At 35.1% G+C, this 144,179-nt stretch overlaps 6 protein-coding genes and 3 long non-coding RNA genes across 14 annotated transcripts; 5 read left to right on the top strand and 4 right to left on the bottom strand.

Annotated features, from left to right (window-relative positions):
- Nucleotides 1–5,013: 5,013 nt before the first annotated feature.
- Nucleotides 5,014–10,036, top strand: LOC128235838 (uncharacterized). The gene is made up of 6 exons (XM_052950632.1): nt 5,014–5,191; nt 5,715–6,026; nt 6,159–6,491; nt 6,592–6,885; nt 9,232–9,527; nt 9,980–10,036. Exons 1-6 carry the CDS (start codon nt 5,110–5,112, stop codon nt 10,034–10,036), a joined length of 1,374 nt encoding a protein of 457 aa, XP_052806592.1. The 5' UTR covers nt 5,014–5,109.
- On the top strand, nt 9,986–19,193 carry LOC128234580 (uncharacterized). 2 transcript variants are annotated; one of them, XM_052948878.1, is made up of 11 exons: nt 9,986–10,267; nt 10,693–10,983; nt 11,248–11,361; nt 11,510–11,567; nt 11,834–11,853; nt 12,010–12,089; nt 12,427–12,560; nt 13,072–13,106; nt 18,037–18,104; nt 18,425–18,603; nt 19,000–19,193. In XM_052948878.1, exons 1-11 carry the CDS (start codon nt 10,054–10,056, stop codon nt 19,001–19,003), a joined length of 1,197 nt encoding a protein of 398 aa, XP_052804838.1. In that variant the 5' UTR covers nt 9,986–10,053; the 3' UTR covers nt 19,004–19,193. The 2 variants fall into 2 exon arrangements, with proteins under 2 accessions (XP_052804838.1, XP_052804839.1); XM_052948879.1 differs by lacking the exons at nt 13,072–13,106; nt 19,000–19,193 and having other exon boundaries at nt 18,425–18,551.
- A 31,764-nt stretch (nt 19,194–50,957) lies between these two features.
- On the bottom strand, nt 50,958–52,405 carry LOC128234579 (uncharacterized). The gene is made up of 3 exons (XR_008260975.1): nt 52,306–52,405; nt 51,681–51,744; nt 50,958–51,229 (listed from the first exon to the last, which is right to left on the bottom strand). It is a non-coding gene; the product is annotated as an uncharacterized LOC128234579 (long non-coding RNA).
- A 13,700-nt stretch (nt 52,406–66,105) lies between these two features.
- Nucleotides 66,106–72,776, top strand: LOC128235837 (uncharacterized). Its single transcript, XM_052950631.1, has 6 exons — nt 66,106–66,428; nt 66,529–66,822; nt 70,523–70,837; nt 71,406–71,693; nt 72,034–72,324; nt 72,733–72,776. Exons 1-6 carry the CDS (start codon nt 66,263–66,265, stop codon nt 72,774–72,776), a joined length of 1,398 nt encoding a protein of 465 aa, XP_052806591.1. The 5' UTR covers nt 66,106–66,262.
- A 55-nt stretch (nt 72,777–72,831) lies between these two features.
- LOC128234576 (uncharacterized) lies at nt 72,832–74,049 on the top strand. The gene is made up of 4 exons (XR_008260973.1): nt 72,832–72,891; nt 73,178–73,197; nt 73,415–73,494; nt 73,916–74,049. It is a non-coding gene; the product is annotated as an uncharacterized LOC128234576 (long non-coding RNA).
- A 525-nt stretch (nt 74,050–74,574) lies between these two features.
- Nucleotides 74,575–76,467, top strand: LOC128234578 (uncharacterized). The gene is made up of 3 exons (XR_008260974.1): nt 74,575–74,615; nt 75,300–75,367; nt 75,700–76,467. It is a non-coding gene; the product is annotated as an uncharacterized LOC128234578 (long non-coding RNA).
- A 171-nt stretch (nt 76,468–76,638) lies between these two features.
- On the bottom strand, nt 76,639–87,751 carry LOC128235836 (solute carrier organic anion transporter family member 4C1-like). The gene is made up of 12 exons (XM_052950630.1): nt 87,348–87,751; nt 86,169–86,301; nt 85,083–85,228; nt 84,258–84,428; nt 83,905–84,007; nt 82,908–83,029; nt 79,411–79,671; nt 78,402–78,603; nt 77,882–78,017; nt 77,492–77,664; nt 77,117–77,181; nt 76,639–76,806 (listed from the first exon to the last, which is right to left on the bottom strand). The coding sequence occupies exons 1-12, from the start codon at nt 87,556–87,558 to the stop codon at nt 76,781–76,783; spliced, it is 1,749 nt and encodes a 582-aa protein (XP_052806590.1). The 5' UTR covers nt 87,559–87,751; the 3' UTR covers nt 76,639–76,780.
- Nucleotides 87,752–89,586: 1,835 nt separating this feature from the next.
- Nucleotides 89,587–101,798, bottom strand: LOC128236019 (uncharacterized). 3 transcript variants are annotated; one of them, XR_008261220.1, is made up of 9 exons: nt 101,607–101,798; nt 100,040–100,321; nt 99,199–99,330; nt 98,532–98,659; nt 97,011–98,090; nt 96,564–96,875; nt 95,968–96,252; nt 91,094–91,210; nt 89,587–90,347 (listed from the first exon to the last, which is right to left on the bottom strand). XR_008261220.1 is itself a non-coding variant. In XM_052950814.1 (5 exons), exons 1-5 carry the CDS (start codon nt 97,066–97,068, stop codon nt 90,226–90,228), a joined length of 894 nt encoding a protein of 297 aa, XP_052806774.1. In that variant the 5' UTR covers nt 97,069–97,209; the 3' UTR covers nt 89,587–90,225. The 3 variants fall into 3 exon arrangements, 1 of the variants encoding a protein (XP_052806774.1); XR_008261221.1 differs by lacking the exon at nt 91,094–91,210; XM_052950814.1 differs by lacking the exons at nt 98,532–98,659; nt 99,199–99,330; nt 100,040–100,321; nt 101,607–101,798 and having other exon boundaries at nt 97,011–97,209.
- Nucleotides 101,799–107,369: 5,571 nt separating this feature from the next.
- LOC128233838 (uncharacterized) lies at nt 107,370–129,234 on the bottom strand. 3 transcript variants are annotated; one of them, XM_052947692.1, is made up of 15 exons: nt 128,808–129,232; nt 128,155–128,463; nt 118,624–119,082; nt 117,844–118,260; nt 116,363–116,410; nt 115,960–116,076; nt 115,424–115,448; nt 114,441–114,529; nt 114,141–114,165; nt 113,447–113,523; nt 112,226–112,253; nt 111,451–111,512; nt 111,149–111,173; nt 110,371–110,465; nt 107,370–108,844 (listed from the first exon to the last, which is right to left on the bottom strand). In XM_052947692.1, exons 1-15 carry the CDS (start codon nt 129,136–129,138, stop codon nt 108,831–108,833), a joined length of 2,121 nt encoding a protein of 706 aa, XP_052803652.1. In that variant the 5' UTR covers nt 129,139–129,232; the 3' UTR covers nt 107,370–108,830. The 3 variants fall into 3 exon arrangements, 2 of the variants coding, with proteins under 2 accessions (XP_052803652.1, XP_052803653.1); XR_008260793.1 differs by having other exon boundaries at nt 108,828–108,844; nt 111,393–111,512; nt 128,808–129,234; XM_052947693.1 differs by lacking the exons at nt 128,155–128,463; nt 128,808–129,232 and adding an exon at nt 127,373–127,445.
- Between the last annotated feature and the right edge of the window lie 14,945 nt (nt 129,235–144,179).

Below are 144,179 nucleotides of genomic sequence, written 5' to 3'. Positions count from 1 at the left end.
GGTCGTTAATTCGAGCTCCATCACGGCACATCCTCATAGCCCCTTAATATAACACCATATTTATAGCAGCTGGTTTAGATTAGCCTTAATAGATTAACTGTTAATGTCTCAATGTTATTTTCAGGCCTAATCCAGATAGAGATGGTAAATATTTAGTATAAAGGGAAAATCCTGTTCGTATTAACGATTTATTTGAATTTTGTGATGGTAGTTTAGTGGTATTCAGCACATTCAAATACATCAAGTAAATGTAAGCTGAAACTCACAGTTCATGCTTGATGACGATTCATTTCGAGTTGAGTGCATGGTCATGCTGTTCGTCATTAATGACACGTATATCAAACTTGCTCATTTAACCTTTTATGAGATATTGTATAGAGGAAACACATGCACAAACTGACCGTGCTGACTATGCTGTCATTCAAGAGACTTGCAGAGATCGGGAAAACGTTGCTCTGGTAAAACATTATTCTTAAGTGAACTAAACACAAAAGCTGTATAATAATTTCATTGCCAAAACAACTTAGTCTGTCTTTTAAAAACATTCTTTTGCAATCTAGGACGGGTTTCACTGACAATCTAGTCACTAATCATGAAATCCGTCCAGATAGTTGAAAGGTCATTGCCTAGTCATCTATGGGACTCTTTGTGGCTAAGGGTAAATGGATACTAATATCGACTGAATCAAGCGGAGCATAAGTTTGTAACGAACCATGGCAGAAACCAATCTCAGTTTTGGTTTAAATAAATTTTAAAATTTCATGGTATCTAAACGCCCTTTTTATTTCATATTTACAGCCGCCTAAGTACATGCATTCATGTGATGCTACAATAGAATGCTTAGAAGAGACAGTAACTGAACGTCCAGTGCACGCAGAACAACCATCGAACGAGGATGGTATTATATGGTACCGTGCCTTTGTAACATGACAAAACGGTTATTGCTAAAACATACGTCTTTAAAATGACACAGTACGATTTGATGTAATAAATAAATATGTTTTTACTTAAAGCTTTGTTTTATAATATAATTACAATTATGTTTAATGTGTGACAAGTAAACATAAATCGGCTCAACGAATATACTTCAGTGGATGTCAAAGCAACGAAGAAAGTAAAACAACAGGTAATATGAACATCTATTCTCTTAAATGTACATTATATAATCGATTTAGTCATAATGCGACAAAGCTGATCAGCAGTAATGATACATTTATAAATGTTTTTATAAGAAATTTAAAAGGAAACGATCGTTAGCAGCCATTGTTGTAGTAGAGATAATGGCGTTGTACATGATGGTGAAGTAAGTGTAATAAATTTGTTAATGGATATGTATAGTATTATAAAGAGGGAATGATAAATGTATTCTAAATCATTATTTTTCATATAACTTTGACATGCAAAAATAAATATAACCGTGAAATCAAACTTTTAACAAGACTCAGAAGTTTTCATAATACATACTAAAAACACATGGACACATCCCTTTACCCCGATGTCTTTTGTAATCTTAAAGTAGTTATTTCATGATTATCAGGCAATTCTCAGATAGGGACTCATTTAAAACATTTCAGACGAGGAAGAAGACAATGGTGTTTTTAAGCAGAAACATATCATCAACCAAGACACAACACATGTTAAAGTAAGTCCTGTTTTTCGAAGCACTTGTACGGTTGATCTTTAGGTACCATGAAATAAAAAATATGAAACAACACAGTCTAGGATGGATTTCATAGGATGTGCAATTTCATCATGACTTATTAAGCTAAAACAAATACCAATGCCATTAAAACACAAGTGCCTTTTAGTATAAACTAAACCATTGTCAAGAATAAGCTAAGTTTTAACTACTTTTATTTGGTTTTGCTAGAGGAGTGTTGTTATTTTGAAAGTAAATAAAACAAATAATGATTTATTGACTTTAATTGTAAAGGTTCGTCATTATGCGATCTCATGACTATCTTATTAGATCCCAAAGCTCCATCAATGAGCTTGTGTGCGCGGAAGTGGATGTCGAGCATTTGGATAAATTTCGAGTAGGAAATCGTGCGTGCAATGACGACAAGCCTACAGAGTACTCTGACATTGTATTTGATACATCTTGTAGTGTCTGACCCATCCCATGAAAATATGTATGAATTATAACAATCAGTTTTAGGGATTTTAAACATCTAGCTTTTGCAAGAGACGGATTAAGTCTCTGTCCCTTTTTATCATAGCTTTGTTTTGTGTACTTACTTGTGTTAATACGCGAATCCGTTTGTTATTTATTGTTGTCTTATAAATGATATGGTATGAGAGTTAGCGTGCTAGATTGTTTTCTGACATGTTTGTGTGTCATCTGTCTCACGAAAGTGCCTGTGATCTATTTATTAAATTATGTCTAAACAATATTACTATGATGACATTGTTTTGAATTCATGGTGTGAACTCTTTGAGTGATAACCAGTACATTGCTACTGATCAAAGTTTGTCAGTATGTATGCATAACTGTATTTGAACAAATGCCTTTTGAGTATGTTACAATGTTAAATAGTCGGAAAAAGTTCTATCTCAAATTTAAAGGGAATAACAAATGATGCTCTACATTCGATGGCCATTTTTTAATTGAAGTGTACATGTTGTTTCTCGAATTATCTTTATGAAATACTGATGTATAAAATGTTTGAAACCATATTTGAATTTGTAATGAACGATTTGGCAAATCCTCTGGGGTAGGTCCAGTAACCGTCAACCTTTGGAAAATTTATTTACATAAATATCGAGGGTCAATATAATAATCAAACGATTATCAGGAATTAATCACAATGATAATTGTGATTTGATAAGTTACTTGAGTTTTCGGTCAGTTCTTAAAACATTATTGAAATTTGGGGTCTTCATACAGTGTACTTTGTATTCTGCTACTAGCATAGCAAGAACAACTATTGGACGTTGATTTATTCACATAAGCACACTCTTGACAGTTGGGCAGAATAAATCAGCTTTTAACGATCTATGTTATGCATGAAACAGCCTCAAAATAAAGCAAATGCATGACACACTTTTTTGCTGTCCGTTCAAAGGTCGTGACCCCAAAATAGACTAATAAATATATTTGCATTTGATTGTTTTTTATGCGTCTCTCTAGTTTAGTGTTTGACAGGTGTGTTGGTACGGCATTTTTGGGGAGTTATCAAATGCATAATCAAAGCAAGCATGATTAATATAATGGTTTATACAAAAAAACTTATCGCTGAAATTTTATCATAAATCAAGCTCATTAACACCAAACGATGATGCATTGTGGTACTGTATAAACTGCAACTGATTTACTCACTATGATTATGATGTCAAAGAATGTGGTTTTTTTTAGCTTAAAGCTATCGATCAAGTTTTTAAATATGCGTACTGAAATTAAATTGTCATTTAATCCTTTTCATGAAATAGCATATGTTTAAATCTAACCAACCCATTTTTTTACTTAGGAACTAATTTAAAAACATATATGCCTACAATTTGCTTCTAACCAACTACTGGAATATTCTGATTTAAGCATTACTTTAATGAAATGGTTATTGAACGAATTCGGGAGATCGAGTGAGATTTTCTGAAATTTTAGCATTTATTTGATGTTAAATCACATCTGAGCTCTTCACAATTATAATTCTTGACCTAAACAACACGCACATAATGTACAAATCAACTACTTTACATTAATGCAATACAATCCTCTAATAATGCTCTTAACCGACATTCAAGCTAATGAAATCAATAATAGTCCATTTTATGGAAACTTAAAAGAGCAAGAATAAGTGGTCTATCTTCTGACCAGAAATATATCAGGGTAATATTCGTGTTATTGCCATTTTCAGGTAAAATAAAACAGCCTGTGAGCAATGTTTTTTTTGTAGATAACAAACAACGTTGAATTACATAAAGATGACTTGGCCTTTGACCCTAGAATCAACAGAAGTAATTCAATTCTCATACTAGCTTGCATTATGAGGAACAAGATTTTACATGTTTTTTTAGATTTTTGGTATGAAACATTGTTACTATGGCTTTAATATTTATATCTAAAAATAATACGGGTAATCTACGTGTTAAGGTTGTTGAATAAGTTGATTTTGAGTCAGATCGGAAAAGCTCTTCCTGTGATACTTATTGACCATTTGCTCTTTCGAATTAAGTCATTCGGTCAGTCGATCGGCTTATGTGATTGACAAACCGAGTTGTGAATATTAAGTTTTCATATAAACAATTGCCAAAATAACCACTGTCGGATTATTGAAATAATTTCAGTTTTAAATTCAAAAGAGATGAAAGTGTACCTTTGAAATTATATTCAATTCAAATGCAGACGTACTAAAAATAAGCTTTGATACGAATTGTTTTACTTGCCCAAATGCTTGCTACTATTTCAGTAACAGTCTTTTATGTCCTTAGATATAATGTTTTATAACTTTAAATGATCATTCTTATTGATTATCTACCATTTAAACGTCTATAGTTGACCTAACTAAATATTTGCACGACATTATCACAGTTCATACTACAGTCAGATTTGGTTTCGCGTCTAATATTCTTTTGATATTACATTAAAGTTATACAATTTAAAACAAAACAACGAGCACATCTATGAACATATAGCTTCTAACACAACGCATTTGAAGCTGTGTAATCAACTATATAAAGTAAGATCTTTCGCGCGACGCATGTGCCTTTTACAGGCCTGCGTTATCATATATTATCAGTTTAGGTTAATGGTTTTGGAAATTTCATTCCTTGGATGTTCGTATTTTGCTAATATATACATATTTGTTTTACTGCGATCCGATTCAATTCAACTTTAATCTATCACAAAGACACAAGCCCTAGCTTGATATATTTTCCCCTTAAAACCACAAGTATCTATTCGGATATCCGTTTCATTGTGAATGCAAGATTGACTCATTGTGTATTCATTGCAGACTATTTTCCTTGCACGTGACTGATTTTTAACAAACGCAAGTCATGTAAACCTCGCGATGATCCTAGGATTGATATATGTGGAAGTCTAACCTTCTTTCCGATGGCTTCGTTTGCAATGATTCAAATTAATGACGAGGGAATTATATCATCACCAATATGAATTTCTTACTAGCATGCGCGTGTAAAACTGTGGCGTTATGGATACTTGTATATATAACCCATTATTGTGAAGGATTGGGTAAGTGTCTGTTCATTGAAATGTACAGTTTGCTTTAAAAATGTGCATTATACTTCTTTGCGTTCATGTTTTTACTAGCTTACAAAATGTTTATATTTCAACAAAATGTAATGATAAAAAGTTTTATTTGTATTTCATGTGTAAATCTTCGTTGTTCAGTGACGTTTTCTGGCAGTCTTGTAGCGCCAATAAGGCCTTAACGTTAATGCTCATTGACTTGATCATCCTTTAACACAATCTGACTTTCACCTGTAGCTACCAGTCTAAAACTAACTGTAAATGATGAATGTGATAAGTGTTTAATACGTTTGCTTTCTCAGCCCTTCTTGGTCTTCCTCCGAACACGGTTGAAACTATGCCCAATTAAAATCTAGTCTATTCTTACTTTCTATTCTTACTGCCGGTCCTATTTAATGTCATCCTCCAATCACTGTTAGAACTATGTCAATGTGCTTGGATTATACTAGCGAACGTAGTGGACCAAATGCAACATTGTTTTTACTAAGCTTTTGTCTTATTAAAGGTACTCCTGCAATCACAGATATAAACGATGTCGGTGTGCTTAGTTTGTTACAACCAACATTTGTTGGGAGAAACGTGACGTTCGAATTCACACCGTATACACCGACTACAATAGGCGATATCAGGTGGAACTATATAAAAAAGAATGGGTCAGGTGTAAAGGCACTTAAAGAAAATGATTTACATGTACAGCATAAGGAAAAATCTACATTGTTAACAATACCTGATGTAGATAGCAGTTTCAATGGGACCATTGTATACACATCAATTGGAAACACGAGCATGTCTGCCTTATTCGAATTGAACTTACAAGGTTAGCTTGAGATAAGTTGTTTTGAATTTCTAATTTTGTTGTGTTTGTCCTTAACTTTGGCAAATATTTAAAGATAACTTTAAGAAATAAACATTTAATGGCTGATCGCATTGTAGTTTGTTTATGTTCCAGTTTACACATATGCAAACGGCTGTGGAGAACTGTACTTTCTTTCTGAGGGACCCTATTTTGCCGGAGATAATGTGTGGCTTGGATATTTCCCGTCACCAAGGGTTGCAAAAGAGACAAATGCAAGCAAGTATTCTGTAAAACTCATCAATGGCAGTAATGAGAACCATACTTCCATTGAACAAGCCAAAGGTGTTTTAGAGCTTGCGCAGGTTGGCCACGAGTTTATCTTTACTTTGTTCAACGTTAAGAAAAATGACAGAGGACTATATTGGATTCAATGTCTGAATCGAATTTCCGGAGAAAACTCTAATGCTGTATATGTGTCGATTAAAGGTTAGTTAGTCTTATTAAAAACTATTAATTGGATTTGTACATTTTGATTATGATTGTTGTTTTTAAGATGTGATGCCTAATGTATTGATGATTTTTTTAGGTAAGCCGGTAATTGGTCCTTTGGCCAGAATCTCTACATGCAGAGATTGCATCGTTCTCAAGGCAAACGAAACACTTGCAAAAGTGTACTGCGAAACGGGTGAAGAGTATAACGCCACCGATGTTAAGTTTGAAATAGGAGTTAATCAGTATGATTCAATCAAATTGTCAAGGAATCGATTTAGATTGGATACCTTTGAAAAACCAGCAGATGCATTACATCAACTAAATGTTATTTGCACTGTTCTTGTAAAGGACAGGAACGCGTCAGTGAAAGCTTCAATATTTGTAGTTGGTAAATCATTATATATATATATATATGACTTGGGCCCATAAAACAGTTTAAACCTACATTCGCTTTAATATGGTTGAAAAACATGAGCAATAGGTACTTAACTTAATTCATTTCTCTAATTGGAATGATATATATTTGCCTGTATTCAATCTAGATTTCAGACCCTGTATATCTGTGAAATTCACAAAGTTAAAACTGGAAATTAGATGCAATGAGATCTCTTTCTTCTTTAGTGTAAATGGTATCTGACTAGATATTTAAAACGAAAGGTACATAATGTTGCTGAATTAAAATTACACAATGTTCGTAATATGCTTTTATATGTATCAAGGAGAAACGTACATAATTTATTACACTTTTACTAAGCTGTTTGTCTATAAAATGGCTTGAAATGCATAACAGCCATCCTTTTAAAATGATCTCCAGACTTCAAGAATACATGACATAAATGTACACAATCAAACAAGGACACTTTATATATTGATTTGTAAAATCATAAGTGATCTCTCACTCTGGACTTCATATGTTTCAAAACACTTTTAAAATTTAGAATAATCTGAAAAGATTTACTTCTAAAGCATATGTAGTACTATTTGTTTTACGATATTTTTAAACTGCACATTATTTTCCTTTTTGCACAAACTCAATTGTATAACATTCATGTTGAAACAAGTTTACAGTTTTATCATAGCTAACAAGACAAATTTGCTTTTTTACTGTTCACTTTTTTACTGGCCTTACCATGAATAGCAATTCGATAAATTTATGAAAAGCAATTTAAAGAGAATAAAAAAATAAAGGGTGTATTATTTCACCCCTTTGCTAAAAATGGCAATTGTAATGTATTAGATCTCTTTGTTTGGTTATTTTTGCTCTTATATAATGTATATGTATAATATCCCAACCATCCTGTTAGTGAATGCTCTTTGAACTTATATTATTAAAGATGAAACATTTTCGCCTACACGTCTATGTTTTTTTTTTAAAGTATTTGTCAGTGATTATTAAGTAAAATAAATGTAGTTATCATTTGCCCAGAATGAAGAACTTCGGTATTTAAGGAATGAATTGCGGGATTGGCGTCATTATCGGTATGTGAACGCTATAGGGTTGGTCTAAATGTGTGGAAATATCCCAGATAATAACATCAATCCCGCAATTTAGTACTTTTATTAACACCAAAAGTTCATCATTTCATTTAAGCTTTACAGTAATCATTTTTCACCCTTTCCGTAGAAAGAATGACTGAAAAAGTTTATCAAATGACGTCACAATTACGCAGGAAAAGATATACCACTTTAAATCTTTTTCAAACGTAAAATTGAAAAAATAATGGCAACAGTACATTAAACATATCATAAATTAAAAAAATTCTAAAATATTGATTTTATTTTTACAGGACCTGCTTACGCAATACAAACACAAATGAGATAAACAATTTTCATGTATATTGTTATGCAGTGATTCGCGGTCCGAACATATCCGATCATGTTGCGTTCATCGGATGATAAACGCCATTGCCGAAAGGCAGTTCATTTCAGGAATGGAAGTTGAGGTGTAAATATTGCGAGATATTTTTCATAAAACATAAAGACTGTTTCCTTTAATCAAAATGACAACTTATCAATTGCTTCCATAAGATAATTTACGACTCTTAAGTAGTGCTTTGTATAATTTATAGATATCCAAGAATTTAAATAATCTATAGATAATTCCACTGTTTTAAATTGAGATAAACAAGTCCATGCAATTACAAGAACACTTCTTAAGATATCAATCAATCAATACACGATCTTTGTGACGTGCGTCATTGATACATTACTTAAATTTATATACTATGATACATTTTAAACATGAATCTATAAATAATAAAAAAAAATAACATTACTTACAATTGCAAAAACCCTTTCCTCCTATGCATTTATATGCACGATTTATTTCTCCGGATTTTATGTATTAACATGAATGGTGCTTGACCTGTAATTGATGTTTACGTCGGAGTCTAAAGCCTTGATCGACTTTCAAGTTTCACTTTCTGCCAACGAGAACAGCTACCAGAACAAAAATACAGAGAGCAATCAATATCTTACGAACGTTATCATTTAGAATCTGAGTCAAATGACTCGGTGACAATGCCACCTTTAGCTGTACACATACATTGCATCTTAAATGAAATGGAAGGCAGTGCATGGCATGGCAAGGGACGTGTCCTTGTTTATTCACTGAAAGCATGTTAAATTGTCCTCATAAGCCCAATGTTTCGCTTTATATTTTGTTACAACACTTGTACTAGTTCATCTGATTGTTAGGTGTTTTGGTAATTCTATTTTTGTTATTTCTATGAAGGAAATCCAAATGGCCCACCACATCTATCGGCTGAGGAAGTGCTGTGGGAGGGAGATACTGTAAATATAACTTGCACATCATCGAGCGCAAGGCCGCCACCATTACTGAAATTTCTTGTCGGAGCTACTGAAATTGATACCAATTCCATTGTATCAACAACGCTTAACGACTCAACCGGACTATTCACATCTGTATCCAGACTGCATTCGTTTAAGAGGGAGTGGGGAAACAAGAAGATGTCATGTCGACAGCTTCCGGAGGTGAATGGATTATATAACGAGACAGTGTCAAGCAATGTATATATAGTTTACAAATGTAAGTGTGAAAATGATTTAATTTTTCCATTTTTCTTGAAATTTAAGCTTGGTTTTGCATACGTCTCTGCAAATATGTTCAACATTTTTTTTATGCGTATTAATATAACCGTGGTGGGATTTACAATTAATTAAACTAAATAATGTTTGTTCAAAGTGTAAAAAAGGCGTATGAAAATGTGAAAGATGTTTTATATTATTTATTTTTTGTTAGCGTTATACAATAACAAAAATAAGAAGTTCCAATCAAACCGGAACCGGTGATGTTATTCGTTGGATGGCATTGAGCATTTGTTAATGTATGCCTTTCACATTTTACATTTTAACTTATATGTTAAGTCATTTTGTGGACACACATTCTGAATGTAGAAGTGGTTGTGTTATTTTGATAGATACTTATGTAATGATTATCGTTTTTGTTTTGTTTATTTCAGGCCCCCCATCTCTTATCATTCTTGTTAATGAACAACGCAAACTTCCAAAAGTTATAACTGCAAGTTGTACGTTGATGTACGCTGATCCAGCATGCAATATTAAGTGGGAATCAACAATTGAACACTTTAAGTACAATTTAATTGAAAATCGTACATTTGAGCAATCCGCAACGTCAATAATTAGTTTCAACGCTACCCATGAAGATTATGGAAAACAAATAAGATGTAGAACTGAATGTCAATACTTCAAGAATGCTCTTATTAACTCAACAGCTCTCATATTTGAAAGTAAGTGCGGAAACAAATAAAAATGAATGGATAACATATGTAATTAATAACTATTTTGGTCATATTTCATCACATTTTAATATCCTGTGGTAAGCTTTTATGCCAGATTCTACACATATAGCCGGAATATTTATTTGTTTGAAATGAATCCAAACAAATTGTCATTTAAAATGTTAGATGGTGAGAAATACCTATACTCTTTATCTAAATATGTACAGAAAAGCCGAAAGTGGTTGTTTATTCAACCCCCGTTTTACCAATTAATCCAGAATCATTTTCATTTGAATTGTTAGTTAATAATATTATATTTTTACACGGCATTTGAAGAGTTGTCTAATCAAATAGTTGTTTAGCCATGTTAATGAATTGCCAATAATGCACATTTCAATAAAACATGTACCTATAATATTTAACTATTTGGACAGAAAAGCCGACAGTGGTTGTCTACACAACCCCCGTTTTACCCGTTCCACCAAATACCAACATAACGCTCACATGTGTTGCACATGGCCATCCTGTTGGAAATATCACTTGGACGCTGGTGAAAACGTCTAATTCAATATCACCACAAACAAGATCGTGTTCGAATGCATCAACGTGCACTTATGAAATAACTACATCTGACTATGAACAGGTTTATTCGTGTTATGCACAGAACGAACATGGCAGTGACAGAGGGTCAATTAAAATTGGTCATGAGCGTGGATATAAAGAAGGTAAATTATATGTTAAATACGTTGAGTGTTTGCTTTGTGTGCATTTTTTAAACAATGATCTCCTAAACTAGGTATGTTTCAAAAAGTTGGTAACTGTGCTTGAATATGTACTTTCCTTTATATTAATAAAACAAATATTAAACTCCTAACCAATCTTACTAAACATATTGCAATTGTTTACTTGTTTTGATTCATCGTAAATAACCAGGCTGTAATGTCGTATCTGTTAAACTATTTCCAATGTCAACACATCCTTTATTTAAGATCAAACTGATGTTGATTCTGGCATGTCGAGCGTTGCGATGATGACAGCGGGCGGAATTGCATTTCTGTTAATTGTAATTGTTGTCATGTGTTTATGTCGACATCGAAACCAAGGTAGACTTACGTTACATAATTAATATTTCGAATATTTATATATGATTGTTGTAGTATTCTAACAAACTGTATTCGAATTGTTCGAAGTTATTTAACATTGTAAAAGTATTAATATGTTTTCCATTTCTTCCTTATACTCCGTTTTTAGCAAAGCTACAAATAATGAACGATGATAATACGATACAGTTGGCCCACATACCGCCACCGTAAGTGTTCCAATATCAACATCAAAGGTGGATTAACAATTATGCCATAATTAGTAAACAGAAACTAATATTAATCAAATAACATTTTAAATGTGAACATGAATGTTACAAATGTCTTAACAAAGAATGATAATAGTCTAGTGGTGTCCGTTTTGGCTTTGCACACCGCCTCCATCACGTCACATTATTTAGGCTTATTGATAAGACACCATATGCTGTTTTAGAATATATCCAAACTCGTAATGTCTTCATATCGTTTATTTCAGGCCAGTTGCAGAAAGGGATGGTAAATATAAACTACGGGATAATCCGTTTCGTCATACAAATTTCTTTTTGTTGGTATATTAGTGGTATACTGCGCATTCAAAGTCAAGGTCACTAGTTGTACATTTATGTAACACGTTACATGTATCAATTAACCAACTCTTCTACTATTATATAGACGTTACACATGCGCATACTGGCGTTGCTGAATATGCTGTCATCCACGGGACACGCAGTGATCGGGAAAACGTTGCTCTGGTAAAACAGTATTCGAAATAGCTGTGTATCGAATAAGTAGTCAAGACAACTTAGTGTGCTTTTAGAAAAAAAATATTTTACTGCAATCTTAGGCTTTACGAACGATTGAAGGCATGAAAATAAATTCACGCTTCCTGTAATCCGTTTAGTGGCTTATAATGACAATTCTATCAGATAGCTAAAAATTAATTGCTTATTCTGTCATTCGACTGCTATTCGACTCTTTGTTGCCAAGGTGTGTAAATCTTTAAGCATACTGTAACAAGCCCCAGTATCAGGGGTTTTTGTCAAAATATCTTGACGGTCGGTATGCGAACATCTTTTCATTTTTTTACAGCCTTCTAGCCAATATATGCCTTCATGTGATGCTATAAATGAGTGCTTCGAAAATGCTGCTACTGAAAGTACAGTACACTTAGAACAACCATCAAACGAGAATAGTATTTCAGTGGAAACAGGTCCTGATATACGGTAGGTTTATGACGGGTGATATGAACTGTCGTGGATTTTTCAGAGATGTTTTTGAATACCAATAAAACTTTTTATGAACAGGTTTTCTTTGTTTTACGGGATGTCCGTGTTACCGAAGCACGACATCGAATTCATCAGTACGTACAGTCTGTGTCAAATATAAAGCAAATATGGGATACTATTATTTTCTTTAAAGTATTTGTCAGAAGAACGCATGGGTATCTTGTTTACGACTTCTTAAGTACTTGTATCAAACATGTTTCTGTTTTAACTATCGCATGTGTTGTGCTTATTCTAATTAACCGCACGTTTGTATATCGACAAAACAGCTTTCGTTATTACTGTCATTCAAATGACTCTGTACGATTTTAAGTAATACATAGCTATTTTAATGACTTTCTTCTTATATTTATGGATAAAACAGTGTGTGATCGGTCGTTTAAATTTTGTATTATGATAGATTTATATGGTTTGTTTTATGGGTAGCAAATGAAAAACGAATATATTTCAGTCGATGTCAAAGCAAAGAACATCCTTATACAACAGGTATTGTGTACACATGTTTTGTAAATACAAATAAAAGTTTGATTTAATCAAAATGCGACACGGCTTTACGGCTTTAATCCGGGCATATATTTAATTTATGATTATTTCAATAAGAATTCATAGTTTCAATTTTCTATCTCTAACGGTCAGTAAATGGTTCACAGATTGTATTAATGAACATGCAGTGTTTCAACGCTCTATCCTAGTGGACCGTTAAAGGTTAACTGATTGTATCAATGAACATGCATTGTTTCAATGCTCTATCCTAGTGGATCGTAAAAGGCTAACAGATTGTATCAATTCACAAACAGTGTTCAATGCTCTATCCTGGTGGATCGTAAAAGGCTTACAGATTGTATTAATTCACAAACAGTGTTCAATGCTCTATCCTGGTGGATCGTAAAAGGCTAACTGATTGTATCATTGAGCATGCAGTGTTCAATGCTCTATCCTGGTGGATCGTAAAAGGCTTACAGATTGTATCAATTCACAAACAGTGTTCAATGGTCTATCCTGGTGGATCGTAAAAGGCTCACTGATTGTATTAATGAGCATGTAGTGTTTCAATGTTCTATCCTGGTGGACCGTAAAAGGCTAACTGATTGTATCAATGAGCAAGCAGTGTTTTAATGGTCTATCCTGGTGGAGCGTAAAAGGCTAACTGATTGTATCAATTAAAATCCAGTGTTTCAATGGTCTATTCTGCTGGACCGTAAAAGGCTAACTGATTGTATCATTTAACAAACAGTGTTCCAATGCACTATCCTGGTAGACCGTTAAAGGCTAACTGATTGTATCAATTAACAAACAGTGTTCCAACGCTCTATCCTGGTGGACCGTAAAAGGCAAACTGATTGTATCAATTAACAAACAGTGTTCCAATGGTCTATCCTGGTGGACCGTAAAAGGCAAACTGATTGTATCAATGAGCATGCAGTGTTTCAATGGTATATCCTGGTGGATCGTAAAAGACTAACTGATTGTATCAATTAACAGTGTTCCAATGTTCTATCCTGGTGGATCGTAAAAGGCTAACTGATTGTATCAATGAGCATGCAGTGTTCAATGCTCTATCCTGGTGGACCGTTAAAGGCTAACTGATTGTATCAATTAACATGCATTGTTTCAATGCACTATCCTGGGGGACCGTAAAAGGCTAACTGATTGTATCAATTAACATGCATTGTTTCAATGTTGTATCCTGGTGGATCGTAAAAGGCTAACTGATTTATCAATTAACATGCATTGTTTCAATGCACTATCCTGGTGGAGCGTTAAAGGTTCACTGATTTAATCAATTAACATGCAGTGTTTCAATGCACTATCCTGGTGGAGCGTTAAAGGTTAACTGATTGTATCAATTAACATGCAGTGTTTCAATGCTCTATCCTGGTGGAGCGTTAAAGGCTAACTGCTTGAACCATTTAACATGCATTGTTTCAATGCTCCATCCTGGTGGAGCGTTAAAGGCTATCTGCTTGAACCATTTAACATGCATTGTTTCAATGCTCCATCCTGGTGGACCGTTAAAGGCTAACTGCTTGAACCATTTAACAAGTAGTGTTTCAATGTTTTATCCTGGTGGAACGTTAAAGGCTAACTGATTGTATCAATTAACATGCATTGTTTCAATGCTCCATCCTGGTGGAACGTTAAAGGCTAACTGCTTGAACCATTTAACATGCATTGTTTCAATGCTCCATCCTGGTGGAAAAGGCTAACTGCTTGAACCATTTAACATGCATTGTTTCAATGCTCCAATCTGGTGGAGCGTTATAGGCTAACTACTTGAACCATTTAACATGCATTGTTTCAATGCTCTATCCTGGTGGACCGTTAAAGGCTAACTGCTTGAACCATTTAACATGCATTGTTTCAATGCTCCATCCTGGTGGACCGTTAAAGGCTAACTGCTTGAACCATTTAACATGCATTGTTTCAATGCACTATCCTGGGGGACCGTAAAAGGCTAACTGATTGTATCAATTAACATGCATTGTTTCAATGTTGTATCCTGGTGGATCGTAAAAGGCTAACTGATTTATCAATTAACATGCATTGTTTCAATGCACTATCCTGGTGGAGCGTTAAAGATTCACTGATTTAATCAATTAACATGCAGTGTTTCAATGCACTATCCTGGTGGAGCGTTAAAGGTTAACTGATTGTATCAATTAACATGCAGTGTTTCAATGCTCTATCCTGGTGGAGCGTTAAAGGCTAACTGCTTGAACCATTTAACATGCATTGTTTCAATGCTCCATCCTGGTGGAGCGTTAAAGGCTATCTGCTTGAACCATTTAACATGCATTGTTTCAATGCTCCATCCTGGTGGACCGTTAAAGGCTAACTGCTTGAACCATTTAACAAGTAGTGTTTCAATGTTTTATCCTGGTGGAACGTTAAAGGCTAACTGATTGTATCAATTAACATGCATTGTTTCAATGCTCCATCCTGGTGGAACGTTAAAGGCTAACTGCTTGAACCATTTAACATGCATTGTTTCAATGCTCCATCCTGGTGGAAAAGGCTAACTGCTTGAACCATTTAACATGCATTGTTTCAATGCTCCAATCTGGTGGAGCGTTATAGGCTAACTACTTGAACCATTTAACATGCATTGTTTCAATGCTCTATCCTGGTGGACCGTTAAAGGCTAACTGCTTGAACCATTTAACATGCATTGTTTCAATGCTCCATCCTGGTGGACCGTTAAAGGCTAACTGCTTGAACCATTTAACATGCATTGTTTCAATGCTCCATCCTGGTGGACCGTTAAAGGCTATCTGCTTGAACCATTTAACATGCATTTTTTCAATGCTCCATCCTGGTGGAACGTTAAAGGCTAACTGCTTGAACCATTTAACATGCATTGTTTCAATGCTCCATCCTGGTGGACCGTTAAAGGCTAACTGCTTGAACCATTTAACATGCATTGTTTCAATGCTCCATCCTGGTGGAAAGTTAAATGCTAACTGATTGTATCATTTAACATGCATTGTTCCAATGCTCCATCCTTGTGGAGCGTTAAAGGCTATCTGCTTGAACCATTTAACATGCATTGTTTCAATGCTCCATCCTGGTGGAGCGTTAAAGGCTATCTGCTTGAACCATTTAGCATGTAATGTTTCAATGCTCCATCCTGGTGGACCGTTATAGGCTAACTGCTTGAACCATTTAACATGTATTGTTTCAATGCTCCATCCTGGTGGAGCGTTAAAGGCTAACTGCTTGAACCATTTAACATGCATTGTTTCAATGCTCCATCCTGGTGGAGCGTTAAAGGCTAACTGCTTGAACCATTTAACATGCATTGTTTCAATGCTCCATCCTGGTGGAGCGTTAAAGGCTATCTGCTTGAACCATTTAACATGTAATGTTTCAATGCTCCATCCTGGTGGACCGTTATAGACTAACTGCTTGAACCATTTAACATGCATTGTTTCAATGCTCCATCCTGGTGGAACGTTAAAGGCTAACTGCTTGAACCATTTAACATGCATTGTTTCAATGCTCTATCCTGGTGGACCGTTAAAGGCTATCTGCTTGAACCATTTAACATGTATTGTTTCAATGCTCCATCCTGGTGGAACGTTAAAGGCTAACTGCTTGAACCATTTAACATGCATTGTTTCAATGCTCCATCCTGGTGGAGCGTAAAAGGCTATCTGCTTGAACCATTTAACATGTATTGTTTCAATGCTCCATCCTGGTGGAACGTTAATGGCTAACTCCTTGAACCATTTAACATGCATTATTTCAATGCTCCATCCTGGTGGAGCGTTAAAGGCTATCTGCTTGAACCATTTAACATGTATTGTTTCAATGCTCCATCCTGGTGGAGCGTTAAAGGATATCTGCTTGAACCATTTAACATGCATTGTTTCAATGCTCCATCCTGGTGGACCGTTAAAGGCTAACTGCTTGAACCATTTAACATGTATTGTTTCAATGCTCCATCCTGGTGGAACGTTAAAGGCTATCTGCTTGAACCATTTAACATGTATTGTTTCAATGCTCCAATCTGGTGGAGCGTTAAAGGCTAACTGCTTGAACCAATTATCATGCATTGTTTCAATGCTCACACCTGTTGGAACGTTAAAGGCTAACTGCTTGAACCATTTAACATGCATTGTTTCAATGCTCCATCCTGGTGGAACGTTAAAGGCTAACTGCTTGAACCATTTAACATGCATTGTTTCAATGCTCCATCCTGGTGGAACGTTAAAGGCTAACTGCTTGAACCATTTAACATAAATTGTTTCAATGCTCTGTCCTGGTGGAACGTTAAAGGCTAACTGCTTGAACCATTTAACATGCATTGTTTCAAGGCTCTACCCATGTGGACCGTTAAAAGCTTATTGCATCAATATTCATACACGGTTCTTTCTCTGGCGGAGCGTAATCAGCTTACTGATTATATCAATAAAGATCATTGTTTCAAGATTTTACTTCTGACGGACCGTTAAATACGTAATAATTGTATGAATGAAAATGCGTTGTTTCAATATTATATCTTTGACAGACTGTAAAAGGCTTAATGAAAGTATCAATGAAAACGCATTGTTACAATGTTCTTCCTCTGACGGACCGTAAAAGTCTTAAAAATTCAATCAATAAAAATCAATTGTTCAAGGTCCTATCCCTGCGTTAATAATATATGAACAAATTAATAAGTTATTGATTTACAATAAAACAATCGTAAACAGCCATTGTTATAGTGTTTTTGGTATTTATATGACGTTGTAGTTGATCGTGACGTCTTTCCGTTTTCTTAAGTTTCCTTATCATTTTTACATTAAATTCCAAAATACATGGACATCCCCCCCACGAACACATACACACACGTCTGATATTTTTGTTATATCAAAATATTAACAACACGACACCTATGCAATTGTAGAAAGATAATTTTTGTTTTTAATTTCAGACCACGAAAAAGACAATGGTATTTCTATGCAGAATCATGTAATGATTCCAGACGCCCAAAATGCTGAGGTAAATTATGATTGCCGAAACACTTGTAAAATTGATCCTTCGCGTGCATGGAAAACAGTAGTTAAAAACACCCACTCGAAACAGCTTAATTAAATCCCTTATGTAATTTGGTAACTATTACTGGTCATGAAACAAACGAAGCATTTAATATGACACTAAAGTAAAAACACTGTCATGAGTAATCTTAATTCAAGTTGCTTAAGCCTTGATTCGATAAGTGGTTTCTGTTGTTTAGAAAGTAAAAAATGTTAATTATATTTTTATTGATTTGAATTATAACTGATCTTTATTATGTTTTATCTTTATTGTCTTTATTTCAGAGCCCAAAGCGTTCCTCCAATGAGCTAGTGTACGCTGATGTCGATGTCGAGCACTTGGAGAAATTTCGAGTAAAAATTCGTGCGTGCAATGACAACGAATCGACGGAGTATTCTGACATTGTATTTGGTGCATCTTGTAGTGTTAAACCTGACTCATCCAAAGAAAATGTGTATACCACGTGAGTTAAAGTGTATTAAACAATAATCGTTTTAACGAGACGGATTCAGTCTTTGTCCCGTTTGATTTGATGTTTGTTTTGTGTATATTGCAATTACGCTTAATTGTTGCAATTATTTGTTTTCTTATCATTTATATAATATTTAGCGTGCTGGATTTCTTTATGATGTGATTGTATGTGTTTCTACTTCTCTTTACCTATTTTACAAAAATGTATCTACTATCTGTTTGTATAAGTATGCTTCAATAAGTTATAATTCGCATGCATTTCAAAAGTGTATACAAAATCTGATTCATACAGTTCTGTTTGATAATTTTTTTCATATTGACAATACTTGAAGAGATAACTGGTTATTAGGGAGTTTGTTTGTATGTATGCATTACTTTGTTTTAACAGCTGACTTTCGATGGGCGTTACTACATGAAAACCAGTCAGAAGTTCATCTTACTGCGAATAGAAATTGAATACCAGCTGGTGCCCAATATATCGAATAGTGGTCATTTTACAAGTGAAGTGTACATGTATATTCTCTGATTATGTAAATGATCTGTTTTGTATAAAACGCATTAAACATATTACACTTTTTTGAAGTAGTACTTGGCTTTTTTGTCATCCTCGCATCTTTGTTTTAAATTGTCTTTTGTAAAATGTCTGATGACATCTGCATGTCTTTCTGGGAGGAAGCGATTTCAAAAGTTTGAACATTAACTGTGGTGTGTTCTTTTTGAGATTCTGCAGCTTTCGGAGGCTTATAAAACCACAATGCACAAAAGAAAAACACCAGTGAAAAAAATTGCCTATAAAATATAGTAGGAAGTAATTGCGCCGTATAATGTCATCTTCGTAAACCCAACATGAGGTGTTTTCTCCATATTCTGTCTGCCAAATGAGACAGCTTGCATCCGTTGCCCTGCCATACACCACCACACTGGGTATGGTTCCTGTAATCAGAAAAAGCAAATGTACATTAACATAATGAAGATTTTAATTGTGTTATTCATGCTTTCATAGAGCGTAATGTGGTTCTTGTTTGGCGTTTGTTTTGCTTTCTTTCTTGAGCCATTCAACAGGGAAAAAAAGTGAACCTAATGGGCTTGTCTCTGTGGTTGCCATTGTTACTTAACACTGACAATATGGTATGAAACGTATACTGTAAAATAGAAATCTTCTTACATTAAAGCGCCGCAATTAAAGGGACGTTATCATGTTTATAATTAGGGGAAAACAAATGCACTAATAGAATACCTAGAAGTCGAATGAAGAATCGATTGGTTCCGCACATGACGGATTTATGATTTTCATGAATTGATTTGCAATAGAAAAATGACTACAAACCATGATGACAATTGTTTTTAAACTGTAACTGCCTTAACCTTTATATATTATAAGGCAAATATTAAAGAATGAGTACATCTCAGGACAGTCCTCTACCTAGATCAAATTAGTATTTTGCAACTCGTTGAAATTCATCTACACGAAGTATTTATTAGTCACAATTATAACAGAGGACGAGCCAATTATATCCCTTGAAAAAAAATGTAAATGTAGAATTTTTAATACTTTAAATACTGCTATTCTTGGACAGGCACCACACAGACTATTTTATTTGTTTACCTAAGAACTGCCTGTTCCGCCGGTACATCCGCGGCCGCAGTGAAGAAAATACTTAACAACATTAGTGCTAGGAAGGGATAGAAGAGTGGACAGCTGGAGTCACATGACTCCTGTGCCACACTTGACACTTGGGACCCATTGTCTTTGGTTGGTACACACAAGCAATTCGAGTATTCCTGAAAAAAGAAAATACAAAAGTTTGAGATTCAATAGAAACACGAGTTTAAGCAAAAATATGAGGTCACTTTCTCGCTCATTGGCACAAACATCAAAGGAAAATAAACACACATAGCGATAATCATGAATTAAGCACAAATAATAGCAAATGAAAAGTCTTAAAATTTTACTACGGTTGTTAAAATATTACTTAAAATCAGTATTTCATGAATTCCATACCGTGTCCTGTTCTATCCTGCAGCCAGCAAAGCAAGGAGAAATATATTGGACATTAAAATCATAACATAAAACTTCAAACTTGGCCGTTGTGCAGGAACAGTCGGCATTATATGAACTTTGTAAGGCGCCAAACGGCCTGAGAAGAAAACAAATACATTTTATATTCTTAATTTGGCGATGCCCTTTTGATTCGTGTTTAGACAAGAGGGGGTTTCAATACTCTTTAAAATATGTAAACCCACATCAAACTTCTTTTCGCTGACCGTTCAAAGGGCATGACCGCACAATGTATTAATCAATTTGTTGGTATTTCTTTACAATGAATACAATGGACGATGAACGAGAACAGGATACAGGAAAATGTTTCAAAAGTGTCAAGCTCGAGAATGTACCATAGTTTCAGTTTTAACAATAGCAGTCATATAATCGATCATACCAAGCGCTTAAGAAAAACTTCCTTAAACAGAAGCAATTCCCTAACTTGATCAACTATGATATGAAACAAACCATAGACAAACTGTCCTAGGAATTACTCAGCATTGTCCAGATAACTCGAATGTTGGCCGGCGAGCCTTGTTTGTCCACAAGACATCCAGAAAACACCAGAGCATAGAATTCCTAAGAAGGAAACAATGAGTGAAGTACGTAAAATTCCTGAAAAACGTAGGCGGAGAAAAACCGCAAAATGATATACCACCGGCGAGGCCAACAACAGCTATTGCTACTGTAAGTAGGTTAAATGCTGCACTTAATTGACTCTTTTAAAGACTGGTATATATAACTGAACTGAAAACTCGTGTTCATTTTTCTTGGTTTAAATATTAATTTCCCTTCGTAACGAATAAACCGTAAACTGTTATACTTATATATGAATACATATATACAATATTTTTATTATAGTAGTACAAATTTTAATGAAGAGAAGAAGAATTGTCAAAATGTGGATTCTATTCGACTGGCATTTTGCACCAAAAGACCCAACTCCACCCAAAACAAATCCTTCCGTAATTCCTGCTAATGTCATAAACAAAAATGGCGGTTTCTTGAACAATCCGAGGTTAATCTTTGTTAATGCTTTGAGCGGTGGCCTTTGAGGCTCAGCGATTTCAATTGCGTCAAGAGTTCCTTTATGCAGTTGACTTTCACGGTTTTCGCGTACCGATTTAGCAGCTAAGACAAAACATGTTTTAAGTAAATTCAACTTCAAAAAGGTCTCATGATTTTGCGATGTCTTCAGCAAAAATGAGTCATGTGAAGGATGTGTCGTTTCCGTTTGTGAAACGGATCTCATACGCAGACAATCATAGCACTGTTTTACTTATTATCGAAAAGGTTCTTTTAATTTAATTGTAAATAATGTCATTAGTTTGTCCTGTAGTCCATTGTATTTCTTATCTAAAATTTGCTTTTGTTGTTAACGCTAATTCCTCAACATGACTCAGTTTCGCAGATAAGATCACACTTGTATAAAATTTGCTTAAATCGAACTTTAATCTCGGGATGCAGCAATAACTTAAATGCTATCACACCTTATTCGAACATGTGACTTCGTATTGTCCGAACCAATATTTGAAGTCGGAATTCCATGAAAGAATCGTTAATCGCGGGTCAGAACATTAATTACTCTGATGCCAGTATATACGACAGCAAAACAATACCAGGAGAATGATTCGTAAAGTGACAACAGCATGTACAGATCCTATTATCCATACATAATTTCCTTTTCCACTATGTTTTAGTTTTGTAAAGCAAATGAATGAAAAGCATTTACCTCATTTGTGAAAAGTAAATACTTAAATACTCTGTGATCCATTCCATTTGCGAACGCAATACTTGCATATTACGTGATTTTCTGAATACCTTATGATTTGCATTTTATTATTATTTAAACTTTTCATATATATGCCTGTTAACTGAGTGGGGTGCTTGTGTGAACCCCATCTAGATCCGCCACTGACGAAACAAATTGGTTGCTAGTGACATGAACAATGAAATGCATTATCGTCTGACATTCAATGTACACGCTTCCGCTGACTGCATCGGATGAAATAGAGTGTTGACTAGCGTTTCCGTTTTCTGCATCCTGGAATACGCAACTGATTGGCATGCGCACGGGAACACACAGTGAACAATTTTCGACCAAAGCAAGGCGGTGCTTTGATTATTTAATTAGTTATTGCACTGACATGCTGTCACAGCTGACAGCTGAGGAAGCTTACGTTAATAACACCTTGTAATCTTCTAAAACGGCTTTGTCTACTAAACAGGAACATGCAACAAAATAAAGCCAAACCGATTTTGCACTTATTTATAGTAAAAGATATGTTTTTGATATGAGACTTTGAAATGTCAGCAAGATCGCGTTCTTTTCTTATGTGTACACTCGCATCAAGGTGTGACTTAACTTATCTGTATACATTAAAATATTATTGATTTTATGATTATGATTTTATTAGAAAATAATACAGATACATAATCATTCTTTTACAAAAACATCCATATAATAATGATTTCCTGAGTATAAAACATTGAAATAACAATTTATAAAAGCAAATTCTGAGCGTATCTTTATTTCTTGTGTGTGGTCATGCGAGATCATAACAACAGTGATTTGTGTAATTAAATAATTGCAGGTGGATAATTGTAACGATACTTTTTCAAAAATAAATTATATTCGTTACTCAACGATATCCAAACAACACACAGGTAGCAGAACAGTCAACGTTGGTTTTAAGGTGAATATATGGTCATAGTTTACAACTGGTATCTGGTGGAAGAATAAAAGTCGCAAGACCTATGTATCCGAAGACGAGCAAGACGCGCTCGAAACAGTATCAAGTTTTAAAAAACAACAAGAACGAACAAATGTTTTTTTAGATATTTTTTTTTAAAGTTGTTAAACATTTTATTTATTTCAATACACAGTTCGGCAAATTAAGTAGTTGCTGTGCAGAGTAGGTCCTTGTAAACATTGTTCCACTATGTTGCCTCATTAACAACCAAAGGACACCAAAGGATTGAGATATTGACCATCATTACATGACATGTGTGGTGACAGGGACTACTTTACGACAATGAAAGTAACTGCTGTGTAGAGTATTTCCTTGCATATCATGTTGCACTATGTTACCTCATTAACAGCATAAGGACACCAAAGGATTGAGATATTGACCATCATTACACACATGTCATGTAATGATGGTCAATATATATTTTATTTGCTCATCATGAGGTATAATATATATAAAAGTTTCACTTCAATTTTCATTGAATACAATTGATTTCATTTATACTTTCAAATACATAGTCAAAGTAAAAGGCTACATTTGAAAACATTCCAAAGAATTTTAATGCCTTTGCATAATACGTGTACCCTACATCATATGTTTAGTACTTGCTCAGCTCAATAGTGTGATCATTTACACATTGATGCTAAGTTTGTTGTTGTATTTAGATGAAACGACGTCCCCAAGAATTTATGATGAGATCGACGAAAACAACTTGTCAGTGGTACAGGCTGAAACTAATTTGACAACAGATGAGACCGGAAATAATCAATGCCAGAGAGAAATAGTAAAACGTATGATACTATAAGCGAGACAATCTCGACAGATACTCTTACGACTGAGATGATACATGACCACTCAGAGTCAAACAATCTAGGAATATCAAGACGGGAAACAGACTCAGAAAGAAGGGAAGGCTACTTACATGTGATTGATTTATGAGTTACATTGAAACCAAATAAAATTTATTTTTCTTTAAAACATAACAATGGACTAATACAGGTTGAAATATTGGTACAGTTTATATTTCAAGCAAACATATTCGGCAATGCATACAGTTTTGGTATGATCGGACAACTGCAGTAAGATAACAATCCGAATGGCCTTGTATATGAACAGTAAGGCATATTAGCTATCGACGTGTGTGTATACTATGTTGATTGTTATATCAGAGTTACTTGTTTTGTTGAAATTTTCTTTAACCTTTGTAGTGGTAGTTGTCATAAAACTTATTGCATGTTTAGTTCAACTGCAGCTCATTGTATATAGCTTGAATGTTGGAAACTCAACCTCGTGGCCAAATACCTTGGCAAGTATTTTGATATGGATTTAAACGATGTGAAATTGCAAGTTTCTGTTTCAATACTCGTTTAATTATCTGTATCTATACAAAATGAGTACGTTACAACTAACAACTGAAAACTGTCTATTTCCAAAATCTGACAACATCACGCTTAGGAATAGGCAATTTTATGAGTATTGTTCATGTGTATGCGGGTTGAATAGTATTATCCGAGTCTAGGGGACGCGCAGAAGCTGGTCTATTAGTAAACTACAACGCAGCGTGCCCAAGGATCGTATCTGTTGATCCGGTTCGCATACACAAGACTCGTACCTTTTTCGTTAATACCTGAACTGCTGTTTTATAAACTTCAATAGCGCATGCTTAGTTTTTACTGACCTCACTGTTATGACTGAATTAAGAAGTACATGTTAAAAAGTTCCCGAGAAACGTTGCACTTTTAAGGCCTTGAAATAACGATGTTGTTCGTTTTGTATCGTATTATCCTATGTTTACTGTGACTATCTAAAACACATTTCTTTTTTATCGAGATTCGTTATCTATTGAAACTATATTCTGGATTGCGTGTTGTGACACGCGAGTTGGCTTTACCAGGGTCGGGAAAACAAAGATTGTTCATATTACTCACAATATTGTATTGTTCGATGTCTGATTCTATGAAAAAAGTAAATGAAACTCCTATGAGCTCCTGTTTAGAAGCAAAAGGATAAATGCCTAACACTTACTCAACGACATACTCATTCTTACATGACAACTGACGCTGTGGACACACAACATACACATACGCCTAAGTGTTGTTTTTATTATTGTTCAAGACAAATCATACGAACTACATAACTATCAATAGTTTTGATACTTCATTTAAATATTGGTGTACGCGTAGAATATTGAAAATATGTTGAAAATATGTTACCTGCCGAACTTGAAGATGAGTCAATGCTTGTGGTCGATCTTTGATACTTGTTTCTATATATTATTTAATGCTAGTGACTCAGCTTAACATTCAAACGCACTTTTTCCTTTGATATTCAATTGTTTGTATTGTGTGGTATTTTTTATTCAATACTAATAAATGAAACTTGCACCGAACCAAGTGATACTTGATGCATTATTGATGTACCCGGACATAATTTACCAATATAATGTATTGACAGTCCTTTTTATGTTAAGTGTTTATGGAGGAAATGGCTGAATATTGTAATGCTCATTGTGTAAGAAGGAAATTATTGTACACAAGTGTATTTTCTTAAATCTAAAATATTGTAAAATAGAACAAAGTACTTAACTGTACATACCACTTTCCATTCTTATTTGCTTAAACGATCTCCAGAGGGATAAAGCATATAAACTGACCACATTTTATTACTCAAAGTGCAATTTACTTATAATTTTACCCAAACCGGCACTGGCGCACTTTAAGTTAAGTTTGGTGCTGTCTTTACATAATTTATAACGATGAAATCGTGCAATGCTCACTTTCGTGCCTCTAAATATGCTTGGCAGTGCAATCTTTCTTTTCTGGGCGATGCCATTCTTTTGAGTAGCACTAGCGTTCTGCCAAGCCATGTGGTGGAAGTGTTTCTGTGTGAGTATATAATTGCAACAATTGCAAGTGGCAGGCAATTGGCATGCGTTCGTAAAAAAGCTGCTAAGCATAAGTACAATCCAAACCAAAGGGCGATTACAAACTAATGCGAATTGCGCGATAATATCTTTGTTATCCAGCTTACTGACCCTTTTAATGCGTTTAATCATTTGATGTATTTATGTTGAAATCCTCGATCGCCTGTTCCGTAATATAGATTTAATGCAGGCATTATGAAATTATTACCATAAAATGTAACATAAGGTGCGCACCAGCGGTGATCATTGTTTTGTGTTGAATATCGTTTTAATTATTAAAACAATGACATAAATACGTGGTTCTTTCGTTACGAAATTGTGTTAATGCGACACTTCGTTCTAGGAATTGAGATAACTTTACAAATGCTTGCAATAAGCCTCTCCACATGAAATCCACTGGTTTGGAGCACTGCATCGGAAAGGGGCTCCATAGGTCATGTTCCTATCTTTGGAATGTCAGTAATTTTATTGGGTCTAAAAGTGAAATAGTGCTGCTTGAAACATAGAGCGTCTTGTGAACAAGTAGTCTTTCGCTTATGTAGATTGATGAGTTTTTGTGCGATATTTTTAAGCCGTCGTAAATGTAGAGTAGCTACTTTTGAACAGTGATGAAGGGGGTCATAATAGGACAAATACTCATAGATGAAGCGGAGGCTCCTCCCTTCGATTTCTTTTGAAGTATTATAAGTAATCATTTCACAACAGTTGTGCTTAGTGAGATGGCAGAAGTTTAAGTTGGACATGATAAACGAGTTATATATATATTCAGTGTACCCTGTTGGCACATATGTTTGGCCTTCTTACAAATCTAAGATAAGTGAATGCGGATTTTAAGATAAAATTCAAATGTTCACCTTAACAGTTCAATCTAATCTGCTAATTGAATGTAGCTACAATTCAAATTGAATTATTTGTTTTGACGTTAAGTGTCTTTGCCCCTATCTTTGGCCTTACACTTATCGTGATTGGCTTTCCTTGGATTGTCAGAAAACAATTGAATCAAAGACTTGTTGTCTGCTTCACGCATAACATTAAATACATCGATGCCATTATGGCAGCTGGACAGGATATTGTTGTCAGCACATTATATAGGTTAGCTTAATAGGACTTTGTAGAAAAATGAGTTGATAAAACACATGAGACATGTGTTAACACAACTCTTCTCAGAGTTAAGAAACACCTATACATATAATAATATGAATTAAGGCGCTGCCTCTACGGGCTTGAAGTGTTATTGCCGGAATCGTAATTCTTTTTATGAAACACCTGTTCTACAATACATGGCGGCCGGCATATTTGGCCTCTCGGGCCATCAAGAACAACTAGCTGTTTTATATAGATAAGTCGAAAAACTTTTCAGTACATGTTCTTTAAAGTTAAGCACAGAGCCTTAATTTATAAATATATTCATATGGCAAGGACGAAGAGGCTTTTTTGAATGTGCTTTTCAGCTGTATAATTATTTTAATATCGGGTCTACACTCCAGTTACCAGAAAACCATTTTTTGAAAAAGTAAAAGATACAGACCATTATTTGTCCCTGATTTAATGAATACTAGTATGATAATACAGGCATACCTCTATTGTTCGCCATCTTCCTTGCCACATACTTTGCATGATCTCTCAGTATTTTGATTAGTAATTAAGACCATAGTGAAAGAAATCGGCTAAGTAGAGTGAAGGAAATCGTTCCTATTACCAGGTGTAAATCCCTATAAGTGTTGGTCTTTCACACCTTCCATAAAGCAAGCAGTAAGTATTTCACAGTTTATTTATGAGTCATTAATTTACATAGATACACAAACATTTATAAACTAAAGATATAAAATATGAGATAAATATGCACATGGCCATTGTAAATGAGTAATGTGATATTCATACAGTTATGTTGCCGTAGACAAATTATTAATTATTATAAACAAGAACTAGGTAGCATATAAGTATTATGAGGATAAAACATGAGCATTCAGCTGACACTGAATATTTTTTTAAACAAGTAAAAGATGAGTATATGGTCACCTTAGTGCAAGAACTCAATACCTGCTTCTATATCTATATGCAGTTATTGAGTTATTGCACTAAGGTGATTTATAATATTCTTGTAACAATAACATTCAATACTCATATTTGAAGATTTAACTTCAACACTATCCATTTCATAAAATATGTCGATTTAACTGCAACATCAGTAAAACATTCCTTTGACCAAATGCATGAGTATAATCCCTGATTAACAGTAAATAAAACAATTATTTTTAATATCAGATGTCAAAAGCATTATCACATTTGAAAAACACTATATTGTTTACACAGAAGAAAATAAAAATAAAAGAATAGTTAAGGAAAAATATGAATGCAATAAATTGCCCATTGAGGTCAAACTTAAGAACATTACTCAACTTTTATTAAAACTTCATTTTTTCAAACCAAAAGATTTAAGGGGTTTACTTCCTTTTTCAAAAACTAGTAACTAGTATATTTTTAAAGCACATTTCAATATCTGCAATATATTTCCATCACATAAGTGTTTTGTTTATAGTAAGTATAATTGAAGAATAAGTCTGTAATTAAAAAATAAATATATCAAAAAAGTAACAGAAAAAATGCATGGATTTTTTTTAATTGAAAATGAAAACAAAAGTGAGCCTTACAATTTTCAACAAAATAAGTTAATGCTAAAATATATTTAAGGCTTATACTAAGAATAACTGATAATCTATTGAAAAAGAATGGATTGAAAGTAACTACATGGTCTTAATTAAGCAGTGTAATGTACATGTTTGTCAAGTTTAGAAGTTGTTAATAACTTTCCTGTTTGTACATGAACTAAAGCAAGTACTCTTTGCTTTTGATTGTTTTCCTTTAAAGCATTGATATATAATAAAGAAAAATCCACTTATTTGAGGTTGTCATTTCTGCACACACTTGATTATGGAGAAAAATATCAAAATGCCATAAAAGTTTTGCTGTTACTTAAAGCTGCACTCTCACAGATTTACTGTTTTGACAACTTTTTTTTTTTATTCTTTGTCTTGGAATTAGATTTTTTTTGTAAATATCTGCTTACCAGTGATGAAAGACTGCTGACAAAAGATCAGATCGCTGATTTTCATATTTCCATTCCAAATTTAATGTTTCATGACTTAAACCGTTACTAACGGTTTAATAAAAATCCATAAAACATCGTTTTTGGGACGGAAATATGAAAAGCTGCGATCTGATCTTTTGTCAGAAGTCTTTTATCATTGGTTTACAGATATTTATGCAAAAACTTGTTCGTTCAAAGACAAAAAATATAAAAAGTTGTCAAAAACGTTAATCTGTGAGAGTGCAGCTTTAACATCAGATATCACAATATATGGAAAACAACAGGTATCACACATGTCAGAAAATAAATTACATAAAAAGCTGTTTAATTTCTGATAAAAATAGGATAGAAACTCTATCGCTAAACTATGACAAAAACAGTGCTATTACTTTGATATAAAGTCTTCTTGATGTTTTTGTTCCAAGTAATATTCCAAAATATGACATTATATAAATATTGCATGGCTTCCAGTGTGACAGTACAGTATATACCCGAATGTTGACAATATGTACATTTATATACATAAATAAGATTTTTACCATAACACAACTTTCAAGTTTAATCAATTCATTCTGTAATTACTGTCTGTTTACATTAGCTGTCATTTTTTTGGAAATGTCGTTTAGAAATAAGGCAAACACCGGTTGTAACCAGATTCACAATACATTTTAATACATGTAAGCAATTTTCATAGTTCCACAGGCAATGATTTTTCCAATTTTTTCACTGAAAACTATCAGTTTTTGCAATAAGTGTCAAATTATGTTAAGCTCTATGCCACCTGTTTCTTCTCTTTCATTCAACTTTAATAAAATATTGATACTTTACCACAAGCACTCTTTTTTCTGTATTCACATCCGGATCTTGGTCATCGGGGGGCAGATAACTGTGGTCTTGAGCCTATTGAAGCAACATTTTTTCAGAAACATACTTCAAAACTCCTATAGTTCAACTTCAGGCTATATGTAACACATACTGAAAGTTTAACAATGATATATTAAACACTAAATGAATGAGACAAGTATTAGCACCTGTGGTATTTTCATAAAAAAGCAGAAACAGCCATTTCCCTCAAATGGTAAGCCACAAACCTTTGAAGAGCCGTTATTTCCTTATGCATTGGAATAATTTGACCAAGTAAATTTTTCCTTGTAGCTTTCAATAGTGTTTATAGAACAGACCACAAAAATGGCCTGCCTACTATTTTAAGGGTTTTTTTCTAAGGAAAATAAGGTTTTTCCACTTCATCGGCTTAGTGTTTTATATAAAAAAAGACAAAGAGCCAAACTGAAATGCTTCAACTTGTCAAAATTTTGCTTTTCTGGTCCACTTATATACAAAGGTAACAGAACTGTTCAGTTTAACAAAAGAAATTTAGTGATTATGTGTTTATAGACAGTCTAAACACCAGTATATGCCAAATTGTATGCTTCTGGGACAAATGGCGCAACCAAGGAAATGGCAAAAAAACACCAAAACTGAAAGATTCATGACAACTGATAGTGTTTTCATGTATGAGGTGGCTACATGATGTAAAAAATGCAGAGATAGCATTATTATGCCCATTTAAAAAAAAAATACTTTAAGTATCTGTTTTGAAGGCTAGATTTGGCATTATTAATTCAGAGTACAGCACTTCACTATTGTCTATAAGTTGTTTATTTACACCTGATTTGCTATAAATCTCACTCTTTGGAATCATTTACACATAAACAAGTACTACAGAAATGACAAACATCTTCATTCTTCTGAAATATTGGATTCAGAGCTGCATCTCCTGGATTAAGATTGCAGGACTACCGCCGGTGGGGGGTGAAGCCGCAGCTGACTGGAGCTTATTGGCACATCATGATCTGCAAGCAAGACACAAAAGCAATGTTTAACACTAATAAAACTATCTGCCACTACTGTTAAAGTTTGAAAAAGGCCTGTAAACACTCATTTGAGGCATACACAATCTTTTATGAATCATAAATGGAATAAATATGCAGAAAAGTTCATGAATTCAAGGATTTTCAGCACAATTTTATGAAATATATAGTCTTTTGGACATTTTGCAATCAGTTATTAACAACTCAAAGGTTAATCCCATCTTATTGAGTACCCAGATGCATTTTGAAAGCATTAAAACCAGACATGCTTAGAATTTCTTCTTACTTGGAGATGGTATTCCTTTTAACGGAAATCCTTGCCGAGAACCGGTATGGAAAACCACACGAGACCACATTTTGACCAGCACTGGTTCTTGTCCTTGAAATTCCTCTGTGGCTACAGCAACCAGGCAGGCTATTGAAATAAGCAATAAATTAGGGTTTTTAAGACATTTATAATGTATTAAGGTTGTTTGTTTAAATGCACGAAGGAAAAAGGCTCTAATCTTTATGAAAGCGGCTCACTTTTTTAATTATTTTGCCTTGAGAAATAGTTTTTAAATGTATAAACTGAATAAATGAATGAATATATATGAATTCATTAATGAATTAATGAAAGGTGGCATTATTTTTTTTAAAATAGGGATCTCATTGTGTTGCTGTGATTGTTGAAGTAGATCTTTTCGTGTCCATAAGCTGAAAATCATATGCACATTAATGCACCAGTCAATTGTAACCACGGCCCCCTCAGGTCTGGGAGTATACCCGGGAAAAGGGCCGTGTTTTTACTTTCCAGGTGGCCCCGCAGGGTTGGGTGACCGCGGAGATTGGCCTTATATAGAATCTCTGGGGTGCGGGGGAATTTGGCCAGGGTTTAACCATCAGTTTTTCCCCGCAGGCCGGGATTTTACCCGGGGTTGGCTGACCAAAAGGCAAAGTCCCCGCTATTCCCCGGACGGGGGAGGGGAGGGCGGGGGTAACAATTGACTGGTGCATGAAGAAAACATCATGCTGCATCAAATGTGTAGTAAGTTTTGATTAATGGCTTATAGAATTTGCAATTAATGTAATGTTTGCTTAAAAGAGCAAACAAAATGTGCGAATAGATGCACAATACAGACCAAAGACTAATGCAAGTCAGCAATTTGATTAGAAAATAATATTATTTATAATTATCAAAGCCGCACCAGAAATGATTGACAAACAACATGAAAGAAATTCATTAGGAATGGAACAAACAGTATCAATGGTCTAATATGACCAAACTTACTCACTTTATACTTCAGTTTGGATACAATTTTCCATTATAAGATCTTAAAGTGCTAACACATTTTAGCATGTCGGCATGTTGGCATACACCAAGTACAGCTCGGTCGGGTGGCAGGCAGGCTGTCTGGCTGGTTCATCATCGTTTCCTCCAGGGTCTGTTTAAAATAATAAGAATTGAAAATAAATAACCACACAACACCTACTCAAACATACAATCATTGACACCCTTATAGCCTATACAACATACTCAATCAACACATTTCTGGCATACCAGTTTAAATTGATGGGATTCAATATCTATTTGAGAGCTGGCTTTAATTTCAAACAGTAAAAAAATATCAATATGTTTGAAACAGTGAAAGATTGTTTTTATTGTTTATAAATGTCTATTAATCACCACAAAGCATATATAATAAAAATGTTTTGAAGTTTGCTATGCCTATGCTTTACTATATTAGAGCTGGCATTGTAAATGTCTTGTTAATTTTACATGAATAATATTGCTTTTTTAGTAATTCATAAAGACTGTGTTTTAAGAACAAATTGAGAAGAACATATTTCTCTACCATATTCTATCTCAAGTCAAAACAGCTGTTAGGAAGAGTAAATTGCACACCTAAAAGCATGTTGAAAACTTCTGAAAAATATTGCAAAAACCGCCACTGTTTTTGTGCTGAACTGATGACCCCTCATTTTCTGATTATATGCAGGAGAAAAAAAGGTTTTATTAACATTGCTTGTCGGGAGGGGAAACCCCTCCCGAAACCCACCCCATTTACATAATTAATAACTTAACTGTCATTTTTTACTTTGTAGGAAAGAGTTTGTCTAAAACTGTCTTGCATGCTTATTCATGCCTTCGGCTGAATAATTTTAACTTAACTGTCACTTTTTACTTTGTAGAAAAGAGTTTGTCTAAAACTGTCTTGCATGCTTATACATGCTTTCAGCTGAATAATTTTGAAAAGAGGTTAACTTAAAGTTAGAAATTCTGTGCGGAAATTTGTGCCAGTTTTAGCGAGACATGTCAATACATTTCATCTCGCCTAAAGATATCCTTCTGAAAACCTTTGTAAAAAAAATCACCAGTAAGACACTGTAGCTCTAGTGTTATCATGTGTTATCATGTAATTCTGCCAAAAAGAAACACTGCCTTTTATGCTGAAACCTCCCCTGGTTCATAATCTATAATACACACATTATAATGCTTGTTGAAACCAGGTCAAACATGCCAAATTTGAACCCTCCCCTCTAAAACAAATTATGAATTACTAAACATTTGATTTCATTATTTGTGCTAAAGTGTTTTTTTTCTGTAATTTCATTCATACATCTTTATCGCTTAAAGTATTCGCGAGTCATCTGCCCCAATCTGCCATGACAATTTTTTTTATTCAATAAACATTTTTTTTTATTTTTAAACTGGGTTAAAGTGTGTTTGGGTAAGGACCAGCCGCCGAGTTAGCCGAGTAGCTATATAGAGTTCCGGCTGCGGTGTTGTTTAATCACCTCACTGGGCATAATTACACTCAGGTTACCCACAATCGTGGCAGCAGTAAAAGAGCAGAAGTGCCTACATGTCGGCCTAAATTGTTAAAGGGACTATGTCACAGATCTATAAGCACCAAAAAAAGTTTTTTTCTGAAACGAATCTCAGGACACCCATTAGCTAATCACGCATAATGAATGAATTCTACCTGGTAATCTTTTTTAATGGAAAAATATGAAATATCTCCTGAACTTAAATAAATTGTAAACTATGTGATACTTTTGTACACATCGATGCCAATTTTATGATATGTTTCGTTTTTTTTTCGCTATTTTATCATCTGTGAGACAGCCCCTTTAATGGGCGGACGAGTCTAGTCTGTGTGAGTTGAAACCAGCTGCCCATTTAACTCAGTTGGCAAGAGCGCCGTGCTAATGTTCCTGCGGTCGTGAGTCTGAGCCCCACACCAGGCTCACTTTTCTTCTCAGGTTTACCATACTGAAATCATGCACAATGATTTTTAATGAAAAAGGAATGTTTTTTTAGATTTATTTTTCACTACTTAAGTTTTAACATTGTTATTCATTACTTTAATTTTACAATACAATAAACGAAGTACACAATCGCGCAGTTAACAGTTAGTTTGGCATGTATAGTGATGAGTCATAAATTATGCTGAAGGTCATATCAGGATACTGATTGCATCAACTTAGCTTGTTCATTATCCGTAAAAACCAACGTTATGTCATTATGGTGTCCAAACAGCAACGTATGAACGATTGAATTTACAATAACAAGTATAATTCTTAGTACAACTCACCGTGAAAGCAACGTTAAATCCGTGTTATTGCATCATGATGAAAGTTTCCATATAATAGACATATTGAAGGAAGACGTCACGCGCACCTGCAATGTGCATATATGCAAATCATTGTTTTCATCAGCTGTCGTAAAATGCGCATAAATACATTTAATTTAATTATTTAGATATCCAGTTTAAACGGTATTTTTTAAGATGTGGGGTAAAAAAACACAATTGTTATGACAAACCCTGTTCGTTTTGTATTATTATTGCAGAGTTATGAAATATAATTTACGGTCAAAAGAAGTACTCTTTAGACGTGTATTCATAATATGTGTTATCCACTCCTTTTATGGAAGTGCCGAAGGTGAATTGTACATGTACCTCGGGTATTTCCGTATTGATTTTTATTGGTTAACGGAGGTCAAACCCCGCCCTAAACATGTACAATTTGCTTGCTTGCATGCACGCGCTTTATATGAACAATGTATGACGAGCTTTTCTGGTTCTCATTTTCACGGTTCAGTGGTGCCCAAATTTTTTAATACTTATCACTCCGGCAAAAAAAGAAATAGTCCCTTGCATACACGTACAAACCGTACGAGGGCTTTTACAGACAAACGCTTCGCGTTTGTCTTCAAGCCCGTATTATACAACACTGGACAAACAATTTAAAAACTTAACCAGAAGTTACAATGGCCACGCTTACAATTTGTGTTGAACAAAAAGAAACAAAAGCAAAACAAATATTATTAGTTTTTAGATACATATTAAAATACACGAATGATTAATAGTTGACTGTGTAATGATATAAAACTACTCACCAGGCTGTGTAACGATGTATTCTAAAGCACAAATATACTTTCCTTCTATTACATTTACCATCTAATTAAGACAGCAATTTTCTAGAGTCTTGTCATTTGCTCGGGGTGCTGAAAGATGGGACAGCTCGAAACCATTTGGATAGTTTTATGTGCACAGGAGGCCAGATGTACGCTTGGAATAGCGATCGAAGGAAAAATCTGGTAAAAAACACACTTAAATTCTTTATCAAATTGTTTTAGCCGTATATTCGCGTGTTTTAACACTTTTCTTTTTCCGAAAAAACACACACGTTTTTGTTGTCCTCATCACATATTTCTTATTTGCAACAGCTTATTCATAATATGGTCACAGTTCTATGCTATGAACGAATAGATGATTCATAATATGGTCAGAGTTCTGTGCTTTGAACGAACACCACACAGGTTCTGACAAAAAACTTTTAAATTAACTCCTAATATCTTTCGATTTCCCTTAGCATTCCGCTCTTTGATAAAATGAATACTGTATGAATGTGAAACGCAACACATATTTCATTTGAACATCTTATGACAAGTAACTATTGTGTTACGTATTTTGTACATATTGCACTGTATAGTGTGTGTCTCTTGTTTAAGTTGATGTTAATCCTTAAACAAGGCCTTCTTAGAAGTTTGGCTACTGAGCTTGTCCCCGCAAATCACATAGTATATTATTTTGTTTAAGAACAAGTTGAACAAACAACAAACAATTTTGTTAATATATGCCTAAATGTTCGGCAAATAGTTTGTCAACTGAATTGTGATTTTCGTAAACTATGAAATAAAAATTTCATTTTTATATTGTAGCAATTTAAATAATACATATTAATGCAAATTATCCTCTCTAAAATTATTTTAATTTGAAATTTAGTATTGACCATGTCGAAATAAAGGCAAAGTATATTGACGATTTAGTTGTTTACAAATATGAGGATTGATATATTTTATGACTAAAGAAATTACAAAAATGTATAAGGCATTATAACGCCGCATAGCAGCATCGCCGCATAAACGTTTTTTTTTCGTTTATGCGGTAATTTTCAACGCATAAACAGGGCGACCACGTTTATGCGGCGACGCTCAACGCATAAAGCATAAATTGCTTATATGGGGTGCAATTGTGGTTTTTTGCCACATAAAGAGGATTAACTTAACCATTTGTGATGATTATGGTTGTGGTGATGATGATGGTGGTTGTGATGATGTTGTTGATTATGATGATGATTAAGATTAGGGCGTAGCATATTACTGTCATTTTGAAAAAAAGTACGGGAAAAGTAGGCAGGCAAATTGGTCAAAATTAAGGTTTTATTTTATAGTTGAGCCAAAGTTGAAAGCTGAAAAAAATACTCCCCTTGGAGTGTTCACATCTACATTGTCTTGGTTACAAATGACTAGTGCATGAAAACACAATCAATGACAGAAAGACGTCCATGATGACCCTTTATCAGTCATCTGAGTCCTCTTGTTCAAGAGCCCAAAACTAATGTGGTGTTGATTTTTTTCGAAACAATATAATATCCAAAAGTTTCCTTTCGTTGCCCTGGTAACAAGAGATATACGCTGATGAACTAGATGTGAATGAATTTCACAATCGCTCAATTACCAGTGGTTCTTGACAAGGACATAATTCTTAGCTCACCTGAGCACAAAGAAACACATGTGGCGCTTTGAGAATAATCCGATTGTTAGATTTCTGTTGTTTGTCTGTTAACAACTGGGGGTTTTCTAGAAACGTTTGAAATGACGTTGAACGTGCGCATTGTCAAGGGTTCATGCTCGTCAGTCTGACAAAAAAGGCGAGAATATATGTTACGTCATACGACGATTCAATTTTCTGATTGTCCCAAATGACGGTGTTGTGCGTTGTTGTAACATATACTCCCGCCTTTAGTCGCGCCAAACGTCATTTTAAACGTTTTCGCAGATAGATCAATTGGTTTGGTTCACATTTGAACGTCTCTCAAAGTCTAGTTCAAAGCTTGGTTAAGTGGACTCAAAAAAACTAAGTCCGAACTTGATGAAACTTTATCAACCACTATTGCACTAGTATGTGTTTTAATTGTGGTTTTTAATGCGGCGAAAGTGTGCCTTTTTGCCACATAAGAAAGTCTTGTTTATGCGTTGAATATCAATTTGTATTGTTGTAGTAAACCGGATATTAGACGTAGCATGTGCCTTCCAATAGATTTTTCATCGAAGTCCCAATCGCAAGCTACGCTTTGACAGACATATGCTTACGGCAATATCATAGTACGAAGATAGACGTCGTTCCAAGAAAGCTTGTCACACTCCGTTGAAAAATACAGCACAATATTAATGCGTATGTACATCAAGACGACCGGCATACGGAACTAGGGCATTGAATTCCCTTCTTCAAACAAGTCTAGTGAAGTTTTGTTACTGCACGAGTAATATCCTTTACAGAAATGAAGATAATTGTATTCAATGACAACACAAACATTTCTCCGCTTTGAGGGAAAACATATTTGAATTAAATTTTTCAGAGCATATGTTAACACCCGTCCTACTTCAAAGTATGCGTCGTGCGAGTTTTCAGTACAGACGTGAATATGTATCGCTTAGGTTTGTAAGAGAAGTCATTGACATAAAGACTTACCGTTAATGCCAATGCAATATCAATAACTGCCAGTGTCTTCGTGCTATACAATACCAGTTGTTGTTTGTATATAAGTTTAATACATTGTCTTTAATCTTCTTGACATATGCATGTCAAATGCTAAAGTTTCTATATAGAAAAATGCATTGTATGGCTGAGTCAACGCAATAGGTTATGCATTTACAGTTTAATGATTAGTTTACGATAGTAGGTAAATAAAAGGCAGTCCCTAAGAAGATATGCTGAATTGGAAGAACACATATTGTTAAGAGTATAAGCGGGAACCAACCGCACAACAGATTAGCCAGAAAATGCTCAAAACCAGAAATACAATATTTACCGCTACGATCAGATATAAGCGAAATAATTCCGACAGGGACACATATGACCAAAATGACACATGCTTACCCAGAATGAATACATCCATGGAGTGCATAGAATAAACAAATGCAGAAGGAGGGTAAAGCTACTATCCTGTGATCCATATGTTATGTTCAAACTAGATTACAGACGTCATGTTGTTGTTTTCTTCTGAAATTATAAAAGTACATAACGGATTAATTGAAGACATTTGACATCACAACAAATTTCGTTATGTTGCGCAAAACATTTGAAAATTTTGCCTTAATCATGAGCAATAAAGCATGTTATATTTTGACGTTTTCTGCATTTTATGAAGTTTCTTTGTATTTAATATTTCTTATAAAACTGCATTATTTACAGAACCGTTTAAACAGACTGGTTAAATGTTTAGTTTAGTCAAAGATAGCCAATATATAAATTGTTTGATCAATGTTATATATCGACCACAAATGTATTGAACCTTTGAAACAACCCTCTTGTGTAACCAGTTATTTTCAAAAGCCAACTTTGCCAATTATACGAACAATATAACATGCTATAATTTGACTGGTCTACATGTTATATTTTATATAGTTGATCATTGCGTGTCAAGACCCAAGACAGAACAAAACTATATGTTTTTTATATGTTAACACTTTAAATAAATGATAAAAAGTCAAAATAACAAAGTGAAAATCGCCATATATATAGTCTCGTTTCATAGGGTTAGACATTCGAAAAGAATATATTGCAATGTGAACAAAATGCTGGTTAAAATTATATATGATCATACACCTTATTGTATAACAGAAAATCATATATCCTGCCGAAATCTTAACCTTCTCTATCGTAATTGAACGAGTTAAGGCTTAGATTAATAACATTATGTTAAAATTAGTAACATAACATAACAAATAATTATTTGCAATAATCGACATCCGGCACAAAATACAATTATCAAATAATGAAAACAATAGTGGTGACAAAGGTTATGCAGTTATATACTATATAATGTTAATACGTACTTTAAAACACATGTATAACAAACAAATATAGATAACGTGTAGTTACTGTTGAGACAATATATCATTTTTTATTCACATGTTATTTAAGACCTTCTTACGAATAGTAAAAGCGTACATGAACAAAATGAATATGTTCCAAACAAAATATATGCAAGCGAATCTCTTTACAGGACAAAATTCACGATAAGCAATTGTTGGTTTATTATAAAAAAAAACTTTGTGGTTACAAATCTCGGTATACTAATCGATAAAATCTATAAAAAAATGGGTTAATTTATCCAAGTCGTTAAAACTTAATTTCGTTTCGCTTATTTTCTTTTTAATTATATTTTGATATTATCTAGTGGGCAATTTGTAAAATTCAATAAGTATATAATGCAAAAAAATGGCAAAAGCTTATAGCTATTGCCAAATTACCTCTGTTTATATACTGAAATTGTACAATCAACCTAAACTGACCAAATCAATGGCAATGTAACCCCAAATGTGGTCGTCCGAAAATAAATAGTCCCAAAATATTCCAGAATCATCCCAATTTGAAGAGAGATTGACAGTTAAGTGCCAATTCAATGTCACTTCTTCATAAACTGTACACTATAAAGAATGTTAACAAAAGGTATGCATACAACGCGTAAAAACATTGAGAAAATCGAGTTTGTCATTCATGTTTATGAATTCTGAAATGGTTTACCAAATACTTCTATGAGCATTTGAATACCGAAACAAAAGTGCAGCTACTGTACAGCAGAGGTCGAATCTAAATGGAAGAAATACGTAATAATGAATGGCTGAATAATAACGAAACAAACGGGGATAATAAAATGTATGCCTGACTATTAAAATCTGAATATAATGAACGTATCCAACTTAACATATGTAGTTTTTTTTTGTTTTTTTTTTGTATTTAAACATACATATTGTTTTAAAACAACTATTTCAGGGCAAATCTTAAATCTGGGCTAGCTCGCATGTGATGTGTGATTTTTCATTGAACAAACGCGTTAATAATGAAACCCTGAAAGAAAGTCAGCCGCTGACATGTGATGTCAACGGTCAAATGGGCACAATGGAAACCACATGCTCAAGCCAAACAATTGAAAGTTCAAGTATCAAGTTGTTTTAAAAACACAATGACCAAAGCCTAGTAGAATATAAACGAGACACTCGTCTTTTCCTGAACACAACAACAGATAATATACATATCAAACTAAAATGTTATCAAAAAGGTAAGGTGTAAAAACCATGGCAATGACAGTAAAAGAAGGGCCTTAAACCAGATTTTGAAACATCAACATATATTTCTGTTCCAAGATAAATAAATCATGTAACAACCGGAGACTTATATTGTAATAAAAACGTCAATTACTTGCCGTCCTCAAAACATGCCAGTATGTTAATCTTGTCTGAGCAAAAAATACATTTTATCTTTAATTATTTTTCTGACACTAAATGACCCCCACCAACGACCACAACTTTGGTCGCCCGAAAATGACCCAAACGGGAATATGACAGAAGCACACAAATTGCACAGAATGATCCAAAATTACTAAAGAGTCAAATCAAGATTACGTCGTCATATATTCTGAATTACAAAGAACGTTAACAAACGTATCTGACTGCATGCACCGCGTGAAAATAGTGAGTAATCGAGAAGAGCAAATAAATGCTGCAATTGTTTATAAAATAAGCCACTTAGCCACAGAGGTCGAAATGTTATAGTTAAAACCTCGCAATGATAAATGCCTGAAATATAACGAAGCAAACGAGGATAAAAAGCGGGAAGTTAATCCAGTTTGTAAGCAACGCAATCCATAAAGAAGTATACTAATGACAAACAAACGTAGAATTAACATTTGTAGTTACTTTTCCCCTTATCATCTCCTTATTCAAAATATAAAATGACTACTAAGTCGACGGAGGAACATCACAAAACAGAGGTATCTCGACTGGAACGTTATTGTACTGCTAGTGTCTTGCGTTGTTTGCCATTGACCGGAAACAAACTTAAAGGATACGAACAAAATTTCACATTATCCTTCCAAGAAAGAAAGCTACGGACAAATTATTATGAATATTCAAATAAATGGTCAAATGAGTTTATAAAATAGTATGTTTAAACATTGAAATACGGAAACAAAAAATGCTGCTTCTGAACTGTTGAGATCAACCTTCAGTAAACAAATGGAAACAATAGAAACCACAGACTCGAGCTCAACAATACAGGCTTCAAATCTCGACTTCAAAGAATTTTAAAACACAATGATGAAAGGCTAGTATACAATGAGCTAGAAATAAATCAGTAAAAAATCAAAAACGCATATAAGATGGTAATATAATAGATAAAAAATGCAAAATCATTGATAAAGCCGGAGCAATAGTGCTTAATACTACTAGGTATGGTAAATCATACCCTGTTGTCAAAGTTGCCCCTTACCTTAGGCGCCTTGTTTTGGCTTGCTGATAACAAAAATGTCAGTTCAATAAATGTTAATCCTAAACATTCGATAGTGTGCATAGCAAATTTGCCATGCCTAAACTCAGAGATCATATGCCGTATAAATGTGTTGGGTAACATTGCATGTCTTGGGGAGTATACAAAACTCCAATATCAATTAAAAAAGCGCTTAATGCAATGTCTTTATCTATATCAGATTATCACTCAAATTTCACTCATAAGTAATCAGCAAGCAATACCACCAACTTACATTACTGTGAATGGTCAATAAGGTATAAATCCCATTTGTACAACGGATATCTTAAATGTAACATGTCAAGAACGGCATGATAAACAACGTAATTTAATTTTCCTGTTGAAAGTAAGACGATTTTATCTCAATGACAAACAGGTCTTTGCTAATTATCGATTACAAAATGCAAATAGTATTAATTGAAAAGGACAAAGTAATGGTAGCTCAAATGACCATCATTAGATTCATTAATGCTCCAGTATCTTACTAATCCAGATATTTGTTCATCTTACAATTAAGATATATTTTTTTAATTATTAAGTATAATATACCGCATATACAGCTTAGTTTTTCAGAAACTGTTTATGGAATCATTCAATTAAGTTTTGTCTGATTGAGGTTTTTCTGCAGTTATGTTTAAAACGATGTCAGTGTGCTCAGTATGTTTCAGCCAACATAAATTACTACTATACATGTACATAAGGAAATTAAAAGTATTTCTCAGACATCGCTTAATATTAGGTTCGTAAATTATGTGTTCCTCGCCGAGTGAGCGAAGATGTTTGTGAATATACAACGTTGATCCAATGAATATACGATGATTTGATAAAAACATTCTCTACAACAGACTGGAGCTAATTTGACAACTTATGTGAGTGAAAATAGTCAATGCCAGAGAGAAATAGTAACCCGTATTACCAAAACAAATTTGATAAAGACACAGCTGACGGAAATGACACGTTACTACTCAGAGTCAAACAATCCAGTAAGTGTTATGGGGGAAACAAACACAACAGGTGTTGAATATTATTTACATCTGATTTATATGTTAAATTGAAACCAAGAGAACGAATGAGTGTTTGTTCTTCTTTTGAAAACTTATCATATGACTTCAATACATGTGATTGTGACTAATTCAAGCAGCTTTAAAACTTTATCGGCAAGTTATGAATATCCAAATTTGTGAGCAATAAGCTATACGTTCAATCGATTTAACTTTATTTTACGTTGTTTGTTTTATCAGAATTACTCGTTCAGATGTCATTATAAGACACTCTATTAGCTGTTGTGTGGTAGCTGTCGTTCTTTTAACAATTTCCTATTTGGCTCACCATCAGCTAAATGCATAACAATAGAATCCTGGAAACAACAAACATATTTGCATGTCCTTTTTAAATGAATTTAAAGATGTGTTTTAGCACGGTTTCTGTTTCCTTATTCGTTTAGGTATCAAATTGAGAATGTAGAAACAAAATATGATTTCACCAGACAGGAAAGCATTCCAGTTAATTTCAGACAGGTTGCAGTACCGAAGGGTTGGTAATAGTTAATTGATATATATATATATTTATGTATATATTACTAATAAACCAGCTTCCGTACGTATCCTCAGGTATACAGGGAGAATCGAATTATCCGACCTGAGGGTACGTACGGAAGCTGGATTATCAGTTACCGACAATGTAGCCACATTTGCCGCATTTGTCGATTCACACCGTTAAAAAGTGAATGGTCCTTTTTGGATGGTGCCCGCTCAGGGCAGCGTTCATAGTAGGGGCAATCGGCTGAAAAGTTACAAACCGATTTACCGCCTGTCTCGGTCGAAGAAAGAGTGCGGTTTTTCAATGCTTAAAACACCAGTAATATTCAATAGCTTACAAGAACATTAATAATTATGCAATAAACCTATAATTCTAAAGCACAAAGGATATGTTTAAAATACATTACTTAAGAATGCATGATTTATTTTATCTTGATTTTTTCCTGCGCGAGCTGACCGTTACATTTAATGACATTGGACTTTTTCCTTTTTTTTTGGCACCAACCAAATTACTTGCTAGAATAAATCCGGACTCCAAGCTATACTAGAATAAGGGCCAGTTTTATTAAACTTCGTACGAAGTCTGTTTTGCGTACGAACTTTGTACGATGTATCTCAGGATGTTTAGCCGTTTTATTAAGATTTTCGTACGAACAAGCACCTGTTTCTTCGTAGATCTACGAATTTCGACGAAAGCTCTTAGGGTGGCGTACGAACTTCGTAGACTAAAACATGGCCGCCACAACAACAGAAATATTCTATATTGGCGATCTTTCATTTATTATGGCGTATTTTAACAAAACCAACTGCCAATTTCAAGACAGAAGACGACTCTGTGGAATCTGCAACCCGGTGAGTAAATTAACAAATCGTTAAGACGCCGTTTTGACTAAATTTTCAGCGGACGAAACCTCGCGCCAACTGTCAAAAGGTTTTGAAAAACAAAATGCTCTTATTTCGATGCATTTCAAGAGTTTTGTTGTGATAAGAACACTGGAATATAGACTGAAATACTATCCAACCATTAGACTCATGGTATTTGCATTTTACGGTGTTTTAAGTAAAACAAACAAGCTAAAAACAGACTGATTTTATGACGGTGTTTACACTGATCTGTCATTTCATCTGTCAAAGTTTTTATCATTTTCAATAACTTGCTTTGACTTTGACAAGATTATCATGTCTCTAATAGTGTTCAGAAATTCTAAATCAACATTGAAGCTTATAAATTTAAAAGTTACCTGGGGGTGGGTATACGGGGGGTGGGATGGGTCAAAAAGTATTATTTTTAAATATCCAGAGCAGCCAGAAGGTAAGCATAAGCTCTACTTGTTGAGAAGCAGTTTCCGACGGAAAACAGTTTCCGACAAATCGCTTTTTCGCATACCTTCCTTAGATATTCATAAAGAAGGTACTGCAATTCAACTACATATATACTGTATATGGTAACTAGGCAATCAAAAGTTGAAATTCTTACTGAGACACGTAAAAAACTTTTATTATTATTTAATGTTTAATGTTTATTTTTCATTTTGTACACAAACTTGCACGTGGGGGATCTGCACGCGCAGGGTATTGCGCATGCGTGTGAACCTAATTTGCATATCTATTAATAGCTACAAGGTTTTCCTTAATTGACTTATACAAACGATGATCATTGTGTACATATTTGTGAACACTGGTGTCATGCTTGTTTCGCATCCACATTCACTTAAATGTATACAAACACATGTTTCCATCAGAAATGAATAAAAAAATCATTGATATTCAGTCTCTGCCTGATTTCGAGTATGAATTGAATGTCGTAAATTTTAAGTTTTAAATTTGTCGTAAATGCTGAAAAATTAAATAATTTCTCTTATTACAGTCTTATATTTAGTTTTTTAATTAAACGGAAAATAAAAACACACAACAGGCACCTTAAATATGCCCCGCATTCAAATTGTCGGAAACTGCTTCTCATCACAAGCTAATCAGAACAATGTAAGTACCCTCTTTGCGCCCCTATTAGATACACTATATGTGACGTCACACATGTAAGAAATATATCGACAATAGCAGCTTGAGCTGTAGTTATATAAAATGTGAACAATTTTAGTAGATATTTAAACACGTATAAATAATTCAATAAAAACGTTTAAAAACTGTCGGAAACTGCTTCTCAACCAGTATTGGTCACAGTTGGGAGACTTGTTTGTCCCAAACTACATTTTTGTTCAATATTCTTGTGGTTCTGAAAACATTGCAGCTAGTAATGGGACTTGGACTGGGGACTCCCTGTTTGCAAGTTTGTGCTGTATCAACTTGGCTCACAGGCCCTTAGAACTTAAAATAACTTAAAGCTTGCAGTTGAATTGTTCAACCAGCTCGACAAACTGTTCCTGATAACTTAATTTGCAAACAATCTGACTTTTGTGGGTTAGTACTGGGACACACTCATGAACGGTATAATATTAGTACGGTAAACCTGGGAGGAAAAGTGGGACAGGTTCAGATCTTGAACCCCACGAATGATGACTACTTGAGCTCAAGCAATGGTTTTATCAAAACAGAAACCACCTTGCATTTAAAGAAAAATGTCAACCATATTTTAAGCTTCAGAAAGAAAACAGCCTGTTTATAAATAAATAGATTATTCATTTTTTATTTCAGATCTTGACATGGATCCAAGATGCTGGTAACTAAGCGGGACGGATTGTTACACAGAACTGCAGGTTTCTGGATGGGTAACTAAATTTCCGTATTTCCGGTTTACTTGTGTTATTTATAAGCAAGATAAAAGTAAATACACCGCAAGAGCGAATCAAGTGGAAATTGTGCATTATGTATGTGTTTATAGTCAGTTTGTAGCATTTTTTACCAAATCTCAATTTAATACAAACTTTTAAGCTTATCATGCATATAGTTTGATGCACATTCTATAATTATAATATTAAAGATGTGCAGCATATATATGGAATGATCCACATCACTGGATACTGTATATATGTAACATTGCATGTGAAAATGCATAGCAACAAGAGATATAAGACTGCTGAAAAAATCACATTGCAAGTTTTCATATATATTTTCAAAAATTGATGTTTTATGCATTTTTCAAAAAATTAATTTGCGACAGAAATATGAAAAACTGCAATAAAATCTTTTGTCAGCATTCTTGTATCGCTGGTTTTCAGATGTTTACACAAAATTTGCTCATTCATGGACAAAAGATAAAATATTATTAAAACTGTTAATCTGTAAGAGTGCAGCCTTAAGGAAAACAAATGAAATAAAAAGGATTTTTAATGATTTCTAGCAGATAAGTCTGTTGTCAAAGAACCAAATTCACGGTATCATTATAGTCGTCTGTCATGACAGAGACAATACACTAATGTTATTGTATTATATTTGTATATGATGTATAGGTCCTAATTATTAGGTCTATAAATCCGGCTTTAAGTGATTTTGGGTGTGCCCTTGATCTAACTGAGAAAACAACTGATGTTTTATTATACGTATTTTACAAGTGGCTCTGTGAAATATTCTATGACTGTTAAAAGGTGTAAATTTAAAATATTTTGTATATGTACTCAATTTTTTTTATCATTGTTTTTTTTGCTCTTAAATAATTTTTATTTTTCGTTTCAGAGACTCAGCGCCATGTCACAAATACTTCAGAACCTAAAATGAAAGTTACCGAAAGAGCAATAGACTTTCCAATCTCTACAAAATTCATCTTAGCTGTTTTTCAAGGTGATACTTGAGACTACCAAAGACTTTTCAAGGACAGAATTCACAAAACAGTTTATGCCACCATCTCATATCAAAGGATTGTGCTTGAGTTGAACAGCCTTTAAACAGAAACTGTTTCAACACCTTCGATGGATTCATTCTGATTCAGTTTACCCTTGCTGTGATCTGAGCAACTATTTACATCGATTCAACATTGTAAATTGTTTAAACTTGAAATTTTTGTCTTAGTGCAACTCACAGGGGGGAGAATCGAGCTTAACCTTAGCATTAAAACAAGATGGCGGCGCCCATGAAAAAGGTGAGTTTTTCGGCGATTTAAAATTTTGGAAGCCAGTTTAGACACTGGCATATTGTGAAAAACCTGCTAGAGAAAATTCCACACTTGGTACTTGGATCTCCATGAAACATGCTGTAATTTTGTCAAACATTCGGACATCGGCATCGGCTCGACAGGAAAACGAACTAAAAGGCACGGCTAAGGTTAGGATCCCTCGATAATATTGGCCTGTTTTGACGATTAGCAACACTGTTCATGATTGTTGTGTCAAGTTGGTGCAATATAAATGTGTATTGATCAAAAGTTATTTGTCGAGAAACCGGTAATGACGTATTTGCTTCAAAATTAGTATTTATGCACAATGCTTATGAGCAGTGCACGCAAATAAGTGGCTAAGGTTAGGTGCCATTTGAGAGAGGCGTTCATTACCTACGGTAATTTTGTTTCGTGTTTGTATCTCTTCTTTCTGAGAGATTAAAGGTTTCCGTAACACTGTGCGACATCATCATTATCCAGATGAAGTATTTTGAAACTGCCAAATCTGATTTCGCTGTGTTTTCATCTAGATACAGTTGAGAAAAAAACTATAGTGACGCGATGTTGTTGATGAAAATCGTCTATTTTGTAGTTTTTGGTGTACCTTTTTAAATTTGAGGATGCATTAAAACAAATAATAAAGAAATATTCACATTCATATTTAATCAATCGTTACCAGAAGCGAAACTGATCGCACTTAATTAGTACTTAAATTGTTAACGGTAGATCGGTCTTGTCAAAAATGTTGACAAAAGATTGTAATGATGATAAAGGTTTAAAGTAGATGAATGATGTTTCCTGTATACTCGTATTTGAAAATAATGTCTGGCTCGATCAAACATAGTTTAAACGGTTGCAGGCATAGGAAGAATACTTTACAGGTTGTTAAATAGGGCCGATCTAGAACTGTTATGTTTGCTGTGTCACTTAACCCTAGTTTCTCCTGACATGATAATACTCTATTGTTTAGATCTTCATTTGTGATTTAAGACAGTTTTGCTGTACGTAAACGCAAACATGGCTAACGCTATTTAGCAACCCGAGACAAATTTACCGTACGCACAGCTGTCATTAGGTCTAGAAAATGACACGGCAGGATCCATTAGGATCCAGGATCTTATGCGCCCCTTCGAAGAAGAGGGGTGTATTAATTTGCACATGTCGGTCGGTACCGTCTACCGTCTGTAGACCAAAGCTTGTTCAAGTGATAACTCAACAATTCCTGGACGTATGGTCATCACACTTGACATGAAGGTTGGGCCTGACCAGTAGATGATTTTAGGGCTCATCGGGCCAAAGGTCAAGGTCACAGTGACCTTGAATGGTAAATTAATTTTAAAGCTTGTCCGAGTGATAACTCAACAATGTCAAGACCTTTCGTCATTAAACTTGATATGGAAGTTGGGCCTCAACAGTAGATGACCCTTATTGGTTTTGGGGATCATCGAGCCTAAGATCAAGGTCACAGTGACCTTGAATGGTAAAAGGTTGTCCAAGTGATAAATCAACAATGCCTGCCCCCATGGCCCTCAAACTTGACTCGGAGGTTGGGCCTTACCAGTAGATGACCCCTATTGATTTTAGGGGTCAAAGGTCAAGGTCAAAGTGATCTTGAAAGCAAACTCGACAATTACTGGACCAATCATGCCATTCAGTCTGAATGGTCATCAAACTTGACATAAAGGTTGGGCCTGATTAGTAGATGACCCCTCTTGACCTTAAGGGTCATCAAGCCAAGGTCAAGGTCACAATAACCTTTAATGCAAAAAAGATAACAAATCCTCTCTCAGGGATATCTCAACAATGCCTGAACCTATGATCATCAAACTTGACATGGAAGTTGGTCCTGACAAGGAGATGACTCTTATTGATTTTAGGAGTCATTGGGTCAAAGGTCAAGTTCACAGTGACCTTGAATGCGAAAATGTTTCGAGTGATATCTTGACAATGCCTGTACCCATGGCCCTCAAACCTGACTTGAAGTTGTGTCTGGCCTGTAGATGAGTCCCATTCATTTTAGGAGTCATCGGGTCAAACGTCAAGGTCACAGTGATATTGATTGAAAAAAGCTTGTCTGTGTGATAACATGTCAATGCCTGAACCCATGTCCCTCAAACATGACATTTAGATTTTTGTAGACCAGCTGATGACTCATATGGATTTTGAGGTCATAGAGTCAAAGGTCATGGTCATAACACACTCTATCCTCACACTTTGAATGGTCATAATCTTAAAACTGCCTCAACGGCATCAAATGTCAGTGACTAATCAGCTGTCATTTCGGTCCATGCTTATTTCATTCAATTGTTCATATAATCCTGACAACATGGCGCTCAGGTGGGGGCATAATGTTTGACAAACATCTCTTGTTGATACTTGGCTCATTTCTTACATGTAGCTGTAACATTTTGGGTAACTTCTCAATTATTTTGTTTAAGACATTTTTCATCCAGCTCATCTAAGCCTAAGTTAGTTTTCATGTTAACTTTTATGACTGCCTGTTATTGTACTTTTTATAAATTATTTTTAATGACTTTTTCTCAAGAACCATTTGGCTAAGTATGTCTCCTCCTGAAATAGACTAATTTTTTTAGCTCCAGTTGTCTGTCTGTCCGTCTGTAACAAATTGTGTCTGCTCCATGTCTCTTCAGCCTTTTGAAGGATTTGATATAACTTCCCACAAATGTACACAATATTGAGAGGAAGGGTTTATTATTATAACTGTTGAGCAGTTTCTGAACTTGACTGTTTTATATCTTGCATTTACCTCAAGCTGTTAAGTGAACAATATAACATTGACCAATACAAGGAACTAAACCTTCTAGGTCACCATTTTGGAATAAAGTAATACTTAAAGCTCATATTTCCATAGGAATCTGCTCATATACAGTTTAAATAGCTTAAACAAGTATATCATTTCAAGATAACATCAGATCCTCCACTGTTTTATGTTTGCAACATTTATTTTTAAACTTTGATTTATATATCAAGACTTTTATGAACAAATACCAAACAGCAACTCACAGATCTATTCTCATTTGGGCAGAATTTTCCAAGCATTGTCATTTGATATTCAATGCTTTTTGGCAAATTGGGGAATTTTCTGTCACATTAAAATCAATATTAAAATTAAAGCTCCAACTTCAATATTCTCATATTTTTGTGCCCATTCTTTGCCAATTATTTGTTTGTCTATTGGTATACATGTATGTTTATTCATACTGTTTTTCAAAATAACGAATTAATAAAATGTTTGAAATATTTTATTTGTTCATAACTTATTTAATATAACAAAAAGATGACTGCATTTTGTTTTATTTCACATCATGATCACTCATAGAGCAAGACTTGAAGAAGTATAGTGATATAGCCACAGGTGTTTGTCTGACTTTCTCCTACCCAAGAGGGCATGTGTTTAAATCCCAAGTTGGAAAACACAGTTCAAAGGTCAGTTGATGTATCCTGATTGCAGGCAAAGAGAAACACTCTATGATGGGCACCTGTAAAATAGAAGATACATAATCTTTACTATTATCCATAAAACGTGAAAGTTGTTCGTAAAATAAAAAAAGAAATGGTCTAACATTTTTTTTCAAATACAATTCATGATAATATTTCTTGTAAAAGTACACATTTATCTTAAGAGATAAAAAAACACTACAGTACAAATTTGTTTTGTAAAAGCCATTTCTCAAATTCAAATGAAATGTCTGCCTTGACAGTGTTATTTTGTATTAAGATTACATATATTGGTAAAAAATCGGTAGTTTGCAAGAAGCAGAAGCAAGTATTTTCTTATTTCATACTATGTTATAACGGCAATTGCATCTGTTTTTGAAAGACTGGGTCTAATAACATTAAAAAATATAATAATAATCCTACTCCCCGATTACTGTTTGCATAGTTTTTGCAATAGTTGTTTTAATCATACGCTGAGATAGACAGTCATACCCAATGCTTTTCAGTGCTGCAACACTGCATCTCAGATGACTGAGCTTTTCTTTCAAAAGATTGCCTGCAATGAAAAACGTAATAAATCATATCAATAACAAACAAAGAGGATACTGTAATTGACAATAGGTCTACCTATTTGTAATGGCAAATGTCATTTGTATACTGGTTAGTATATAGAATTGTATATTAAAACATATTTGAGTGTGTAAACTTACATACCTTAAGGAAACAGTTCAAATAATATTCGCTAACTAAACTCTTTCTTAAATTTGTACTTCCGCGGTTTTCAATCGAATAGAACAAAGAATTAACGAACGTAATAGTACATTTACCTTTTGAGATGTGATTATTTAACATGTTAACGCCATAACAATTATTATACACAATACAAGCGATAAGAAATGAATATAGTTGGTATCGAAATGTGTCATAGCCTGAAAACATTGCAATGTGACACAGGAAACAGCTGTTTAAACGGGTCAAACCACGCCGTAGCAACCTGAGTCGACAAAAAGTTACCACCCACTATATTTATTAAAATAAATAGTAAATGTCTATTTTGATTATTCGAAAAGCGAAGCAAATCAAATCACTATTTGCGAATGTTTTTTAGTATACTCACATCTACGGTTTGTTTACATTTTCGTCCGATCCTTCCCCATTTTGAAGAGTAATTACGTACGAAAGCCTTAATAAAACGGTCGCAGAAATCTTCGTATGCAACTTCGTACGAAGTGATCGCTTGCTCAACGTGCATTCAAATTCATAAAAAATAGTCATGCATGACGAAAGTTGGCTCTTGAAATAACCAAACTGTCAAAAGTTGATAACAACGACACGATTTTGAAACCAGGCAGCTCTCCCTGGATATTGTTCTGCACATACACCAGAGGCACCGTCCCTCAGCACTTTCAGTGCTTTGATTCTTTCAAGCGAGGCATGGATAAGGATTTGTGCACGCAAACTGGTTTTTAAACCCCCAGTAAATTTATTTTACTGACCGTTCCTCGGTGGAAACTAACAATCCTTGATAAACACACCTAGTTGTTATATAGTATATATATATGCACTTTGTCGTTTGGTGAGTTGTGTGCTGTTGTTCCGTGTTTCTTGTTTGTGATTTTTTGCTTTTGTGTTTTATGTCTTTGGCGTTTACCCTGTGCCATTAAACGAGGTTTATGTTTAAACCTCTGGCTACTGAGCTTTTGCTCTGTAGCTTTTCATATAAATAATGAGGACGACAGAGATTTCCAGAACATGGGAAAAAACGTAAACGTTGATGTCTATATCGCATTAAATAAAGTTTCTCCCCTCCTAATAGGGAAACTACATACACGGTCACAATAGTCCAACGTTTAATTGTTCTCACAAGTTATTTAAATATCGCTTTAATTAGAGCTATTGTACATTATTTTGAACACAAAGTAGCAACAGCCAGATGCTAAGCATAATTGCTAATCCAAGACTCCAATCTTATTTAATATACAAAGTAGTTATTATTGATTTGCAGAGTTAAGAATAAATTGAAACAGTTAAGATTTTATAATTACTATCAATAGAGAGATTGCCAAAACACTTTCATTGCAAAATTCAAGTACCATTGTTACGTTAATTATCAGTGTATGTAGTAACAAAATAATAAAATTGAGTTATTTGCAAGTGCAGATGGGAGTATGTTTGTGAGACTGAATTAGTGTAGGCGTTACTTAAACCAACAAATTACATTCTTGTATAGGTGGATCCTCACTTATTGCCGATTTTACCTGTTCAATCGCAACATTTGTAACGCGTACTACCAATGCAAAGCCGGAAAAAAACTCACTTTGAATGCATATATCATGACAATAAACAGAACATAAAAGTGACAGCGAGCGGATACGTGTTTCTTTTTATGTGCACAAAAATATGGCAATTCAATAGGATACTGGAAAAAAAGGCTACTGTGCTAGTTCATATAGTTTCAATTGATTTCTGTATACACTAAAAACTGAAATGTTCTACATCATTATAACTATCAAACAATGATTCATAGTAAATACTAGTGACAAAGATTGCATTCCCTAAAATGTGAGTTTAAAGCAGCGCACTTAGGCCAGTACATTTGCAAATGAACATATCCATTGGTAAACCGCAAATCGACGACGCTCACTGTATTTGTAAAGCTAGGTATTTCATTCTTAATACAAAATAATGTTATAATGTCTTCATGTTTTTTTTAACGTTTATGAATATGAGCATAGTACACGTAAAATTGTCATTGCCCCAACTCGCTGTAGACTTATTCATAGTAAAGTTGATGATAAAAATTCGGATACATCTGTCGCTTTTGAGGTAATTAGTCACAATAAATTTGTATCTATAGTTCTTTGTTCTTTTACTGCTTAAAAACGCACATAATGTACAAATCAACCACTTTGCATAAATGCAACGCAATCCACTTTGATTCTCTTAACCGAACTTCAAGCTAATAAAATAAGTATTTGTCCATTCTATGGAAACTTTAAAATGCAAAGAGAAGTGGTCTTTCTTCTGACCAGAAACATATCAGGGTTATCGTCGTGTTTTTGCCGTATTCTTGTGGAATAGGCCTGTGAGCAATGGTTTAATTCTATAGATAACAAACAACGTTGAATTACATAAAGATGAATTGGCCTTTGACCCCAGAATCAACAGAATTAGTTCAATTGTCCTAAGTGTCATATTATCTTGCAGCCAGGAATTGGGTAAATTTTAGATTGTTGAGGAGAAAAATTGTTTCTATGCCTATAATATTTTAATTTCAAAATATTACGGCCAATCAAAGTGTTTGGGCTCTTGGATGTGTTGTTTTGAGTCGTTAGATCGAAAACCATTCTACTGCTTAAGCTCTTCCCGTGATAATTTATGACCCCCTGCTCTTTCGAATTAAGTCAGTCGGTCATCGGTCGGTCTATGTGATTGACAGACCGAATCGTGTTCATTCGATGTTTCGCACGTTGCATATGCCTTTACAGCATTCTTTATCATGATTATTACAATGTAAAATCATTTCACATTTTGAGTTCAAACAATTCTGATATTTATCCGTATGAAACAATGGAATTGGAAATTTCCTTCATTTGATGTTCATGTTTTGCTTAATGTTTTTTTTTGTTTCAGTGCGTTCCACTTCAATAAGCCACAGACGCACATGCCCAAACTTGAAAATTATTCTTTTTCTTAAAACCACAAGTATCTATACGGATATTCGTTCCATTGTGAATGCACAATTAAAACACTGTGTATTCATTGTAAAATATCTTCCTTCCACGTGCCTTAATTGTTACGACCGAGAGGCTTGTACACCATCGCAATGATGTTATGATATTTGTTGAAATGTAACCCTTTCTACTATGGCTTCATTTACAAGGATTGAATATAATGATGAGGGGAAAACCTATCATCGCCAATATGTTTTTCTTATTGGCGTGTGCGTGTAAAAGTATGGCGTTATGGATACTTATTATGGTTTATTTATCACACTATAGTGAGGGATTGGGTAAGTGTCTGTTTTGATGAAATGTACAGTTTTCTTTAAAATTGTGAATCATACTGGATTGTGTTTAGGTTTGTACTAGCTTGCAAAAAGTTTATATTTTATCAAAATGTGTAAAAAAAGGTTTGATTTTATGTGTAGTCTATTTTCGTTGATTAGTGACGTTCTCTGTCAGTCGTGTAGCGTTTGTTGGGCTTTAACCTCGTGCTTCTCGACTCGATCTTCGTTAAAAACAATCTACCGGGATTTTCCCTGGAGCTTCCAGTCCATTACTATTGTAATTGATGATTGTGATAATACGGGCTCTAAACCGAGCGAAGCTCGGCAGAGCCCTATTACGGTCACACATAGCACTACTTTCGTTCAAAAGTTGCACATACTATCAGCCTGAAAAAAAAGACGTAAAGGTGATGGAACCAGTATTTATTCTGTTCATAAACTATATTGAGCGCGTGCATGCCGGACACCAACGTCATCAGAGCGTGACGATACGGAAGAATGAAATTTAAACTATGAGATGCGGCGAAATAGCGCCCTACTAGTTATAAATAATAAGTTATAAATAAATAATTCAAAATATGCTTATAAGCAATTACTATGAATACTTTTGGTAAACTCAAAAACACAAATAAAACATATTTCTATAGATTGTCTGAGATATATACTTTGTTTTCACTTGTTTATTAAAGATATTCATGCGCATTGTTTACCAGTCTATACGAAGGTCACACTTGACAGTTAGTAGTTGTCATTAAAATTTAGGCTTTACAATATCAATACTATTTAGATGTTTGACAGTTGTTGATCGGATAGAAATTGCGTAGAATTAATTCCTGTTGGATTACCGATTTAATTACGACCATGGATTATACCGGTACACATAGCAGAGCTTGTCACGTCAGCCAGGTACAGTATGGTTATTTTGTAAAAATGTAAAACCACTTTTCAGTAAATCATACAATGAAGATATCAATTTCATAAACTTATGGCATGCGGTTGACCAGTTCAGAAATCGCTATGGCTGAGCGAGATATTGTCACTGAAAAGATGGATGGGGTGTACCGTCTGTGAACCTCAACAATAGATCACAGTGATTTGGAGGGAATGAGCTGACCCCTTTGAAGAATCTGAAGAAAAAAAAATATATTTTAGGTTATTTTAGGTAAAATGTAACTAAATTTTGTAAAGGTCAAAATTCAGCTCATTCCCTCCAAATCACTGTGCAATGAGTGAGATGTTTTGACTGAGATCAAAGGATGGGAACACCTTTCAATTACCAACACGCTGGTTGAGAGATTGAAACTAAAAAGATATACAGGAATTGTATGCCAAGTGAAACCATGGCGGAGCGCAAGATTATGATGGAAAAGATCAATGGACGGTTGCGGTCCGACACCATGTGAATGATAAAGATTGTATGTAACATTAAAATATTTAATATGTAAAAATATAAAAGTGGATTATTTGTTTATTATATATATCATAGAGTACACAGTGACAAACACATTTTTTATAATTCTCAGACCAAGAGATCACCCAAGGAACCGAATCGCCCCAATCAGATAGCTCGACTGGCCACAACTGCAGTCCAAATACCAGGTAACTGAAATGCAACACCACTTTTTTGTGACAGATGTTATTAAATTAAGAAGTTGAAAGGGGAGGGTGCGGACGGGGTTTCCCCTCCTGCCAAAAAAAAACCATGGCGGAGCGCAAGATTATGACTGAAAAGATAAATGGACGATTGCGGTCCAACACCATGACTTTGTGAGCTATTGTGACTGTAAAGATGAATGGTTTTGCTTTGATCCACAGATTGTGTGAAAGATTGCAAATAAATAGTGCCGAGTGACCCCTCGTGTCAAGCAAAACTATGGGAGATTAGAGATTGTGACTGAATATGTTGAGAGGAAGGCTGACACCATAAGAGTGCAAGATTGTGATTGAAAGACAAATCGGCAAATGCGGGTTGATGGTTTTGCTGTGGGCCACAGATCGTGTGAAATATTGTAACTAAATAGTCAGTCCAGGGTGTGGAGAAGGCGAACCATCCTGCCAAACAACCCCCATGACTGAGTGAGAGTTGCCATACCCTTACAATGAAACAACATGGCTTTGTGAGAGAATCATCAATGTTACTAAAATACACTTACTTTACAGGTGCACCTGTATGTTATCAAGTTGTGCAATTCTTTATTCATAAGTTCTGTTCTATATATATTTTAAAACTTTAAAATGGAGGTGCACCTCTTACATAATTACAACTGCACCTCTATATTTAAGATGGAGGTGCACATCTTTAATATACAACTGCACCTCTATATTTAGACCGTCATGCCTTTTCTTAGACCTGCACCTTAAAACATTAGGTGCAACTCCATTTTTTCAATTTACATCGCCGTTTAGTAGTTTTTCACCCAAATGGTAAGTCAAACTGCACTGGCTTGCTCACACTCAATTTCATGGTCAAGTTTGTTATAAAATTGCCATTGTGTCAAAATTTCTGCTTGTTAATAAGTAAAAAATTCTAAATGAGATGCCTAAAGAAGTTTGTGTTGTTGACAGTAAATACTGTAAACACTCTCTGCGATTCACTCAAATCTGCATGCGATAATGCACCAGTCAATTGTAACCCCCCCCCCTCCCCCCCCCAGGTCTGGGGAATAGTGGGGACTTTGACATTTGGTCCAGCCATCCCTGGCTAAAATCCCTGCCCTGTCAAATGCCACTGCACCCCAGGGACCCTAGGTAAGGCCCATTACCCGTAATATTTAAAGCGAAGACAAAACCACGACATTCACCCGGCACTGAGGGCCACCTGAAAGGTAAACACACGGCCCATTTCCCCGTCTATCCCCTGTATATCCCCGGACCTGGGGTGGGGGCGTGGTTACAATTGACTGGTGCATAAGACCCCAGCTTCTCGATAAATCTTAAGCGTAACGGACTTAAAAAGCTTGAACCTGTTATAAAATATTTCCATAAATTGGGGCAAAGAAACATGACATACAAATTAAAAAGTCATACATGTACATACAGTGTACTAATGCTCAATAGCAATAAGTTTGGTCATAAAGAAGTTGTGTTACTATAGTTTAGATTTCAGTGTAAATCACTTGTAAATGGGATATGTAAGATTAGCACAATTTACAGATTTTTTTTGTATTTCAGAATGCATCCATGCCACCTGGTTTTTGACATTACTGCTGTGTTTTCAGCAATGCAGGTATTGCCATGTTATGTATTACTGGAGGCAATTAGTTTGGAAATAAACCAGAATTTTGTCAAGGTTTCCCTGAAATAAATTGCCAGTATGTTTCTTGCTCGTTAATATTAACATTCGCTTGTTATGACATCATGATCAGTGTTTATTTCAATAGCTCATTGATGAACTGTTTCTTTCCGAATTGAATTTCTTTCATGCCGTTTTTGTTGCGGCTTTGAGATAATATCATTTTCTAATAAAACTGCTGACCTTCATTGGTCTTTGGACTGTATTGTGCATCTATTCGCACATTTTGTTTGCTCTTTTAAGCAAACATTGCATTAATTGCAAACAAGTATCACAACTTACTACACATGATGCAGAATTATGTTTCATTTAGTGTGCATATGATTTTTAGCTTATGAACATGAAAAACATCTACTTAAACAATCACAGCAACACAATGAGATCCCTATCTAAAGAAATGTTGCTACTTTTCATTCATTCATACTGTCAATCATTCATGAATATATTCATTTACTTGAAGTTAATACATTGAAAAAATTTGCATCTCAACTCTGATGGCAAAAGCAATAAAAAGTGAGCAGGGGGATTGAGATAAGTACCTTTTCCCTTATTGCATTGAAGAAAAAACCTAAATTACACTCAAAATGCCTTAAAGGGTACACCAGATTGGCACCAAAAATATTATTTTCTGTAGCGAATCTCGGTACAATTGTATCATAAAATTTGATCAAAACGTTCAATCTGTGAGAGTGCAGCTTGAATAAATTAAAACACTAATTTATTGTTTATTTAATATAGCCATCCTGGTTGCTGAAGCCACAGAGGTATTTTCAAGGACAAGAACCAATGCTGATCAAAACATGGTCTAGTGATGGCATTCCATACCCGTTCTTGGCAAGGATTTTTTAGAAAGGAATATTGTCTGCAAGTAAGAACGATTTCTAAGAAAGTCTGGTTTAAAGGCTTTCAAAATGCATCTGGGTACTCGATTAGTAAAGATTAACCTTTGAGTTGTTAAAAAAGTTATTGCAAATCGTCCAAAAGACTATATATTTATTATTTTTTGTTACAATTTTTTTTGGAATTAGTGAACTTTTCTGCACATTTATCGCATTAATGCACCAGTCAGTTGTAACCTTGGACCCTCCAGGTCCAGTGGTAAACCGGGGATAGCCGGGGAAAAGGGCTGTGTTTTTACCATTCAGGTGTCACTGCAGTGCCGGGTGAATGCGGTGGTTTTGTCTTGGTGCAAAATATAGCAGTGCGGGGGGGGGGGGCATTTGGTGGGTATTTTAACATCATTTCTTCCCTGCAGGGCGGGGATTTTACCCTGGGTTGGCTGGACTGAAAGTCAAAGTCCACGCTATTCCCCGGGCTTGAGTGGTGTTTACAATTGACTGGAGCATAATTCCTACATAAAAGGTTATGTATGTCTCAAATGAGTGTTTACAGGCATTTTTTCATACTTTTACAGTAGAAGAAGATAGTCTTATTATGTGTCAAACATTGATTTTGTGTCTTGCTTGCAGAATATGATGTGCCAATAAGCTCCAGTTTGCTGCGGCTTTTCGCCCATGGCAGTGGTCCTGCAATCTCGATCCAGGAGTTGCAGCTCTGAATCTAATATTTCAGAATGAAGATGTAAGTTAACTTTGTAGTACTTGTTTGTGTGTAAATGATTCCAAAGAGTGAGATTTATACTAATCTGGTGTAAATAAGTAATTTCTAGACACTGGTTAAGAGCTGTAATCTTAATTTTAAGGCAAATCTAGCCTTCAAAACAGATACTTTAAGCGATGTTTTTTTAAACTTCGCATAATTATGCTATCACTGCATTTTCTACATCATGTCGCCATCTCATACATGAAAACACTAGCAGTTGTCATGAATCTTTCAGTTTTGGCGTGTTTTTTACCATTTCCTTTGCTGCGCCATTTGTCCCTGGAAGCATTTCAGTTTGGCTCTATGTCATTTTTCTATATAAACGCTAAGCTGATAAAGTGGAAAAATCTTATTTTGCTTTGAAAAAATCTTTATAGAGTAGGCAGGCCATTTTTATGGTGCTGTCTTATATATATTTATAAACTTTACTTGGTCAGATTAATCCAATGCATGAGGAAATAATGGCTCTTTAAAAGTTTGCGGCTTACCGATTGATGGAAATGGCTATTTCTGCTTTTTATGAAAACACCACTGGTGCTTAATACTCATTCTAAAAGTGATTAATATATCATTGCCAAACTTTCAGTATGTGTTGCATACAGCCTGAAATTGAACTATAGGAGTTTTGAAGTCTGTTTTTGCAAAAATATTATATGAAAATACTGTTTTAAAGAGATACATTGTAAGCTTGGTTAGTGTCTATATGAAACATATAGTTAGAATATCTGTGGTCTTAGGCCATATTTACATATTTTTAACAACGGTGACTTCATTTGTTAGTGTGATAGTCTCTTCATCTGCGTCAATGTAAACAAATTGACCCTTGTTTATTATATTCTGAGTTTAAAATAGGTGTTATCTGTTTCAGATCGGAATTCATCACTATAGTACCGTATTCACCAGTAAGGTTTTATCCAGGATACCAGAGTGGCATCTGGGATTGATCTCTTCAAGTAAGTTGGATTCACCAGTAACGTTTTATCCAGGATACCAGAGTGGCATCAGGATTTGATCACTTCAGTACTGTATTCACCAGTAACATTTCATCCAGGATACCAGAGTTGGCATATGGGACGATCACTTCAGTACCCTATACCAGAGTGCAATATGTATCTTGGATCAATGACTTCAGTACTGTAATCATCATGAACAATTGAAATAAGAGACAGTAATTGCATATGTATCAAATGCAGAGAAATGTGTCAATTTTCTTGGAGAGTATTCCCCTATCAATAGATCAATACATCATAGTTTATTACAGTCATCTTGTCAGTAGGCTGCTAAACTCTTGCTGGGGGTGGCGGCAATTTACTATGTCTAAAATACAGTGACATTGTTAAAATTAAAGCAAAGCCTAATATGTTCTGAACAAATAAGTGTTTTGGCAAAGTATATACTTTTTGTAGTTTTAAACTGAATGAGCTTATGAATGAGCTAATGTAAGCATAATTATAGTACATTTTTGTTCTGATAATGTTGTGAACAGTTAAATTGCTTTATTGTGCATATATTACAAGTTTACAACATAAATATATATGAATCAATAACAAGAACTAATGTTTTGTTGAATAATCTATGTGCTTCTTTTTAGCTCACCTGAGCACAAAGTGCTCAAGGTGAGCTATTGTGATCGCCCTGTGTCCGTCATCCGTCGTAGTCGTCCGTTGTCGTCCGTCGTCAACAATTTGACTGTTAACACTCTAGAGGTCACAGTTTGGGCAATATCTTAATGAAAGTTGGTCAGAATGTTACTCTCAATAAAATCTTGGACGAGTTCGATATTGGGTCAGCTGGGGATAAAAACTAGGTCACCCGGTCAAATTAAAGGAAAAGCTTGTTAACACTATAGAAGTCACATTTATGACTGTATCTACAGGAAACTTGGTCAGAATGTTAATATTGATAATCTCTAGGTCAAGTTTGAATCTGGGTCAAGTGTGGTCAAAAACTCGGTCACCTGGTCAAATTGAAGGAAAAGCTTGTTAATACTCTAGGCCCCAATTTCTCGAAACTTCTTAAGCTTAACAGGCTTAAGTAGCTTTAAATATTTCAATTACTCAAAATACGTACTTGAATGGAATTTTGATAAATGAAAAATGGTTTAATTTAACTAACATATAGAGAATTCCTATCTAAGGGCTATTCCATTTATACATATACCCCACGGGGGGACGGCAATTTTTTTCATCATATATGGTAGGGTGTCTTTTTCACTAATTTGCATCTGTAGGTGGATGTCAAATTGTGAAAATTGCTTCTGATGGGGGGTGTCGAAATTTAAAAATTAAATCGCATATGACGTAAGGGTGAAAATCCCTTCAGACCGATCAAACAGTTAATTCGTGTTACCTCCCTTGAATTGTTTATACTTTGCGGAATACTTCTGTTTTATTTCTTGATAGCATCTTCTCAATATACCATAATCCTTTGCGGCATAGGATCTTCCGGTTTCTTTTCGGGTTGAAATGAAGTCCAATAACAGCGCAAAAATCCTATAAATTACCACCCCAGGTTTGTTATGAATTATATTTTCTCATTTTATATGGCATTTCAATGAGTTTATAATAAATCATAGAGATATGATATGCATAACATAAGATATTTATCGCTTGACAAACTACCTAGACAGGAGGTTGTGGTGGGTGGGGTAAACTGTTCTGAAAAATATATGCTGTTCCTAATCTTATTTGATTATTGTTGTTTTTAAAGGAAATAGACGAAACACTTCTGCTATTAATTTCCCTTCCTTTTATTTACAGATATGATTCAAATATGCTGATATTATGTTTTGATAACATTACTTCCATCAAGATCACCATTAGAATTGGTTTGGCTGCTAGTACACCCAGGACTGCAAGCGAATAGTGATGGATAACCAGTGGTGGTCGACAGACTACTGTTGGTTGGAGAGTTTTCGTTTATTTGACTGCTATTTTGGTTGGACCATGAGTGTTGGTAAAACACCTATAGATAGTTGGACTGTAAGTGTTAGTTTGACAACCTTTGTTGGCTGGACTTCTGGATGGATAGCAAGTGTAATAAACAGCTAGTGATGTTTGAACTGCAACTGTTGGTTGGACAACTATTGTTTCTAAATGGCTATATTTATAGATTGGACCACAAGTGTTGTTTCAACAACTATTAAGTGATTGAAAGTGTTGGTTTGACCATAAGTGTTGATTGGACAGCGATTAATAAATGGACCTCTTTTGTTGCACAGCTACATGTACTGTAAATTGGACAGCAATAAGTGGTTGGATTCCCATTCATTGGTTGTGTTTCTTAGACAGTTTGTTTTATCTGAGCAATGATCATTAAAAGTCATATAATCTGTATAGAATTATAAGTACTTATTACTAAGTGCTTATTATTAATATTATTACAGGTACAATTATTCAATAATAATATTCATAATGCGCTACATATTGTTTTATACTATAAACAATAATTTTACAAGATCTTTCAATAAATTAAAAATCCGTACAACCATGTTGTGTTTGTTTTCCAATTATTTTTTAAGATAGACACATCAACTTGCTTCAAACATGATAAATATGCCATTTAATTTTGCACAGCAAATAAAGAGTTCATGGCATAAATTATAATCTTATTCTTGTCAAAATTAATGATATAAGAAGTGTTAGAGTTGAATCATTAAATTGCATTTTACATCAATTTCTAATGGGTCATTAGATTTGATGAGATCTCATTGCCACTTTGAAGTCACAAAGTCCCTTTAAGAAAGGGCTTTTGCCAATTTCTGAGAAAAGGTTAAAGGGTATGTTCAAAAAAGTTAAAATCAAGTTCTGTTTGACAAATGGACTGGAGATGTGCCATGTGATTCTTCCTATAACAGTAAATCAATGATTTCAATGTATCCTCAGCAACAAGATAGTTTAAAACATAAAACACGGTGACTATAGAGTGTAAAATTAAAATAATAGTAACTCTTCAAATCTTGGGAAAATGTTGTGAATTAAAACAGAAATGGTTCAATATCTGAATCATCATTAACAGCATCCATAAAAGCCTAATGTAAGATCACTGAATTATTTGTTTATACTTTTATACTTGTAAATTTTAAATCGCTTCTGAAGGGGATTATTCCGGATCTATAACAACAAATAGAGGTATGACCCCCAAACGGTTAATTTGCTTCTGTAGGGGGGAGGTCTAGTTCAAAAGTGCCTTCCCCCCGTGGGGTATATGTTTAAATGGAATAGCCTTAAAGTATAAAAACTCTTAAAGAAGTAAATATTATCCAAATTATTGAAAACCCAAAATAGTGAGTTTAGCTTAATCCGGTTATAGGGACTTAAAGAGTTTCGAGAAATTGAGGCCTGAGGTCTCATTTATGACTGTATCTTCCTGAAAGTTGGTCAGAATGTTTATATTGAATAGCTCTAGGCCAAGTTCGATCTTGGTCATGTGCAGTCAAAAATTAGGTCACCAGGTCAAGTAATAGGAAAAGCATGTTAACACTCTAGAGGCCACATTTATGACCATATGTTCATGGAACTTGATCAGATTGTTATTCTTGATGATCTGTATTGGATCAGATGAGCGATACAAGGCCTTCAGGGCCCTCTTGTTTTTTTAACTGTTAAAGATGTATAATTCAGTTTAAAGACTCATACTTTAAATAATTAAATATGTTCATACTTTCTGCATACATTGTTATATTCAATGATGGAATGGTGCTAACAACATCAACTACAGGGAATTTATTTTCATTTCAAACTGCTGAGGTGGTCAAACCATTTTTCCAGGTTATTTGCAGAACCTTAAAAATCTAAAATATACACAATGCTGTTTTACATATTAAAATAGTTAAGTACAGGTTAATTGTCAGATAACTGTAATAATTAGTTTTAAGTAAACTCAATCTGTTTCATTAACCTTCTTATGTTTAAAGTGGGAATCATTTATTTGTACTGTAAATGCTTGTATGATATTCAGTATTAGGTAAATTAATATACTTGTGTTTGTTATTATGAGTTTTTTCAAACATTAAAATATTAAATTTGCTTTGCATTGCCTTAACCTTACTTGTTATGCACTTTAATAATCTAATTGGTGTAGTCAAAGTCATAGTATGTTATATAAAATGAATTTTGCCTTTGACTCTTGTTTACCTAAGAAAAAATGTACTGCATTAGCAGTTTCTACAGTTGATAACATACCTAGAGCCCGTCTAAGGCAGTGCCTTATTTCATATTGTTTTGATACGTGTGAGTTCTTGAACACTCTTGGTCCTTCTCCAAACACTGTCGTTAAACACAGTCTTCTGGGCTTTTCCCTGTAAATTCCAGTTTATTACTATTCTAATTGATAAATGTGATAATATTTTCATACGTGAGAGTTCTCGGTCAATCTTGGTCCTACTCCAAACAATGTTGAAACTATGTAGATGACCAAATAAAAAAATGTCTATTCATACTTACAGGTCTTATTAAAGGTCATCCTCCAAACACTGTTGAAACTATGTCAATGTGCTTAGGTAGTACCAGCGTACGTAGTTGACCAAATAAAACATTGATTATTATAAACTTGTGTCTTATTTGAGGTACTCCTGCAATCACTGTTAAAAATGGTGTCGGAGTGCTTAGATTATTACAACCAACATTTGTTGGGAGAAACGTGACGTTTGAATTCACACCGTCTTCATCGACATCAACAGACGATATCAGGTTGAACTACATAAAACGGAATGTGTCAATTGCAAAAACAATTGAAGAGGATTATTTACATGTACAGCGTGAGGGACAATCTACAATTTTTACCATACCTGAAGTAGATCGCAGTTTCAATGGAACCTCTGTATACACATCAATTGGCAACACGAGAAAATCGCCCTTACTCGAATTGAACTTAAAAGGTTAGCTTTTAAGTTGTTTTTATTTCTAATATTGTCATATTTGTCCTTAAAATCGCAAATAATTATTAAAAGACAACTTTAAAATACATAAATTGAATGGCTTATTGCATTGTACTTTTTTTCCTGTTTACACAGATGCGGACGGCTGTGGAGAACTGTACTTTCTTTCGGAGGGACCTTATTTTGCCGGAGACAATTTGAGTCTTGGATATTTCCCGTCACCACAAGTTGCAAAAGAGAAAAATACAAGCAAGTATTCTGTAAAACTCATCAATGGCAGTAATGCGGACCATATGTCCATTAAACAAGCAAAAGGTGTTTTAGAGCTTGACCAGGTGGGCCACGAGTTTATCTTTACTTTATTCAACGTTAAGAAAAATGACAGTGGACATTATTGGATTCAGTGTCTGGATGGAGTTTACGGAAAGCACTCTAATGGTGTCCAAGTATCGATTAAAGGTTAGTTAGTCTTATTCAAAACCATAAATTGAATGTGTACTTAGAATATGATTGCTGATTTAAACATGTAATGCCTAGTGTGTGTTGATGATATCTTCAGGAAAGCCGATAATTGGTCCTTTGACCACAATTTCTACATGCAGAGAGTGTATCGTTTTTAAGACAGAACAAACACTTGGACAAGTGTACTGCGAAACGGATGAAGAATATAACGCCACAAATGTAGAGTTTAAAATAGGACTAATTCGGTATGAATCATTCACATTATCACGGAATCGATTTGGATTAAATTCATTTGACAAACCAGCAGATGCGTTCCATCAACTTAGTGCAATTTGCACAGTCTTTGGAATACACCGGAACATGTCAGTGCAAGCTTCAATATATATAGTCGGTAAATGATTTTGTATTTATTGTTTGTAAAATAATTTGAGCCTACAAATTAATTTAAGCTTTTCTTGCCTTTAAGACGGTTGTTAAACAAAATCAATAGGTCCTTAATCAAATGCATTTCTCTGATGGTAATGACATATGTTTGCCTGCATACAGTCTATTGCCAAACCCCGTATCTCTGCAAAAATATAAATATGTTGAATATAACTGAAATTAACGGCTTTGCAATTTTTTCGGTCTTTAGTTTAGATCAAATCTGAAAAGTGCGTTAAAAAGTGACATAATCTACCTGATCAAAAATTATTTATGAAATGTTTAAAATAATAACAAATTTGTAATATGCATATGTTTTTTCTACCTAATACATAAAAGGATAAACCTTAAGTACAAACGTTACGATACTTTGATTAGGCTGTTTTGCTATTAATGAATTACAGCCATCACTTTCCATCTTGTAAATTTTTAATATTAACGCATTTCTCTTCAAAAGTAATTTACGTAAATGCATGAAATCAAACAAGGTTTTAGATCTGATTTCTTTTAAATTAAATTTGACTCTCTACGCTGAATATTTTTATTTCATGTCTCTTATCAAAGACATTTTCTTCATATGCTTCAAAACACCAAACTCTTTAAAATGAATTGAAAAATATTACTTCTAAAACATATGTGTTACATTTTGCTATTTGATTTATTTGATCAATCTGCATATTGTGAATCATATGCAAACAAATATTATTTGAAAATAGTTTCTAAACATTTTGACCGCCCTCACTTTAATCCAGCCAATCGGCATTCGCTATTTCCTTTCTCCATTTCTCATTTATCCATTGTCTCGTACGATCAGAAGTATACATACAACTCCTTAACACGATTTCTTCTATGCAAAATGGATCACATACATGTAAATAAAAGAATTCAGTGGTACCTGAGTAGCTAGTTATATAGTATTTCAGTTGGTATTTTCACAATTAAAGTGTCTAAAAGTAAGTTCATACCTCCTAGGATGTAGTTACATATTTAAAAAGGTTCAATGCTTTATACCATTACCATGATTTACAATATAGTTCGTACAGGTCACATTTCTCAATTGTACTGGTTTATTTATATGCTGATAATGAAAACTTTAGACAGTTATCGAGTTTTATGGTTTGACAGTTCATCAGTATGTATCTTTTTCGTCTCAATACTGTTTACAGAGGGTATATAAGATAACAAAAAAACTATCCAATGCCAGTTGCAAAATATCATATTGATCGTGGTGAGTACGTAAAGCACCTATAGAAGTTTTGCCCGACCAGGAGAGGGTCTGACCATGATGTATTTGGCTGTAACATATAGGATAATTAGACAACCTGATGATTGCGTAAACAACTCTAGGCATAAAGAAAGTCCAAGTATAGCGTTCTCAACCCTGACTGTGGTGTATCGTCCGATGTATAAATATCAAGTCCACTTTATCCACCAAAGATCCCCTCCCACTGCATCATCCACTGTGCCATATTTACGAAAAACACTATCATGTGCATTACGCTGTTCTCATTTTAAATACTATTAACTCATCTCTATTAGCAGACACCTGCGTTGGTAAATAGTTAAATGGCGATAATTATACATCAAAACAACAGTTAATAATACTGAAACGAACACTACATCTTTTCCAACAATGTTACAAATCAAATTCAAAGTGCATGTATCTGTAAGGCAATACCAAATCACTTTTTCGATTAACTTTAGTTCAACATCTGAAAAAAGTTTAAAGCGTAAATAAAACAAAATCATCCAAAACATGAACCCTTTTTGATGGAAAAGAAAAAATACAGTTTCTTTTCATGTCTATCTCAGTATCAATTATATTACTGAAGAAAATAATATTCAATTTAGTGTTTCGACCACCCGTTTCAAAACCATTCCGTCATTGTAATCTTAACGGAATTCTGATATATTAATTTCAGTAACTGGCAAATAGGTAAAGATCCTTGCCTTGCAATGAGTACGGTAAACATTAATTCTCTAACTATAGAAATTTCGGGATTGAGTCAAACCGAAATACGCATTGTTTGCGGTATACAAAGTTAAATAGTATTTGGATATTATGAGTCTAGATTGAAGAACAAGAACTAAACCTCCTCGCATTAGTTTACGTCGTCTTCGTCGGATATACACCTCCTGGACGTATATACCCAAGCGTAGAGACCACTCGTTGTCTATCCTATACAGCGGGGCAATGACAAACGCTTTTTATGGTCACACATCTCTACGTCGGTGTACCCAATAACTTGAATCAGGTATAAAGCTTTCTAAAAGCTAACTCTGCTGTAAGATTTCCTCCACATAAATAACAATTCGAAATTTCTATTAACAATTCAAAGAGGATACATATAGGTATAAATTTTATCTCTAAATATGGCAATTGTTATGTTGCACATGTAACTTATCCATTGCTTCTATATGGTATGTACACATTAATTTACTCCGATAGGAGAAAACTGGAGATTAAATAAGTCTACGAAGCACTACCTTAACACAGATTATCAATACAGTGAAAATAAATACATGTTCGATAAGTTTTATAGTATACATGATGCACCAATGTTTGACATATCGAATGGTTACGGCGGTGGTATTTCTGTGGAATTTAAGCTATTTGAAGACTTGATATCACAATAAGTAAATATTAGTTCTGTATTTATTAATCCATGTTTGATAATAAACTCTTATTAAACAATTTTGAGACTACATACGCCATGTTACAGTGTATTTCATTATTGATAAAAAAGGACTCCATTGAATATTTTAAACTGCAAACAAGCGAATAGCGGGATCTATAATATAGTGAGTTTAGCAAAATATCAGCATATATAATTGAAGGATTTATAATTGAAAAATTGGCAGTTCCATACAGATACCGTCCAAACACTTTAGCTTATATTTTGGTCGTTGTTACTTTGCATTATTAATAGATAACATGTTTATGCCATTACAAGAACTCGTCTCCTTAGTGCAAAAACTCAATGACTGCATGTAGAAAAAACAACCAGATATTGAGTTCTTGCACTTAGGTGACGAATTCTTCTTAAGATGTCAATCAATCAATAAATAAGCTTTGTGACATTCGTCGTTAATATTATCAAAATTGATATAATATGTCTTATTTTGAAACATGAGTCTATGAATAATTGAATATAATATTCTTAGAGTTACTAAGGAACTTTTCTGCTATAAATTTATATGATCAATTATTCCTCGGATCGCATGTGTTAAAATAAATGGTGCTTGACCTGAAATTGATGATTACATCGGAGTCGTCTTAAAAGCCAACATCGGGTTGATCTTTTCAAATTATATACTTTTTTACAACTTTTCGCTTTTATAAGCAGCTACCATGACAAAATACAGAACGCAATCAAAATCTAACGAACGTTTTCGTTTATCATCTGAATCAAAGTGACTCGGCTACAATGCCATCTCTGTTACAGTAAAACAGACATTGCATCTCAAATGAAATAGAAGGCAGTGTCATTGTCAATGTCATGGCAAAAGACGTTTTCTTGTTCATAACCTTAAAATATGTCAAATTGTCTACATAAGTTATATTTCTCGCTTTATATTTTGGTTAAAGCACTGGTACTAGTTCATCTAATTGCTAGGTGTGTTGTTATCTTTTAAATTTCTATTTTTATTCAATTGCTGTTATCAAGTCGATCCCAATGGTCCTCCGCATTTGTCGGCTGACGAAGTGCTTTTGGAGGAAGAAACAGTAAATATAACTTGCACTTCATCGAGCGCAAGGCCGCCTCCATTGCTGAGATTTCTTGTCGAAGCTACTGCAATTGATACCAATACCAATGTATCAACAACGCTTAACGACTCAACCGGATTATACACATCTGTATCCACACTGCATTCGTTTAAGAGAGAGTGGGGAAACAGGAACATGTCATGTCAACAGCTTCCGGAAGTGAATGGATTATATCACGAGACAATGTCAAACAGTGTATATATAAGTTACAAATGTACGTGTGAAAATGATTCTTTTCATTATACTTAAAACTAGTCGTAATTTAAGCTTGCATTTGCATACGTCACTACATATGTGTACACATGTATATATGTATATATACATATATATATTGTTCTTCTTCTGAAGGGTTCTATAAATATCTATGGCTAACAGTCGTCGTATATACAGTATTTATTTAGGACCGAAAAAAACACACACGTTTGCTTCAAATTAAACGTTATTTTTCACACATAATAATACTATGAGGTGGAATTTTCAATTTCTCGAACTAAATAATGCTTGTACAAAATGTATTAGAGGCGTATTAAAAGTGTGAAAATGTTTTATATGATTGTATTTTTGTTAGCGTTATACAGTAACCTTTCAACAATAAACAGTGATGTTATTCGTTGAATGACGTTGAACATTGGTTAATATAAGCCTTTCAAAATGTATTGATTTGTTACATTTTACATGTATGTTAAGTCATTTTGATTACAAACATTCTGAATGTAGTAGTGTTTGTGTTATTTTGATAGATACTTACCTAAAAATTATTGTTTTTGGTTTGTTTATTTCAGGTCCCCCATCACTTATCATTCTTGTTAATGAACATCGCAAACTTTCAAAAGTTATAATTGCAAGTTGTTCATTGATGTTCGTTGATTCAGCATGCAATATTAAATGGGAATCAACAATTGAACATTTCAAGTACAATTTAATTAAAAACCGTATCTTTAAACAAACAACAACGGTAGAAATTAGTTTCAGCGCCACCAATGACGATTATGGAAAAGAAATAAGATGTAGTACTGAATGTCAAAACTCCAAGAATGCTCTTGAAAACGCAACAACTGTCATATTTGAAAGTAAGTGCGGAAACAAATAGAAGAAAATGGATATCATATGTTAATTAGTGTAAATAACATAATAATGTTTGGTGATATTTCATCACAATTCGATTTCTACTATCCTGTGGTATGATCTTATGCCAGGTTGTACATGTTATCGAGACATATTTATTAATTTGAAATGAAAGCAAAAGTAATTGTCATTTGAAATGTTATTTAGTGAGAAATTGTCAATCACTTTTTTACACGGTTTTTAAACTGTTGTCTCATCAACTCGGTTGTTAAGCCGTTTTAATAAAGTGCCAATAATGCACATTTCAATAAAACAAGTACCTATAATTTTTAACTATCTGGACAGAAAAACCGACAGTGGTTGTCTACACAACCCCCGTTTTACCCGTTCCACCAAATACCAACATAACGCTCACATGTGAAGCAAATGCCCATCCTGTTGGAAATATCACTTTGACGATGGTGAAAGCGTCTAATTCAAAATCATCACAAACAAAGACGTGTTCGAACGCATCAACATGCACTTATGAAATAACTACATCTGACGTTGAACAGGTTTACTCGTGTTATGCACAGAACGAACATGGCAGTGACGAAGGGTCAATTATAATTGTTCATGAGCGTGATTATGAAGAAGGTAAATTATATGTTAAATGCCTCTTACTTAGTGTGCGTTTATTCTATACAATGATCTTCTAAATGGGGTATGTTTTAAAATTAAGTGAGCATGAATAAATACTTTCCATTTTGTTATTAAAATAAATATTAATCTCTTAACGAATCTTATTTAACATATTGCAGATTTTTCTTTTTTATTTATCGTAAATAACCAGGCTTTTATTTCGGATCTTTACAATATCAGTACATCCTCTATGTTAGATCAAACTGGTTCCGACTCTGGCATTTTGGGCGTTGTAATGATGACTGCGGGCGGACTTGCATTTCTTTTTATTGTTATTGTTGTCATGTGTTTATGTCTACATCAAAACAAAGGTATGACTTACGTTACATTATAAATATTTCCAATATTTATAAATGATTGTAGTGGTAATTCTAAAAGAAAAACTGTATTTGAATTGTTCAAAGTAATTTAACATTGCAATAGTATTAACATATTTCCGGTTTTTCATTATATTCCGTTTTCAGCAAAGCTACAATATATAAACGAGAATAATACTATACAGTTGGCCCAACTTCAGCCGCCGTAAGTATTCCAATATTAAAATCGAAGGTGAATTAACAATTATGCCTGCATTAGTTAAGAGGAACTAATATTAATTCAAGAACATTTTAAATGTGAACATTACTTTAACAAATGTCTTAAAAAGAATGAAATGTGTCTGGTGTGGTCGGTTTGTGCTTTGCACACCGCCTGTCGTGTATTCGAGATCCATCACGTCACATTCTCTAGGCCTATTGATAAGACACCATATGCTGTTTTAGAATATATCCAAACAGATGAACTGTTAATATCTTAAAATCATTTTCAGGCCAGTGGCAGAAAGAGATGGTAAGTATAAACTATTACGGGATAATCCTTTTTGTAAAAACGATTTATTTTGAGTTGGTATTTAAGTAGTACGATACACATTTAAATGTATATGTAAGCTGAACCTCACAGTTCATGCCTGATAACTTTTATTTCGATGCGAGTGCAAGGTCATTAAGTTCGCCATTTATGTAACATTTACATATATCAATAAACGGACTCTTCCTCTATGATATAGACGTAACACATGCACATACTGGCATTGCTGAATATGCTGTCATCCACCGGACACGCAGGGATCAAGAAAACGTTGCTCTGGTAAAACAGCATTCTTTAGTTACACTTTAAAGTGAAATTAACGCAATAGCTGTGTATCAAATTATAAGTAAAGACAACTTAGTGTGTTGTTTAAAAAAACATTTTACTGCTGGCTGGTTTTACGAACGATCTAAGACATGTTACTATTTTCACGCTTCATGTAATCCGTTTAGTCGCTTATGATGACAATTCTATCAAATAGCTGAAAAGTAATTGCTTAGTCTGCTACTCGACTGCATTTCGACTCTTAGTTGCCAAGGGGTGTAAATCTTACTTGGTTAGTAAAGCATACTGGTAGTATATCGACTATATCAAGCAAAACATAAGTTTTAAACATACTATTAGATGCCCCAATATCAGGTAAGTTTTTGTCAAAATATCTTTACGGTATGCGAACGTCTTTTCAATTTTATTTTTACAGCCTTCTAGCCAATACATGCCTTCATGTGATGCTATGAATGAGAGTTTCGAAAATGCAGCGACTGAAAGTACAGTGCACTTAGAACAACCATCAAACAAGAATGGTGATTCAGTGGAAACAGGTCCTGATGTACGGTAGGTATATGACGGCTTAGATCAAATGTCGTGGATTTTTCAGACATGTTTCTGATTACCAAAAGACCTTATTTTGTACAGGTGTTTGTTTTCTTTTACTGAATGTCGGAGTAACCAAAGCACGAGTTTATAAGTACGTAAAGTCTGTGTAAAATAAAAATAAAAATAAGGGATACTATTTAAAAAAAAAAATATTTGTCAGATGAACGCATTGGTATCTTGTTAATGACTACTTAAGTACTTGTATCGAACATGTATTTTTCATAACTATTACGTGTGTTGTGCTTAATTCAAATTTACCGCACATTTGTACCTTGACAAAACAGTTTTCGTTATTACTGTAATTAAAATGACTCTGTAAGACTTAATGTAATACATAACATTTTTTTTTTTATTTACTTTCTACTTATATTTATGGATAAAACAGTGTGTGAACTCTCGTTTCTTTCAATTTTGTTTTATGGTACGATTATAAGGTATGATATATTTGTAGCAAATAAATAACAAAATCACTTAACGAATATGTTTCAGTCGATGTCAAAGCAAAGAATATGTTTATACAACAGGTATTTTATACACTTTTGTAGCTAAAATTATAAGTTTGATTTACACACAATGCGACACGACTTTACAGCCTTAATCTGGACAAATATACTTAATGATTTTATCAATGAAAATGAATTGTGTCTAGGTTATATCCTGGTGGACCATAAAAGGCTCACTTATTGTATCAATGAGCATGCATTGTTTCAATGCTCTGTCCTGGTGAACCGCAAAAGGCGTACTGATTATATCAAGGATTTACTTCAGACGGACCGTTAAAAGCGTAATTATTGTATCAATTAAAATGCGTCGTTTTAATTTAATACCTTTGACAAACCGTAAAAGACTGAATAAATGTGAAAATGCATTGTTTCAAGGTTCCCTTTGACGGACCGTAAAAGGCTTAAAGATTTAATCAGTGAAATCAATTCTTTGAAGTTCCTACCTTTGACAATCAAATTATATGTAAAAAAGTAATTCGCGAGATTTACAATAAAACCATCGTAAACACCCCTTGTTGTAGCGTTTTTGATAGTTTAATGACGTTGCAGTTAATAGTGACGTCTTACGTTTTCTTATCAATTTTTTACATTGAATTTCAAAGGCATGGACCCACCACCCTTCTGATATTTTTGTAATCTTAAAATATTGATTACACGAAAATATATCCATTTGTTAGAAAGAGTTGTTGTATTATTTAATTTAAGACAACGAAAACGACGATGGTATTTCTATGCAGAAACAAGCAATGAACCCAGACGCACTAAATGCTGAGGTAAATTATGATTGTCGAAATGCTTGATCCTTCGCGTGCATGTAAAACAGTAGTTAAAAACACCCATTCGAATCAGCTTTATTGAATTCAATTCTTTATGTCCTTAAGAATAATTAGGTTATCAATAATTGTCATCAAACAAACGCAGCTTTTAATATAACACTATAGTAAAACCACTCTCATGTGTTATCTTAATTCAAGGTATAGCTTTAGCTTTGATTCGAAAGATAGTTTGTGTTGGTTAGAATGAATGTAAAGACAGTTAATTACTTTATTAATTGATTTGAATTATAACTGATCTTCATTATGCTGCATCTTTATTATCTTACCAGGGCCCAAAGCGTTCCACCGATGAGCTAGTGTACGCTGATGTCGATGTCGAGCACTTGAACAAATGTCGTGTAGGAATTCGTGCGTGCAATGACGACGAGTTGACGGAGTATTCTGACATTGTATTTGGTACAACTTGTGGTGTTAAACCTGACACATCCAATGAAACTGTGTATACCACTTGAGTTGAAGTGTTTTCAACAATAATCTTTTGCAAGGGATGGATTCAGTTCCCTTTGGGATGATATGTTTGTTTTGTGTATATTGCAAATACGCTTAATTGTTGTTATTATTTGTGTTCTTATCATTGATATAATATTTAGCGTGCGGGATATCTTTATGATGTGATTGTATGTGTTTCTATTTCTGGGTACCTATTTTACAAAAATGTATCTTCTTTCTGTTTGTATTAGTATGCTTCAATACGTTATAATTCTCAAGCATTTCAAAGACATATACAAATCTGATTAATACAGTTCTGTTTGATCAAATTTCTTCATATTGAGAACATTTTAAGAGATATTGGATATAACTGGGACTTTGTTTGTATGTATGCATTACTTTGTTTTAACAACTGACTTTTGATGGGCGTTACTAATTGTAGCCAGAAGCTAATTTTATTGCGAAAAGAAATGGAATACAATTTGGTGCCCAATATGTGGTGGTCATTTTACAAGTGAAGTGTACATGTAGATTCTCTGAGTATGTATATGATTTGTTATGTATAAAACGCATTGAACATATACCAATTTATTGAAGTAGTACTTGGCTTTTTTTCATCCTCGCATCTATGTTTTAAATTGTCCTTTGTAAAATGTCTGATGACATCTGCATGTCCTTCTGAGAGGAAGCGTTTTGCAAAGTTTGAACATTTACTGCGTTGTGTTCGTTTGTAGATTCTCCAGCTTTCGGAGGCTTATAAAACCACAATGCATAAAAGAAAAACACAAATGAAAATAGTTTGCCTATAAAATACAGGAGGAAGTAATTGCGAAGTATAATGTCATCGTCGTAAACCCAACATGATGTGTTTTCTCCACATTCTGTCCGCCAAATGAGACAGCTTGCATCCGTTGCCCTGCCTTACACCACCCCGCCGGGTATGGTCCCTGTAAACAGAAAAGGCAAATGAACATAAACATAATGGCGATTATACTTGTGTTATTCATGTGTTCTTGAAGTGTTATGTAGTTCTTGTTTGGCATTTGTTTGGCTTTCTTCCTTGAACCATTAAACAGGAAAAAATTTAAGTGCTGAGCTAATGGGCTTGTGTGTGTGGTTTCCATTGTTTCTTAATACTGACAATATGGTATAAAAACAGTATACTGTAAAACAGATATCGTCTAACAATAAAGCGCCACAACTGAAAGGACTTGAACATGTTTATAATAAGGAAGAGCAATTGCACTAATAAAATACCTAGAAGTCGAATGAAAAATCGATTGGTTCCGCACATGATGGATTTATGATTTTCATGAATTGATCTGCAATAGAAAAATAACTACAAATCATGACAATTGTTTTTAACTGTAACCGCGTCCAATTTCAAATATGATATGAGGCACAGCTTATAGAATTAAAACATTTCAGGACAGTCCTCTCCCTTGATCAATTTAGTTTTTTGCAACTCGTTAAAATTCATCTACACAAAGTATTTATTAATCACAATTATAACATAGAACGAGCCAATTATATCCTTTAAACAGACGTGCAACTGTAGAATTCCTAATGCTTTAAATGCTGCTATGTTTAGACAGGCAACACGCATATTATTTATTATTTTAATTTGTTCACCTAAGAACTGCCTGTTCCGCCGGTACATCCGCGGCCGCAGTAAAGAAAATACCTAACAACATTAGTGCTAGGAAAGGATAGAGGAGTGGACAGTTGGAGTCACATGAGCCCTGTGCCACATTTGACATGGTCCCATTGTCTTTGGTTGGTACACACGAGCAGTTCGAGTATTCCTGAAAAAAGAAAATACAAACGTTAAAGATTCAATAGAAACACGAGGTTTAGCAAAAATGACGTCACTTTCTCGTTCATTGGCACAAACATCGAAGGCCAATAAACAAACATAGCGATAATCATGAATTAAGCACAAATAATAGCACATGAAAGGTCTTATTTTTTACTACAGTTGTTAACACATTACTTAAAATCAGTAATTCAGGAATTCCATACCATATCCTGTTCTATCCTGCAGCCAGCAAAGCAAGGAGAAATATATTGGACATTAAAATCATAACATAAAACTTCAAACTTGGCCGTTGTGCAGGAACAGTCGGCATTACATGAACTTTGTAAGGCGCCAAACGGCCTAAAAGAAAACAAATACGTTGTGTATTCGATGCCCTTTAGGTTTGTGTTGGGACGAAAGTGAGTGTCAATACTCCTTGAAATATCAAAGCCCCCATTGAACTTCTGTTTTGCTGACCATTCATAGAACGTGACCACAAAATATAATAATATATACGTTGGCATTTCTTTACAATGAATACAATGGACAATGACCGAGAACTGGATACAGGAAAATATTTCAAAGTGTAAAACTCGAGAATGTATCATAGTTGCAGTTTTAACAATTGCAGTCATATAACCGATCATGCCAAAAAACTTCCTTAAACAGTAGCAAATCCCCAACTTGATAAAATATGATATAAAACTAAGAAATAAACCATAGACAAACTGTTCTAGGAATTACTCAGCATTGTCCAGATAACTCGAATGTAGGCCGGCGAGATTTGTTTGTCCACAAGACATCCAGAAAACACCAGAGCACAGAATTCCTAAGAAGCAAACTATGAGTGAAGTACGTAACATTCCTGCAACACGTAGGCGGAGACATCGGCAAATAAAACCGCCAAATGATATACCACCGGCGAGGCCAACAACAGCTATTGCTCCTGCAAATAATGATTTGTTGCACATAACTGATTCTTTTCACCACTGGTTCATATGTACTGAACTGAAAGCCCGTGTTCACATTATCTGGGTTTTAATATTAAATTCCATGCGTAACAAATAAACCGTAAATTGTTTTACTTATATATGAATAAATAAAATTTAATTTATTGCCTAAGAAATAAATTTATTTATGATACTTTCAAGGGATATAACTCGTTACGTAATAAATTATTAGTACCGAGTTTACAATTTTGATAGTATTACTTAACCGTCTCATCTTGCGGATAACACAACGCAATAATTTCACAGATAACTTATGCTAACCTGACTTACGCTTCTTTCTTAGGCAATAAATTAAAGTTTATGAGTACTCTCTTAAAAGTATGAGTTGAGTTCATTTGTTTCGAGTAATTGACAAACCAGGATGGAAATTGAAAAAAAAATGTCATTTATTCACATTAAATGACTTATATCGTTACAAACGAACAATATACATGGCCGAAACAAAGTTAGAGGTAAATAAAACGCCATTAGAAACCCCAATCTCGACTCATTCGCTATAAGAGAGTGACAATGTGGACATGATGTGGAATAAATAAATACAATATTTTTATTTTAGTCGTAAACAAATTATGAAGACAAGAAGAATTGTCAAAATATGGATTCATTTTGACTGGCATTTCTCAAATGATAAAGTTCCATTATTCTAATGCGTCTGGCCAAAACGATGGTAACGTTGTAGTTTGTGTATGATTAATACAATAGTTATATGCACCATGGACGAAAAGATATGAAAAATGTCTGACCAAACATAATTCCTGCTCTTGAAGACGATACCCGAAACATCGTTTGCAAGAACTTTGCACCAAAAGACCCCACTCCACCCAGAACAAATCCTTCCGTAATTCCTGCTAATGTCGTAAACAAAAATGGCGGGTTCTTGAACAATCCGAGGTAAATCTTTGGTAATGCTTTGAGCGGTGGTCTTTGAGGCTCAGTGATTTCAAATGCGTCAAGAGTTCCTTTATGTAGTTGATTTTCACGGTTTTCACGTACTGATTTAGCAGCTGAAACAAAATCTGTTATAAGTAAATACAACAGGTTACGTGATTTTGGATGTCTTCAGCTACAATAAGTCTTGCGAAGGAAAGAGTGTCGTTTCCATTTGTTGGAGGTGTTGTGTCTCAAACACTGACAATCAGAGCTTTATGATACGACCACAGTTTACCTATTATCGAAAAGGTTTTGTTTTTTTTAATTTTAATTATTGTTAGAAGTTTGTCTTGTAGTCCTTTGTATCTCTTAGCTACAATTTGCTTTTGTTGTTAACGTTAATACCTCAACATGAATCTTTTAAGAAGATAAGGTCACATTTGTATAAAAGTATGCTTTAATTGAACATTAAACACGGGATGCATAAATACCTTGAACGTTATCACACTTTATTTGAACATGTGACTTCGTTTTGTCCGAACCAATATATTAATATATGAGGAGAGAAAACCATTAGCCATTCGTGAATCATCGGTCAATTATTTTGAAACTTCTTAAATTATTCTTGTATTTTTAAACGTCAACTCAAACGAAAAAAATAAATAAAATTACCATGATGACAGCTTAACACAAATGGTCGTTACGAAATGATCCGGATATATGTTTGGACAACAATTCATGTCTTAAATTATGAAAATAAAGGTCAGGAGAATCATATCAATATGTTAGCGTACATTTATATTTGGGATTTAAATTTTGTCGTATTTCACAGTGTCTTTATGATAGAATCGCAATTTACAGCCGTATTGAAGCTCCACTAACAAAGCTCACCAATCAGATTAAATTCATAAACCCAAAACATCAATCCAGCCATATTCACGAAACCTAATAAAGCGATGGATGGGAACGAAATTGAAGCACACAACAATTAACATAGCGTATCGGTTCATAGTGACCGTCTTATGTTTGATATGTTGTGACGTCAAAGCGGCATGTCATCGTCTCATATGCATACAATCCGGGACACTGTTTTTCTGCGTTCGAAAGGAAAACGCGTTTTGGACAATTTTCGTCTTACACATTTTCCAACGAAACGAATACTGGTTGCATCGTTTAGATCTTAAGTCACCCGAGAGCAGGTTGTTTTCCAATATCCAACGAAGAACTTGAATTGGTCTTTTTTTCCATCGTACGAATATTTTTCACTCATCATCAATCCACTGCGGTCGTATCATAAAGCCACTGTGGCCGCATGATCAATCCACTGTAGTCGTATCATCAATCAACTCTGGTCGTATCATCAACTGTGTTAATATCATCAATCAACTGTGTTTGTATATGCGATCTGATGTGGTTCTATCATCAATCAACTGTGGTCGTATCATCAATCCACTGTAGTCGTGTCATCAATCTACTGTGGTCGTATCATCAATCCAATGTGGTCGTATTATCAATCCAATGAGGTTGTATCATCACTCAACTGCGATCGTATCATCAATCCACTTTGGTTGTATCATTAATCCACTGTGGTCGTATCATTGAGCCAGTGTGGTCGTATCATCAAGCCACTGTGGTTGTATCATCAATCCACCATGGTCGTATCATCAAGCCACAGTGGTCGTATCATCAACCAAATGTGGTAGTATCATCAAGCCACTGTGGTCGTATCATCAATTCAATGTGGTCAATCCAATGTTGTCGTATAATCAAGCCACTATGGTCATATCATCAATCCAATTTGGTCGTATCATTTAGCCACTGTGGTCGTTTCATCAATCCTCTGTGGTCGTATCATCATTCGACTGTGGTTGTATCATTAATCAACTGTAGTCATATCATCAAGAAACTGTAGTCGTATCATCAAGTCACTCAAGTCGTATCATAAAGCCACTGTGGTCGTATCATCATTCAACTGTGGTCATAGCATCAATCCTTTGTGTTCGTATCATCAATCCTCTGTTGTCGTATCATCATTTAACTGTAGTCGTATCATCAAGCAACTGTAGTCGTATCATAAAGCGACTGTGGTCGTATCATAAAGCCACTGTGGTCGTATCATCAATCAACTGTGGTCGTATCATCAATCAACTGTGGTCGTATCATCAATCTTCTGTGGTCGTATCATCAATCCTCTGTTGTCGTAACATCATTCAACTGTAGTCGTATCATCATGCAACTGTAGTCGTATCATAAAGCCACTGTGGTTGTGTCATCAAGCCTCTGTGGTCGTATCATCAATCAACTGTGGTCGTATCATAAAGCCACTATGGTCGTTTCATCAATCAACTGTGGTCGTCTCATAAAGCCACTGTGGTCGTATCATCAATCAACTGTGGTCGTATCATCAATCAACTGTGGTCGTATCAAAAAGCCACTGTAGTCGTATCATTAATCAACTGTGGTCGTATCATCAATCAACTGTGGTCGTATCATCAAGCAACTGTAGTCGTATCATAAAGCGACTGTGGTCGTATCATAAAGCCACTGTGGTCGTATCATCAATCAACTGTGGTCGTATCATCAATCAACTGTGGTCGTATCATCAATCTTCTGTGGTCGTATCATCATCATCTGTTGTCGTAACATCATTCAACTGTAGTCGTATCATCATGCAACTGTAGTCGTATCATAAAACCACTGTGGTTGTGTCATCAAGCCTCTGTGGTCGTTTCATCAATCAACTGTGGTCGTATCATCAATCAACTGTGGTCGTATCATCAATCAACTGTGGTCGTATCATCAATCAACTGTGGTCGTATCATCAATCAACTGTGGTCGTATCATCAATCAACTGTGGTCGTATCATAAAGCCACTGTGGTTGTATCATCAATCCACTGTGGTCGTAACATCAATCGATGTGGTCGTATCATCAATCAACTGTGGTCGTATCATAAAGCCACTGTGGTCGTATCATCAATCAACTGTGGTCGTATCATCAATCAACTGTGGTCGTATCATCAATCAACTGTGGTCGTATCATCAATCAACTGTGGTCGTATCATCAATCAACTGTGGTCGTATCATAAAGCCACTGTGGTCGTATCATTAATAAACTGTTGTCGTATCATTAATCAACTGTGGTCGTATCATCAATCCACTGTAGTCGTATCATCAAGCAACTGTAGTCGTATAATAAAGCCACTGTGGTCGTATAACAAAGCCACTGTGGTCGTATCATCAATCAACTGTAGTCGTATAATAAAGCCACGGTGGTCGAATGGCTTAAAAGCATTTTTTGTCGAAAGGTAGTCGAGCAACTTAATTTTAAGTAAAAAGCAATACAGTTGATGACAAAAACAATACACTCACATGGAAGTTCCGCCCCGAAACATGATATGGCTAAAGCACCGACAAACAGCATTCCCGCCGACAGAAGAGGGCCAATCCACCAGGCCCCCACCCAGCGCGAATCCAACGGAGAAAGCGTTATCCTGTAATAAAGGTTATTTGCAAAAGGTATACGTTGCTATCATTGCTTTTAACTGTCATACGCTCTTTTACATTGGTACATCTGAGAAAGAGTAGGTGACACTAGCGGATATACGCTACAAGTTTATAGCCACACCACGCGTATATAAAGTATATAAGTTTCAACAGATCCAATTTGTTTAATTAAATATGTTGCCAAAAATATCTATATAACTTAAACTACACTTGACATTCTTCTTAAAACTAGATAACAGCGTATTTGCTTTTACTGGAAATCCACTACATAAAATGTTTACTCATCGTTTCACAACTAGCACTTGCTGTATTTACTTTGTCAATAGAATTATAATATACTATTTCATGTCACCCCCTTGAAACCAGCATGAGAAAAAATCAATTTGATAACAGGGGTAATAAGCCAATATTAAAAACGTCGTATTTTCGAAAAACATCGCTTTGAAATATAGTGATGGTGTTATCAGAATGTAAGTTGATAAAATGAACTCGGTCAACCATAACCTTGGTTGCCTACTTATGTGTTGTCGAAATATAACCCAAAATAACTTACGACACCCCGTATATATTATCATATTATCTCAAAGGATGATACCTTGACTTGTCAACAGCATTATTCAATGGTATAGCATGTATATAAAACAGAATAAGATTTTATAGTGAGCTGTAAGCGTATTGCTTCGTATTGAATACTTTTACCAAAGAAGAAAAACCGTAAAGTAATGAAGGAGACCTATCACATCATCGCGCATCTCGTCAGGTCATCCCTTTTCCTATATGAACACAGGTAGCCACGACGTCGTATTTTACACTTACGTTATTATACCGTAAGAACTATTTTTTTCATTTAGAAGCATCTTACTTTTCAGGGTCAACGACATCAACGTCTACATACGAACTGAGAAAAAGTCCCCCTATTACAAAGCCTATTCCAGGTCCAAACGCCGCAAACCCAAAATACATGCCTAAAATACAGAACATAATGCACAGGTTAAAAGCAGGAGAGCTAACACTTAGTTGGCTCTTCGTCCAGATTTTAGTCAGGTGAGATAACATTTAAATTAACTTTACTAAACTTTAACATTAAATACATACAGGTTTTTGCAATATGTTACAGTTTTGAATTTCTGAAGCTTTTGTAAAAATAAATAAATTTTACTTTTAAAATCATTATATAGGAGCATTTTAGACATGATGCACTATCATTGGTCTTACCCATATAAAATGGCGATGACACCGACGATACACCGTCATCAATATAGGCGGTCCCCACAGAATATAAGGTAGCGCCGCCTATACCAAACAACACGTTACTGAGAACAAACACGCCCAAGTAACGTTGTAAGCCTGACGGTTCGCATAATGCCGTGGAAGTTTCATTGGTACCTGTGTAATCAATGTATTTTTTTGATGAGTCATGGTTTATTTGTTATCTGTAATTATGTCTGATTAGCCGCGCAATGAACGAATGCATTTTGCCTGGAAGCTTTAAAATAAACTGCAAAAATGTCAGGATACCAAGTTTAATTTGAAAGAAATAAACATAAAATACGGTATTTCTACCTTATGAGAGTATAGTAGACCACAATAAATCTTTTAGCATTCACAAATCATTTAATAGTATTGTGTTTTCGGCTATTAAATACACGGTTACAATCTTGTTTTTAGTAATATATATTTTCCATAAATGCATTTTAGTTAGATGCTAAAGGTTTACCACTCAAAGCTTATGTTTGTAATATTGATTATAAATAAATACGAGTATCACTTTAAAGAAATGTTATAATGAATTGTTTTATCGAGAGGAACACAAAACAAGCCTATAAAAACGTAAGAATATTGAAACTCTTATATACGAATAATTGTTCGCTCCCCATTGTAATGCAGACTATATCATCTTTAAATGGGATCGTGTAATACTCAAAAATATTCATTGTTTAATAAATCTATACATTTCTATTGATCTACATTAAAGTGTCAAATAGTTCTGGCATTCTACTCAGATCCCAAACCTTACCAGTATGAAAACGAGTTTCAAACCTGTTTGACAAATGGAAGTATCGCTCTCTCCCCATTCGTAACGTCCGGTTGTGAAGTGTGGAATGGCGAGCACAACTGATCCCAACAGGAGAAAGACAGTGCCCATTGTTAGCAGCCTTGGTTTGTAACGTCCACTTCCGAAATAACTGGAATGAAGGCATATCAATTAAAATTAGAAAGTAGTATTCATGTAAAAATGCTCTACATGCCATTGTTAAATAAAACAACGCAGAACAATAACCATCTTTCCAAGAAAATACTTTTTTTGCGGAACCAATCAGATTAAAACGAAGCAAACATTACGCAGACGCTCTTAAAATAAATGCAATTCATCTTATTGATATTGGAGTTACCGCCGTAAAAGATAAACAACACCATGTAGAGTTCAAATGCCAACGGTCTTGTACAACTCAATATCTCAAAAATAAGCTACTGTACATTGACTTCTCAGATTAAACAGCAAATAAGGACGTCCTAACACAAGTCAGTTACTATAAAGAGGAACTGGCAGTTCGTATTAACCCAAATTTAAGGACAAAATTATATTGTTGTTGTTTTGTTGTTGTTTTTTTATAATACTGATTTTGCATTGTTTTGAATAAAACAGTTTTACGCGAACGACACGAAAACTTAGAAAGGTAACAGATAATAAGATCACTATGATATTGTTTATCTTTATGTCATAAATGTTTTGTTTTTATTATTAATATACAATTTATCGGCTTGATTTTATTTCAATTGTGTTTATTATACTATATGTTTTGCCATTTTACAGAGAAGTCCAAACTCAATATGCATTTGCTTTTTAAAGGTCAGATCTAACTATGGTATAGTGCTCTGGCCTTTAAATAAGACATTATTTATGAACCATAAATGGTTCACATGACCTCACAAGCTATCTAGGTATTGATAACAATTGGGCAATTGTGTTTGTATAAGTGCTACTTTAGTGCTTTTAATTCATTTTTGTTTATCTAACTCGCCGAAACCTTTTTATTAATGTTAGAAATTTCGTTTTCATAACAAATGTGATATAATACACAATAATAAATAGTAAACCGCTTTAAATTTGCTAAGTTGCCTAACCTAACAAATAACCCAACTATTGCCGCGGTGAAATCATATGCCGACAGCGTGTATGCCACCTGGGTACTTTGTAGCTGGAAACGTCTTTCTAGTGTAGATACAATCACATTCATTACGCCGTTGACAACAAAACCTGAAACAAAGGGAGACAACGTTTAAACGCTAGAGTAAAGTTTAGTTTACTTGCGAACGATGGTTATACATTCTATTTTCAACATGCTTGGTATGATTCGCTTCACTTATGTTTACACTATTCTCTAACCATACAGATAAACATATCATTAATGATGGTTGTGCTATACTTTGTGCCTGTGTTTTGAAAGTGTAGTGGAAGTTTTACTAACTTACTTCAAAAAGCTCTGGTTTCAAAATCACTTTTTTGTTTCCCCATTTACATAGAGTATCTTTGTAATTCTATGAAAGCGTAAGAGAGGTCTGCCCTTAGCACAATTGCTTGAAATGGTCACTTCTAGTAATTGCTACTTTTATTAGGCTATGCATTACTAACAAGGACATAAAACTAGATGATGGACACGGCTTTCAAGATCAGTAACATACTAACCATTTCCTTAATATTTCTTCCGCAATCTTTGTTTTGATCTATCATTAAATTAGTTTCTAAACAGCTACTCAAGTGCAGTGAAATTATTTTATTCAAGTTAAACGCCTCTCTCATTAAAAATGTGTTTTTTAATTGAGTTTAAGATTGCCATAAAATATAATAGTTTTCCAAATAGCCGAAATAAGTTACACGGTTACCGAGAGGAAATTGTGCTTGTAAGAATGAATATGGGTACGCTCATATAGAAATAAATACCTCGTAGCAATGATTTTGTCACACTAAAATTATCGGACAAATAAAAGTGTGTTTATCACTGAATGACTCTATTCTGAATTTCCAGCTCTATAGGCAATATTTCAGACAATCTAGCACCGATCTCTTTCTTTCAACTGATTCACATTAGCAATTTGTTCACATCGACAGGTGTTTTAACCGTCCATTAAACTGAACATTTCCAAGTCTTGATAGACCATTTTTATACATGACTTAATATGTATAAATTTTGACAACCATCGTGAAAGAAGCTCAATTTATATCGGTTAACTTTTCATATACGCGTTTTGGTTGAATTGAAACTGTAATCAAATTTTTCATTTTCTAAACCCATCTACTATCACCTTGTGTGAATACGACGAAGCACATAACAGTCAGCATGATCTTGGCGTTGTTAAAATATTGCAGGAATCCTGGTCTACATCGTCCGAAGCCGCACTTGACATCCAGATTCTGTGCGTCAACTATTGTTGAAACTCCTGTGTGTTTACCTTTTTCTTCTGATAAAACATTCTCCACATTATACTTTGATTTTGAAGACTTTATGTTATCCATTGTATTTGTGAAAATCGATATATCACTTAGAAAGTAGGTAAACACAAATATTTTATTTTTGTATCAACTTTTGATAATACAGGTTGAAAAGGACGTATCATTGATGCTGAGAATAACACCTTGTTTAAGTCCACGTTGATGTATGCTTCACTTGAATTATTTAGTTTATCATGAATTGAATCACAAGCGTTGATACAAGTTACTAAGTCTAGTTTACAACTACTTGATCAGAGGCAGGCCAGGCGTATAACTGATTTTGTAAAAGTATGAAAGTAAATACAGCTTTTCCTTATTTGTTTTCTTGAAGACCCGTGAACCGTGCATAAAGTTCGCTTTAATTTTAAAGCTGCACTCTCACATATTTACAGTTTTGACATTCTTTTTAGTTTTGTCTCAAATCAGCTGATTTTGGTATAAATGCATTCATAAAAGATAACTCGCAAAAGAACATATTTCAATCGTTTGGAAAACTGCTGGAAATTTTTATTTTTTCTTAAAGCGTTAGTAACGCTTTAAGCCATTTAATATCAATTCTCGAATGTAAATAAAAAACACGATCTGATCTTTTGTCAGCAATCTTGTATCACTGGTTCCCAGACATTTACGCACAAATTGGCTCATTCCGCAACAAAAATAAAATTAAAATAATGTTGTCAAAACGATCAGTCAGTTAGAGTGCAGCTTTAAGACGCGTTAGCAGTATACCATTTTAGATATTTTTCATTCATGCCCTACCAAATATACGAGGGTTTCACATCAAAGGATTTCTACATCAATGAACTGAGGAAATGTATCAAGGTCAGATACTTTTTACCACTTAGGATGATCCGTTTCACCATACAAAAGCAATGAAAGCTGTTCTCATTGATAAGAGCTTTGAGGAAACTGTGCCCTACAAACACTTATACTCAGTTCGATTTCTAAACTGATAAAGTTTCAATCATTTATATGAACTATACGTGGGAAGATTAATTATAATTATTTCCGTTTCAAAATTGGCGAATTGTCGTCTGTTTGTGAGTTAGTTGTCGATTGGCGTATGAATATTGGCGAGTAGGTACGGAGTTCTCGTGCAGGGGTAGTATATAATGTGTCGGCGTCGTGTTTGTGCCATTCGAGGATTTATCTTTGACAGTAAGAGACGGTTTTTTTGAGAATGTCGAATATCGTAGCCCCCCCCCCCCCCCCCGGCTCCTTATATGTTTTGTTTGTTAGGTGAATAAGTATCAAAAATAGTTTAGGGTGGGTTTTCTTCACAGAAAGTTGAACTATTGAGCTATAATTCGGGGAAGTAGGAACATGATATTTCTGGTCTTACATTACCACAATTCTTATATAAGCGTTAAGATTCGTTTCAGTTAGAGGCCTTTGGTTTTCCTGTCTCATCTCAGTGTTACCGAGTTACGTGACGTCTTTCGGGTGAACGTTTCCATGACAGATTTTTATACTATGACAACTACCTGGGACGGAGGCGTTGACTACCATCCAGAACAATCTACAAACACCTACGTTGAAATTGAAATGTTCGATATTTGCTGCCAATAACAAGCCTATACTCCTACTTTTTGTTGTTTTGTATTAATCTACAGGTTAACTCTATTGAGTTTACGGTGTCTGGTATATTTGACTATTTTGATTAGGAAATTTTTGTTTTACTCACGGTTTGAGTGAGTAAAACATATTAGTTGTGGTACCACAGTATGTATTTAACATACGGTGTTACTTAGTAACGAGTGCATTAGTATTAAGGTTAAAGTGTAATTATCGTTCGTCAAGGTGATAACGAAATCTAATCTTAGTAACTAAACGCATTTTATGCTGAACTATATTTGAACCAGATAGTCTTAGACGTCTTTCAAGTCTCGAAATTCCTTGTTTATATTTGTCATATCTTAGCATTTAGCCGTGATTATAATGAATAAATTTTGAAGAAAACGTCGAATGGAATTACATATTTTATATCATCTATAAATTTGAATATTTTGGATTGCTTTATTGCTTGATGTTAAAACCATGAATAAGGAAGCACAATTTTCAAATACCTTTTATTTTCTCATTTTGGCATACATACAACAACATCAACACAACAAATCAACAACAAAATTAAAAAGATAATGTTGAAAGATTTAGTCGGGATACTGTTTTATATCGAGGCTTGTTCAACATCGGACAGCGTGAGAAAACATTATTTACAAAGCAGCTCGTTTTTAAGTTGAGAGAAAATACCGATAAGATCAATCTTATAACCTCTAAAATAGTCCTTCTTTTGCTAACCTCTTATAAAATGTATAATGAGATATTTGCATTAATATACATTAGCATATTTTTGAACACGTGTACGTGTATGTTTAAAAAATCATAATTTATAAAAATGGTTTTTACATAGAACGTTGCTTTCAAAGTGTGTTGTTTTAAATAAATATATGTTCAACAGCACATAAATGATGTAAAAGCATTCATTAATATTTATACTAATGCAAACAATAAAGGATAGGCATAGTGTATGCGTTTCACAATATAAATTCTTCAATATCTACAGTAAATCAATTTGAAACACAATTGTCAAATACATGCTTGAGTTAAATATACACGCACACAAACATTTTTAACACAAAATACATATGGACACCTATATTTGTACAGCTTTGACTCAGTTCAATATCAATGTCAAATTGTTCCCAATGCCACTCCAAACGACATCAGCCAGCCAACAGTCAGGATGTGTCCACAAGAAGACGCGGAGGCGGATTCATCGTTGCTGTGTTTTTCCTCGTCCGTACTAACCGCTTCTGAAAAAATACAAGTGAACGTGTATTGGACATAATGAAAACACAATGATAAATCATATACACGTAAAATATCAATTTCTTTATTTATTTGAATAAAAGACGATAATTTTAGTGTAAGATCGTAATATATTTGACCGATTGAGCACAAAAAGTTACATTTCACGATTGGCCCTTTTACGAGTATTATATTTACTTTTGATGATGCCATAGCTATCTAACATGCATCACACCCCTTTTTTATACATGCCTAAAATGGAATAAAATTGTATTATGCATTTCTGAACTAACATCGTGTATATTGCGTCCCGGCTATGTGGGCGCAGATGTTTGATTTACATCAGGCTATACTTTCAAAACAAAGAAAAATATCAATCTGATATTTTCACTGTTTTAAAATCTATATTACAATGATATATATATATCTTTATAGCAAAAGCATATAATAATCATGATTACTAATAAGATGCATCTAATCGAATATCTTATGTTGAATATAAAAGAATAAATCATGACGATGTATATGGAACTCATTTCGAATTAAGTCTTGATACACTAATTCGTGTGCGTGTACTTATTAGTTTAAAAGCATTTACTGTGCTACAAGTTATTACACAAGTTAACTAACACAACGTTATGCGAGACAATGGAAGTGTAGTAAAAGTATTAAAGAACACAAAAGCTAACAATCCCTTTTCCTCTCACAAAATTTGTCACGGCATATATTTTCTGTTGGTTATTACGTTTACCTGATGAAACTATGACCTTGCTTGCTTGTGTCACAAAGGAAACCGTTGCTGGTTCAGACCTGACTGTTGTCGCGCTTTTAGTTGTTGTTTCGGTGACTTCCTCATTCCCTTGGTTCGCTAATGAAACAGAATAATGGAGCTGAAGAACTTAAACGAATATGCAGTTAAGACGCATAAGGAAGAAGACCTAACACACACCAAACAAGGAAGAAGGTCTAACACACCCAACAAGGAAGAAACCCAAACACACAACACACAAGGTAAAGGCCTAACACACAACAAACAAGGAAGAAGGCCTTACACACACCAAACACGGAAGAAAGCCTAACACACAACAAACAAGGAAGAAAGCCTAACATATACCAAACAAAGGGAGACGGCCTTACACACACCAAACAAGGGAAAATGCCTACCACACACCAAAAAAGGAAGAATGCCTGACACACACCAAACAAGTAAGAGGGCCTAATACACATCAAACAAGGAAGAAGGCCTAACACACACCAAACAAGGAAGAGGGTCTAACACACACTAAGCAAGGAAGAAGGCCTAAAACACACCAAACAAGGAAGAATGCCTTACGTACATCAAACAAGGTAGAAAGCCTAACACACACCAAACAAGTAATCAGGCTTACCCACACCAAACAAGGATGAAAGCCTAACACACAACAAACAAGAAAGAATGCCTAACACACACCAAACAAGGAAGAAGGCCTAACACACACCAAACAAGGTAGAAGGCCTTACATACACCAAACAAGGAAGATAGCCTTACATACACCAAACAAGGAAGATAGCCTAACATACACCAAACAATGAATTAGGCTTACACACACCAAATAAGGAAGAAGACCTAACACACACCAAACAAGGAAGAAGGCCTAGCACGCACTAAACAAGGAAGAAGGCCTAACACACACCAAACAAGGAAGAAGCTTTACGCACACCAAACAAGGTAGAAAGCCTAACACACACCAAACAAGTAATCAGGCTTACACACACCAAACAATGGAAGAAGGCCTAACACACACCAGACAATGGAAGAAGGCCTAACACCCACCAAACAAGGAAGAAAGCCTTACACCCACCAAACAAGGAAGAAGGCATAACACACACCAAACAATGGAAGAAGGCCAAATACACACCAAACAAGGAAGAAAGTCTAACACCCACCAAACAAGGAAGAAAGCCTAACACACACCAAACAATGAAAGAAGGCCTAACACACACCAAACAAGGAAGAAGTCCTAACACCCACCAAACAAGAAAGAAGGCCTAACACACACCAAACAAGAAAGAATGCCTAACACACACCAAACAAGGAAGAAAGCCTAACACACACCAAACAAGAAAGAATGCCTAATACAAACCAAACAAGAAAGAAAGACTAGCACTCACCAAACAATGGCAGAAGGCCTAACATACACCAAACAAGGATGAAGACCTAACACCAACCAAACGAGGAAGAAAGCCTAACACCCAACAAATAAGAAAGAAAGCCTAACACCCTCCAAACAAGGAAGAAAGCCTAACACACACCAAACAATGGAAGAAGGCCTAACACTCAACAAACAAGGAAGAAAGCCTAACACACACCAAACAAGGAAGAAAGCCTAACACCCAACAAACAAGGAAGAAAGCCTAACACCCTCCAAACAAGGAAGAAAGCCTAACACACACCAAACAATGGAAGAAGACCTAACACCCAACAAACAAGGAAGAAAGCCTAACACCCTCTAAACAAGAAAGAAAGCCTAACACACACCAAACAAGGGAGAAAGCCTAACACCCAACAAACAAGTAAGAAAGCCTAACACCCTCCTAACAAGGAAGAAAGCCTAACACACACCAAACAATGGAAGAAGGCCTAACACACACCAGACAATGGAAGAAGGCCTAACACCCAACAAACAAGGAAGAAGGCCTTACACACACCAAACACGGAAGAAAGCCTAACACACAACAAACAAGGAAGAAAGCCTAACATATACCAAACAAAGGGAGACGGCCTTACACACACCAAACAAGGGAAAATGCCTACCACACACCAAAAAAGGAAGAATGCCTGACACACACCAAACAAGTAAGAGGGCCTAATACACATCAAACAAGGAAGAAGGCCTAACACACACCAAACAAGGAAGAGGGTCTAACACACACTAAGCAAGGAAGAAGGCCTAAAACACACCAAACAAGGAAGAATGCCTTACGTACATCGAACAAGGTAGAAAGCCTAACACACACCAAACAAGTAATCAGGCTTACCCACACCAAACAAGGATGAAAGCCTAACACACAACAAACAAGAAAGAATGCCTAACACACACCAAACAAGGAAGAAGGCCTAACACACACCAAACAAGGTAGAAGGCCTTACATACACCAAACAAGGAAGATAGCCTTACATACACCAAACAATGAATTAGGCTTACACACACCAAATAAGGAAGAAGACCTAACACACACCAAACAAGGAAGAAGGCCTAGCACGCACTAAACAAGGAAGAAGGCCTAACACACACCAAACAAGGAAGAAGCTTTACGCACACCAAACAAGGTAGAAAGCCTAACACACACCAAACAAGTAATCAGGCTTACACACACCAAACAATGGAAGAAGGCCTAACACACACCAGACAATGGAAGAAGGCCTAACACCCACCAAACAAGGAAGAAAGCCTTACACCCACCAAACAAGGAAGAAGGCATAACACACACCAAACAATGGAAGAAGGCCAAATACACACCAAACAAGGAAGAAAGCCTAACACCCACCAAACAAGGAAGAAGGCCTAACACACACCAAACAATGAAAGAAGGCCTAACACACACCAAACAAGGAAGAAGTCCTAACACCCACCAAACAAGAAAGAAGGCCTAACACACACCAAACAAGAAAGAATGCCTAACACACACCAAACAAGGAAGAAAGCCTAACACACACCAAACAAGAAAGAATGCCTAATACACACCAAACAAGAAAGAAAGACTAGCACTCACCAAACAATGGAAGAAGGCCTAACATACACCAAACAAGGATGAAGACCTAACACCAACCAAACGAGGAAGAAAGCCTAACACCCAACAAATAAGGAAGAAAGCCTAACACCCTCCAAACAAGGAAGAAAGCCTAACACACACCAAACAATGGAAGAAGGCCTAACACTCAACAAACAAGGAAGAAAGCCTAACACACACCAAACAAGGAAGAAAGCCTAACACCCAACAAACAAGGAAGAAAGCCTAACACCCTCCAAACAAGGAAGAAAGCCTAACACACACCAAACAATGGAAGAAGACCTAACACCCAACAAACAAGGAAGAAAGCCTAACACCCTCTAAACAAGAAAGAAAGCCTAACACACACCAAACAAGGGAGAAAGCCTAACACCCAACAAACAAGTAAGAAAGCCTAACACCCTCCTAACAAGGAAGAAAGCCTAACACACACCAAACAATGGAAGAAGGCCTAACACACACCAGACAATGGAAGAAGGCCTAACACCCTACAAACAAGGAAGAAAGCCTAACACCCACCAAACAAGGAAGAAGGCATAACACACACCAAACAATGGAAGAAGGCCAAATACACACCAAACAAGGAAGAAAGCCTAACACCCACCAAACAAGGAAGAAAGCCTAACACACACCAAACAATGGAAGAAGGCCTAACACACACCAAACAAGGAAGAAGGCCTAACACACACCAAACAAGGAAGAAGGCCTAACACACACCAAACAAGGAAGAAAAATAACCCCTCAACACTACAGCACAACACGACTATCACAATATTGTCAATGGTTAATGTTTTGGTAATCAATTAAATGGTTTGTGCATGCTTAAGCAGTGTTTGCAATAGAGGGATACCTGTGACCGCGGACATATCATGCAATACAGGGCTCATCCGCCAGTTTAAACAAATTAATATTGTTATTGTAAATAATAGCTCGTCTTTATAGTGAAAGGGAAAACAAAACACTTTTGAATACACATTTAAATGTCATCCTTTGAGATAATATTTCCTATGAAATTTAAGATTAAGGTATTATTTTTAATCCGGAATGCTTTGCTGTTAGAAAGTTTAAATCAAATAAGTTTTATAAGTATTTGATACGAATCACCGCAAAAACTTTATAATGTTTAAAGAGAATTAAATCACAAAAAGATGATTTTTTACACCAAAAATTAGGCTTATTCTGTCATTTTTTAACATTTCACCGCTTTCAAACAGGTTATTTTTACAAACATGTTTTATCAGGGCCTGCCACAAATATGATAAACGTATTTCTGTATCTACCAGTGAAAACTATGAATATAGTGTTTAATAAGATATAGAAGGAAACAAGCAGATCAACATGCAGTCTGATGCTTCACCAGCACGGACATGCATCGATGTTTACTGACTCATTATTGAAATCAAAATAGCTTTTTTTAATAATATTTTTTAAGAATTTCGATAATTCCTTAAGAAATAAAGAGGTACTTCTTTAAAATTAAACATGTTTTTAATACAAAATGCAAAATCATACATGAAATATGTGTTTGCTCGTGACAAATTTTACACGGCTAATTCATGATCGTCTGCTCTAGATACGACGAAATCCCGATCCAGTATTCGAGAAATAGAAATAGTTGTTTGCCTTAAAATGTGAGAGGAAAAATGCATGGTTTCTTAAAAGCGATTTTTTTTAATCGTATATTTTGAAAAACATCATATGCAATGATATACATGTTTCCCAGATTTACATGTTTTGTCTGATAGAATAAAGGATATGCTGTCATAAAACGATTATATGTTTGTCTTGAAACTAGTTGTTTTGAGCTACCAATGCGGTTCAAAGTCGCCATGGTATAGTTAAACATATACATACGTTCAAAGTCCAACTTTTTTTCTTCAGCACACTTCATTTCTGTAAAGGAAGGGACTGTACAACAGGAGATCGTCTGTCCTTCCGATAACAACAAGGGGTTCTCAACTAAGGCATTGGTAGTATAAGTGCTGTTTGTTTTGCGAGGTGAGTCAGTCAAATTTGACTGCGAAGTCGATAGAATAATCCCGTTTGATTTCATCACTAACGTCGGAGCAGGACGGCCGCCTTTAGCGACGCATGTGATGCTTGCCTTTGAAATCTTCAGTGTTACTAGTTTGGGCTGCTCTTGATTGTGTAAAAAAGACAGTTGTTAAGAAATAGTGTTTTGGTATGTCGCAATTAATATAGAACATAAAGTGTTTTTAGGTTTAAAAAAGCTTTGATATATTGCATAAGAGTGATACTATATACTGCACAAACTTCATCCGAATTATGAAATATGCAACTTCGATATATTGAATAACACAAATATTATGACCGAATGAAGCACACCTTAAAATTGTTAATTGAATAAGAAACATTATGCATATCAACAACAGTGAGATAAGATTAATATTAATATTTTAGCATTATACGATAAAAAAGATTCAACTTACTGACGACATACAAAGTAGCACTTGTTTCCTCTGATATAAAAGGATCCTGTGCCATATCAGTGGCAACACATCTTACTTTTAACAAATGATCGTCCTCCCTGATCGTGTATGTCCTGAATCCATAGACGCCATCGGATTCTTTGAAACCGCCTTGGCGAATGTTTGACCCTATATATACCTCAGCCACGGTCTCATGGGAGTCCTTAGCAAGATTGCATTTGAATTTGAAAGGAACAGCCGCTTCGGAAAACAAACAACTCTGACAGTCATATGAGCTGTTCAAAGGTGTAAGGCTAGGCGAAATTCCACTACCTTAAAAAGAAAACGTATACATATATTACGATAAATACATAGCTTTTGTATTAACAATTGTCGAAACGATGATTACGAATGTAATTCAGTGTAAGGAACATAAGTCGTACATTCGATATAATATATTAAACCTACCGCTGGCTTGCGAAAAGCAGCTGAAAAGAATCACGGCTAAAACAAATTGGGTCCGCATTGTAGATGGAACACTAGTAAATGAATTATTTTAAATTTTAAGGATTACACTCATTTAAACATAGTTTAATTTAAATGGAAAATAATTGTGATACCGAAACCGATTGTTGGTCATGCACGTTTTCTGTATGTGTCACTGAAATTAATTTCCGGCACACTCCTTTCAATATCTATTAAACACCATATATGGTAAGTGAAGAACAATTAGAATAACAGGAAGAACATTTCTATTCGCTCATCTACATAAAGAGGTGACTAGTCATCTTGGTGACATATGAAAGGAAAACAATATTTTACTTCCATGTATTGCAACAACTCCGTACAATAATCGGTAATACAGTAAATACAATCGAAAACAATCAGCAGAGTGGCATTAATAGTTGTATAGAGTAACAATAAGTCAGTCTTAAAGAAATTCATGCATCATTCATCATGATCAAAATCCATGTTTTCGATATCTCTTTGAGTCCGCATCGACCTACTCTTGAATTCAGGCTTCGTAGGATGCCATATTTCACACACTGATTCTCTGTTACTCGCATTGTCACTGTTTGTCGAACGGTCACCCCGATTTGTATTTTCTACAGTCTGAGTCTGTGAATCACCTCTTTCGTTTGCGAGTGCCGGTCTAAATACTTTGTCAACTCGGGGTAATTTTGGTTTAAACCTACATGATGTTGTTTCCGTTGACATGCGTTCCGAATTTGTATGTAAACGTGACGGCAGTGTTGATATCGATGGTGGCTTCACCCTAGTCGTCCTTGGCGACAATGTTTGATGTGCGACTGGCTTTTTATCCCTCCGCGGGATAGGTGATGGTGTCGGGATCCTCGGGGGAATATCTGGTATAGCGTAACTTGTATCCTCGTGTTGTTCTTTTTTGGTACGAGTTCTGGAAGTGGAGATGTCTTGTGGGAGCATCATGTTCATGTAACCCGAAGCCGTAGAGGCGGACGAAAACACAGATCTTCTGATTGACTGAAGCCGTCGAACAAAGTATGGTTCTGTGGTGTCATTTTTTTCCTAAAAAGTAGGCAAACTCTAAAGCTGAAATTGACTGATTGCTCCACCAATGCCGTTAACAATACTTCAAGTATTTCGCGATGTTTTAAGGAAAACACATATTCATGAAAGAGTTGAAGTATCATTAATTCCTCCCTTTCTCAATGCATTAACTAACTCCTCTGATCTAAGAAACAAATTGTTCACTATCTTAATGCATTATCTTGTCTGATCTGATGTTTAGTAATTTTCTTCAGTATGTATATTAAGACAAACAAATATGGTTCTATATTATTTGTTATTAAAAAAACACAATCCTACCGCTATAGCAGTCATTAACTTCAACTTTCGATAAAGCCTAAACTTTTATATAACTCGTACGTTTGACAGTGAGAACTAGTGAAAAATGCATTTAAAATTATCACGAAGCATTATTTGTGGTATTTCATCAAAGATACCTACCCTTGGTGTAACTACCGGCTGGACCTTTTCAGGACGTGTTTTTGGAAATTCTGGAAGCTCGATTACGTCATAAGCTGAACTTTTTCGTGTGCATTGACGTCTGTTCTCGCGCTGGATTTTGTCATAATCTTAAAATTGAATATATATAAATACATATTCCATTTCATATAAAAATGAAATTTTAAAACTCAACGAGCATATAAATGTATGAATTATGAAAATAATGCTTTATTATAACGATTTTGATTTTATAATTTCAACTAGAATTAATATAACTTGATTAAATAAATAGTCGCGCAAGAACGCCCGTTAGCGATGATTCCTTACAGAAGGGTCCATTTGCCATCCAGACAGTGCGTAACAAATACAGTCAAACCCCTTGGCTCGAACTTCCATAGATTGTAAAATTCAAGTCTATCGGGTATGTTGACCTTCAGTTGAAAAAAATAGGTCTTTAACATTCAGGTTGAGCCAAAGAGAAATTCGAGCTAAGCGAGTACGAGACACCGGGTTCCATTGTATTACTTACCTAACTACTGTATACCACTTTCTTGAGTCCCTCATACTCCGTAAAGCATATTTGAATTTCGCTTGCCTAAATTTTGGTTACAACTCTTACCAATATTCCTGTCGCCAAGGAATGCACTTTATTAGTTTGTTTACTCACATCGTTTTCCCATTCGTCCGCACACATATGCCACTGAGACGGTAGCTGCAACACAAATGATTGTCACACCAGCAATGATCCATTTCAGGTTCTCCCTTAGCAGCTCGTCGGACGATGTGGATTTGTCTGTTTCTGTAAATATGGAAAGGTACCTGTCTTGTGCGGATTGTTGTATTAGGTGAAATCAATAATACAATGGAAACTACAGGGACAAGCCCAGTTGTCTAATATTCAAGGCAATGGACAAAACTACAGGGACAAGCCCAGTGGTCTAATATTCAAGGCAATGGACAAAACTACAGGGACAAGCCCAGTGGTCTAATATTCAAGGCAATGGATAAAACTACAGGGACAAGCCCAGTTGTCTAATATTCAAGGCAATGGATAAAACTACAGGGACAAGCCCAGTTGTCTAATATTCAAGGCAATGGACAAAACTACAGGGACAAGCCCAGTTGTCTAATATTCAAGGCAATGGACAAAACTACAGGGACAAGCCCAGTTGTCTAATATTCAAGGCAATGGTCCTAACGACATTGAACTAGAGACGCAAACGTATAAACATGTCATACCTTAATAAAAACTCAACAGTTAAATAAAGGACTATTCATTCGAACCCCGATGGCTCGAACTTCTTAGGACCGGCGGAAATACCTCGAGCCTCGGAAAATTTGAGCCAAGCGGGAAAACTTACGCTCAGTGTAAAGAGATCGGTCCTTAACATTTAATTCAATTCAACGAGAAATTCGAGCCAAGCGAGTTCGAGCCAATGGGGTTCAACTGTATAAGCTATTATCTTTTCTTCTTTGAACATAGTTTAAAGATAAAAAATGAAGATTACCTGTTCTTGGCAGGAGAGTTCCTGCTATGATAGTTTTGCTGTTGTTGCTAAAGTCCGTCATTGCTTTACATTCATAAGCTTGTTTTAAATCGTACAGTCTGTGGGGGTCAGTAACACAGCTTGTTGCTTTGATACAAGACTTCAAATTTGTGGAGCCATTGCTCGTGTAATATATTTTAAAGTTAGCGGTTGAAACATGTATAGTTGTACATGTGACTTCAATGAATATTTGCTGGTGTTCCAATGTTACTCTGGACGCTGTAAGAATTATTTCGGACGAAACTGCAAGGTAAAAATAACCACATACGTATATAAGAAAATAGTTGACCAAATGACAGCAGTTGTGGAAACTTTTGATTCGTTATAAAAAAAATAGTTGAAGATGCGCTCTTACTCCAAAATAAGATTTACCACAATTAATTCAAATGTTTTAATATTCCAAAAAGGATGAATAAATGTCGTAAATAATGGTCCGTACGAAGGATACAGAGTTAAGTTTTAAACAAAGGTGCAGAAAACACAATATTTCTACCTTATGAGACGAAAATAAATCACAGGTAATCTTTTAGAATTCACCAATCATTTATTTTTTTGCGTGCTCAGCTCATAAATACACTTTTACAATTGTGTTATATGTAATTAATATTTTCCAAATATGCATTATTTAGTAAGTAGTTAAAGGTTTATCACTCATGATTAATGTTTGTAATAAGAGTGTCACTTTAGTATGGGGATAGCGGCAGTGCTTATCTATGAAACTTGCTTGAGTAACAGATAGAGGGTAATTGTGGTGGTGGTGGTGTTAGTAGTTTATACTCCGGGTCCCGGCGTGAGCACATTGAAGAGACCAGAGTGACAGTTCAACCACCTAACATATATCCTGGGCAGACCCAGTACTAGGTGCCTTCACCTCTGCAAGAAACTGACAACTAATGTGCATGCCAGGGGCAGTGGTACAGTGCGAATGGTCGTAGAAAGGATTCCATAACCAATCACAACAAAAGTGACTTGGTCCGCCCGGGAATCGAACCCGGGTTGTCCGATTCAGAGTCCAACGCTCTACCGATTGAGCTAACCGGTCGGACAGAGGGTAATTGTGCCAGTGTAAGATCGTTATATATTTCACCGATTGAGCACAAAAACACTAATTTTCATCTTTTGGTGATCACGAGGTAAAATATATTGCGATCTTACACTGAAACAAGCAATATTTCTATCCATTATATGCTTAAAATGTATATGAAATGACATGAAATTGTAGTGTTTTTTTCTCAGAGAATAATTGTGTGCGAATGCAACACTCTTTCAGAAATGACGTTTGTTGAAATTGTGTCCCAGCCCTATGCGCGCTTAGGTTTGATTCGGACGTAAGAACGGGCTAAAGCAGTGAAGAATACCAAACTTATATTTTCCTTGTTTGCAAATGTGAAATATCAGTTTTATTTCTTTGAAGAGTCTTAATCAACCACCGTAAAGTATATAATAAAAGGAAATTACAGCAATTCAATATATGGAAAATTATCTCAAATATAGCAAACGTATCTTAAAGGCAAAGCTAATTTCTTACCTGGAGAAACACCTATTTTTGAACTTGTAGCAAAATAAAGATACGTCCAAACTATGATCTTGCTATCCATAAAACAAATCATTTTTTCTGGTGTTTATTTTATGCTCTGTGTCGTAAGTTGATTACATATATTTTCCTGCTGCGGTAACAGCCTCTTGAACTTTGTTGTGAATATTATTTTTTTTAAGATTCTCTCACATTAGTTCAGTTCCGGTTTAATCGTCTACTTGATAGTTTATCAGTTTTTGTAATGTGATTGTTCTTACTAACAAAAGCTGTCTTATGACAGCACACACGACTGTATGTCACATTGTTTTAGAAACGTATGCTTTTATGATAACAACTAATATTTAACTGTCACAAACATTAAACAGTTTACGGTATACAGTCGATCCCCGTCGGCTCGAACTCACAGGGACCCGTAAAAAATACAGCGAGCCACGGAAATATTTGAGCCAAGCGGGAAAATTTGCCTTCAGGTAAAGGAAGTTGGTCCTTTACATCTAGTTCAAGCAAATAAGGAATTCGAGCCAAGCGAGTTTGAGTCATCGGGGGTCGACTGTAGTAAGATAATCGGTTAAAAAAAGCATTTGCTACATGCTGTCACATAGCCGATGTCATAGCCGATGGTAATTATTCCTTAAAAAAAAGAAACATAATTCTATATGTAATCGTTTAATTGAATGAATTTCTTCAATTATTTTTATTAAATGATTATTGAAAAAGAGTATGAAACATTGTGATTAAAACATGCTTCTAAGTTAACTTAATGTTCGTTCAGTCAAATCTCGTATTGTACTCATTAAACATACTTGAAAAGGAAGAGCAAGCGGTAAACAGAGCCCGTCTATATATGTAAGAAGAACAAGATCATCTCTATTTTATTTAAACCCGATTTAAGGACCTTGATATGTATTTGAATATTGCCTTCGGTGATAATTGAGCCAGTTTTATGTAATTATTGTGTAATTATTGGCTATTGAACTGTAACCATGGTGAAAGTGTTTGCACAACGGTAGCGCTGCAGACGCTGACGCCACCGCTGATAATGACGACGAAGAAGACACTAGAACTATTAAAACCCACATTAAGAATATGCAAGAGCTAAAGTTTCGTCATATATAAAAATCAATTGATATACACTGTATCAGTTTCTAGAGTAAACGTTAGCCGTAGATTGGCAAAATATTAATTCACATCTAAGTATTGGTACTTCTCACTTATGTATTTAATACCGTCTCCCTGGCCTAGTGGTTAAGGCATCCGCCTAAGCAGCGGGAGGTCGTGGATTCGATCCCTGGCCGAGTCATACCGAAAGACGTTAAAAGTTGGCAGAAGTAGCTCCCTTGCCTGGCGTTCGGCATTTAAAGGATAGCGCTTGGAAAGGTGGTGTACTCAGTACTGGTAACCCGGGAAAGTTGTATCCCGTGTATTGGTGCTTTACACCGAGCACGTAAAATAACCAATGGGTCTCTTCGAAAGAGAGCTAGGGTATCGTACCCGGACTTCCTTGTATCCCGCCAGCGTCTCTTTCGCGTGCTGTCCCTTTAGCAAAAGCGAAAAGTATCCCGTTGGAAGTAAGGGCTTGCACTTTCATGGAATATCCCTGACCGTAAGGTCTAAAGAAATACATTCAACAGATTGTTCATCTGTTATGATGTAACCTAATACAAAAACATACATGCATTGTTTCTGTGCGAGCCAAGGCATGGCGAATTTTACGCCAAAAAGCATACTTAATAATCTGAAAACTGGGTAGTGAGTTATACCAACATTCTGGTTAAATAATAGTAACAGAGTTTGAACCGGGAAAATATTAAGTATGTGAAGCTGGGAGCAATGTTTGCAAAATGAGAATGACTATAATTTCAGTTGGGTTCAAGTTGTGATTTTTTTTCTCTACATTTACTGATTTCAGAATACAAATGTCATCGAACAAGACGATGGTATTTTCTCTTCATAACATTCCGGCACTAACACCTGCAATATTACTCTTTTGTCATTAATCATATATAATTGGTTTTCAGATATTTACGCAAAAATTTGCTCTTTCCAAGACATTTTTTTTTGTAAATCTGTGAGAGTGCAGCTATAAAGCGTTGTGTTTATCTCCAAAAAATCATTATAGTGTATATATATTTGTTTTTGTTGTTTGAAAGCGTTGGGTGTCTCCCTTAGATAATTTAACGCTGCCTCCCTATAACAGCTGCCGTCCACTACAGCTCCGATGCTTTGCAGTAGGGTTGCCGATAAAAAATTTGCTAGTTTCGTATCCTTTCGGTATCATTATCAATAAATAGACAAAGCTTTGCCATCGGGCCCGTTCGGCATATCGCATGTATTCGCGGAGTGGCATACGAAAGGTTTCGGTTTAACGCCGAAACCTATCCAAAATATCCGAATGCGACGTGGAAGAGTGCCGACAGTTCCGGAATGGACTCCCGAATGTTTTACGATCGTGCGGAAAGGTTGTGGTAACATTGCAGAACATGCTGAAGAGGCCGAATCGTTGGCGATAGAATGCTGAAATTTTGCGGGGCTGAGAGTCGGGGTATATAAACGATGCCGAACTACGTTTTCGTTATCAGTTGCTTCTGGGACACCATGGATATAAGCAACCTTCACCTAACACATCAGTTTCAAATCCAAGCTGAAATTGTAGCCATGCTTGCCTTGGCATTGTATTTAAGACAGAGAAGAAGAAGACGGCGTCGATGTTGGGTCAGCCCCTGACTCATAGACGCCAGCCGGCTTCATTATTGACAGTACAATACATTAATGCAAGAACCCCGAGTTGAAGATGCCTCCTCCTTCAAAAGGTATTTGAAGATCACGCCAACAATGTTTAACGACATATTCCAGCGCCTAAAGCATCGCAAAAAGGACACCATGCTCCGTTATGCCCTTCCTGCTGGCCTTAAGCTTGCGATGGCCCTGAGGTACATGGCATCTGGGGACACGTACGCCGCCTTGGTATGACTTCCGTGTTGCTGCGGAAAATGTATGTCATTTCGTCCTAGAAGTGTGTACTGCTCTGCTTCATGAGTATAAGGATGACGTTCTGGCTATTCCCAATACTCCAGAGGCCTGGGTGTAGTGGCCGCCCAATTTGACAGAAGGTGGAATATGCCTCATATATTTGGTGCCCACGATGGCAAACATGTGGAAATAAAGAAGCCACCGGGTTCGGAAAATTTTAACCACAAGGACAAGTTTATCTGGTGTGACCTTTTGGGCATGGGATTCATGTCAGACTGTCAGATCTTTAATGATTCTGAATTGAAGGAACGTATGGCTAAAATATTGGGATGCATGTACAGTTTGTCATTGGTGTTTTATCGCGTTGTTTCACTTGTCTCCAAAATAATCCATAGCAGTAGACTGAAAAGGCACTGGCAAAGCCTTGGACGTTACTGCAACACTTTAAAATGAAACAAAACATCAGCTAAATTTGAATATTACTATATATTATTTTGTCATGCGGTACTTATGTCTGATTAGTTCTTTTGTTCTTTGTACGCGCATGTGTACGGTACCTTGAGACATTTAACCGAACCAGTTTTCAATGTATACGTTTTTGTTAAGTTGCTGTTACACTGGCATAATATGTCCATAGCTCGCAGAAATATCGTTTGTGAACCAAAGCCCGATGTGGTGATTCAGAACATGAATTTGACAGCCGCCTCTGTTTCTCTCTCTTAGGTGTGGCATTGGTAATATATGTAGGTAAATCGTGCACACATGGTCCTATGCGAATAAGCACGATGAAGCAAAATATAACAATAGTATTTATCATAAAGTGGAGTGAAAATGGCACTTGCCCCCTAATATATCTGGTGATAAACTTGAAGGTACTTTGCCGGCGTATGCAGTTTACACGTTGTCTCGTGAGATGAACATCGTGGTTGTAGTAATCTTAAATTCATTAGAGCAGTTGAGCAGTCTGTTGTTAGCATATACGAAAAATAAATGGACGGACGTACGCGTGGACAGAACAACAGATTTGATAAGTCTACATAGTTTTTGTTTCGTACCGTTCAATAATACCGTCGAATTTGTCATGTATACTACATCAACCCTTTTGGAAGCATTTGGAAGCAGAATGTGTACAAGGACAACATGATGAAAAATCGATAATACGTGTCAAACATCTTTATCACTTAAGACATTACTTAAAACGTTTGCTCCACTTCCTGTCAATTTCAATTGTTACACAGCTTTTTCAAAGCTGCACTCTCACATACTATCAGTTTTGAGATTTGTTTAGTGTTGGTCTAGGATACAGCTGATTTTGGTTTTAATATGTTCAATTCAGCCATAAATATCAAATTTCGAACGTAAATAACTGCTATCTGCTATTTATTTGACATTTTGTCAGCGGTTTTGTATCGCAGGTTTACATACAATTACGCAAATATTGGCTCATTCCGAGATAAAAAAAAAGTTGTCAAAACGATCAATCTGTGTGAGTACAGCTTTAAGTCAGTCAAATTAATGTTCCCTTTGTCACAAGCTTGAATGTATGGAAGATAATTGTTTGTTTCAATGTTAAATCGCAATAAATTTCACCGCGTGAACCCGATAAAATACCAATTCAGAAGTGATTTAAATGCTCTGTGATACTTCAATTTTTTGTACACATGACAGTGAATCAAAGCATGGTTATACCACCTCAGACTCAGACTATTGGCTCTTTTCCATCTTCATTCGGTTTGAAATTGAATACGTGCTTAACATGTTATATCCACTTGACCTACTTTTGTTGTTTACATTTTCATCGCATTGATTGAACTACTACACCGGAAATGGTCACTTTACTGAATACTAAGTGGATTTGTTTTAAGGGACTAGACACCAGATGGTCACAAAATGGGCAAATACAAGATTTCCTCAAAACAAGTTTAGATTTTGCAATGCTAGTATGCGGCAGATATTACATCATTTGACACGATTAAACGAAAAAACGAAACAATCATGTCATGTTATTGTCATGCCAAATTTACCCGTTTGAAAGAGCGCATAATGGTTTCCCAGTTGAAAAATAGCGCAGATGTTTATTTACCGAACACCTTGCAAGTCATGTGATCGTTTAACACACCTTACATCAGTAAGCATTTTAGCCACTCGCTGTCATTTCAGCAAAGTTAGCCTTTTTCAAAGGTTTCCATCGATCAATTTCATCACCGATCTTGATCATTTGGGCTACGTGTCTACGTTTTTTCGTAGCATTATTCCGGTTTCATTCAACATCCGTCTTTTCGGGAAGCTATAAAGTGTGTTTATTTAGAATGTAAAAGTCACGTGATCAGTACAGATAAACAAACCGACGCTATTTTTTTCGAAAATTCCGATTAAAAAATATACGCAAAAACAGCCAAAAATGCATGTGTCGTAAGCGATGTGATAAATCGGCAAATAAGATTAAATGCGTTGTAAACAACGATATCTATTTTATGTAAGCTTTTGACGAATTTCTTTTTCTTGCATTTTTTTCAGCGTCATCTGGTATCTAGTCCCTTTAACCTTTTAACTTTTCTCATAAAAAAACATAATTATTAAAAATCGTTGTTTATTGTTTAATACACAAGCGAAACTATCTTCCCTTCCTTATACGGTGTAACGATCGTGATACACTACAAATTAGTCTTGTTCCAAACGCAAATTAGTCATTAAAATAAAAAAAAAAAACATATGGGAAGTTTATTTGATGTTCTCTTAAACTACACTTAACAGCATGACATCATGGTCGTCTTTAAGTCCAAGCAAACTTTAATGTTTATTTGACGGCATACATATTGCTTTAAACTACACTTTGCAACATGTTAATGTAGACGTTGATAATTTCAAATATTGTTTATGCTTATTTCTACACGTTGCATTATGTAGTCATGCTCGTATATAAATCGAAAGTAAACTATAATGTGTTGGGCGGGGGGGGGGGGGGGGGGGGGCGGCGAACAATCTCGGATATATATCAGAAATATTTACAGTTTAACTACGCTGCAAGTAGATCGCAGTTAAAAGTCGTTAATGACATTTCTCTTGAGAATTATTTATGCAATTATACACTTTCCTGGCATTATATTTAAACTAAGTAATACAAATATACGTTAAAACACTATAATTAAGAATAATCATTTATAATTGTTTTACGAACTACTTCTTCTGATGTACAGGCATACATCCGAATGTTGTTTACGATGGGAAATGCTTAGGTATTCCGAATGAGTGCATTCAACCACAAAGCAGCAGGAAATTATCGTCGAACAATTACAAGTAAAATGTATTGTCTATAACACCGTATGCATGTTGTTTTCAGTCACACTTTTGCAGCACGTAATCATGTCTGTATGATAATAAGTTAACTGTATAGTCTGATACAAGGTATAAATGATGCTGTCATCCACACAGTGCAGCACGTAATCATGTCTGTATGATAATAAGTTAACTGTATAGTCTAATACAAGGTATACATGATGCTGTCATCCACACAGTGCAGCACGTAATCATGTCTGTATGATAATAAGTTAACTGTATAGTCTAATACAAGGTATACATGATGCTGTCATCCACACTGTGCAGCACGTAATCATGTCTGTATGATAATAAGTTAACTGTATAGTCTAATACAAGGTATACATGATGCTATCATCCACACTGTACAGCACGTAATCATGTCTGTATGATAATAAGTTAACTGTATAGTCTAATACAAGGTATACATGATGCTGTCATCCACACTGTACAGCACGTAATCATGTCTGTATGATAATAAGTTAATTGTATAGTCTAATACAAGGTATACATGATGCTGTCATCCACACTGTACAGCACATAATCATGTCTGTATGATAATAAGTTAATTGTATAGTCTAATACAAGGTATACATGATGCTATCATCCACACTGTACAGCACGTAATCATGTCTGTATGATAATAAGTTAACTGTATAGTCTAATACAAGGTATACATGATGCTATCATCCACACTGTACAGCACGTAATCATGTCTGTATGATATACATGTTGCTTTTACCCACACTGCGCAGCATGTAATCATGTCATTGTAGTATATTAAACGTAAACTGTATTTCATGGCATAAAGACAAAGTCGTTTATAAGTTGCACGTGAACTGTAATCATGTTTATTTCACGGCTTACATGGTGCGTTCAACCTCACATTTTCACCTAGGGTTGTTAATACGTCAGGGTAAGATTTATCTTTTATTTCGTTGCATCTGAAAAGAAAAACAAATAGGTTATAGTAAACACAGTCACAACGATTTATTATTGCAATTACGAATGAAAAAGGTGGAATGTTGCACCATACGAGTTAATCGAATTGCCCTACTGGTTTACCTGAACCTGGAATAAAGTTAAGTAAAAGTAAAGTATTTGTTTACTATAGTGTCACCCCTATTAGTTAAGGGCCAGCCCGCTGGGCTTATGAGACACATTCATCCTATCCCATATGCCAGGCGCCTGGCAGGAAGCCAATCGGTACCCCTCGATTTAACTAGCTGCTGGGTTGGCAACCAGCTATGTCAGAACAAGCCCTGTGTTAGACTCGAACCTTCGACCTCCCGCTCCGTATGCGGATGCCTTTACCACTAGGCCACGGACACAGAAAATTAGGATAAAGAAAACGTGCACCAATGCCTGTGAAATGTTAATCATTTGACTGTAATAGACATTCAGTGCACCAGCTATTCTTCATACAGTTCAGCATATTTTATCCAGTTTAGCTCAGAATAGTCACCAGCATTTCTAATTATTTACAATCATGTGTATTTTTAGTTCGTTTGAACAAATTCAATAAATTCAATAAATTATTGATCATGAAGAAATAGTTTTGAACCTTTGGTTAACTATCTATGCTGAATAATCGTCTTTTCATTTTCGTATCGTATTTTCGAAGAATTCGCACTTTCGTTACGGATACAATCATTCGTTTAAGAGAACGTTTCTTTCTGGTCGTTAAGTAGTTGTAGTTAGTTTTGAAGTTTGTATCATTTAAAGCTGCAATCTCACAGATTTACCGTTTTTCCAACTTTTTTTGTCTACTGACAAAAGATCAGATCGCAGATCTTCATACTTCCATTCCAAATTTAATGTTTTATTGATTAAACCGTTACTAACGGTTTAAGAAAAATGCATAAAAAATCAATTTTGGGACGGAAATATGAAAAGCTGCGATCTTATCTTTTATAACTGGTTTGCAGATATTTACGCAAAGATTTGCTCGTTCCAAGATTTGTTTTTAAAAAGTTGGAAAAACGGTACATCTGTGAGAGTGCAGCTTTAAATGAGTAATTCTTAATTGTTTTCAAATTGATGTTGACTCCGATCAGACATAAAGCATCTGATTTTGTTATTGTTGTTACATGCGGGGACAAGTGTGATCATGGATCCAAGTACAGATTAACTGTTTCTCAGACCGTACAAAGGCGTTAACCACAACAATAAACAAACAATATATATAACGCTATCATAGTCACGTTAATAGTGTACAAAGGGAGACTCTGGGCTCTGGTGATTTTGATAGCTTCTGGTTTTGCTTTTGGTGTTAAATGTTGGTACAAGCGTGACCATCGAACCGAGTTCACTACTCTTTCTCGGACCGTATAACGCACTCATAGGCACGTTAATATAATAGAGAGAGAGATAATTTAAGTCGGCAAAACACGTATAACCCTTTATTTTGTTTTGTTGTATACGCTGTTTTATTGATACGGTTAGGCCAATTATAACAATTTTAACATACCAAGCGCTGAATACTGGTGTTCCAACGGTGCTGTGTATACATGGTCATATGTACTGGCTGGAGTATGCTCATATTGGTCTTTCTCATTCTCATAACTAAAATATACGACACTGCTACATTAGTCATTATATTTATATTGCACCGTGTTTCTATTGTGACCAACGGTTTAGATTTGTATTATGCACCAGTCAATTGTAAACACGCCCCCCCCCCACAAGGTCCGGGGAACAGCGGAGACCTTGACTTTCGGTCCAGCCATTCCCAGGTAAAATCCCCATCGTGCTGGTACAATCCCCGCCAAATGCCTCCGCACCCTGGGCCATCCTAGGTAAGGCCCATTCCCCGCTGTCTTCGGCGCAAAAATAAAATTACTGCATTCACTCGGGCCACCAGGAAAGTAAAACCACGGCCCATTTCTCCCGCTATTCCAGTATACCCCCGGACCTGAAGGGGCTGTGGTTACAATTGATTGGTGCATTACGTATTAAATTTAGACAAATGTGAATAAAATAAACACACCCACATCAAGAGAATAATGAAAACTTGGTTCGATTCCTAGCGGCCGCGGCTCATTTTGCAGGATAATTATCTATATTTTATTGAAAGAATATACATTTTGTTAATATATGATCTAGCCAGTCAGATGACCTTAATGCGTTCTTTGAATATTAAAACTATAGTAACTGATAAATCACCTGCATGGTTTTGTTTTTAAAAGTGAATCATGCATTTAAATTGTTTAAGTCTAAAATATTGATAAACAGTAAACATAGCTTACTCTCTCGATTCTTTGGAAGGTTCTTCTGAAAAAACGATAAATTTCTATAAGGATAAGGTAATAACATTCTTTGCCTTTGATGCAAAACAATGAATACTGTATTCATATATATCTATGTCCATATCCGTTTTATATTTTGTAAACTAGAACAGATTTGTCTTGTGAAGTCAATTATTAGTCTATAGGAACAATATCTGTTTTCTCTATGTTACCTATTTTATCTGTATTATGAATTAATAATTACATTATTTATAGTAATTGGTATTTAATGTCAACCGAATGAAGGGTAGCCGGAGGCTTACGGTTGTCAGGAACTTCATAACTACTGCCTGTTGCATTTGAGTCTGTATGTTGATTCACATATCTAAATATAAATAACACATATATAAATGACACTCACATATGTACTCAGATAAATTATAACAGCTGGTCATAATACAGTTTAATTAAAAGTAGAAAGATAAATTATTGTTTTAAAGGATCATAAGGCCTCAAAATCGCTATAATTTAATACAAATGATCGGCACGAGTGTTTGTCTAAAATCTTGACATGATGGCACCCTTACGCTTAATGTCCACCTGTTAGATAGATCAGTATAATGATTGAAAAATGAACGTGTATCCTGTTAACAGGGCTTCCATTAAGAATTTGAAACTGGAAGTTTAAACTTCCTGTCCATCATTTTTGGAAGTTTTACACTGAAATGTGGAAGTTTAAATCTCCCGAAAACAATATCTTTTTCCACTTTTTTTCAATTAGTATGTTAAAAATCAAGTCATTTGTAACTTTAACTTGCCAAATTCAAAGACTTATATTAATATAATAAATCATTTTACCTAAAGACTGATTGATATTGTGACCATAAAAGTAATATTGACACAAGGTTTGAATATTTTGAACTTCCATGCTTTCTACTTTGGTGGTTTTCTTCAAAATTATGGAAGGTTTTGTACTTCCAAGGAATCAATTTTGGAAGTTTTTACCCATTTCTAAGAGTAATATACTTCCAAACTTCCTTTAATGGAAGCCCTGCTGATAAAGCATGTGATGAACGTTTATAAATAATACACACTCACTGTGACGGACTCTCCCGAGAACTATTCCCTGAAAAAGTCAGTTCTTATAAGTACTGATAACAACTATGACAATTAATTTAATTAATTTAATTAAATGATTATACATATCAATTTTGTATCAAGTTCATTCTTATTCATAAGTGTTTACATCTTAAAATCTTATTAGTTCAATATAACATTGATGAACTGGCCTCTACATCTGAAGTACCTTACAACAGGAATAAACTTAGGTCACTGTTTTTGTTTTGGTATAGTTTGTTTGAAGTTTACATTGTTAAGAAATATTGAACTATTGAAGAAAATAATATTTATTACAATCACATTAACACTTTTTTCTTTAGTACAATCAAGACTAATTGAGACATTTTGCGTATGAATTTAAAGATGCACTCTTACTCACAAATAAGGCTTACTACAATTAATACAATTGTTTTTATATACCAAAGAGGATGAATAAATGTCGAACACATTGGTTCTTATGAAGAATACTGTGTTTAATTCGACAAAATTGTGCATTAAACACGGTATTTCTGCCTTATGAACATTTACCTAGCTGGCCAGAACATTTACCCAGCTGGCCAGAACATTTACCCAGCTGGCCAGAACATTTACCCAGCTGGCCAGAACATTTACCCAGCTGACCAGAACATTTACCCAGCTGGCCAGAACATTTACCCAGCTGGCCAGAACATTTACCCAGCTGGCCAGAACATTTACCCAGCTGGCCAGAACATTTACCCAGCTGGCCAGGACATTTACACAGCTGGCCAGAACATTAACCCAGCTGGCCAGAACATTTACCCAGCTGGCCAGAACATTTACCCAGATGGCCAGAACATTTACCCAGCTGGCCAGAACATTTACCTAGCTGGCCATAACATTTACCCAGATGGCCAGAACATTTACCCAGCTGACCAGAACATTTACCCAGCTGGCCAGAACATTTACCCAGCTGGCCAGAACATTTACCCAGCTGGCCAGAACATTTACCTAGCTGGCCAGAACATTTACCCAGCTGGCCAGAACATTTACCCAGCTGGCCAGAACATTTACCCAGCTGGCCAGAACATTTACCCAGCTGGCCAGAACATTTACCCAGCTGGCCAGAACATTTACCCAGCTGGCCAGAACATTTACCCAGCTGGCCAGAACATTTACCCAGCTGGCCAGAACATTTACCCAGCTGGCCAGAACATTTACCCAGCTGGCCAGAACATTTACCTAGCTCTGTATATGCCGACCTTTCTCTGGACCCAAGATGCTCATAAGAAGAGTTTTCTTCTTTGTATCGCGCTGCACTAAAACAGAATATTAACAGATTAGATTGACCCAGTTCGTTTTGAAAAGTAACGATTGTTATAGCAGTATAGAATAATTAATGAATTCAAATTCTTACTATAATGTTTAGAATCCTGTTTTACAAATGGCATTAGCCAATGCATCATTACAAATTTCTTAACATACTAACAACAATACAAAATAAACTGTAAATAAACCACCACAAATCTCAGATTAAATTACATAATGTTCAAAACATCATTAGTTTTGCTTTTGAAAGCTCAATCATAAGCAAACATGGAGCATATGTTCTACATCACACATGTCTAGGTATTTTAGGCGAACTTGAGGATATAACATTTTAACATGGTTTAGTTTTAAAGGCATTTGCTTCCGTGCAAAAACGTGTTTAAACAAGAGCACCTACTCTAACAGGCATAATCCTAAGTAACCTAAAACTTAAGCCAGATCTTGTCTACAGACAGGCCAAATGGATGCTAAACGAGTGATATCTGATATACCGCTGTAAAATTGTACTAAAAACATTTTAAACTTAATGAAAACATAATATTTTGAAACGCTTTGTTATCTGACTTTCCCCTCCTACTTCTTTGTATCAATGAGGATTTGTATTTACCCAGATTGGCCATCAGCAGGTATGCCTGAAATGAACGTTACAAATGTTGTCGCTGGAGGTTTTATTTTGTTTCTAGATTTCTTCTTTAAAGGGACACAACTTGCTGTACGCAATGTCAATTGGTTTTATATAAGTTTGTAAGAGTGGTTAGACTCAAAATATTGCTTGTCTATTGTATTTAGTATGTGGCTGTATGCCTTTTTTAAGAAAACAAATTCTTTATTAAAACTAGCAAATTTCTAATCAGAAATGCCGACGATTGAGATCAGGAAGAAATAATGTTGTGTTTTTAAATACTACCTATTTCCGTGTATTCTGTTTGTTCCTGATTGGTCAGGTGTTCATTTGATGGTGATATCGGTGTCTCAAACACTGGATTAACATTTAACCTATTTGGAGATGAAAATATATCATTATTTTATATCATAAATACAGTGACCAAAATGCATTTTCAAATTATAGATAAAAATTACTGTCAACTCTGTTAACATCTTCTTTTAATGGAAATGAACCGGTTGATGAGTTTTAAGCATATACTCGTACTTATGCTACTTTTCAAAAAGAACAGATACACCAGTAACCAAGCAATAAAACTTGTACTCAGCATGCTGAGATATTTATTGTTCATGCCATCTTTTGTAATGGTTAGGCAATATACCACTGTCCATATTCAAATGAGATTTGGAACTACATGATACATCTTAGGTTATGTACTAATTGCGTGACACGAAAATCATCAATGGGCCGATTGCTCAAATTGTGTTAGAGTATAAAACGTGATTAACGACATCATTGTTTACTTTTAAACATGCATTATCTGATGATGTGCTAACATATAAAGATATAAAGAAACGATTGTTTCAAATTGTATTAAAAACAGAAGATCACAAGTGTGTCCATTTAACTTCATGAGCAGTAACGATTTGAAAGTTCACAATGATGACGTTAACACTTAGTCAACTTGAACAAATGTTGAAAATAGTTTTTGCTGTGTGGTTTTTGCAAAATGTCACTCTTCCTTCACAATTAGTTATGTATTTGCTTGTCCTTCTGGAACATTGACTATTTGTCATGGGAGTTGAATGTAAAAAGCGCTAAAGCTCGTGTTAGGGGGCATTGAAAGTGTTCCAATTCACATTTCTAATGGAACCTTCCCTATTATTTTCAAACTAAGCTGAAGGCAATATCATTATTTGCAGTGACTATTGTTCATAGTCATAAACACGCATGAAATAACAACATTTGAAAATAAATTTTCTGCAAGGAAGAGAGTTCATACTTACTGGATTGCGGCATTTTTTGCATTACCTGAAAAATACATTTTAGCATATGGAATAACCGAGTTAACATTACACTACCACATACTCGTTCATAAAACAGGTGTTGCATGAAAAGGAAAACATCTGTTTCGGTATGTATTGTGAACGTCACATGGCCTTTAATCTTAGTAAGAGAACATTTGAACATGATCCTTTGTACTGACCATTGGGTATTAAAGGTAAGCAATGCATACAACAAATGTATCACAAAGTAGTTCGGAAATAAGTAAAACTTTCATTTGGATATTATTTCACTTTATAATGTTATTGACAATCATTGTCAATACCAATATACTCATTGCATTAGATTATTATTGAATAATAAAATGTTGTCCTCGATAAGTCTCAATAAGTAATTGCCAATAAAGTAAAACATTGTCAAATAACGAAATCTTTGTATATATATATGTATGTATATGTTGTTTTTTTAAACCAGACCTCTGTTTTTATATTTATATACCAGTTTATCCATTCCCTATATTAAATCGTCAATCACTTACAATCGTCACCAGAGGATCGGCGTCTATACCACAGGAAGTAGACAAGCAGAACTATGATCACTATTGCAGCAAGTGCTCCAGCAACGACACCTGCTACAATACCCGCTGAACCTGCGCCTACAACGAAACAAGATAATGCAATGTACATAATTTGTACAATCTATGTTCATATGGCATTTGAACGTTCTCTATCAACAAGATTATCTCAATCCTATGCCAACGATCAACATGTCTTCGAATACGGCCGAGTTGAATTACTTGACCACTTTTCATTCCAAATTTCTCAGTTCTGTTCAATTTAGGCTGTTTCCCAAAGTATGGCTTGAGACTATTTTAATCCAAGATTGCAACCACGCCAATGCAATTTTCTCATTTGTTATAGTTATGCTAACACATGGCCTACCTGAATTTACTGCTCCAGAGTTGTCAACACTAGTGACGTCAACTGAATCTGAAGAATAAGCAGGCGACAAATTATATAAACGGTTTTGTCATTGCGTAATGTGTTCAGCAATAAGTTTGTGCTTTGGCTAACGACATATGTTTGCAGATGGGTTCACTTCTAAAAAAAATAGATGAGAAAAATACAAGATGATCATTTTGCATGGTCAACGATTTCTATGTTTTCACTTGGAGTAAACGTTTTTAAAAACACGTAAAATATTTTTATAACGTTATTTTGTCATTTATTCATTAAACTTTCAAAGTAACTGATTTCATATATTTGAGTGAAAATGAGACTTGTCTCCCCGCTTGTGCCTCAAAGGGAAAAATAAGACTCATGAATAAAACGAAATAATCCCAAATAAAGGGTAGACATGCAAATGAACACACGTTGACTCTTTTGATGCGTATGGTATTCTGTGTTAGAGTTTGTCTTGAATGTATTTTCTGTTTTTTTTCAAAAGCGTACATGAATGCTTTATTCTTGCATACCGGACGTGTGTTTCCGGTCATGTGACCAGTGCTGAAAACCCCCATCTTACATACCCCATGTAAGATGAGTCACGCGCATCAACGCGCCACTTCTTATTTCATTTATTGTATGGTTTATAAAAAATATATATTATGCCATTTCAATAAAGCGCAATCTAATTTATATGTTTGCAAGACTTTTAATTAAAATTGAACATAAATTATCGTTAAAAAACGCTATTTTTAGTTATTCAAAATTACTGACCTATATGACGTCGGTTTACAACGTCCCACGCGCTTTTGGGTGTAATTGTTCAAAAGTTCGTTTCCATTGTCATTTTTTCCACAAATTGATAAATTTAGATATGCAAGAAAAATATCAATCATGTTTTTCCGGTCCGGATCGAAAAATCCGACCCTCGGGCATGCTGCGTCCCAGGTTACTCGGCAAGCCTCGTTACCGGCTTACGCACGTGCCCTCGGGTCGGATTTTTCTATCCGTACCGGAAACACATGATCGATACTTATATTCCTACCCTGAAACAGTGTATGAAATATATGGAAAATATGATATTGGGGAAGAATCACTTATTGCGCAAGGTGATCAGCTTTTGAAATTAGCAAAATGTACCAAGAAAAGAAACCCTGAAACTGAATTGGTCAAATACACTTGCATACAATGAACATGAAATTCTGTCGAAGCTCGTTCGGTGTTTCCCAGTTTATTCCCGGAATGTACACATAACATTGAAAATGGAGTCTGCTCTCAGCCGATCTTGCAGCGTCGCTTTCAGTCATATTGTATGTTACAGCGTCCGTCTGTTGATATACACAGTTGTCCGCTGACTCTGGGTCACCATGGACTGCATTTGGACTATAGTAAGGAACAAGGGGACTGCCAGAATCAGCGTTGGTCTTAAAAATCACTGCATACTAAAAACGTAGTCAAATTAAGTCTATTACACTTACAGACAATGAATTTGAAATTCCCTCGATCGTCTTCAGGTGTTTCCCAGGTCATACTACCGGGAATGTACACGAAGCATTGAAAATGAAGTCTGTTCTCGGCTGTTCTTAAAGCATCCTGGGCCGTCATATTGTAAGTCACAGAGTCAGTCTGTTGATACACGCAGTTGCCCGTTGACTGGGGATCACCTAGTACTGTATCAGGACTAAAGTAAGGAGCAAGGGGGCTGCCAGGTACAATGTTGCTCTTTAACCAGCGGATCTGGGCGGTACCGTTGTAGGAGCCGATGTTGGCCGAGCACTCCATCTTGACAGCTTGTCCCACGTAGAAGGGTTCAATCGTGTCAAAAGGAGTTATTGGGAGTGAGCTGCCCAATCCACTTATGTTGTAGACTTGCCTTGAGATAGTAGTGGGTAAAACTGAAGTGGAATAGATGCTGTCACCAGGCTACAGAAGAAGTTGGTATTGAAAAAGAGAAATATGGTTAATATCAAGAAATATCGAAATAAAACGCTTTTTATATTTTGCAACTTTGCATAGGCGACTAGTATATTAACATATTCAAGTCAAAGTTAAAATAATGTTAGGGTACATTTTATTCTAACACATTGCGAATACTGTACACAATTTGATACCGGATGTGACACCAAAAGGGCTATAGTAGTTCAATTTTAATATTCCTTGATATCTTAACTTGCATCAGTCCATAAAACTCTTCTATATAATAACTTGATTGTGAAATAATTTATATCGCTTAACATAATTTAGGATAATTTGCTTACCTTGCACATCAAGCTCTTTAGATATCTCTCCAGTACCTGGTCTATAACTAGGTCCAGGTTTTGTGTACGTCAGTTGACATCTGTACTCCACTGCATTACTACATGTTACAGTCGACACAGGTCGAGATACACCAAGAGTTGTATCCCTTCCATTACTGTTAATGGTGTCAAAACTGCCAACGGCTTCCCAACCTAAACTACCAGATGCCAGCACTGGTTTCTGGTATGTGTCTGTATCTGTTCCCTTAAAGTTCTGCATTACGGCAAGGTCGGTATAGTCTGAATTTGCACTGGGCTTGTATTGGACTATTAAATCTATTATTGTATCCAACTGATTCACATTGTTCACCTTACACATAACCTGGAATGTGTCAGTTCTTGAACTGTCAACGTGTATTTGCGTAATTGATTGAGTTCCAGCATCCAATACCCTCTGGAACTCAATCTGCAGCCCACTGTCTGAAATATATAAGAAAAGTTTTATGTTGAGTATAAAAATCTGTAATAATCAATGTACGTAAAGTTAGCGGCCTAGCGGCGTGAAGTTAGCGGCCTAGCGGCGTAAAGTTAGAGGCCTAGCGGCCTAGCGGCGTGAAGTTAGCGGCCTAGCGGCGTGAAGTTAGCGGCCTGGCGGCCTGGCGGCCTAGCGGCCTAGCGGCGTGAAGTTGGCGGCCTAGCGGCCTGGCGGCCTAATTGTTTTTTTTTCTATTTCCAAGCAATTGTTAATGCGTTTTTTTTTAAACAATGATAAATCATGGTTTTTTATTCATATAGTTACATAGCGGCCTTAAATTGTTATCTATTCAGAATATTTTTCTTTACATTTTATTCTAAAACAATTTTAAATTAACTGTTTTATGCACAAATTATCACTCTGAAGCGTTTTTCAACTTCTTTTTCAAATAAATAAATCAAGCACTTCAGCGACCTAGCGGCATAGCGGCGTGAAATTAGCGGCCTAGCGGCCTAAATTGAATCCTATTTCAACGCATGTATACATGCATTTTCTTCTAAAACAATGACATTTTAACTGTTTTTATGCACAAATTAACACATTGAAGCGATTATCAACAGGTTTTTTTTCCAAAAACGTCGATAAAGCAGTCAGTTAATTCAAAGCATTAAACATGCATGTTCTTCTTAAAACATGATGTATTTACTGTTTTTATGCACAAATTATCACTCTGAAGTGTTTTTCATTTTTTTTCCCCAAAAAGTCGATCGAGCACTTCAGCGGCCTAGCGGCGTGAAGTTAACAGCCTGGCGGCCTAGCGGCCTAGCGGCCTAAATAGGTTTCCTATTTCAAAGCATGTATACATGCATTTTCTTCTAAAACAATGACATATTAACTGTTTGAATGCCCAAATTGACACTTTGAAGCTATTAGCGATAATCAACATATTTTTTCCAAAAAAGTCGATTAAGCAGTCAGCTAATTCAAAGCATTAAACATGCCTGATCTTCTTAATCAATGATATATTTACTGTTTATATGCACAAATTATCACTCTGAACCGTTTTTCAACTTTTTTTCAAAAAGTCGATCGAGCACTTCAGCGGCCTAGCGGCGTGAAGTAAGCGGCCTGGCGGCCTATCGGCCTAAAATGGTATCTTATTTCAAAGCATGTATACATGCATTTTCTTCTCAAACAATGACATATTAACTGTTTTTATTCACAAATTAACACTTTGAAGCTGTTAGCGATTATCAACAGTTTTTTTTTTAAGAGCGTCGATTAAGCAGTCAGCTATTTCAAAGCATTAAACATGCCTGATCTTCAAAAACAATGATATATTTACTGTTTTATGCACAAATTATCACTCTAAAGCGTTTTTTATTTTTTTTTCAAAAAAGTCGATCGAGCACTTCAGCGGCCTAGCGGCCTAGCGGCCTAGCGGCGTGAAGTAAGCGGCCTGGCGGCCTAGCGGCCTAAAATGGTATCCTATTTCAGTGCATGTATACATGCATTTTCTTCTAAAACAATGACATATTAACTGTTTTTATGCACAAATTAAGCTGTGTGAAGTTAGCTAAACATACGAGATTGGACATTGGACATTCAAAATCGAATGTTGTGCTGGCACGACATTGGACATTGGAAATTCAAAAGTGAAAGTCGTGCTAGCACGACATTGGACATTGGACATTCAAAATCGAATATTGTGCTGGCACGACATTGGACATTGGACATTCAAAAGTGAAAGTCGTGCTAGCACGACATTGGACATTGGACATTCAAAATCGAATGTTGTGCTGGCACGACATTGGACATTGGACATTCAAAAACGATTTTCGTGCCGGCACGACATTGGACATTGGACATTCATAATCGAATGTTGTGCTGGCACGACATTGGACATTGGACATTCAAAAGTGAAAGTCGCGCTAGCACGACATTGGACATTGAACTTTAAAAATCGAATGTTGTGCTGGCACGACATTGGACATTGGACATTCAAAAGTGAAAGTCGTGCTAGCACGACATTGGACATTGGACATTCAAAATCGAATGTTGTGCTCGCATGACATTGGACATTGGACATTCAAAAGTGAAAGTCGTGCTAGCACGACATTGGACATTGGACATTCAAAATCGAATGTTGTGCTGACACGACATTGGACATTGGACATTCAAAAAAGAAAGTCGTGCTAGCACGACATTGGACATTCATAATCGAATGTTGTGCTGGCACGACATTGGACATTGGACATTCAGAAACGATTGTCGTGCCGGCACGACATTAGACATAGGACATTCATAATCGAATGTTGTGCTGGCACGACATTGGACATTGGACATTCAAAAACGATTGTCGTGCTTGCACGACATTGGCCATTGGACATTCAAAATCGAATGTTGTGCTGACACGACATTGGACATTGGACATTCAAAAGTGAAAGTCGTGCTAGCACGACATTGGACATTGGACATTCAAAAGTGAAAGTCGTGCTAGCACGACATTGGACATTCAAAATCGAATGTTGTGCTGGCACGACATTGGACATTGGACATTCAAAAACGATTGTCGTGCTAGCACGACATTGGACATTGGACTTTCAAAATCGAATGTTGTGCTGGCACGACATTGGACATTGGACATTCAAAAGTGAAAGTCGTGTTAGCTCGACATTGGACATTGGACATTCAAAATCGAATGTTGTGCTGGCACGACATTGGACATTGGACATTCAAAAACGATTGTCGTGCCGGCACGACATTGGACATTGGACATTCATAACCGAATGTTGTGCTGGCACGACATTGGACATTGGACATTCAAAAGTGAAAGTCGTGCTAGCACGACATTGGACATTGGACATTCAAAATCGAATATTGTGCTGGCACGACATTGGACATTGGACATTCAAAAGTGAAAGTCGTGCTAGCACGACATTGGACATTGGACATTCAAAATCGAATGTTGTGCTGACACGACATTGGACATTGGACATTCAAAAGTGAAAGTCGTGCTAGCTCGACATTGGACATTGGACATTCAAAATCGAATGTTGTGCTGGCACGGCATTGGACATTGGACATTCAAAAGTGAAAGTCGTGACTATGGTAGATGTTTTTCTCTCTCACCGCAGTTGAACAAAATAATGTAAAAATGTATTTTATCGCTGGAACTTTTTTGTGCGTAGTGAAAATAATGTGCGCATAGATATATGACAATTCCTGGTTGTCATAGATATTCGCGCAGTGATTCGAATTATGTTAATAGTCAAATTGTTCTTTAAATAGTTCTGGATGCAGCAAAGTGAAGGCAATAAAAAAGAGTTCCATACGGGTACTTGTTTATCTTTGCCCGTTGGGAAGATAATAATTTCACGCATGGACAAATGTTTGAATCCACTTTTCTGAGGTGGCAGAAATATATATATCCGAAATCTTGAACTGGTGATAAGGCTGCAATTCTAATTTGTCCATTAAAATTATTGAGTTAAATAACGACATTCAACTTGGCTTTTATTTTTTAAATTATCACTCTGAACCGTTTTTCAACTTTTTAAAAAAAGTTGATCAAGCACTTCAGCGGCCTAGCGGCCTAGCGGCGTGAAATTAGCGGCTCAGCTATCAACTTATTTTTGAGAAGGATAGGCATGTTCACATGCTTTGAAAAGCTGACTGCTTGTTCGACTTTTTGAAAAAAAGTTGATAAACGCCTCAGAGTGATAGTGTGTGCTTAAAACAGTTAATATATCATTGTTTTAGAAAAACAATGCATGTATACATGCATTGAAATAGGATGCATTTTAGGCCGCCAGGCCGCTAGGCCGCTAGGCTGCTAACTTCAAGCCGCTAGGCCGCTAGGCCGCTGGAGTGCTCGATCGACTTTTTTGAAGAAAAACAATGAAAAACGCTTCAGAGTGATAATTTGTGCATAAAAACAATAAATATATCATTGTTTTAGAAGAACAGGCATGTTTAATGCTTTGAAAAAGCTGACTGCTTTATCGGCGCTTTTGAAAAAAACTGTTGATAATCGCTAATAGCTTCAAAGTGTTAATTTGTGCATAAAAACAGTTAATATGTCATTGTTTTTGAAGAAAATGCATGTATACATGGTTTTAAATAGGAAACCATTTTAGGCCGCTAGGCCGCAAGGCAGCTAACTTCACGCCGCTAGACCGTTGAAGTGCTCGATCGACTTTTAAAAAAAAGAAAAATAGAACGATTCAGAGTGATAATTTGTGCATAAAAACAGTAAATGCATCATTGTTTTAGAAGATCAGGCATGTTTAATGCTTTGAAATAGCTGACTGCTTAATCGACGCTTTTGAAAAAAATATGTTGATTATCGCTAATAGCTTCAAAGTGTTAATTTGTGCATTCAAACAGTTAATATGTCATTGTTTTAGAAGAAAATGCATGTATACATGCTTTGAAATAGGAAACCATGTTAGGCCGCCAGGCCGCTAGGCCGCCAGGCCGCTAACTTCACGCCGCTAGGCCGCTTAAGTGCTCGATCGATTTTTTCTTGGAAAAAAAAACGCTTTAAAGTGATAATTTGTGCATAAAAACAGTAAATACATCATTGTTTTAGAAGATCAGCCATGTTTAATGCTTTGAAAAAGCTGACATCTCAATCGACTTTTTTGAAAAGAAATATGTTGATTATCGCTAATAGCTTCAAAGTGTTAGTTTGTGCATTCAAACAGTTAATATGGCATTGTTTAAGAAGAAAATGCATGTATACATGCTTTGAAATAGGAAACCATTTTAGGCCGCTAGACCGCTAGGCCGCCAGGCCGCTAACTTCACGCCGCTAGGCCGCTAGGCCGCTGAAGTACTCGATCGACTTTTTTGGAAACGAATTGAAAAACGCTTCAGAGTGATAATTTGTGCATAAAACAGTAAATACATCATTGTTTTAGAAGAACAGCCATGTTTAATGCTTTGAAATAGCTGACATTTCAATCGACTTTTTTGAAAAGAAATATGTTGATTATCGCTAATAGCTTCAAAGTGTTAATTTGTGCATTCAAACAGTTAATATGGCATTGTTTAAGAAGAAAATGCATGTATACATGCTTTGAAATAGGAAACCATTTTAGGCCGCTAGGCCGCTAGGCCGCTAGGCCGCTAGGCCGCTAGGCCGCCAGGCCGCTAACTTCAAGCCGCTAGGCCGCTAGGCCGCTAGGCCGCTGAAGAGCTCGATCGACTTTTTTGGAAAAGAATTGAAAAACGCTTCAGAGTGATAATTTGTGCATAAAACAGTAAATACATCATTGTTTTAGAAGAACAGCCATGTTTAATGATTTGAAATAGCTGACAGCTTTATCGACGCTTTTGAAAAAAACTGTTGATAATCGCTAATAGCTTCAAAGTGTTAATTTGTGCATAAAAACAGTTAATATGTCATTGTTTTAGAAGAAAATGAATGTATACATGGTTTGAAATAGGAAACCATTTTAGGCCGCTAGGCCGCTAACTTCACGCCGCTAGGCCGCTGAAGTGCTCGATCAATTTTTTTGAAGAAAAAATAAAAAACGCTTTAGAGTGATAATTTGTGCATAAAACAGTAAATATATCATTGTTTTAGAAGATCAGGCATGTTTAATGCTTTGAAATAGCTGACTGCTTTATAGACGCTTTTAAAAAAACATGTTGATAATCGCTTATAGCTTCAAAGTGTTAATTTGTGCATTCAAACAGTAAATATGTCATTGTTTTAGAAGAAAATGCATGTATACATGGTTTGAAATAGGAAACCATTTTATGGCCGCTAGGCCGCTAGGCCGCCAGGCCGCTAACTTCACGCCGCTAGGTGCTAGGCCGCTGAAGTGCTCGATCGACTTTTTTGAGAAAAAAAATAAAAAACGCTTTAGAGTGATAATGTGTGCATAAAACAGTAAATATATCATTGTTTTAGAAGATCAGCCATGTTTAATGCTTTGAAATAGCTGACTGCTTAATAGACGCTTTTAAAAAAATGCTGTTGATAATCGCTAATAGCTTCAAAGTGTTCATTTGTGCATACAAAAAGTTAATATGTCATTATTTTAGAAGAAAATGCATGTATACATGCTTTGAAATAGGAAACTATTTTAGGCCGCTAGGCCGCTAGGCCGCCAGGCCGCTAGGCCGCCAGGCCGCTGACTTTACGCCGCTAGGCCGCTAGGCCGCTGAAGTGCTCGATCGACTTTTTTGAAAAAATGAAAAACGCTTCAGAGTGATAATTTGTGCATAAAACAGTAAATTTATCATTGTTTTAGAAGATCAGCCATGTTTAATGCTTTGAAATAGCTGACTGCTTAATCGACGCTCTTAAAAAAAACTGTTGATAATCGCTTACAGCTTCAAAGTGTTAATTTGTGCATAAAAACAGTTAATATGTCGTTGTTTTAGAAGAAAATGCATGTATACATGCTTTGCTTTGAAATAGGATACCATTTTAGGCCGCTAGGCCGCTAGGCCGCTAGGCCGCCAGGCCGCTAACTTCACGCCGCTTGGCCGCTGAAGTGCTCGATCGACTTTTTTAAAAAAAGTTAAAAAACGCTTCAGAGTGATAATTTGTGCATAAAAACAGTAAATACATCATTGTTTTAGAAGAACATGCATGTTTAATGCTTTGAATTAGCTGACTGCTTTATCGACGTTTTTGGAAAAAAAAACTGTTGATAATCGCTTCAATGTGTTAATTTGTGCATAAAAACAGTTAAAATGTCATTGTTTTAGAACAAAATGCATGTATACATGCTTTGAAATAGGATTCAATTTAGGCCGCTAGGCCGCTAATTTCACGCCGCTATGCCGCTAGGTCGCTGAAGTGCTTAATCGACTTTTTTTAAAAAGAAGTTGAAAAACGCTTTAGAGTGATAAGTTGTGCATATGACGGTTATTTGAAATTATTTTAGAATAAAAGGTAAAAAATATTCTGAATAGATAACAATTTAAGGCCGCTATGTAACTATATGAATAAAAAACCATGATTTATCATTGTTTAAAAAAAAAACGCATTAACAATTGCTTGGAAATAGAAAAAATAATTAGGCCGCCAGGCTGCTAGGCCGCTAGGCCGCCAACTTCACGCCGCTAGGCCGCTAGGCCGCCAGGCCGCTAACTTCACGCCGCTAGGCCGCTAACTTTACGCCGCTAGGCCGCTATCTTCACGCCGCTAGGCCGCTAGGCCGCTAAGCCGCTAACTTCACGTACATAATCAATGAAATGGTATGCGTTTGAGACTATCATACAGAGCTGTCTTTCTACTGATTTTAGACCGATTTTCGGACCCCATTACCACCATAAAAAGTGTGTATTTTGCCCATTTTACAACCGCTAGCCATAATTTTAGATGGTGATGACTTGTGACCTCATACACCGTTAATATCATTTGAAAGGGTACAACTTGCTTATTACTAATATGTAAACATGGAATTACCAAATTTAGATGAATCATACAGTTATTACTGTTAATTATTCTTACTTTATTTCAACTAAAACCAGGCTTGCACATATTTTTCAATCTTTAAAGGTCTTCAAATGCTACTTGAATAAGAGAGGGGCACCAGGCATCCATAATTCACATATTTACGTATCGATTACCCAAAAACTGTAGGCTTTGGACTGGATAAAGAGTTCAAGTTTTGTTTAGGTTTACTTTTGACAGTAATCAAAACCTCGTAAGATAATCTCTTAATTAGGTATTGCCGCGTATACCATTGCAGTGATACATTGTAGATGTTTTACATTTGACGCGTATTCAATGATCATGAATTTAACATTTTATTTATACTGAACATGATTTACAGCCCGAAATACCAGAAGAACGTCGCTATATAGCGAGCACAAGTTCAACCCTATTCAATTATGAAGTCACGCCGTGTTATTTACTTTACATTAATAATATATCTATACATATCTATGACAAGCCGTATTAACGTTCGATAAATAATAAACTTCTGAAAAGCATGGTTGAACAAAAAACAGGTTAAAAGAACTGGCTTTTCTTGTACAAGATAATACATGAGGGTTAAATGACTTAAGTATAATAAATACTGTTTGAGAATGATTTTGGAAGATAAAACCCGACAGTGGTTAAAGAAATGTTAATGAGTACACATTTTCACTTAAAATGGCACTTGATCGTATCGTTAGAGTGTTAAACTGACACAAATGCTTTAATGACACACTAAGGTAAAACTAATGCTGCTGTAGGTTTATATTATTCAAACGTTAACGTCATCATCTGTTTTACTCTCTAAGTGCAAACTACTAGTGAATTGGCATAAATGGTTTACAGACCTTGGCAAAATATGAGCACAACACATATTATCAAAATAAATACAAACATATCCATTTCGATGTAAAGCACAAACTTAAATCATTATTTTGCTTCCTGATAGTTTACATTATATCTTGATGGTTTCAAAACTCGTGATGCGTGATCCGTTAACCGAACTAAATACACAAAGACACTTGACTTATGAATCTTATTAAAGCAAAATACATTTATGAAGCCATTGTCATCCTCGGAAGAGCTTCATATATTATTCAATAATGCCTCGTAAGCGACTTGGCGAAATGTAATCGTTTGCGACGGTATAAGTGAGATAGATGTTTATCATTTCGGGAGCCAGTAATTCGATCAAACAAGAGCGCCATGGACTTGTCCAGCTTTAGACAAAACAAGGGCATTACTCGATATGTATTCAAGTGCGAGTAACAAGCCTTAGTACAATGTGCGTTTGATCTCTTGTAACGTGTCTGTTTAGATTCATTTGAATATCTTGAACAGGTTTTCACAAGCTACGGCGAGGACGCTGACTACACTACTCACGACAGCGACAAGAGTATGCTAAAGTTTCGACTTCTTTAAAACATACACACGAGCTTTTACGAACAATGTCTATTATTCGTTATGGGGTTATTATGATTTTTTTACTTTGGCTTACATATTATGTGCAGAGCAAATCACCATATCTGTATGATACACTTGAACAAAAAATATTCCGTGTCTGTTATTAAAAATAAATGATGCTATTACCAGTATATGTAATATTCATTGAAGAGTATCCATACCCTACCTGCAATACTAAGGTAAACGTCTTTTGTCTCCGAGGTAACTGTGTTTTTGCATGTGTATGTTCCCACATCATTCGAAGTAAACTGGCGTATATTGATGGTCAGGGTTGTGGTGCTGTGTGAAAATTCTGGAATAACTTCATACTTTGTTGGATCCTGGTTTGTGATTTGTTTAAACACATTTTCGTAGACGCCGACTAAATTCACGCCAAAATTGATTTGCAATATGTAGCCATCAAGTGTTGTAGAGCATTTCAGAGTCACAGTTTCGTTGAACAGGATCTCAGATGATAACACAAACGATAAACTACCTGAAACAAATAGTCTATATTACGTTGTCTTTTATTTGCTGACTTTAATAAATATTGTTTTCAATTGTCAATTAAACGAATTGAGATAATATTTTACAGTGATTTCTTATTCTTATAAATGTATATACACTGCATGATACAAATTAATGAAGTGACGTTTTCTGCCGTGCTGTTTTTGAGAACGTACTGTATCATAAGACAACATGACAATATATACGGTTATTCTTGGTTTGCTTTTCATAAAGTCGCATTATTAAAACTGATCTGCTACTGCATTGTTATTAAATGATCAGCGTCAGAAGTAATTATCAAAACATATATATTTTCACAAAAAGTGTGCTTACAATTAAGCCGTAGGTCCTTTGTTTCGCTTCTACCATCATACGCAACTTCACAGTAGTAGGATCCTTCATCAATGGCACTCGTGTTGTAGATTGTCAGCACCACCGATGTTGAAGATTCTCTTACTGAATATTTCGTAGTGTCTGGCGAAGTACCTTTCTCTGCTATTTGATTTCCATTCCTACGTATGAACCACGTAAATGTATCCGTTCCTGAGCAGACTATTTTTGTATCTTCGCCACATCTTCCAACTTCAAGTGCGATTTTGGTGACAGCAAATGCCACACACACACAAACGTTGATAATAACTAATTTCAGCAGTAACATATTCATCTTTTGTAAACCACATATTTGATCAGAAGCACTAGACTTGTAAATGACCTTAAAGATTTTAAGTGCTATCACAAGTTAAAATCTATTAGTATGAACAAGCAATTGAACATTAAGGTTCGCTTTATACACTACCGTAAATATATTTTCAATGGCAATATAACTTCCTTATCTACATTTTGTTAAAGAAGGACATGAATGAGTTTTAAAATTTCCGCATTTTTGACTGAAGTGCATTTATTAAAAGACAAAAACGAAATATGATCAGGTATTTCAAAGTACTGAACAGAACAACATATAAGGCAACGTTAGCTTTAAGTGCGTGGCCTGCATACATTATGGCATAGCGTTTAAACTTGAACGTGTACCATTGAGATCGCGTTATCAATGTCGGAGTTTAAAAATAGCCAAAATATAATTACAAGCTTACAAGTAGTATTGAGTTTTATTTAATATCTGTACTAGCGACCTATAACAAACGTCTATGATATGATACATTGACATAATGTGGCATTTACTTAATATAGTTAAACAACATATTTCGCCTTCCATGAATTAAGTTAATCATCTTTTATGGTAAACATTTTCCAACTTAAATGAAAACGTAGCATACTATTTGAACAGGTCCGTATTGAACAATTATAAAAGGTTTTAGAGAACAGAGAAAGGATATGATACTGTATGCATATCGATACAAATCGCCGACACAGAAAATAATTAAATCAATAATTGGTTATACTGATTCAAAGGGGTTTGTTCCAAAAATAGAAATCGGTTGAAAGTGACTAAAAGTTATACAACCGAACGTTCATTTAAGCATTTAATTAGAAGAAATTAGAATTAGAATAAAGATAATTTATTTAAAGTTTAAGACAACAAACACCCTAGTTGTTGTATTTCATATCAAGCGTCTTGTTTTGATGCTGATCCTGAGCGTCTTGGTTTGATGCTGATCCTGAGCGGTGTTGATGTGTTCATACTTGTCTATTTGAACTGTTTTGGAATCAAATTCTTGAAAGGCACATGAAAATTGACTTATATTATGTACATTAACTGGTGAATGGGTATTAATTTCAAACTAGAGGAACTGTGTTTGTTCACACTTGTTACTTATCCAAACAAAAAAGTCGTAAGCTTGATTCTTTACACTGAATACGTTCACCTCATGGTTACATAAATATATAAAGTTTTGCGAGAATGTTCACATCGTTACATTAAAACGGGTATATTTATTCAAGCATTTAATTTTAGTTACATGTGTAATAACATACTACCCTTCTCTGGTCGAATGTTTCTAATAAGAGCAAAGATCATGGGGTTTGATGTTTATAAGTTTAGGAAATTATATTAAGGTAAAAGATATAAAAAAGAATCCAATAATTGCTTAAAAAAACTCCTCTAAATCTACCTGGTCAATTCAATGAAACTTCATAGGAAGCTTCCTTGGGTGACCCTCTACACAAATACAACAAGGGGTCACGATTAGTTAACAACAACAACACCACCTAAATGGCCGGCTTGCTGTTTTGCTTTAAAAACATCTCCTCTGAAACTGCCACTCCAAATTCAAGGAAACTTTACAGGAAGCTTCCTTGGGTGACCCTGTACAAAAAGAAAACAAGGAGTTATGATTGATCATCAAAAACAACAGCAGCAACAACAACAAAATGGCTAACTTCCTGTTTTGCTTTAAAAAAGCAACTCCTCTGAAACTACCGGACCAAATTCAATGAAACTTTACAGGAAGCTCTCTTGGGAACCCTCTGCAAAAACACAACAAGGGGTCACGATTGATCAACAACAACAACAACAACAACAACGAAATGGCCAACTTCCTGTTTTGCTTTAAAATAATCTCCTCTAAAACTACAAAACCAAATTCAATTAAACTTTACTTGAAGCTTCCTTGGGTGACCCTCTACAAAAATACAACAAGGGGTCACGAGTGATCAACAACAACAACAACAGCAACATGAACAAAATGGCTAACTTCCTGTTTTGCTTTAAAACAGCATCACCTCTGAAACTACCACTCTAAATCAATGAAACTTTACAGGAAGCTTCCGAGGGTGACCATTTACAAACATACAACAAGGTGCCACGATTTCTCAACAACAACAACAACAACTGCAACGACAACAAAATGGCTCACTTCCTGTTTTGCTTTAAAAAAACATCTTCTCTGAAATTACCACTCCAAATTCAATGCAACTTTACAGGAGGCTTCCTAGGGTGACCCTCTACAAAAATACAACAAGAATCACGATTTATCAACAACAACAACAACAAAATGGCTGACTACCTGTTTTGCTTTAAAAAAACATCTCTTCTGTAACTACCACTCCTTATTAAATGAAACTTTACAGGACGCTTCCTCGGGGGACCATCTACAAAAATGCAACAAGGGGTCACGATTGATCAACAACAACAACAACAGCAACAACAACAAAATGGCGGACTTCCTGGTTTTGCTTTAAAAAACCCATCTCCTCTGAAACTACCAGTCCAAATTCAATTAAACTTTACAGGAAGCTTCCTTAGGTTACCCTCTACCAAAAAACAACAGGTCACGATTGATCAACAACAACAACAACAGAAACATCAACGAAATGGCCAACTTCCTGTTTTGCTTTAAAAAAGCATCTCCTCTGAAACTACCACTCCAAATTCAATGAAATTTTACAGGAAGCTCTCTTGGGTACCCTCAGCAAAAATACAACAAGGGGTCACGCAGCTATGTGTGTTTTTAATTATAGCCAATGTAGATTTTGCAGCATACCTATTCACCCTTTTGCGGACGGACTCACAAACCATTCAGCTTCCAAACTTACAGATTAAGAATAAAGCCAATGGTCTCAGATGGTGCCGTATATTAAAATAAATAAGGCATGCAGCAATGAGAAGGCACTTCAGAATTGTTGCCTTTAAGGGACGTTGTTCCCGTAACCCTGCTAGACTATTTCAATGCATTTTGAGGATGGGATAACAGCCGTCTGTCCGCAGTATTGCCCTTGGTATAAGATTTTAATGATCGATGAACCGATAAACCAGAATGAATTGGAGATTCCTGGGTTAGCCCGTTAGAAAAATGATACAGCTTAGGCCTAAAAAAAAATATGTCTGTTTCCTGTAACCCGACCGACCGTAATTTTTTACCGCCGACCGCAATTTTTTTATGCCCCAAAATTCGAAAAGTCAGATTTTTTAGCGATCTCTGGCCTATGATGATAACGATAATTTAAATATTTTGGTAGTGTCCGAATCGTTGCATAGTTACAAACGTTTCCGGTTTGGCAAGTTAAAACAATGGCAAAAACCTTAATGGCTGTGACATTAAACTGCAGGGCTTTCAATTGACCCGAGCTCCCGGGTTTTGACGCACAGGAATCGTAAATGACCCGAAATCAACGCATCATCCATTTGTAATATGCATCAGTTTTGACACGGGATATTTCGGTGTGAGAGTCGGTATCATCTGAAAGGAGCCTCAATGCATGATCTGAATGTTTGTTTAACCCGCAAGAGCAATTAACACCCGAAGTGACAAGTGATTATCGATCTGGAATCTGATCGGTAACCTTGTCAATTAGCAGCACTCAAACTCAATGACGTAATATTAACTCCGCCCATTATGCAAATTAACGGATACCTTCCGCTTTTTCGCTAAGTGCAATGGTTTTGAAAAACAACAATGCTAGGATATATTTTGTTAATTTATTTTAAGTTTTTTTTTTATTATATCTCCAGTTAATTAAAAAATATTCTTATAGGTTTTTAATGAGTTAACAGAAAAATAAACATTTTTCATACCACATGGTCTAAAAAGCACGGAAAACAGGTGCACGCTAACTAACTTCCTGTCAATTTTAATGAAAGTGAAAGGAGAACTACGTAGATCGTTGTCAGTGTTATAGTTTAGGTCTATCACGGACCTGGTTTATAGGTCCGTGGTTCTATAACAAAACTGTTATGGTTTTGCCATTTATGAAAAATACGATGTTGCAATACTGGCAATAGGAACGTTCAATGTTTTTGTTTACTTCCGGAAAAAAAGATAAACCTGAAAGTGAAAGTTAAAGTAAGAAAGATGTCGTTGCAACTAAACAATCGCTGGTGCATATTGGAATTTGACAAGGATGCACTGGATTACATAACGAAGATGCATTAACTAAATAATATGTTCGTCAGAGTCAGAACATATTTTACCAAGTTTTGACTCTGGGAATGTTTTAACCCCCGTAGTCCAGTCAAGTCCAGAAAAGGAAAAAACAACCAGGTATTCTATTGAAAGTTACATTGATTATCGTGCTTGAGATTTTTACAGAATGAACAGTGGATCTAATACAGCAGATCTTCAAAACACTGAAAATTGTTAAAAAAATAAGTTGTGGAAACTATTTAAGGTACTGTACGTGTACTAGTTTTGCTGTTTTACTGTTTAAAAAAGAAAATGGTATTACTTTTTATTAGTCAGTCTAAGCTTTTTTGATACTGATTCTAGTCTATTTAAACATATTCCAGTCCAATCTGTTATTTTACACTGTTCGCTGTCGAGTCAGCAGGTTAGGTTTAAGTGTCCAAGCAGTGAACAGCGTAGACAATGGGTCTACACTGGTCCCAAAGATCTGTACAATTCTGACAGCCTCTAAGAGTTAAATGGTTTAGTCATTGATTCTAGTCATTTATCAATCGAAGTATTGATTTATATAAAATTATGTTTTGTGGAGATTCTTGCCTGTTCTTGTTGTAACAGCATTTTATTTTATAATAGTTTTCATGTACATTTAATTGTAATACAACTTGATATTATTACACAGTCTATCTTAAAATAGTCTGTGCAATAATATCATGTTTTATTATTAGAAAATGTATGCATTTTGAAAGTTTTGTTTAAAACATTTGCCAAAAATAAATTGTCTAAATGTTCTTTGATTCACTATTTCACTGGGTTATATTTGCAAAGTCTAAAGATGAACTGCTTCCCTGGTGAACATATGTTGCCACTGCTGGGAGTCGAACCCATGGCTTGCCCTTCAACAGGATGCATTCTACAACTGAAATACATGTACCATGGCTAAAAATAACTGATAAACAATGCTGTTTCTTTGTCAAGCTTCACCTATATATAGATGTGAAAAAAATCACTAAGTCTTGATTTATTACAATGATGATGTATTTTATGTTTTGATGGCTGTCAAGCTAGCAGTTTTAGCTTATAAGTGGCAGAAAGATTGAATCTATATATCACACTGAATTCTTATTAAAATAATTCACCTGAAATAAACTTGAATATTGGATCATTCTGACATTTAAAAAAAAAAAAAAAAAAAAAAAAAAAAAATCCCTACCTACCGACCCATCTTTTTTTCAGCATGTTACAGGAAACAGACATATTTTTTTTTAGGCCTTATGACAAGTGACGATTTAGCAACTTTAGTATTATCTTTTATGTCGATTAGGTTGAAACGGATCACACATTCGGCAAGATTTAATGTATTGATAATAGTTTGCAGAGGCTGACCACATTCGGGTGAATTTAGCCTGTGAACGCCATCCACCGGCCCCCTGTTACTGATCAGCAATAATGCCGTTAACAGTGGAACAGTGGTTGCACTAATCCTAAAGCAATCAGAACTGCACCGCGTATAGTCAAGAATTGAGACCGATTTTTAGCACTGCTGTGAACTGATGCCTAGTGACCGGAGAGCCATCGAAATAGCAAAATAGGGGCCCAATACGCGATTTCCTTTATAAAAATAATGTCATCGACCGCATTACCTTTAGACAGGGCTCCCTTACCCGGAAGAAGCCAGTGAATGCAATGATTTAGGCTGAATAAAACAGGGATGATACGTTTCGATTTGTGCTTACAATCGGTAGCTTAAAAACACACGAATAAAATGACGTGATAGGCAGGCGTGTGTTTTTTCCTGCTCGTTAACGGTAGCAGCCATTTAGGAGTTTATTCACTATAGTTGACGGATCCGTTTATTCCATCATGTTGCCATTATAACAGATTATTGTATTGTCCTGCAGTGACCTTGGTATATGACTGAAAGGCACACAAATGAAATGAAGAGTTCTATTTAGTATATGCGTATGGGCGAAAGGGTTGAAAATATTTGTGAATGATAACATTTCATCATTTTCACTCTGGCTTGAGCAGAACTACTTTATTCTTAATTTCAGCGACATTTAGGCTAAAATTCACCTTTAAATCGTTTCGTATGTGTGTAAACAAACTCTGTGCCATTCAATGCTAACGACATTTTAATTAAAACATTCTAGTATCTAACTTTCCTGTTTTTGATTCTTATTTCCCATTTTCATTTATGGAGTCAGCTTTTCTTTGGGTCTTCGCTCCGGTTTTGACATGCATCCAAGATTATGACTATGCACAGACTAATGAATAAAGCGACATGCACTGTGAATTCTAAGGAAGCATGTATTTTTATAGTTATGTTTGTAATCTAATCGGGATGCATTCTGATTTTGATCAATAATGATTATTTACGCTAAACATAAGCGTAACTCTTTTTTACCTGTGGAACTTCACATTATTGGGAATACAGTTTGTTTTTCGTTCTATTTCTGAACAGGTACTAAGGTTTGGGTAAATCGCTCAATTTAAGTCGAAGTGTCTTAGAATAAACCTCCATTGTAAATGAAAATGATTGTGATAACGCAAATCCGAAGTAGATATATTGTCTAATTGTATGAAAAGGGAAGGAACCTTTCTTTTAATAAAATAAAGTTAAGGACAGATACATCAATGACTTAACGGCCTTATTCTCCGATGTTTGTAAGCGCTTAAGAAAAACAATAAGTTCACGGAATGAAAGCTAAATAATGTCGCTGAAAATCAAATGTTTGTGTAAAATGTCGAATATATTATAAGGCCGTCAACGAATGGACTCCCACGGGATCTGTCGTCAAACAAGAATGTCTCAAGCGGAAAAGGAATCAAGAAAGCGCATTTAAGTATTGCAGACAGACGTCCACGCGTGATATGAGGTCACTGCTGGTGTATATTTTTAACACCTTTAGCTACTTACAGTGTGATTTAATTATAACACCTCCTACAGAAATGACGCCACGTGACCAATATGTTTATACCATTGATCGCGTGTTAATTTCAATACCCAGAGCATGTCTCAAATAGAACAGATGTTAACCATCATAGAAATACGACTAAGATTATTCTGTTATTGTTTTTAGTTAACTACTTCTATCGATGAACCGGCATACATCCGAAGTTGTTTTCAATCGTAAATGCCGGATTTTTTACCGATTTGCAAATTAGGTAGTCGGTGTTTCGAGCCATTGGTCAATTGTTGATGCCACGTAACCCATATGAGATTGGTAAGCTTTGGAATAGTATAAAGTACCATAGATACATACACAAGATATATACACTATATTTGACCTCTATGATATTGGTATCCTCTGAAATAGTATTTATTGTTGATAACTAATGATATACGTACACTAAATGACCAACAGTACTTTATACGAGATGATAAATAATTGTAGATTTTATTGTTGTTCTCTATGCAAACAAAATTTGGACGATAAACGATCCATTTTGTAATCTTTCATGGCCAAAATATTTTTTTTTTTAAATTCATTTTGTTATGTTTTATATATTATTGCATAATTGTTCACTTCCTCTAAAACAATGAACTCAAAAGCTCAGCGTATATTTAGGGATTAACAGGTTAAAAAAGTAAAGAGGAATTCGAATCAAAGTTCATGTTCAAGTTTATTCAGTCAACACATAGTGTACTTGCATGTGACTATGGCATGAACAAAAAACAGCAAAAACAACACTACAAAGCGTTTAAAGAGTTTAAAAAAAACGTGGAATGTAAAATTCTAAGTTTGAATTTAAAATCCGATCTGCTACAAGTGTGCTCACATGGCAATGCCGAGTTCTGTGCCTGTGCAAAAGGTTGTTAACGAAGACTGACACCTTTGTTCAAACACTGTTGTAATTGATAGACTTCCGTATACAACATATTGAAATATGAAATTGATCAGTTTTGCTTGGCTCTTACCTTGTGTCTTTATAGAAGGTTTATATTACGTTTTGACCACTAGGCTCTTCCCTGTATGTTTCAATGTGTTATAAATAGTTGGTACCAATATATAATCATATAATCTTGATCACGCAATAGTCTTAGATGTACTAATCTTGCTAAACGAAGCATTGTTAAAATAAGATCATCCTTATATTTTTTTACCATAGATTTCTTTGGAGTGTTAATAACATTAAAGCTGCACTCTCACCGATTGAGCATTTAGACATTTTTTATTTTTTTTGTCCCGGAACGAGCCAATTTTTGCAAAAATCCTTGAAAGCCAGTGATATAAGACCGCTGACAAAAAATCAGAACCGAGAACTTCATATTTAAGTTCAAAAATTGATGATTTATGTATTTTTCGTAAACCGTTAGTAACGGTTTAAGCCATAAAACATTAATTTTCGAATTATCTGATTTTGTGTCAGCAATCTTATATCATTGATTTGCAGATATCTACGCAAAAATTTGCTCTGTCCATGACAAAAAATAAAAAAGTTGTAAAATGGTAAATATGTGAGAGTGCAGCTTTAATAACATTAACAGTAGACAACGACAATAGAGTGCAATACAATATTAAAAAATCCTTTCACTCCAATAACACAACATTCTAGCTATACTAATAAGGACCATAAAAAAACATATAAGCAATATGTTCTCAATTGCTCAACACGTGTAATTCCCTCAATACCTAGTACTTACAAATCATTAAGACGAATAGGTACTAGTTAGGGACCAACACTTTTAATTTCCACCAAACCGTGTACTTATAAATCATATGGAAGAATAGGTACTGGTTAAATATAATGGAATGCTATCTAAGGGTTTCTTTAGTTGGGCGAATAAATGGTACGGGAAAAAAAGAGGCATTTATATGTCACCACAGTTTACAATAGTTGTTCATAGCATACAAAGCGTTAGGTTAGAATGCAGCTTAAATAACAGAAGCATTATCATACAACTGTTAAAATAGCCGGATATAAACCACAACTTATTTTACACTTAAACAAATAAAGGGATATAATGACAATGTAGGTAAACCTTTGAAAGCAATGAGACGTATTGTGTCGGATCATTCATACAAATAGGGAAGGGAAAATGAGACAATAGCCTCCTTGCCTTATATCTGTCAGGAGTGGTATTCAATATATTGGTATTGATTGGATCTAAGAGCGGTGTAGCTAATCGGATTACATGATAAATAACCGACCTATGCAGTGAATAAAGTCACTGATGTATGGTCATAAGATTGACCAAAGCTGCATATTGAATACCACACATGACTACTCAAGTAATTGGCACCTTGTCAAATTTACTTTAACACATGATTAATATACAAAATAAGTACCGAATATTCAAAAGACTACCATAAGCTTATATTCATCACAAACAGCTCAGAACCGAGTATATAACTTTGCAAAGTAGTCAACAATAAATATCAGTGAACATTCATGTTTTATCATAAATAATATTGAACGATTTTCTTAATATATAAAGTATTTTACACTCTATTTATATCTGCTTTATATATGTGTGTTTTTCACTCAAGAATTTAGATATATTCTCTATTATTCAGAACAGCTGTGAAAGTCGACCAAGGCAAGGTCTTATAACTATCTGCGTCAATTTTACTACCTATAATTTTATAAATTGGTATTATATATTTGTTATATATCGTCTTCTTCATCTCACAGGATTCAAATGTTGAATTAAACAACAACAACAACAACAACAGCAACAACAATAATGACCTTAAGTTGGTATAACGGCGTTTTTGTATTGAAATAATGAATGCAATGATAATATGTAGTTAACATAAAATCCGAATATATTTACAAAGTAAATTAAAACAACTTTTATAAAAAAAATCCCTTTCAGTAAATGCTATTTTGTCGAACAACAGTGGCTTAGAAGTAAAACGCAACCACATTTCTGACATGCAAGATCACGTGACTTAAGGGGGACTACTTTTGCATGGAAAATTCAATGAAAAAGACACTTTTTCAGAGAGTTCATGTTGGCGATGATTTTTCAAAATATGCAAAAAAAGAATTATATCATCATAATGAAAATCACAAACTTAAGGTACTAAATTGAGCAAAACATCGTAAATTGAAATTCAATATCACTCTGCTTTCAAGAGCATTACTAACACTTTCAGTGAAATGGACTATTTAAGGTCGCATTTTTTTTTAAGAAAATACTACCAAAAAACTTTTACTGACGGTTAACCACAATAACAAAATGGTTGTTAAAATGGCATTCGAAATTTCCTACGTCAATTAAAGTACAAAAATCAACGTATATAACATATCAAAATATCAAGTATGTACACATATTTTCGATTTCTGTATTTTAAACACATCAATAAAAAGAAAGGCATAAACAATTAAAAGGGGCTCGTATGCGATTGATAAAGTCAGGCATGTAAAAATAAATTTTGTGTGAAATGTGAAAAAAATGTCTCATTTAATGATAAAATATTTAGCAAAGTTCAAATTAGTCGAAAAGTGATAGCAGCGCTATTGAAATTACTTTGGCTTGAAATTACATAACTCTTTTCAAATCAGTATCTTCCAGATGCTGTTTGTTGTGTATTTATGATAGTAGGAAATATAATTCAATTTCAAGTTTCAAACAAAATTGCCCACATAAAATCTGTGAACAATAACCTGATTCAATATCAAATTTACTTAAGAATTAAATCAACATATATTTTATAATTTACAGTGTACATGGTGAGAAATCACGTGACTTTAACGGGGTTCTCACATCGGTCACCACGGGACACAGCCGGCATAAACAAACATGTTAGTGGCGTTAATTTGTAAATATCTTTTTTGACAGAAAGGTTGTATTAATATTTCTAAGCATATAAAAGAATACGCTGCTTTCTGCTTCTTCAAGTGTAAAACATTTTAGATTAGCTTGTAATTTAATTATGCTATCCTAAGCCAAATTCCTAGCGTTAAATCTTTCTTTTTTGTGATAAACTTTTATTCCGGTATCATGCATAACATACATTTTACAATATCATATATTTGGTATCAATAAAAAATAGGTTTAGAGGTTTAGAGGCGTTAAATCTTTCTACAAAATTATGTCCAGTTTAATATCTGGCCAAAGATTGTATCATTAAAATACATGCCACTCTAAAATATTTCACAGAACAACATTTAATGTCATCCAGGAAACATGTTTGTGAGCTCGCCAAAGGTTCTCTTACGTACAAATTGCCTGCTCTCGTTTCATAAAATATTGTTTTATGTGACAGATCCTATATAATACAATAGTTCTATCATATTATTTAAAATATTCTATCCTATTATTTAGAAACGTTATTTCCTTTTATTTTCTCACATAAAACGTGTTTGCTTTGATTTTAAAACTGAATTGTTCTATTGTTCGTTTTTGTCCATAACAAATTGGTTTTAAGGAAAATAATTTCAATGAAAAGATCTCCTATGGGACTTAAACAATGGCCATTACATATCAGAATAAAACAAAGCAGCCAGAGTTGACCTCGTAATTTTTGTAAGCTCAAATTCATTTCAATGTGCCCAGTTTTATGAAAAAAGAAAGTCATTCCAACATATAGCTTGCGACCGTGAGAATATGTTTGCTTAACACCATAATACAATAAGCTTTATTTTCTAACTATCTAAATTAACAATAGCATTTCTTTAATTATATTTCCAATCAACCCGAAGTAGAGCAAATAATACTATGAATTGAATAATAATTATAGGGCTCTATGCCTGTTTTGTGTTGCAATCGGATTCAGAGATTGAATTTCTAAAGAGTATGTGGCTTTATTTTGTACTTCCCGCTGGTTTATATAACTTTAGTTTGTGCTTTCAGATGAAATATCTTGTTATTTTCACTGCGGTGGAGTTCACATATTTCACTCTTGCAATTTTTGGTTTCCGTTTTGATTAAAAAAATAGAAAAGTAGCCTTCGCTTTGTGGGGTTGACATTGCGTTTAAGCTAAATGAGGTCACGACGTTTAGTTTCTCTTTGGTTTTAATTGACATTTGCTTAAATTTAGAGAATAAAAGAAGCATAGTTGTTGGATTTCGATAAAATTATGAACTTATTATACTTAAGACCATAGAAAATAGTATTTTCACACGGAGCTACGCCATTCGAGGTTATTATGATTATCCGGGGAGAAAAATCCAACAATTACGCTCTATTTATATATGCTTGGTATATGTTTTCGATATTCATAAGAGGAGAAGTTGTCACGTGACAAATAATATAAGGCAATATTCTCCGGCGAAAAGTAATATCGTAATAAACAAACAATAATAGAAGGAGATATTCTCCGGCGAAAAGCGACATCGTTATAAACAAACAATAATAGAAGGCGATATTCTCCGGCGAAAAGTAATATCGTTATAAACAAACAATAATAGAAGGAGATATTCTCCGGCGAAAAGCGACATCGTTATAAACAAACAATAATAGAAGGCGATATTCTCCGGCGAAAAGCGACATCGTTATAAACAAACACTAATAGAAGGCGATATTCTCCGGCGAAAAGCGACATCGTTATAAACAAACAATAATAGAAGGAGATATTCTCCGGCGAAAAGCGACATCGTTATAAACAAACAATAATAGAAGGCGATATTCTCCGGCGAAAAGCGACATCGTTATAAACAAACACTAATAGAAGGCGATATTCTCCGGCGAAAAGCGACATCGTTATAAACACACAATAATAGAAGGCGATATTCTCCGGCGAAAAGTGATATCGTTATAAACACACAATAATAGAAGGAGATATTCTCCGGCGAAAAGCGATATCGTTATAAACAAACAATAATAGAAAGCGATATTCTCCTGCGAAAAGTGATATCGTTATAAACAAACAATAATAGAAGGCGATATTCTCCTGCGAAAAGTGATATCGTTATAAACAAACAATAATAGAAGGCGATATTCTCCGGCGAAAAGTGATATCGTTATAAACAAACAATAATAGAAGGCGATATTCTTCGGCGAAAAGTGATATCGTTATAAACAAACAATAATAGAAGGCGATATTCTCCTGCGAAAAGTGATATCGTTATAAACAAACAATAATAGAAGGCGATATTCTCCGGCGAAAAGTGATATCGTTATAAACAAACAATAATAGAAGGCGATATTCTTCGGCGAAAAGTGATATCGTTATAAACAAACAATAATAGAAGGCGATATTCTCCTGCGAAAAGTGATATCGTTATAAACAAACAATAATAGAAGGCAATATTCTCCGGCGAAATGTGATATCGTTATAAACAAATCCGCGTGTGTAATAGTATGCAACCGAATTCCAAAATAACAGGCTGGATGTAAAAACAACGTCAGTTATACTTATGATGAAAGCGGCTTTGGGCATACTGAATGACAAAGTTTCAAGGAATATTATAACTAAAATTATACAATCGAGCAGTGTGCTATCGATGGTAACGTAGTAGTATATATCAACTCCTACATATATGACGCTATCCGATAGATAAAAAGCGCTCACATGATCAAAGAGTTATAATCCATAAAAAGCATGCTTTAAAGCCACAACAATCTCCATGTATTTAACAAAACCGATTACATTTGAATACTGAAGTTATATCTCACCGACTGCCCTTTATATTTACAATGACAACCCTTTCCATGACCAAGTTTTAACCAGCGAGGCCACCTTGGAAATACAAAGCGAAGGCGATGATATATAATAATTTCATGATTGATTTCAAAACAATCCATTAACTTATATCTTATACATGTACCGAGTGTTGGATGAAGCCTCAAGAATGACAATTAAAAATTACTCTATGAAAATACTGGTATTTCACAAATACCTATATATTGTTCTTTACAGTTGTCATCATTCCATCCATAATTTCTTCTTTTAGTGAGGCAATTATTTCCTGGCGTCCCGTTTGGTTCATTGTATGGGGTCATATCCTGAAACTTAAACGCTTCTCCAGTCACCCATCTCCATCCACAAAGCCGATCAGCCTCAGTCACCCTTATCAATGAGGTATCCGCCGTGACGTCAGTTCCTCCAAGCCAAACAACTTCAGTCACGCCAATGTCATCGAGCCATTGTGCGATAGCGGTGTCTTCCCAACGAGACGTGATTGCAGCTAGCGTTCCGTGGAGTGATTCGCAGAATTCTTTTGACTCAGTCCATGTCATTTTTTCGGAGGTAACGTTGTAGTTGCTGGAGCCATAAATAGTGTTTTCTAATGGGTTTGCAGTATTCTGAAAAATACCATAAACTAATTAAAGACGCACTCTTACTCCCAAATACAATTAACCACAATTAATAATCTTGTTTTGATATTCCAAAATGGATAAATAAATGTCGAAAACAATGGTTCTTATCAAGGATACCGAGTTTAATCTGAAGAAAATGAGCATAAAACACGGTATTTTTAACTTATGATACTATAGTAAACCACAGTAAATCTTTTAGCATTCACCAATCATTTTATATGTTTTGCGATTTCTGCCATTAAAGCCCGGTTACAATCATGTTATCGGTAATAAATACTTTCCATTAATGCATTATATAGTACGTAGTTAAAGGTGTAAAACTCAAAATTGATGTTTGTTATACATGTGTATGTATTGATTTTGAATAAGAGTGTCACTTTAAATAACTCAGAAACTCCTGTGTAGTATTTGGAACACTTCTGATGTAAGCTATCCGATGTATCACAAAAGCTAGTCCTTGTTTTAATAATATAAAATGTAAAACACAGGAACAAGCCCAGTAGTCGAACATTCAAAAATAATCCCTGTTTAGGGGCTTATGGCACGGGCCACAACGACAATGAACTATAGACGCAAACACATTAGATCCACATACACAAATACACCATACAATATTTATGTGAAAAACTACAGAAACAAGCTCAGTATCCAAAGGTTTAAACATAAACTGACAACATCAAGTCAACTTATCA

The sequence above is a fragment of the Mya arenaria genome, chromosome 5 (genome assembly GCF_026914265.1).
Source record: "Mya arenaria isolate MELC-2E11 chromosome 5, ASM2691426v1".
Lineage (NCBI taxonomy): Eukaryota > Metazoa > Mollusca > Bivalvia > Myida > Myidae > Mya > Mya arenaria.
This window is presented reverse-complemented; position numbering and strand designations above follow the sequence as displayed.

Coding starts and splice junctions, on each gene's coding strand:
- LOC128235838 (XM_052950632.1), top strand. CDS start 5,110: ATGAATTTCTTACTAGCATGCGCGTGTAAAACTGTGGCGTTATGGATA. Junction 5,192..5,714: donor CCATTATTGTGAAGGATTGG/GTAAGTGTCTGT, acceptor GTCTTATTAAAG/GTACTCCTGCAATCACAGAT. Junction 6,027..6,158: donor ATTCGAATTGAACTTACAAG/GTTAGCTTGAGA, acceptor TTTATGTTCCAG/TTTACACATATGCAAACGGC.
- LOC128234580 (XM_052948878.1), top strand. CDS start 10,054: ATGTACGCTGATCCAGCATGCAATATTAAGTGGGAATCAACAATTGAA. Junction 11,568..11,833: donor TTGGCCCACATACCGCCACC/GTAAGTGTTCCA, acceptor CGTTTATTTCAG/GCCAGTTGCAGAAAGGGATG. Junction 12,561..13,071: donor GAAACAGGTCCTGATATACG/GTAGGTTTATGA, acceptor AATATATTTCAG/TCGATGTCAAAGCAAAGAAC.
- LOC128235837 (XM_052950631.1), top strand. CDS start 66,263: ATGTCCATTAAACAAGCAAAAGGTGTTTTAGAGCTTGACCAGGTGGGC. Junction 66,429..66,528: donor TGTCCAAGTATCGATTAAAG/GTTAGTTAGTCT, acceptor TGATATCTTCAG/GAAAGCCGATAATTGGTCCT. Junction 72,325..72,732: donor TGAGCGTGATTATGAAGAAG/GTAAATTATATG, acceptor AAATGATTGTAG/TGGTAATTCTAAAAGAAAAA.
- LOC128235836 (XM_052950630.1), bottom strand. CDS start 87,558: ATGGATAACATAAAGTCTTCAAAATCAAAGTATAATGTGGAGAATGTT. Junction 86,302..87,347: donor CTTCGTCGTATTCACACAAG/GTGATAGTAGAT, acceptor CCTTTGTTTCAG/GTTTTGTTGTCAACGGCGTA. Junction 76,807..77,116: donor ATTTTTCATTCGACTTCTAG/GTATTTTATTAG, acceptor TTCTGTTTACAG/GGACCATACCCGGCGGGGTG.
- LOC128236019 (XM_052950814.1), bottom strand. CDS start 97,068: ATGCGGACCCAATTTGTTTTAGCCGTGATTCTTTTCAGCTGCTTTTCG. Junction 96,253..96,563: donor TGCTACTTTGTATGTCGTCA/GTAAGTTGAATC, acceptor TACACAATCAAG/AGCAGCCCAAACTAGTAACA. Junction 91,211..95,967: donor AAAAAAGTTGGACTTTGAAC/GTATGTATATGT, acceptor CTGTTTCATTAG/CGAACCAAGGGAATGAGGAA.
- LOC128233838 (XM_052947692.1), bottom strand. CDS start 129,138: ATGAATATGTTACTGCTGAAATTAGTTATTATCAACGTTTGTGTGTGT. Junction 116,411..117,843: donor GAATTTCAAATTCATTGTCT/GTAAGTGTAATA, acceptor CTTATTCTTCAG/ATTCAGTTGACGTCACTAGT. Junction 115,449..115,959: donor CCGATCCTCTGGTGACGATT/GTAAGTGATTGA, acceptor TGTATTTTTCAG/GTAATGCAAAAAATGCCGCA.